The sequence below is a fragment of the Ranitomeya variabilis genome, chromosome 4 (assembly GCF_051348905.1).
Source record: "Ranitomeya variabilis isolate aRanVar5 chromosome 4, aRanVar5.hap1, whole genome shotgun sequence".
NCBI classification, from domain to species: Eukaryota; Metazoa; Chordata; class Amphibia; order Anura; family Dendrobatidae; genus Ranitomeya; species Ranitomeya variabilis.
Window position 1 is genome coordinate 425,503,484 of NC_135235.1, and position 144,179 is coordinate 425,647,662.

The following is a 144,179-nucleotide window of genomic DNA, read 5'->3' on the forward strand; positions in this document are numbered from 1 at the left end:
CAACATCGCAACAGGTTACATCTGCCGGGCCCGTATCTGGCCCAAAACGCGTGTCAAAGCCAAAACCTGTTGGAGCACAGCGTTGCCATCCGGTTAAAGCTCAGTCTGCAATCCCTGAAAAGGGATCCGAGTCTAGGAAGAGTGCAGTCTGGCATTTTTTTAAACAACATCCAACTGATCAGCGCAAAGTCATCTGTCAAAAATGTTCAACTAGCTTAAGCAGAGGTCAGAATCTGAAAAGTCTAAATACTAGTTGCATGCATAGACACTTAACCACCATGCATTTTCAAGCCTGGACTAACTACCAAACGTCCCTCAAGGTTGTAGCACCCTCGGCCAATGAAGCTAGTCAGCAACGCAACATCCCTTCCGTCACTGTAAGGCCACCATTTTCCGCACCACAGGCAGTATCTGTGCAGGTTTCTTTGCCAGCCAAAAGCAGTCAGGGTCAGGGAATCACCAGTTTTGTAGGAGGAAATATTGCATCTAGGGCACCGGCGGAAACAATACCGTCTCCAACCGTCTCTCAGTCTGCCATGTACACCGGCACACCCGAAAGTTCCACGATCTCCAGCTCTCCAGTCCAGCTCACCCTACATGAGACTCTGGTTAGAAAAAGGAAGTACTTATCCTCGCATCCGCGTACACAGGGTTTTAACGCCCACATAGCTAGACTAATCTCGTTAGAGATGATGCCCTACCGGTTAGTTGAAAGCGAAGCTTTCAAAGCCCTGATGGAGTACGCTGAACCACGATACGAGCTACCCAGTCGACACTTTTTTTCCAGAAAAGCCATCCCAGCCCTGCACCAGCATGTTAAACAGCGCATCGTCCATGCACTCAGGCAATCTGTGAGTACAAAGGTGCACCTGACTACAGATGCATGGACCAGTAGGCATGGCCAGGGACGTTATGTGTCCATCACGGCACACTGGGTGAATGTGGTGGATGCAGGGTCCACAGGCGACATCAATTTAGGGACAGTTGTGCCTAGCCCACGGTCTAGGAAACAGTTGGCTGTAGGCGTTCGCACCCCCTCCTCCTCCTCCTCCTCGTCCTCCTGCAGAAGCTACAGCTCTTCCACAGAACGCAGTCTGCCAACCACTCCATCGGCAGATGACACTGTTGCACACCAGTTGTCCCATTATGGGCCAGCTACTGCCAAGCGTCAGCAGGCTGTATTGGCTATGAAGTGCTTGGGCGACAATAGACACACCGCGGAAGTTCTGTCCGAGTTCTTGCAACAAGAAACGCAGTCGTGGCTGGGCACAGTAGATCTTGAGGCAGGCAAGGTAGTGAGTGATAACGGAAGGAATTTCATGGCTGCCATCTCCCTTTCCCAACTGAAACACATTCCTTGCCTGGCTCACACCTTAAACCTGGTGGTGCAGTGCTTATTGAAAACTTATCCTGGGTTCTCCGACCTGCTCCTCAAAGTGCGTGCACTTTGCTCACATATCCGACGTTCGCCTGTACACGCCAGCCGTATGCAGACCTATCAGCGGTCTTTGAACCTTCCCCAGCATCGCCTAATCATAGACGTTGCAACAAGGTGGAACTCAACACTGCACATGCTTCAGAGACTGTGCGAACAGAGGCGTGCTGTTATTTATTTGTGGGAGGATACACGGGCAGGCAGTAGGATGGCAGACATGGAGTTGTCAGGTGTGCAGTGGTCTAAGATACAAGACATGTGTCAAGTCCTTCAGTGCTTTGAGGAATGCACACGGCTGGTTAGTGCAGACAACGCCGTAATAAGCATGAGCATCCCCCTAATGCGTCTGCTGATGCAAAGTTTGACGCACATAAAGGAGCAGGCGTCTGCACCAGAGGAAGAGGAAAGCCTTGATGACAGTCAGCCATTGTCTGGTCAGGGCAGTGTACAGGACGAGGTAGCGGGCGAAGAGGAGGTGGAGGACGAGGAGGATGATGGGGATGAGTATATTTTTAATGCCGAACCTTTCCCGGGGGCACAGGAATTTGGTTGCGTGTCACGGCCGGGTTCTGGTTTTTTGAGGGACACAAGTGACGTAGATTTGCCTGCAACTGCCCCTCAACCAATCACAACCGGAGATTTGACAACTGGAACTTTGGCCCACATGGCGGATTATGCCTTACGTATCCTAAAAAGGGACACACGCATTACGAAAATGATGAACGATGACGATTACTGGTTGGCCTGCCTCCTTGATCCACGCTATAAAGGCAAATTGCAAAATATTATGCCACATGAGAACTTGGAACTAATATTAGCAACCAAACAATCAACTCTTGTTGACCGTTTGCTTCAGGCATTCCCAGCACACAGCGCACGTGATCGTTCTCACACGAGCTCCAGGGGGCAGCAGACTAGGAGTGTTAGGGGTGCACACATCAGAAGTGGCATTGGACAGAGGGGTTTTCTGACCAGGTTGTGGAGTGATTTTGCTATGACCGCAGACAGGACAGGTACTGCTGCATCAATTGAAAGTGACAGGAGACAACATTTGTCCAGTATGGTTACTAACTATTTTTCATCCCTTATCGATGTTCTCCCTCAACCGTCATTCCCATTTGATTACTGGGCCTCCAAATTAGACACCTGGCCAGAATTGGCAGAATATGCATTGCAGGAGCTTGCTTGCCCGGCAGCAAGTGTCCTATCAGAAAGAGTATTCAGTGCTGCAGGTTCAATATTAACCGAAAAAAGGACTCGTCTGGCTACCCAAAATGTTGACGATCTAACATTCATTAAAATGAACCACAACTGGATTTCGAAATCTTTTGCCCCACCTTGCCCGGCCGACACCTAGCTTTCCTATGAAAAGCTCTTGCCTGTGAATTACTTTTCTAATGTCTAATTTGCTGCAGCTGATTGTACAGCATACGACATGTTTACACCTCCCTAAATGGCAAAACTCCCCACACGGGGCCGTGGTATCGCGACTTGGCGCAAGCACCCGTGAGACTGCTGTTTGTCTGAAGAGGTGGGTGTGCTCGCTTTTGGTTGACGGCATTGCTACTGGGTCCCTCATAGTACAATGTAGTGTCTCTGGCGGTGGTGGTGCGCACCCAACGTCAGACACACCGTTGTAACATGAGGGGCCCTGGGGCGGTCCCGCCGGCCTCAAGAGAGTTCCCCCCTACCCCAGCTCAAAATGTGCTCTACCACGTGCAAAATTATGTCGCACAGCTCCACCAATCTTTAGTCTATTCGCTGACATCATTCAATGTCTGGCACTGACAATACAAATTTGTAGACATCTATGATGCAACTTAAAGTAGTCTGTGTCTGTGTCCTATATTGGCACCATTAAATAGTTACTGCCAAATTACTATGTCAGAAACTCAGTAGATGAGCCCACCCCTGTACCTAAGTATGCCACCTTTTTTTTTTGTTTTGGTTGTTTTGCGAGACATTAACATCTATTTATATTTTGGGAGTACTGGGACAGACACTCCTTGCACTACTCCTCCACTCACCACCAAGCTGCCTGTGTATCCATGTAACCGCTGTAAAACTGCCATGAGCCTATTGTTTGTTATTTTAGGCCTTTGATAGCCTGTCTGCGGCCCCTACTTGCAATACTCCTCCACTGACCACCAAGCTGCCTGCCCGTGTATCCATGTAACCGCTGTGAAACTGCCATGAGCCTATTGTTTGTTATTTTAGGCCTTTGATAGCCTGTCTGCGGTCCCTACTTTAAATACTCCTCCACTGACCAGACCACTGCTGCCCGTGTACCCCTGGAACCAATTATAAAGTGCCTACAGCCAGCCCATTTTTTTATGTTAGGCCTTTGAAGCCTGTCTGCGGTCCCTACTTGCAATACTCCTCCACTGACCACAATGCTGCCTGGAGTGCCTGCCTGTGTATCCATGTAACCGATGTAAAACTGCCATGACTGCCTACTGTTTGTTATTTTAGGCCTTTGATAGCCTGTCTGCAGCCCCTACTTGCAATACTCCTCCACTGACCACCAAGCTGCCTGCCCGTGTATCCATGTAACCGCTGTGAAACTGCCATGAGCCTATTGTTTGTTATGTTAGGCCTTTGATAGCCTGTCTGCGGTCCCTACTTTAAATACTCCTCCACTGACCAGACCACTGCTGCCCGTGTACCCCTGGAACCAATTATAAAGTGCCTACAGCCAGCCCATTTTCTTATGTTAGGCCTTTGAAGCCTGTCTGCGGTCCCTACTTTAAATACTCCTCCACTGACCACCAAGCTGCCTGCCCGTGTATCCATGTAACCGCTGTAAAACTGCCATGAGCCTATTGTTTGTTATTTTAGGCCTTTGATAGCCTGTCTGCGGCCCCTACTTGCAATACTCCTCCACTGACCACAATGCTGCCTGGAGTGCCTGCCTGTGTATCCATGTAACCGATGTAAAACTGCCATGACTGCCTACTGTTTGTTATTTTAGGCCTTTGATAGCCTGTCTGCAGCCCCTACTTGCAATACTCCTCCACTGACCACCAAGCTGCCTGCCCGTGTATCCATGTAACCGCTGTGAAACTGCCATGAGCCTATTGTTTGTTATGTTAGGCCTTTGATAGCCTGTCTGCGGTCCCTACTTTAAATACTCCTCCACTGACCAGACCACTGCTGCCCGTGTACCCCTGGAACCAATTATAAAGTGCCTACAGCCAGCCCATTTTCTTATGTTAGGCCTTTGAAGCCTGTCTGCGGTCCCTACTTTAAATACTCCTCCACTGACCACCAAGCTGCCTGCCCGTGTATCCATGTAACCGCTGTAAAACTGCCATGAGCCTATTGTTTGTTATTTTAGGCCTTTGATAGCCTGTCTGCGGCCCCTACTTGCAATACTCCTCCACTGACCACAATGCTGCCTGGAGTGCCTGCCTGTGTATCCATGTAACCGATGTAAAACTGCCATGACTGCCTACTGTTTGTTATTTTAGGCCTTTGATAGCCTGTCTGCAGCCCCTACTTGCAATACTCCTCCACTGACCACCAAGCTGCCTGCCCGTGTATCCATGTAACCGCTGTGAAACTGCCATGAGCCTATTGTTTGTTATGTTAGGCCTTTGATAGCCTGTCTGCGGTCCCTACTTTAAATACTCCTCCACTGACCAGACCACTGCTGCCCGTGTACCCCTGGAACCAATTATAAAGTGCCTACAGCCAGCCCATTTTCTTATGTTAGGCCTTTGAAGCCTGTCTGCGGTCCCTACTTTAAATACTCCTCCACTGACCACCAAGCTGCCTGCCCGTGTATCCATGTAACCGCTGTAAAACTGCCATGAGCCTATTGTTTGTTATTTTAGGCCTTTGATAGCCTGTCTGCGGCCCCTACTTGCAATACTCCTCCACTGACCACAATGCTGCCTGGAGTGCCTGCCTGTGTATCCATGTAACCGATGTAAAACTGCCATGACTGCCTACTGTTTGTTATTTTAGGCCTTTGATAGCCTGTCTGCAGCCCCTACTTGCAATACTCCTCCACTGACCACCAAGCTGCCTGCCCGTGTATCCATGTAACCGCTGTGAAACTGCCATGAGCCTATTGTTTGTTATGTTAGGCCTTTGATAGCCTGTCTGCGGTCCCTACTTTAAATACTCCTCCACTGACCAGACCACTGCTGCCCGTGTACCCCTGGAACCAATTATAAAGTGCCTACAGCCAGCCCATTTTCTTATGTTAGGCCTTTGAAGCCTGTCTGCGGTCCCTACTTTAAATACTCCTCCACTGACCACCAAGCTGCCTGCCCGTGTATCCATGTAACCGCTGTAAAACTGCCATGAGCCTATTGTTTGTTATTTTAGGCCTTTGATAGCCTGTCTGCGGCCCCTACTTGCAATACTCCTCCACTGACCACAATGCTGCCTGGAGTGCCTGCCTGTGTATCCATGTAACCGATGTAAAACTGCCATGACTGCCTACTGTTTGTTATTTTAGGCCTTTGATAGCCTGTCTGCAGCCCCTACTTGCAATACTCCTCCACTGACCACACCAATGCTGCCCGTGTACCCCTGGAACCTATTTAAAAGTTCATAGAGCCTAGTTATATATTTTATTTACTATTAATAAGGCCATGATGGACTACGCTGTACCACGCTACAAGCTAACCAGTCGACACTTCTTTTGCGAGAAAAGCCATCCCAACCCTCCACCAGCATGTAGAAGACCGCATTGTCCATGCACTCTGGCAATCTGTGAGTACAAAGGTGCACCTGACAACAGACGCATGGACCTGTAGGCATGGCCACGGAAGATTACGTGTCCATTACGGCGCAATGGGTTAATGTGGTGGATGCATGGTCCACAGGGGACAGCCTACTAAGTCTGTCTGCAGTCCCTAATTCAAATTGTCCTCCACTGTCTAAATCGGAACTTCCACCTTCTGGCTTTCGGCCTATAGTATCAGAAATTAAACTGCATTTGGCCTTCAACTTTGGTTAGGGCCTACTAACGGCTTCTGCCCCTCCCTGGTGTTGCCCTCAACTAAATAAAGCTGAGCTTCAACCTTCCGGCTCTCATTATGTGGTTTAAAAAAAAAAAATGGTGGTTAGGGCCTACTAACGGCTTCTGCCCCTCCCTGGTGTTGCCCTCAACTAAATAAAGCTGAGCTTCAACCTTCCGGCTCTCATTATGTGGTTTAAAAAAAAAAAATGGTGGTTAGGGCCTACTAACGGCTTCTGCCCCTCCCTGGTGTTGCCCTCAACTAAATAAAGCTGAGCTTCAACCTTCTGCTCCAAATTACCATTTTAAAAAATGCAATAGGCTTTTCAGGCCTACTAAAGGTGTCTGTCTGTGTGCCCCTCCCTGGTGTTGTCCTCAACTAAATAAAGCTGAGCTTCAACCTTCCGGCTCTCATTATGTGGTTTTAAAAAAAAAAATGGTGGTTAGGGCCTACTAACGGCTTCTGCCCCTCCCTGGTGTTGTCCTCAACTAAATAAAGCTGAGCTTCAACCTTCCGGCTCTCATTATGTGGTTTTAAAAAAAAAAATGGTGGTTAGGGCCTACTAACGGCTTCTGCCCCTCCCTGGTGTTGTCCTCAACTAAATAAAGCTGAGCTTCAACCTTCCGGCTCTCATTATGTGGTTTTAAAAAAAAAATGGTGGTTAGGGCCTACTAACGGCTTCTGCCCCTCCCTGGTGTTGTCCTCAACTAAATAAAGCTGAGCTTCAACCTTCCGGCTCTCATTATGTGGTTTTAAAAAAAAAAATGGTGGTTAGGGCCTACTAACGGCTTCTGCCCCTCCCTGGTGTTGTCCTCAACTAAATAAAGCTGAGCTTCAACCTTCCGGCTCTCATTATGTGGTTTTAAAAAAAAAAATGGTGGTTAGGGCCTACTAACGGCTTCTGCCCCTCCCTGGTGTTGTCCTCAACTAAATAAAGCTGAGCTTCAACCTTCCGGCTCTCATTATGTGGTTTTAAAAAAAAAATGGTGGTTAGGGCCTACTAACGGCTTCTGCCCCTCCCTGGTGTTGTCCTCAACTAAATAAAGCTGAGCTTCAACCTTCCGGCTCTCATTATGTGGTTTTAAAAAAAAAAATGGTGGTTAGGGCCTACTAACGGCTTCTGCCCCTCCCTGGTGTTGTCCTCAACTAAATAAAGCTGAGCTTCAACCTTCCGGCTCTCATTATGTGGTTTTAAAAAAAAAATGGTGGTTAGGGCCTACTAACGGCTTCTGCCCCTCCCTGGTGTTGCCCTCAACTAAATAAAGCTGAGCTTCAACCTTCTGCTCCAAATTACCATTTTGAAAAATGCAATAGGCTTTTCAGGCCTACAAAAGGTGTCTGTCTGTGTGCCCCTCCCTGGTGTTGTCCTCAACTAAATAAAGCTGAGCTTCAACCTTCCGGCTCTCATTATGTGGTTTTAAAAAAAAAAATGGTGGTTAGGGCCTACTAACGGCTTCTGCCCCTCCCTGGTGTTGTCCTCAACTAAATAAAGCTGAGCTTCAACCTTCCGGCTCTCATTATGTGGTTTTAAAAAAAAAAATGGTGGTTAGGGCCTACTAACGGCTTCTGCCCCTCCCTGGTGTTGTCCTCAACTAAATAAAGCTGAGCTTCAACCTTCCGGCTCTCATTATGTGGTTTTAAAAAAAAAATGGTGGTTAGGGCCTACTAACGGCTTCTGCCCCTCCCTGGTGTTGCCCTCAACTAAATAAAGCTGAGCTTCAACCTTCTGCTCCAAATTACCATTTTGAAAAATGCAATAGGCTTTTCAGGCCTACTAAAGGTGTCTGTCTGTGTGCCCCTCCCTGGTGTTGTCCTCAACTAAATAAAGCTGAGCTTCAACCTTCCGGCTCTCATTATGTGGTTTAAAAAAAAAAAATGGTGGTTAGGGCCTACTAACGGCTTCTGCCCCTCCCTGGTGTTGTCCTCAACTAAATAAAGCTGAGCTTCAACCTTCCGGCTCTCATTATGTGGTTTTAAAAAAAAAATGGTGGTTAGGGCCTACTAACGGCTTCTGCCCCTCCCTGGTGTTGCCCTCAACTAAATAAAGCTGAGCTTCAACCTTCTGCTCCAAATTACCATTTTGAAAAATGCAATAGGCTTTTCAGGCCTACAAAAGGTGTCTGTCTGTGTGCCCCTCCCTGGTGTTGTCCTCAACTAAATAAAGCTGAGCTTCAACCTTCCGGCTCTCATTATGTGGTTTTAAAAAAAAAAATGGTGGTTAGGGCCTACTAACGGCTTCTGCCCCTCCCTGGTGTTGTCCTCAACTAAATAAAGCTGAGCTTCAACCTTCCGGCTCTCATTATGTGGTTTTAAAAAAAAAAATGGTGGTTAGGGCCTACTAACGGCTTCTGCCCCTCCCTGGTGTTGTCCTCAACTAAATAAAGCTGAGCTTCAACCTTCCGGCTCTCATTATGTGGTTTTAAAAAAAAAATGGTGGTTAGGGCCTACTAACGGCTTCTGCCCCTCCCTGGTGTTGCCCTCAACTAAATAAAGCTGAGCTTCAACCTTCTGCTCCAAATTACCATTTTGAAAAATGCAATAGGCTTTTCAGGCCTACTAAAGGTGTCTGTCTGTGTGCCCCTCCCTGGTGTTGTCCTCAACTAAATAAAGCTGAGCTTCAACCTTCCGGCTCTCATTATGTGGTTTAAAAAAAAAAAATGGTGGTTAGGGCCTACTAACGGCTTCTGCCCCTCCCTGGTGTTGTCCTCAACTAAATAAAGCTGAGCTTCAACCTTCCGGCTCTCATTATGTGGTTTTAAAAAAAAAATGGTGGTTAGGGCCTACTAACGGCTTCTGCCCCTCCCTGGTGTTGCCCTCAACTAAATAAAGCTGAGCTTCAACCTTCTGCTCCAAATTACCATTTTGAAAAATGCAATAGGCTTTTCAGGCCTACTAAAGGTGTCTGTCTGTGTGCCCCTCCCTGGTGTTGTCCTCAACTAAATAAAGCTGAGCTTCAACCTTCCGGCTCTCATTATGTGGTTTAAAAAAAAAAAATGGTGGTTAGGGCCTACTAACGGCTTCTGCCCCTCCCTGGTGTTGTCCTCAACTAAATAAAGCTGAGCTTCAACCTTCCGGCTCTCATTATGTGGTTTTAAAAAAAAAATGGTGGTTAGGGCCTACTAACGGCTTCTGCCCCTCCCTGGTGTTGCCCTCAACTAAATAAAGCTGAGCTTCAACCTTCTGCTCCAAATTACCATTTTGAAAAATGCAATAGGCTTTTCAGGCCTACAAAAGGTGTCTGTCTGTGTGCCCCTCCCTGGTGTTGTCCTCAACTAAATAAAGCTGAGCTTCAACCTTCCGGCTCTCATTATGTGGTTTTAAAAAAAAAAATGGTGGTTAGGGCCTACTAACGGCTTCTGCCCCTCCCTGGTGTTGTCCTCAACTAAATAAAGCTGAGCTTCAACCTTCCGGCTCTCATTATGTGGTTTTAAAAAAAAAAATGGTGGTTAGGGCCTACTAACGGCTTCTGCCCCTCCCTGGTGTTGTCCTCAACTAAATAAAGCTGAGCTTCAACCTTCCGGCTCTCATTATGTGGTTTTAAAAAAAAAATGGTGGTTAGGGCCTACTAACGGCTTCTGCCCCTCCCTGGTGTTGCCCTCAACTAAATAAAGCTGAGCTTCAACCTTCTGCTCCAAATTACCATTTTGAAAAATGCAATAGGCTTTTCAGGCCTACTAAAGGTGTCTGTCTGTGTGCCCCTCCCTGGTGTTGTCCTCAACTAAATAAAGCTGAGCTTCAACCTTCCGGCTCTCATTATGTGGTTTAAAAAAAAAAAATGGTGGTTAGGGCCTACTAACGGCTTCTGCCCCTCCCTGGTGTTGTCCTCAACTAAATAAAGCTGAGCTTCAACCTTCCGGCTCTCATTATGTGGTTTTAAAAAAAAAATGGTGGTTAGGGCCTACTAACGGCTTCTGCCCCTCCCTGGTGTTGCCCTCAACTAAATAAAGCTGAGCTTCAACCTTCTGCTCCAAATTACCATTTTGAAAAATGCAATAGGCTTTTCAGGCCTACTAAAGGTGTCTGTCTGTGTGCCCCTCCCTGGTGTTGTCCTCAACTAAATAAAGCTGAGCTTCAACCTTCCGGCTCTCATTATGTGGTTTAAAAAAAAAAAATGGTGGTTAGGGCCTACTAACGGCTTCTGCCCCTCCCTGGTGTTGCCCTCAAGTAAATAAAGCTGAGCTTCAACCTTCTGCTCCAAATTACCATTTTAAAAAATGCAATAGGCTTTTCCGGCCTACTAAAGGTGTCTGCCCCTCCCTGGTGTTGTCCTCAACTGAACAAAGCTGAGCTTCCACATTCTGGCTTTCGCCCTATACTATCAGATATTAAACTGCATTTGGCCTACTAGTGTGGTTAGGCCCTTGAAACAGTGTCTGCTGCTCTTGGGTTTGCTACTCCACTGAACAAAGCAATGCCGCCTGTTTAGTCCTGTTACCAATTTTGAACTGCATGTAGCCTACTTTATTCTTTGGCCCTATATCTGTTTCCTCCTCATCCTGCCCATTGCCCAGCCACTGCTAAATGAGTCTGCTGGTACATTGACCTAGACCACTACATTCCCCTTGTACTCTACACAGCCAGAATCTGTCCCTGCTGAAAGTAAGGTTCCCCTTCCCGCATGTTATACCACCTTACACAGGGACAAAGAGGAAGGTGCAGATGAAAGTGCAGGTTCCTTCATCAGGTGGGGGGGCATACTCGTTGGCGACGTCACTGGCACAGGGCCCCTCAGAGTACGCAAAAGTGTCGCTGCTGGTGGGAGGCGCCCCCGCCATGCAAACACACCGCCGTACTTTGAGGGGCCCTGTGCCAGTGGCAATGCGAACGAGTGGGCCCCCCCCCTGCTTGCTCAGGATCACAGCACTTGCAACTTTTAAATACTTACCTTTCCCTGCAACACCGCCGTGACGTAGTCCGCATTTCCTGGGCCCACGAAAAACTTGAGCCAGCCCTACTCCCCCCACAACTTTCACCCAATTCCCTATGCCCAACTATTATTATACAGTTAATTAAGATTGGCAAGCTTCAGAAACAAGAATGGATGTTTTTGGCATTAAAATGGGCACTGTAGGTGTTTTCCTGGCCTCCACTCACTGCCGACTATGCTTCCCCATTGACTTGCATTGGGTTTCGTGTTTCGGTCGATCCCCGACTTTTAGCGATAATCGGCCGACTGCACTCGACTCGACTCTGGACAAAATCGGGTTTCCCAAAACCCTACTCGATCTTAAAAAAATGAAAGTCGCTCAACCCTAATCCTGACCACCAGTCTCCTAATCCTGCTGACATCCACTGGTGGCAGCAGTCAGTTCAAATCTACAGCTAAGGCTCAGAGACAACAGTGGGGGGTCTTCAAAATGATTTATATATTGATGACTTACAGCTTACATAGCTATAAAAATTCTGGAGCCTTTCATTGATTTATAGTGGAAACTACTTTTGGCATGATCTGTAACCTCAGCAGAGGTCATTTTGGAGGGAAGAGGTGAGCTGTGGCTATTGTCTGTTGGTAATGGTGGATACTGTGCTACCTGTTGTATATATAGATGTTTCTTCTTATTGTTATCTTGCCTGTGATAACATTGTGGTAACTACTGAAAAGTGATCTCTACAGAAAAAGTACTGTCAGCCTATTTTGAGAGTCACGGGCAACCTTTTTTAATCTAAGTAGTGGAGTGGACCAGATATAATTCATGTATATATAAACATACAGCAGATTTCATTATTTTTATTATAGTCAAAATATAGCAAAACTTTATAAAGCAACTGTTATACTTAGTCAAATGAAATATCCAAAATTCTACAAAAACACTATTGATAGCTCAGAAAAAAATTAGAACTACAAACACAAATGCCTTAAGTCACAATTCACATTCATTACATATTATTAATTGAACTAAATTAATTCACATTTCCTTTACCAAGGACATGACATGCATTGGGCATTTTTATTGCTTCGCATAATGATGCTAAATATGTTAGATGAGAAATGAATTCTTAAAAGGACATTTTTATCATTACAGCAGATTAATGTGTCATGTGTCCTTCTTAGAGTCAAGTTATTTCTATTTGATATACTTTGGGATGGTCCTTGCTATCAAGTATATACATTCTAGCATTTTCTAATCTCTTAAAGCTGGGAAGAACATTATTAAACCATTTTTCATATTAGTCTTTACAATAGCAGAATTCTCATGACATTTTCTATTTCTCATTTTTTTTTACTTAAAAAGTAATCATCAAAAATACTGGTATCTATTTTATCTTATACAAGGCTGGCTCCTTAGTGTTATGCAGCTAAGCACACATTAGCTTCCTGTGCACAGCATTTCATCTGCATGCGCAAACACATGCCAAAACGCATGCAAACACATGCTTATGCTACGGTTTTACTCTGCATCATTTTATGCATGACGCAAAAAAACCCGCTGTGTGTGCATGTGTTTAAATGCGTTTTGGCATGCGTTTGCATTGTTTATGTGCATGGTGGAGGTGGTGAAATCATTTCCTGAACATACGCAGTCTGAAGTATGCAAGCGTATTGAACGCATGCGTACACATCTCCTTGTGTACCAATGCATTTCCATAGAGACTCATGCTTTGCGCAAACCTGTGCATAATTGCCGCCTCAAAAAATGCAACATGTTGCGTTCGCCGGAAGCATCCGCATGCGAATTGATGCAAACGCATGTCCCTGGATACACAATGTTAAATATATGTACGCAAGACACATGCGGATCGGTTCCGCAGGTATACGCTGCACATACATACATACATACACATACACATATGCTAATGTGAACCCAGCCTTAGAGTAGCTGGTATGAAAAAAAAATAAGCAAAAACTTTGAGATGTCACAGCAGCATGTCAGAATTTATGATTAGTAACTATCTTGGAGCTGAGATCACTACTGATAGCTAATACAAAAGGACAGAAGGGCTCAGTTAAGCACTGATTTTCTTAGGTACATAGGGTTAGCTTATTATAGATGTTCTAGGAGCTAATGTGCAATTTGATGAGAAGAGAGTCCTTGATTGAGTCCCTTAATCCTTCATTTTAGCAATCAGCACTCAACCCTGATCAACAGCGGTAATGATTTTACCGCCGATCAGAGGCAGTGTATGCTGCATTGCCTTGCACATGATAGCATGGCAATCACTGGATGTTCAGGCACCCCCATTCAAATGAATGGCATCCGGGTCCAGGTTTGGGTACTGTTCTGGTACCCAAACCAAACTTTTTTTTTTTAGCTGTCTGTCCGAACTCACTGTACCGAATAACCAGGGGTTCGCACATCTCTACTTCTGACCAATACCTAACATGTCAAACGTCACTCTAAGTAGTGGTGAACTATAACCTCTGGCCAGAAAGAAACTGCCCCCATTATACTCGAAGAAGCAAGATGGCATGGAACTATCTGCATCTGAAACCTGGAGGCCAATACAGCACCCTGAAGCTGTGCTGTGGGGGAGCATCAGGAGATTATTAACTGGACTGTGACTGGACATTAAAGCGAACCTGTCAAGTAGATTTTGCTAAATAAACTACAAGCAGTGACAGGTTGGCAGTGTTAAACTGATTAAAATTAAACTTGGCGTGAAGAAATCTGTCTTGTGGTTCTTGTGTAATCAGTGATTAAAGTTTTCAGTTAATGATATGCTCATGCTCCTTGGAGTGACTGTAGGTAGAGTCTTATTTTCCTGCTCTAAGCAATAGAAACCAAGGAAATACCTGTCCACAGGCCGCCCCGAAGCCTACAGTCAGTTTAACACTGACAATCTGACAATGCCTGTAGTTTATAGTTTGCCTGTAGTTTGACAGATTTGCTATAAGTAAGTAATCGCTAGGCAGGAGGATAAATAGTGACTCATTAATTGATTTTAATGGGATGAGTCCAGTGAGAGCTAATTAATTTATATCTTTATGGGTACACAATGGTCAATTAATTCATATTTTAGAATAGGACAGGGTTCAATGCAGGCAAATTCATTTACATTTTTAATGGGGAGCCTATATTGCTGGCAAATTAAATGGCTAAAGGATAATTGGCTAAGTCATTTACAGTTAATGGGGGGATTGCATAGTATTTAATTTTTACTGATGGGGATTCAGTCTGCTGGCTAATACATTTATATTTCATGGGGTGCACATTTATACAAGGGTGTGAGAAACTGTTTGCCCCCTTCCTGATTTCCTATTTTTTGGCTTATTTGAAACACTTAAACAAACAAATTTAAATATTAGACAAAGATAACACAAGTAAGCACAAAATGCAGTTTTCAATGAAGCTCCTTATTATTATTAAGGTAAAAAGAAATCAAACCTAAAGGACTCTGTGTGAAAAAGATATGTAAAAACATAAATTAACTGTGGTTCATCACACCTTTGGGAAGCTGAGTTCAAATTATCTATCCACACCCTGGACTGATTACTGCTACACCTGTTCTCAATCAAGAAATCACTTAAATAGAACCAGCCTGACAAAGTGAAGTAAACCAAATGGTCCTCAAAAGCTAGACATCATGTCGCGAGCCAAATAAATTCTAAATAAAAATGAGAAACAAAGTAATTGAGGTCTATCCAGTCTGGAAAAGGTTATAAAGCCATTTCTATGGCTTTGGGCCCCCAGTGAACCACAGTGAGAGCCACTATTCAAAAATGGTGAAAAAATTGAACAGTGGTGAACCTTCCCAAAATTGGCCGGCCAACCAAAATTACTCTAACAGAGCAGCGACAACTAATCTAAAAATTCACAAAATATCCCACAACAACATCCAAAGAACTTAAGACCTCACTTGCTTCAATTAAGGTCAGTGTTCATGGCTCCACCAAACCACTGCTGAACAATAAGAACATAAAGGCTCATCTCAGTTTTGTCAGAAAACATTTTCATGATCCCCAAGACTTTTGGGAGAATGCAGGGGTGTCAAGACAGTCCGTATCCGAGACTGGTTGCCATGGGCAACTGCACCATCGTGTCATGCTGAGGGGCACCAGGAGTTCACTTCCCTTGGCTCTGTGTTACCTCACACAAGCCGGCTGTGCAGAGCCACCTGCTTTGCAATTTGCAAACAAACACTGACACCTCCAACCCTTTGCTGCAGGGTTTTTAAATGGAATCTGTGGCTATAGGCCACTTGTAAGACCCGACTTTAGGGAGCAAACCATCCCACTACCATCCTGTAGTTCGCTGCAAAAATAAAAGCACATGCCAGGTTTTCTTAAATCTGCCTTGGGCAAGTAGCTTGTCCAAGACCAAACTTACTTTTATTCTGCACTGCAACCACAGCTATATATGTGACTACAATGCACTGCAGCAGCCTTAATATGCTTCCATGTGCATCCTGGGGGATACAAATCTATCCTCACATATGATGCCCCCCACTGCCTCTCAGTAGGGTTGAGCGAAACGGGTCGATCATTTTCAAAAGTCGCCGACTTTTGGCTAAGTCGGCGTCTCATGAAACCCGATCCGACCCCTGTGCTTGTCGGCCATGCGGTACGCGACTTTCGCGCCAAAGTCGCGTTTCAATGACGCGAAAAGCGCCATTTCTCAGCCAATGAAGGTGAACGCAGAGTGTGGGCAGCGTGATGACATAGATCCTGGTCCCCACCATCTTAGAGAAGGGCATTGCAGTGATTGGCTTGCTGTCTGCGGCGTCACAGGGGCTATAAAGGGGCGTTCCCGCCGACCGCCATCTTACTGCTGCTGATCTGAGCTTAGGGACAGGTTGCTGCCGCTTCATCAGAAGCAGGGAGAGCGTTAGGCAGGGTCCACTAACCACCAAACCGCTTGTGCTGCAGCGATTTCCACTGTCCAACACCACCTTCGGTGTGCAGGGACTGTGGAAGCTATTTTTTTTTTTTTTTCCCCTCAGCGCTGTAGCTCATTGGGCTGCCCTAGAAGGCTCCGTGATAGCTGTATTGCTGTGTGTACGCCACTGTGGAAACCAACTGCTTTTTTCAAAGCACATATCCTCTTGTTCCTTCCTTTCTGCACAGCTATCTTTTTTGTTTGTCCACACTTTTTATTTAATTTGTGCATCAGTCCACTCCTATTGCTGCCTGCCATACCTAGCTTACATTACTGCAGGGAGATAGTAATTGTAGGACAGTTTTTTTTTTTTTTTTGTTTGTTTTTTGTGGGAGATTAAGATTGGCATTTCTGCTACAGTGCCATCCCTGTGTGTGCCATCTCTCACTGAGTGGGCCATAGAAAGCCTATTTATTTTTTCCGTGATTTGTGTTCTAAAATCTACCTCAACACAAAAACACTACATCAATCAGTGGGAGAAAAATATTGGCCTCAGTCAGGGCTTGTGTGCCACTGCTGTGTGTGCTATCTCTCATTCAGTGGGCTATAGCAAGCCTATTTTTTTTTTTTTTTTTTAATATTATTTGGTTTCTAAAGTCTCCCTGAAAAAAAAAAAAAACCTAAAAAAACAGTGGGAGAGTAATATTGCCCTTTCAGCTTGTGTGCCAGTCTTGACTCCTGGGTGTGCCACCTCTCTCCCTCTCATTCAGTGGGCCATAGAAAGCCTATTTATTTTTTTTTTTAAATATTATTGGGTTTCTAAAGTCTCCCTGAAAAAACAAAAAATACATAAAAAAACAGTGGGAGAGTAATATTGCCCTTTCAGCTTGTGTGCCAGTCTTGACTCCTGGGTGTGCCACCTCTCTCCCTTTCATTCAGTGGGCCATAGAAAGCCTATTTATTTTTTCCGTGATTTGTGTTCTAAATTCTACCTCAACACAAAAACACTACATCAATCAGTGGGAGAAAAATATTGGCCTCAGTCAGGGCTTGTGTGCCACTGCTGTGTGTGCTATCTCTCATTCAGTGGGCTATAGCAAGCCTTTTTTTTTTTTTTTTTTTTTTTTTTTTTAATATTATTTGGTTTCTAAAGTCTCCCTGAAAAAAAAAAAAAAACCTAAAAAAACAGTGGGAGAGTAATATTGCCCTTTCAGCTTGTGTGCCAGTCTTGACTCCTGGGTGTGCCACCTCTCTCCCTCTCATTCAGTGGGCCATAGAAAGCCTATTTATTTATTTTTTTTAATATTATTTGGTTTCTAATTCTCCCTGAAAAAAAAAAAAAAAACCTAAAAAAACAGTGGGAGAATAATATTGCCCTTTCAGCTTGTGTGCCAGTCTTGACTCCTGGGTGTGCCACCTCTCTCCCTCTCATTCAGTGGGCCATAGAAAGCCTATTTATTTTTTTTTTTAAATATTATTGGGTTTCTAAAGTCTCCCTGAAAAAACAAAAAATACATAAAAAAACAGTGGGAGAGTAATATTGCCCTTTCAGCTTGTGTGCCAGTCTTGACTCCTGGGTGTGCCACCTCTCTCCCTTTCATTCAGTGGGCCATAGAAAGCCTATTTATTTTTTCCGTGATTTGTGTTCTAAATTCTACCTCAACACAAAAACACTACATCAATCAGTGGGAGAAAAATATTGGCCTCAGTCAGGGCTTGTGTGCCACTGCTGTGTGTGCTATCTCTCATTCAGTGGGCTATAGCAAGCCTTTTTTTTTTTTTTTTTTTTTTTTTTTAATATTATTTGGTTTCTAAAGTCTCCCTGAAAAAAAAAAAAAAACCTAAAAAAACAGTGGGAGAGTAATATTGCCCTTTCAGCTTGTGTGCCAGTCTTGACTCCTGGGTGTGCCACCTCTCTCCCTCTCATTCAGTGGGCCATAGAAAGCCTATTTATTTATTTTTTTTAATATTATTTGGTTTCTAATTCTCCCTGAAAAAAAAAAAAAAACCTAAAAAAACAGTGGGAGAATAATATTGCCCTTTCAGCTTGTGTGCCAGTCTTGACTCCTGGGTGTGCCACCTCTCTCCCTCTCATTCAGTGGGCCATAGAAAGCCTATTTATTTTTTTTTTTAAATATTATTGGGTTTCTAAAGTCTCCCTGAAAAAACAAAAAATACATAAAAAAACAGTGGGAGAGTAATATTGCCCTTTCAGCTTGTGTGCCAGTCTTGACTCCTGGGTGTGCCACCTCTCTCCCTTTCATTCAGTGGGCCATAGAAAGCCTATTTATTTTTTCCGTGATTTGTGTTCTAAATTCTACCTCAACACAAAAACACTACATCAATCAGTGGGAGAAAAATATTGGCCTCAGTCAGGGCTTGTGTGCCACTGCTGTGTGTGCTATCTCTCATTCAGTGGGCTATAGCAAGCCTATTTTTTTTTTTTTTTTTTTTTTTTTAATATTATTTGGTTTCTAAAGTCTCCCTGAAAAAAAAAAAAAAACCTAAAAAAACAGTGGGAGAGTAATATTGCCCTTTCAGCTTGTGTGCCAGTCTTGACTCCTGGGTGTGCCACCTCTCTCCCTCTCATTCAGTGGGCCATAGAAAGCCTATTTATTTATTTTTTTTTATATTATTTGGTTTCTAATTCTCCCTGAAAAAAAAAAAAAAAACCTAAAAAAACAGTGGGAGAATAATATTGCCCTTTCAGCTTGTGTGCCAGTCTTGACTCCTGGGTGTGCCACCTCTCTCCCTCTCATTCAGTGGGCCATAGAAAGCCTATTTATTTTTTTTTTTAAATATTATTGGGTTTCTAAAGTCTCCCTGAAAAAACAAAAAATACATAAAAACACAGTGGGAGAGTAATATTGCCCTTTCAGCTTGTGTGCCAGTCTTGACTCCTGGGTGTGCCACCTCTCTCCCTTTCATTCAGTGGGCCATAGAAAGCCTATTTATTTTTTCCGTGATTTGTGTTCTAAATTCTACCTCAACACAAAAACACTACATCAATCAGTGGGAGAAAAATATTGGCCTCAGTCAGGGCTTGTGTGCCACTGCTGTGTGTGCTATCTCTCATTCAGTGGGCTATAGCAAGCCTATTTTTTTTTTTTTTTTTTTTTTTAAATATTATTTGGTTTCTAAAGTCTCCCTGAAAAAAAAAAAAAAACCTAAAAAAACAGTGGGAGAGTAATATTGCCCTTTCAGCTTGTGTGCCAGTCTTGACTCCTGGGTGTGCCACCTCTCTCCCTCTCATTCAGTGGGCCATAGAAAGCCTATTTATTTATTTTTTTTAATATTATTTGGTTTCTAATTCTCCCTGAAAAAAAAAAAAAAAACCTAAAAAAACAGTGGGAGAATAATATTGCCCTTTCAGCTTGTGTGCCAGTCTTGACTCCTGGGTGTGCCACCTCTCTCCCTCTCATTCAGTGGGCCATAGAAAGCCTATTTATTTTTTTTTTTAATATTATTGGGTTTCTAAAGTCTCCCTGAAAAAACAAAAAATACATAAAAAAACAGTGGGAGAGTAATATTGCCCTTTCAGCTTGTGTGCCAGTCTTGACTCCTGGGTGTGCCACCTCTCTCCCTTTCATTCAGTGGGCCATAGAAAGCCTATTTATTTTTTCCGTGATTTGTGTTCTAAATTCTACCTCAACACAAAAACACTACATCAATCAGTGGGAGAAAAATATTGGCCTCAGTCAGGGCTTGTGTGCCACTGCTGTGTGTGCTATCTCTCATTCAGTGGGCTATAGCAAGCCTATTTTTTTTTTTTTTTTTTTAATATTATTTGGTTTCTAAAGTCTCCCTGAAAAAAAAAAAAAAACCTAAAAAAACAGTGGGAGAGTAATATTGCCCTTTCAGCTTGTGTGCCAGTCTTGACTCCTGGGTGTGCCACCTCTCTCCCTCTCATTCAGTGGGCCATAGAAAGCCTTTTTTTTTTTTGGTTTTTTTAATATTATTTGGTTTCTAAAGTCTCCCTGAAAAAAACAAAAAAAACATAAAAAACAGTGGGAGAGTAATATTGCCCTTTCAGCTTGTGCGCCAGTCTTGACTCCTGGTTGTGCCACCTCTCTCTCTCTAATTGTGGGCCATAGAAAGCCTTTTTTTTTTTTTTTTTTTAATATTATTTGGTTTCTAAAGTCTCCCTGAGAAAAAAAAATAAATAAATTAGGTGGGAGATTAATATTGACATTAGTGCTTGAGTGACAGTCCTGCGTGTGTGTCATCTCTGTGATTTTGTGCCACAGAAAACAGAGTGTGTAACATTGTGCCTGATTTTCCTTGTGGTCTCACCAACCTGTTAAGGGATATTGAAATCATACTGAAGTTATAGCTCACCGTGTAAGTTGTTTGACAGCAACAAATAAAGTTACTTTGGTTAAGATTTTAAAACAATGAGGAAGTCTGGTGCAAGAGGTCGTCGTGGGCGTTCATTGTCAGCTGGTAATGATGGTAGTGGTAGTGGAGCATCAGGTGGTCGTGGGGATAAAAATATTCCACCTAAGTCTGGAGCTGTGGAGCCAGTTTCGTCGTCAGGCTACACAAGGCCTCGAACGCTCTCTTTTCTGGGAGTAGGAAAACCGCTTTTAAAGGCGGAGCAGCAACAGCAAGTTTTGGCTTACATTGCAGACTCAGCCTCTAGCTCTTTTGCCTCCTCTTCCGAAACTGGTAAATGTAAAAGCAGCGCGTCGCTTGTGGATGTTCACGGTCAGGGACAAGTCGCTTCCTTGTCCTCCTCAGCAAAAACTACAACAAGAGAGAAGGATGCAGCAGGCGACACAACGGGTCACTCCATGGAGCTCTTTACACATACCGTCCCTGGCTTAGAAAGTGAAACATTTAACAGGCCATGCCCATTACAAGTATATTCTGACATGGAGTGCACTGATGCACAGCCACAGCCAGAGTACTATGCTGCTCCTTTGACTCAGACCACCACATTGCCCTCTCAGGGTACAGATCCACAATCAGACCCTGATGAGACTATGTTGCCCCGCCACGAACGCTATACCACCGACCGACACAGTGACACAGACGAAGTTGCACACGAGCTCGAAGAGGAGGTAATAGATGACCCAGTTATTGACCCCGATTGGCAGCCATTGGGGGAACAGGGTGCAGGCGGCAGTAGTTCAGAAGCGGAGGTGGAGGAGGGGCCGCAGCAGGCATCAACATCGCAACAGGTTCCATCTGCCGGGCCCGTATCTGGACCAAAACGCGTGTCAAAGCCAAAACCTGTTGGAGCACAGCGTTGCCATCCGGTTAAAGCTCAGTCTGCAATCCCTGAAAAGGGATCCGAGTCTAGGAAGAGTGCAGTCTGGCATTTTTTTAAACAACATCCAACTGATCAGCGCAAAGTCATCTGTCAAAAATGTTCAACTAGCTTAAGCAGAGGTCAGAATCTGAAAAGTCTAAATACTAGTTGCATGCATAGACACTTAACCACCATGCATTTTCAAGCCTGGACTAACTACCAAACGTCCCTCAAGGTTGTAGCACCCTCGGCCAATGAAGCTAGTCAGCAACGCAACATCCCTTCCGTCACTGTAAGGCCACCATTTTCCGCACCACCGGCAGTATCTGTGCAGGTTTCTTTGCCAGCCAAAAGCAGTCAGGGTCAGGGAATCACCAGTTTTGTAGGAGGAAATATTGCATCTAGGGCACCGGCGGAAACAATACCGTCTCCAACCGTCTCTCAGTCTGCCATGTACACCGGCACACCCGAAAGTTCCACGATCTCCAGCTCTCCAGTCCAGCTCACCCTACATGAGACTCTGGTTAGAAAAAGGAAGTACTTATCCTCGCATCCGCGTACACAGGGTTTTAACGCCCACATAGCTAGACTAATCTCGTTAGAGATGATGCCCTACCGGTTAGTTGAAAGCGAAGCTTTCAAAGCCCTGATGGAGTACGCTGAACCACGATACGAGCTACCCAGTCGACACTTTTTTTCCAGAAAAGCCATCCCAGCCCTGCACCAGCATGTTAAACAGCGCATCGTCCATGCACTCAGGCAATCTGTGAGTACAAAGGTGCACCTGACTACAGATGCATGGACCAGTAGGCATGGCCAGGGACGTTATGTGTCCATCACGGCACACTGGGTGAATGTGGTGGATGCAGGGTCCACAGGCGACATCAATTTAGGGACAGTTGTGCCTAGCCCACGGTCTAGGAAACAGTTGGCTGTAGGCGTTCGCACCCCCTCCTCCTCCTCCTCCTCGTCCTCCTGCAGAAGCTACAGCTCTTCCACAGAACGCAGTCTGCCAACCACTCCATCGGCAGATGACACTGTTGCACACCAGTTGTCCCATTATGGGCCAGCTACTGCCAAGCGTCAGCAGGCTGTATTGGCTATGAAGTGCTTGGGCGACAATAGACACACCGCGGAAGTTCTGTCCGAGTTCTTGCAACAAGAAACGCAGTCGTGGCTGGGCACAGTAGATCTTGAGGCAGGCAAGGTAGTGAGTGATAACGGAAGGAATTTCATGGCTGCCATCTCCCTTTCCCAACTGAAACACATTCCTTGCCTGGCTCACACCTTAAACCTGGTGGTGCAGTGCTTATTGAAAACTTATCCTGGGTTCTCCGACCTGCTCCTCAAAGTGCGTGCACTTTGCTCACATATCCGACGTTCGCCTGTACACGCCAGCCGTATGCAGACCTATCAGCGGTCTTTGAACCTTCCCCAGCATCGCCTAATCATAGACGTTGCAACAAGGTGGAACTCAACACTGCACATGCTTCAGAGACTGTGCGAACAGAGGCGTGCTGTTATTTATTTGTGGGAGGATACACGGGCAGGCAGTAGGATGGCAGACATGGAGTTGTCAGGTGTGCAGTGGTCTAAGATACAAGACATGTGTCAAGTCCTTCAGTGCTTTGAGGAATGCACACGGCTGGTTAGTGCAGACAACGCCGTAATAAGCATGAGCATCCCCCTAATGCGTCTGCTGATGCAAAGTTTGACGCACATAAAGGAGCAGGCGTCTGCACCAGAGGAAGAGGAAAGCCTTGATGACAGTCAGCCATTGTCTGGTCAGGGCAGTGTACAGGACGAGGTAGCGGGCGAAGAGGAGGTGGAGGACGAGGAGGATGATGGGGATGAGTATATTTTTAATGCCGAACCTTTCCCGGGGGCACAGGAATTTGGTTGCGTGTCACGGCCGGGTTCTGGTTTTTTGAGGGACACAAGTGACGTAGATTTGCCTGCAACTGCCCCTCAACCAATCACAACCGGAGATTTGACAACTGGAACTTTGGCCCACATGGCGGATTATGCCTTACGTATCCTAAAAAGGGACACACGCATTACGAAAATGATGAACGATGACGATTACTGGTTGGCCTGCCTCCTTGATCCACGCTATAAAGGCAAATTGCAAAATATTATGCCACATGAGAACTTGGAACTAATATTAGCAACCAAACAATCAACTCTTGTTGACCGTTTGCTTCAGGCATTCCCAGCACACAGCGCACGTGATCGTTCTCACACGAGCTCCAGGGGGCAGCAGACTAGGAGTGTTAGGGGTGCACACATCAGAAGTGGCGTTGGACAGAGGGGTTTTCTGACCAGGTTGTGGAGTGATTTTGCTATGACCGCAGACAGGACAGGTACTGCTGCATCAATTGAAAGTGACAGGAGACAACATTTGTCCAGTATGGTTACTAACTATTTTTCATCCCTTATCGATGTTCTCCCTCAACCGTCATTCCCATTTGATTACTGGGCCTCCAAATTAGACACCTGGCCAGAATTGGCAGAATATGCATTGCAGGAGCTTGCTTGCCCGGCAGCAAGTGTCCTATCAGAAAGAGTATTCAGTGCTGCAGGTTCAATATTAACCGAAAAAAGGACTCGTCTGGCTACCCAAAATGTTGACGATCTAACATTCATTAAAATGAACCACAACTGGATTTCGAAATCTTTTGCCCCACCTTGCCCGGCCGACACCTAGCTTTCCTATGAAAAGCTCTTGCCTGTGAATTACTTTTCTAATGTCTAATTTGCTGCAGCTGATTGTACAGCATACGACATGTTTACACCTCCCTAAATGGCAAAACTCCCCACACGGGGCCGTGGTATCGCGACTTGGCGCAAGCACCCGTGAGACTGCTGTTTGTCTGAAGAGGTGGGTGTGCTCGCTTTTGGTTGACGGCATTGCTACTGGGTCCCTCATAGTACAATGTAGTGTCTCTGGCGGTGGTGGTGCGCACCCAACGTCAGACACACCGTTGTAACATGAGGGGCCCTGGGGCGGTCCCGCCGGCCTCAAGAGAGTTCCCCCCTACCCCAGCTCAAAATGTGCTCTACCACGTGCAAAATTATGTCGCACAGCTCCACCAATCTTTAGTCTATTCGCTGACATCATTCAATGTCTGGCACTGACAATACAAATTTGTAGACATCTATGATGCAACTTAAAGTAGTCTGTGTCTGTGTCCTATATTGGCACCATTAAATAGTTACTGCCAAATTACTATGTCAGAAACTCAGTAGATGAGCCCACCCCTGTACCTAAGTATGCCACCTTTTTTTTTTGTTTTGGTTGTTTTGCGAGACATTAACATCTATTTATATTTTGGGAGTACTGGGACAGACACTCCTTGCACTACTCCTCCACTCACCACCAAGCTGCCTGTGTATCCATGTAACCGCTGTAAAACTGCCATGAGCCTATTGTTTGTTATTTTAGGCCTTTGATAGCCTGTCTGCGGCCCCTACTTGCAATACTCCTCCACTGACCACCAAGCTGCCTGCCCGTGTATCCATGTAACCGCTGTAAAACTGCCATGAGCCTATTGTTTGTTATTTTAGGCCTTTGATAGCCTGTCTGCGGTCCCTACTTTAAATACTCCTCCACTGACCACCAAGCTGCCTGCCCGTGTATCCATGTAACCGCTGTGAAACTGCCATGAGCCTATTGTTTGTTATGTTAGGCCTTTGATAGCCTGTCTGCGGTCCCTACTTTAAATACTCCTCCACTGACCAGACCACTGCTGCCCGTGTACCCCTGGAACCAATTATAAAGTGCCTACAGCCAGCCCATTTTCTTATGTTAGGCCTTTGAAGCCTGTCTGCGGTCCCTACTTTAAATACTCCTCCACTGACCAGACCACTGCTGCCCGTGTACCCCTGGAACCAATTATAAAGTGCCTACAGCCAGCCCATTTTCTTATGTTAGGCCTTTGAAGCCTGTCTGCGGTCCCTACTTTAAATACTCCTCCACTCACCACCACCAAGCTGCCTGCCCGTGTATCCATGTAACCGCTGTGAAACTGCCATGAGCCTATTGTTTGTTATGTTAGGCCTTTGATAGCCTGTCTGCGGTCCCTACTTTAAATACTCCTCCACTGACCAGACCACTGCTGCCCGTGTACCCCTGGAACCAATTATAAACTGCCTACAGCCAGCCCATTTTCTTATGTTAGGCCTTTGAAGCCTGTCTGCGGTCCCTACTTTAAATACTCCTCCACTGACCACCAAGCTGCCTGCCCGTGTATCCATGTAACCGCTGTAAAACTGCCATGAGCCTATTGTTTGTTATTTTAGGCCTTTGATAGCCTGTCTGCGGTCCCTACTTTAAATACTCCTCCACTGACCACCAAGCTGCCTGCCCGTGTATCCATGTAACCGCTGTAAAACTGCCATGAGCCTATTGTTTGTTATTTTAGGCCTTTGATAGCCTGTCTGCGGTCCCTACTTTAAATACTCCTCCACTGACCACCAAGCTGCCTGCCCGTGTATCCATGTAACCGCTGTGAAACTGCCATGAGCCTATTGTTTGTTATGTTAGGCCTTTGATAGCCTGTCTGCGGTCCCTACTTTAAATACTCCTCCACTGACCAGACCACTGCTGCCCGTGTACCCCTGGAACCAATTATAAAGTGCCTACAGCCAGCCCATTTTCTTATGTTAGGCCTTTGAAGCCTGTCTGCGGTCCCTACTTTAAATACTCCTCCACTGACCAGACCACTGCTGCCCGTGTACCCCTGGAACCAATTATAAAGTGCCTACAGCCAGCCCATTTTCTTATGTTAGGCCTTTGAAGCCTGTCTGCGGTCCCTACTTTAAATACTCCTCCACTCACCACCACCAAGCTGCCTGCCCGTGTATCCATGTAACCGCTGTGAAACTGCCATGAGCCTATTGTTTGTTATGTTAGGCCTTTGATAGCCTGTCTGCGGTCCCTACTTTAAATACTCCTCCACTGACCAGACCACTGCTGCCCGTGTACCCCTGGAACCAATTATAAAGTGCCTACAGCCAGCCCATTTTCTTATGTTAGGCCTTTGAAGCCTGTCTGCGGTCCCTACTTTAAATACTCCTCCACTGACCAGACCACTGCTGCCCGTGTACCCCTGGAACCAATTATAAAGTGCCTACAGCCAGCCCATTTTCTTATGTTAGGCCTTTGAAGCCTGTCTGCGGTCCCTACTTTAAATACTCCTCCACTGACCACCAAGCTGCCTGCCCGTGTATCCATGTAACCGCTGTAAAACTGCCATGAGCCTATTGTTTGTTATTTTAGGCCTTTGATAGCCTGTCTGCGGTCCCTACTTTAAATACTCCTCCACTGACCACCAAGCTGCCTGCCCGTGTATCCATGTAACCGCTGTAAAACTGCCATGAGCCTATTGTTTGTTATTTTAGGCCTTTGATAGCCTGTCTGCGGCCCCTACTTGCAATACTCCTCCACTGACCACAATGCTGCCTGGAGTGCCTGCCTGTGTATCCATGTAACCGATGTAAAACTGCCATGACTGCCTACTGTTTGTTATTTTAGGCCTTTGATAGCCTGTCTGCAGCCCCTACTTGCAATACTCCTCCACTGACCACACCAATGCTGCCCGTGTACCCCTGGAACCTATTTAAAAGTTCATAGAGCCTAGTTATATATTTTATTTACTATTAATAAGGCCATGATGGACTACGCTGTACCACGCTACAAGCTAACCAGTCGACACTTCTTTTGCGAGAAAAGCCATCCCAACCCTCCACCAGCATGTAGAAGACCGCATTGTCCATGCACTCTGGCAATCTGTGAGTACAAAGGTGCACCTGACAACAGACGCATGGACCTGTAGGCATGGCCACGGAAGATTACGTGTCCATTACGGCGCAATGGGTTAATGTGGTGGATGCATGGTCCACAGGGGACAGCCTACTAAGTCTGTCTGCAGTCCCTAATTCAAATTGTCCTCCACTGTCTAAATCGGAACTTCCACCTTCTGGCTTTCGGCCTATAGTATCAGAAATTAAACTGCATTTGGCCTTCAACTTTGGTTAGGGCCTACTAACGGCTTCTGCCCCTCCCTGGTGTTGCCCTCAACTAAATAAAGCTGAGCTTCAACCTTCTGCTCCAAATTACCATTTTGAAAAATGCAATAGGCTTTTCAGGCCTACTAAAGGTGTCTGTCTGTGTGCCCCTGCCTGGTGTTGTCCTCAACTAAATAAAGCTGAGCTTCAACCTTCCGGCTCTCATTAAGTGGTTTTAAAAAAAAAAAATGGTGGTTAGGGCCTACTAACGGCTTCTGCCCCTCCCTGGTGTTGCCCTCAACTAAATAAAGCTGAGCTTCAACCTTCTGCTCCAAATTACCATTTTGAAAAATGCAATAGGCTTTTCAGGCCTACAAAAGGTGTCTGTCTGTGTGCCCCTCCCTGGTGTTGTCCTCAACTAAATAAAGCTGAGCTTCAACCTTCCGGCTCTCATTATGTGGTTTTAAAAAAAAAAATGGTGGTTAGGGCCTACTAACGGCTTCTGCCCCTCCCTGGTGTTGTCCTCAACTAAATAAAGCTGAGCTTCAACCTTCCGGCTCTCATTAAGTGGTTTTAAAAAAAAAATGGTGGTTAGGGCCTACTAACGGCTTCTGCCCCTCCCTGGTGTTGCCCTCAACTAAATAAAGCTGAGCTTCAACCTTCTGCTCCAAATTACCATTTTGAAAAATGCAATAGGCTTTTCAGGCCTACTAAAGGTGTCTGTCTGTGTGCCCCTCCCTGGTGTTGTCCTCAACTAAATAAAGCTGAGCTTCAACCTTCCGGCTCTCATTATGTGGTTTTAAAAAAAAAATGGTGGTTAGGGCCTACTAACGGCTTCTGCCCCTCCCTGGTGTTGCCCTCAACTAAATAAAGCTGAGCTTCAACCTTCTGCTCCAAATTACCATTTTGAAAAATGCAATAGGCTTTTCAGGCCTACTAAAGGTGTCTGTCTGTGTGCCCCTCCCTGGTGTTGTCCTCAACTAAATAAAGCTGAGCTTCAACCTTCCGGCTCTCATTATGTGGTTTTAAAAAAAAAAAATGGTGGTTAGGGCCTACTAACGGCTTCTGCCCCTCCCTGGTGTTGCCCTCAACTAAATAAAGCTGAGCTTCAACCTTCTGCTCCAAATTACCATTTTGAAAAATGCAATAGGCATTTCAGGCCTACTAAAGGTGTCTGTCTGTGTGCCCCTCCCTGGTGTTGTCCTCAACTAAATAAAGCTGAGCTTCAACCTTCCGGCTCTCATTATGTGGTTTTAAAAAAAAAAATGGTGGTTAGGGCCTACTAACGGCTTCTGCCCCTCCCTGGTGTTGTCCTCAACTAAATAAAGCTGAGCTTCAACCTTCCGGCTCTCATTATGTGGTTTTAAAAAAAAAAATGGTGGTTAGGGCCTACTAACGGCTTCTGCCCCTCCCTGGTGTTGCCCTCAACTAAATAAAGCTGAGCTTCAACCTTCTGCTCCAAATTACCATTTTGAAAAATGCAATAGGCTTTTCAGGCCTACTAAAGGTGTCTGTCTGTGTGCCCCTCCCTGGTGTTGTCCTCAACTAAATAAAGCTGAGCTTCAACCTTCCGGCTCTCATTATGTGGTTTTAAAAAAAAAAATGGTGGTTAGGGCCTACTAACGGCTTCTGCCCCTCCCTGGTGTTGCCCTCAACTAAATAAAGCTGAGCTTCAACCTTCTGCTCCAAATTACCATTTTGAAAAATGCAATAGGCTTTTCAGGCCTACTAAAGGTGTCTGTCTGTGTGCCCCTCCCTGGTGTTGTCCTCAACTAAATAAAGCTGAGCTTCAACCTTCCGGCTCTCATTATGTGGTTTTAAAAAAAAAAATGGTGGTTAGGGCCTACTAACGGCTTCTGCCCCTCCCTGGTGTTGTCCTCAACTAAATAAAGCTGAGCTTCAACCTTCCGGCTCTCATTATGTGGTTTTAAAAAAAAAAATGGTGGTTAGGGCCTACTAACGGCTTCTGCCCCTCCCTGGTGTTGCCCTCAACTAAATAAAGCTGAGCTTCAACCTTCTGCTCCAAATTACCATTTTGAAAAATGCAATAGGCTTTTCAGGCCTACAAAAGGTGTCTGTCTGTGTGCCCCTCCCTGGTGTTGTCCTCAACTAAATAAAGCTGAGCTTCAACCTTCCGGCTCTCATTATGTGGTTTTAAAAAAAAAAATGGTGGTTAGGGCCTACTAACGGCTTCTGCCCCTCCCTGGTGTTGTCCTCAACTAAATAAAGCTGAGCTTCAACCTTCCGGCTCTCATTAAGTGGTTTTAAAAAAAAAAAATGGTGGTTAGGGCCTACTAACGGCTTCTGCCCCTCCCTGGTGTTGTCCTCAACTAAATAAAGCTGAGCTTCAACCTTCCGGCTCTCATTAAGTGGTTTTAAAAAAAAAATGGTGGTTAGGGCCTACTAACGGCTTCTGCCCCTCCCTGGTGTTGCCCTCAACTAAATAAAGCTGAGCTTCAACCTTCTGCTCCAAATTACCATTTTGAAAAATGCAATAGGCTTTTCAGGCCTACTAAAGGTGTCTGTCTGTGTGCCCCTCCCTGGTGTTGTCCTCAACTAAATAAAGCTGAGCTTCAACCTTCCGGCTCTCATTATGTGGTTTTAAAAAAAAAAATGGTGGTTAGGGCCTACTAACGGCTTCTGCCCCTCCCTGGTGTTGCCCTCAACTAAATAAAGCTGAGCTTCAACCTTCTGCTCCAAATTACCATTTTGAAAAATGCAATAGGCTTTTCAGGCCTACTAAAGGTGTCTGTCTGTGTGCCCCTCCCTGGTGTTGTCCTCAACTAAATAAAGCTGAGCTTCAACCTTCCGGCTCTCATTATGTGGTTTTAAAAAAAAAAATGGTGGTTAGGGCCTACTAACGGCTTCTGCCCCTCCCTGGTGTTGCCCTCAACTAAATAAAGCTGAGCTTCAACCTTCTGCTCCAAATTACCATTTTGAAAAATGCAATAGGCTTTTCAGGCCTACTAAAGGTGTCTGTCTGTGTGCCCCTCCCTGGTGTTGTCCTCTACTAAATAAAGCTGAGCTTCAACCTTCCGGCTCTCATTATGTGGTTTTAAAAAAAAAAATGGTGGTTAGGGCCTACTAACGGCTTCTGCCCCTCCCTGGTGTTGTCCTCAACTAAATAAAGCTGAGCTTCAACCTTCCGGCTCTCATTTTGTGGTTTTAAAAAAAAAAATGGTGGTTAGGGCCTACTAACGGCTTCTGCCCCTCCCTGGTGTTGCCCTCAACTAAATAAAGCTGAGCTTCAACCTTCTGCTCCAAATTACCATTTTGAAAAATGCAATAGGCTTTTCAGGCCTACAAAAGGTGTCTGTCTGTGTGCCCCTCCCTGGTGTTGTCCTCAACTAAATAAAGCTGAGCTTCAACCTTCCGGCTCTCATTATGTGGTTTTAAAAAAAAAAATGGTGGTTAGGGCCTACTAACGGCTTCTGCCCCTCCCTGGTGTTGTCCTCAACTAAATAAAGCTGAGCTTCAACCTTCCGGCTCTCATTAAGTGGTTTTAAAAAAAAAAAATGGTGGTTAGGGCCTACTAACGGCTTCTGCCCCTCCCTGGTGTTGTCCTCAACTAAATAAAGCTGAGCTTCAACCTTCCGGCTCTCATTAAGTGGTTTTAAAAAAAAAATGGTGGTTAGGGCCTACTAACGGCTTCTGCCCCTCCCTGGTGTTGCCCTCAACTAAATAAAGCTGAGCTTCAACCTTCTGCTCCAAATTACCATTTTGAAAAATGCAATAGGCTTTTCCGGCCTACTAAAGGTGTCTGTCTGTGTGCCCCTGCCTGGTGTTGCCCTCAACTAAATAAAGCTGAGCTTCAACCTTCTGCTCCAAATTACCATTTTAAAAAATGCAATAGGCTTTTCCGGCCTACTAAAGGTGTCTGCCCCTCCCTGGTGTTGTCCTCAACTGAACAAAGCTGAGCTTCCACATTCTGGCTTTCGCCCTATACTATCAGATATTAAACTGCATTTGGCCTACTAGTGTGGTTAGGCCCTTGAAACAGTGTCTGCTGCTCTTGGGTTTGCTACTCCACTGAACAAAGCAATGCCGCCTGTTTAGTCCTGTTACCAATTTTGAACTGCATGTAGCCTACTTTATTCTTTGGCCCTATATCTGTTTCCTCCTCATCCTGCCCATTGCCCAGCCACTGCTAAATGAGTCTGCTGGTACATTGACCTAGACCACTACATTCCCCTTGTACTCTACACAGCCAGAATCTGTCCCTGCTGAAAGTAAGGTTCCCCTTCTCGCATGTTATACCACCTTACACAGGGACAAAGAGGAAGGTGCAGATGAAAGTGCAGGTTCCTTCATCAGGTGGGGGGGCATACTCGTTGGCGACGTCACTGGCACAGGGCCCCTCAGAGTACGCAAAAGTGTCGCTGCTGGTGGGAGGCGCCCCCGCCATGCAAACACACCGCCGTACTTTGAGGGGCCCTGTGCCAGTGGCAATGCGAACGAGTGGGCCCCCCCCTGCTTGCTCAGGATCACAGCACTTGCAACTTTTAAATACTTACCTTTCCCTGCAACACCGCCGTGACGTAGTCCGCATTTCCTGGGCCCACGAAAAACTTGAGCCAGCCCTACTCCCCCCACAACTTTCCCCCAATTCCCTATGCCCAACTATTATTATACAGTTAATTAAGATTGGCAAGCTTCAGAAACAAGAATGGATGTTTTTGGCATTAAAATGGGCACTGTAGGTGTTTTCCTGGCCTCCACTCACTGCCGACTATGCTTCCCCATTGACTTGCATTGGGTTTCGTGTTTCGGTCGATCCCCGACTTTTAGCGATAATCGGCCGACTGCACTCGACTCGACTCTGGACAAAATCGGGTTTCCCAAAACCCTACTCGATCTTAAAAAAATGAAAGTCGCTCAACCCTACCTCTCAGTAATGATGGGCAAACTTGAACAATAAAGTTTGGGGTCCTTACCATTTAGGGTACAGATCCCAGACACCGACTTCTCATGGAATTCTGTGTTACTCTCCGGGTTCTGCATGGCAGTTCGAAAAACAACGGTGGCTCTGAGCGGCAGTAAGATTATTATTTTAGTAAAAAGTTTGAGTATTGATCCCAGTATTAAATGAGAACAAGGTACGCTGATAGTAATATTTGGATATTGGCACCGTCCAGATTAAAACTATTGATCCCCCACACATGGATTATGGCATAGGACAGAACAACAGACAGGTGGAGGATATGGTTGTTTTTTAAATTTTGTTTAGTTACAGGAGACGAGGGTTTCAATGGAATGGGAGATGACTAAAGTATAGTTTAATTTAGAATCCTTAAAGGAGTCAATGTCCTTCTTTCAAATAAAGGACTTTATTCTGGCTGTGTGTTTATTTACAACAAAACTATAGGATTATTAATAGATAGGTGTCTTTATAGATGCTTCTACATTACTAACCTGTGGGCTTGATGTCACCTGGCAATACAAAGGTGAGATCAACTCCGAAAATATGAACCCCACTTGCCACCAATACATAGCAAGTGGGAAGAGCAGGGCAAAGCTCCAGAATTGGTGCATCTAAGAAATGAGCTTTTTCTGGGGCAACTGCAGGCTGCTGTCTGTAGACTGGGATGGCCAATATCAATTGCTCCTTACCAGCCTGAGAATACCAGCCCCCAGCTGTCTGCTTAGTAAGACTGGTTGTCAAAAATGGGGGGACCAGACTCCATTTTTTACTTATTTAAATAATTTTAAAAAATAGTGCGAGGACTATTTTATAACCAACCTTGCTAAGGCTAGTTTCACAATTGCATTTAGATCTGCAGCGTTTAAAACGCATCCGCAAGTGGTGGAAAAAGCGCATGTAAATGCGTACAAACGCGGCATTTTTTTGACGTATGCGTTGACGCATGCGGTTAAAAAAAGCCGCGTTTGTACGTGTTTACATGCGTTTATTTCCTGCGTTTGAGTTTTTGGTGCGCATGATGAGAAATTTCACAAGAGAAAAATCAAGATAACCAGACACCGCCAATGGGACTACAGAGGGCGTGTATTATGGGATCTCTATATATAGACCCTAGGGCTACTGAAATTTTAACAGTTTGCTACAGTATCCTGTGTCATGATGGATCTTCGCATGGAGAGCTTTTATTTCAACCTGGATTTCAGCTTCAAGCTGTTTCTTGCCTGTGCTTTCGCTTGGGAGCAAGACAGAAATCGCCAAAGATGGAGAAGGAGACAACGTGAAAGAAAAAAAAAAGGGGAGAAGCCAGCACTGCTATGGTCCGAACGCAATACAAATGATGCACATGCACCTACTGAATTCTAACTGTAGTTCAAATATGAGACATTTAGCAAATAATTGATCAATTTTTTTTTTTTTTTTTTGAGCCATGTGCATGTGCACCATTTGTATTGCGTTCTGACCATTAGCAGTTCTGGTATCTCCTTTGCTTTTTTTTTCTTTTAAGGAGACAACGTAGGCGTTTTTGGAGGCACCCCATTATCGAACTACGTGAGAGCCGTGGAGCCTACCACACGCTCTATGCCGAGCTTAATGCCAACCCTGAGAAATTCCAGGAATACACACAAATGTCGCAAGACTCATTCCTGGATTTGCTGTCTCATGTCCAAGGAGCCATACGGCGACAGGACACCCAGCTCTGTAAAGCGATTCCACCCAAGGAACGTCTGCTGGTTACATTAAGGTACGTTCCAAATCTAAACCAATGATAGTCCAAATTTACTGTTTTCTGACATGTATTTTTGGGGTATTTTCCTTTCTTTCTTTAGCGTAACCACACCATAAAAAGAATAGATGGTAATGGTTTTTGTGTTTGTTTTTCTTACAGATTTCTGGCCACCGGAGAGAGTTTATCATCCCTCCACTTCCAATACCGGCTTGGAATATCCACCCTGTCCGGAATAGTTGCGGACACCTGCCGGGCTTTGTGGAATGTACTCCGGGATGAGTTTATACCCCTACCCACCTTGGACATGTGGCTACAAATTGCGGAGAAATTCTGGAGTGTGTGTGATTTCCCCAACTGTTTTGGAGCAGTGGATGGAAAGCACATTCGCATTATCAAACCAGCCAGAACAGGATCGGAGTACTTCAATTACAAAAAATATTTTTCTGTTGTGCTCATGGCAATAGCCGATGTGAACTATCGCTTCATCGCCGTGGACATTGGAGCTTTTGGCCGTGGCAACGATTCGCAGACTTTCAAGAACTTGGATATGGGCCGCCGTGTGTATGGCAAAAATTTCAATTTTCCCCCTCCACAACCTCTTCCCAACACTCAAGGACCACCGATGCCATTTGTTATGGTTGGGGATGAGGCCTTTCAGATGTGTGAAAACCTACTGAAGCCCTATTCCAGTCGGGACTTGAACCACACTAGAAGGATCTTTAACTACAGACTGACCAGGGCCCGAAGAACTGTAGAGTGTACCGTTGGCATTCTGGTTGCTAAATGGCGCATTCTTGCATCAGCCATAAATCTAAAAGTGGAAACAGTCGACGAGGTGGTCAAAGCCTGTGTGGTTCTGCAGAATTATATAATGGTTAAGGAGCAACCCAACATTGAACTGGCTGAACCAGTTGCACACCCACTGCCCGATTTCCAGCACCACCCACTGCGGTCAACTGCAGCAGTTGGCCATATGCGGGACCAATTTGCGGCCTTTTTTTATTCAGATATTGGACGTGTCTCATGGCAGGACAATGTAGTGTAAAAGTCCTGTTGTAATTCGATATGTACCAGTTATTTTCTACAATGATAATAATATTTCTCATTAATAAACTTTATAATATTTCTCATTAATAAACTTTAGTTTTGGTTGAGTTGACCGTGTCTCCTATCTTTTTCCTCTCCAAACCCAGGCTGTCCTAAACTTCAAATATTTGATCTGTATTATATCAGTTTTTGTAATCCAAAACCAGGAGTGGGTGATAAAAGCAGATGTGCTAGTTATTATGTTAATATCATAATTTACCTCTAATTGTCCCACTCCTTGTTTTGGTTACAAATACTGTTATACAACACTGGCCACATACTGCTAGTAATGGCAGCCATGTTGCTTTATTGGTAAGCTTGTTGACGTCATTGCGTCATGATTCTCTTCTTCTGTATCCATTGGACACAAGCTGAAGAGACAATCACTGTCACACAATCTATACTCATCAAGTCAGGTGTCAGAAATAATGAATTCATGATAAACATATACAGCCTCATGAATTCACTATTTCTGACACCTGTGCATGTGAGCATAGATATGTAGTGTGTGACCAACATTGTAACTCAAGTTGTGTGTAATATAAGAAGAGAAAATGGTGGTTATACAAGGCAGTTCTCTACTCAACAGGTCAGGTGTCATAACTAATGAGTTTTTTTACACCTGACCTGTTCAGTAGAGGTCTGCACTGCATTTCCACCATTTTCTCTTCAGACTGGCACACTAAGCACAGACCAAAAGAGATTATGGAGATACATGTAATATTTTTTGGGCCACCTCATATCTGTATACTAAAGACACATAAAGCTGCAGTCTTTTTATTTTTAACTAGAGGAGATATGATGTGGCCCAAAAAATTAGTGTGTGGCGAAGTTTCATGGCGCACGGTGTGTGTTGCCGGCGGCAGAAGACACAATAAACCAAACATAATTGTGGCAAATCAAACTTTTTTTATTTTGTTAGCAACTGGAAAAAAAATATTTTTTACTGCGCCGGCTTGGGGTAGAATGATGTAAATGGGGGGTGTGAAGTACTGAGGCCTGGCTAACCGTGGAGGACGCAGAGGTGGCAGGAGAAGGTGCAATGAAACTAGAAGGGTCTGGAAGTTCGGGGATGGGGCTTGACACATGAGAGGCTTCAAACGCACTGGAAGGGTGAGACAAACCTGACATTACAGACACATTGGGAGGTGAAGGGGGAGGAATGCTAAGAGTCCTCGGTTTTTTTGTTTTTTGCAATTTTTTTTTTGTTTGCCTGGTTGTGGGAGGTCTTGGTGGGCTCATATGGCGTGGTGTGGTGGCGAGTGACCTGTCAGGGTCCGGCTGCACTGTACCAGAGTCCATAGTGGTCGTAGAGCGTGCAGCCATGCCAGAGTCCATAGTGCTCATAGAGCATGCAGCCATGCCAGAGTCCACAGCGCTGGTAGAGCGTGCAGCCATGTCCTGCTGCATCGTGGAGGTGGCGGTACGGAAGGCCATGCCAGGGTCCTGCTGCATCGTGGAGGTGGCGGTACGGAAGGCCATGCCAGGGTCCTGCTGCATCGTGGAGGAGGCGGTACAGAAGGCCATGCCAGGGTCCTGCTGCATCGTGGAGGAGGCGGTACGGAAGGCCATGCCAGGGTCCTGCTGCATTGTGGAGGAGGCGGTACGGATGGCCATGCCAGGGTCCTGCTGCATCGTAGAGGAGGCGGTACGGAAGGCCATGCCAGGGTCCTGCTGCATCGTGGAGGCAGTAAGGAAGGCCATGCCAGGGTTCTGCAGCATAGTGGAGGAGGCGGTACGGAAGGCCATGCCAGGGTCCTGCTGCATCATGGTGTCAGTGGAGGAGGTCCAAGCAGGAGCAGCGGATGTCATGGTGGTGGTGGTGGGATGTCCAACTGCATTCGGCATGGTGGTGGTACTGTAGTGGTGTCCGGCTGTGGAAGGAATTAAGGTGGCCATGCAGTGGGATGCAGCAGAGGTCGACATCAAGCATGACAGTGAAGGCACAGGTGGATATGCCCCCACTGTCTGCTGAAAATACCGACTCTGCTGCATAGCCTGCACGTAAGCAGCATTGCAGGCCTGCATGACACTCAGCTGGAGATCAGGAGTAAGGTGTTCCGACATGCCCTGCTCAATTTGATTAAAAAATGATGTGCTGGCCTCTGGAGATCTGCTTTCACTTGATCAAGGCTTTTGCTGACCTCTTGGATACGTGCATTTAAGAGGTTATGCGAAGCATCCATTCGGTCACCCAAAGCCTTGATCACATCATGTAAAACCGAGCTCAAGTGCAAAAACTCGGGCATGAGTGACCTGTCCAAAGCCCTCTGCCGCTGCCGGGATGAGCCCCCCAAAAAGTGGGCAGTGAAAGAGGACTGCGAAAGGGGAAGACATGATGGACCAGCTCCCTGGTCTCCAGTTAGTGTGGAAGGCCCACTTGCTGCTGCGCTGCTGGATGGCTGGGACGGGTCTGTGGCTGTCGGATGAAGGACCGCTCCAGAACCTGGGCCGACAGTCATGCTGTATGTGCTGTGAAAAAAGGAAAAAGAAAATTAATATCAAAAATTTACCAGACGCAAAATCCTGTGGAATTTAAAAATACAGATTATGGCAATACAATAAAACCTAATGCACGTGATAAATACTTACGTTCTCTGGGCAAGGACCGGTCTTAAGAATGACAGTACTCGATGGTATTTGTAGCATCTGATCCTTGCTCCTGAACCACTGGGAACACGGCTCTCTTGACGCAGGTCCTTGTTGAAGCGGTCCTTCATCGATCGCCAACGTGTTTTGACTTTGGATATTGTTAAAAAAAAAATTGTGGTCAGAAAAAGGACTTTTGGCCATGCTCACACAACTGTGTGTGATGAGAGAAACTCCTGAGAGTTTCTTTCATCACTCACAGTCGAGTGAGCACGACCAAGGTCTCTGCTGCTTCACACTGCTGTGCAATACTTACCAAATGCAGCTCGGACCCGTGTCGGGGCGTTGTCCCAGCCATCCCACATCGCTTGGGCCACCTCATTCCAAAACCGCCGGATCGTGATGTTGTTCGAGTGCAGTGGATCCCGGGTGTCCCACAACGGGACTCGCTCCTGGACCAGGGTGATAAGGAGGTCATTTTCGATTAGGTCATCCTCCCGTTGTGAAACCTAAAAATTAAAGTTTGCTCAATTTACATAAGGAAAAGAAAGAAAAAAGATGCTGAGAAATGGCATGAATAGGAAAGTCAACATACAAAAGGATTCCAGAAGAAAAAAGTATAGAAATACGAGTGTAAAGAAAGGAAGATTCAAGAATAATACACTGAGGACAGTCTGCCTTGTATACGTACCCGCTGCTGCCTTTCCACCGGACCTTGACTCCACTGCTCCTGCCCTGTCTCAGCCGCAGTAGAAGAGCTCTAAAAAACAGAAAAATTCAAATTGTCACATGTGTCGATGTGACAGTGAATACTTACCAATCTGACGAGGCAAGTACTCACCGCACTGAGGACATGCTCCACTTCCAACTGTCCTGGCCGAAACTCCTCACCAGATGAAGAATCTGAAGAAGACATTCTGATGCATGTAGAAAGAAAGAAATGGCAGAAATTAGGACATGTAGAGACAGAAAATAGAAAATAAAGGCATTGGCTAGGATATACTCACATTGTTCAGGGTCTTGTTTTCCTCCAAGATGTAGCCTGTCTGTGTCTCGTCTGCTTCAGAGTCTGGTGAGAAGTGACCTGCAACTGTCCACACCCTCCCTTTTATCACCTTGATGGTGGGGGGTGGCTTATCAGTGTCTAGACATGTTTTCTTCAATTGAAATGCATGCGTTCAAAAACGCAACCAAACACATGTGCAAAAAACCGCATGTGTTTACATAGACAGCAATGCGTTTTTTCGTCGCAATCCTTGCGCAATCGACTGCATGCGTTTCCTGGCAGCAAATAGAAGCCTCCAGAAATTACTACATGTTGCATTTCCGCGCCAAGCCGCAAATGACGAGACGACGCATGCGTCGTCAAACACGGCAAAACGCGAACAAAACAAAACCGCATGCGTTTTTAATGTTAAATATAGAAAAACACGACGCATGCGTTTATATGTGGTACAAACGCTGCGGCAACAAACGCAAATGTGAAAACCAGCCTTAGGCTGACAGCTGAGGGTTACAGCCCCCAGCTGTCAATTTTGCCTGGCTGGTCCCATCAGACAACACCAATAACTGGAGGTACTTTTTTACCTCCAATCAGAGCTGCGGGCTGATGATGTAATTTCACAATGTAGGAACCACGACTGTCTGACCGGCGGAAATCATTTTACCACTGATCAGAAGCAGTGTTTGCTTTGCTATCATGCAAATGACAGCTTGACATACACCCGGTGTTTGGGGGTCTGAATTGTAAACAGTAACAGGGACCTCCTGGTAAAATACGTGATCAGTGTCTGTGGTGGAACAGTTCGTGTTCGGTACAGACGCCAAACTTTATTGTTCAGGTTCGCCCATCTCTATTTATAAGGCAATAATTTTTGACTAGAGGCATGTCATACACTATACCTCCTGCCACACCTCACCCTACACGAATTGCAGATACGAGTAGGATTATGATGGAATATATCAGGGATTTGAATTGGCCCTGAAATGTGTTTTTTTCTGAACATGGCAGCAACAAACTCTGGAGTAATACAAATAACACAGTCATCTATGATGCATTTCTGGGTACACTGCAAAAAAAGGTGAATCGTCAATGATTGCATGGAAAAAAGCAGCAGCAAGGCTTAGAATTTATAAGGCAATAATCCCTGACTAGATGCCTGTAATAGGCTATCGCTACTGCCACTCACTGTAGACGAGGTGCAGATAAGAGCAGTATTTTTATAAAAGAATAGAATCCATTTGAACTAGTCTTGAACAAAGTGATAAGTTAAACATAGCGGCATCAAAGACTGTTATTTCCTGCTGGGGAATATAGTGGAACATTTCACATCTACTCAGCCTGAAATGGAGGAGATCAGGACCTTCTGTGCTTTCTATACAAACTATTGTGTCCTGGCTATGAAATCCTTTATGCAGTGTGGGAACTTTCTTTGTGATGACCACCTGACAGCCGACAACAACCACTGGATCATATATTACTAATAGAACCAAAAATGTTCCCTCAACAAAAAGGAGGCACCTCAAAAATTATTTTTGCCATTGCTAAGGTGTGGGTCTCCTACAATGATAATGCGTATGCACTAAGTGCAAGGGATTCCAAAAAACAGAAGGAGTCACACCAATACCCTTTGAAAAAATGTTGTGGAAGCCTTCAGAAAACATGTTTTTCCCATTATTAAGGAGTGGGTATCCAAAGCTGGTAATGCCCATGCACAAAGTGCATGAACTGCAAAACATTTACCCCTGAGGGTATACATACAGTTGAAACCAGAAATTTATAAACACTATATAAAAAGACACTTATGATTTTTTTTTGCAATATCTGACTTGAAATAAGAATAAACCTCTCCCATTTTAGGTCAATTAGGGTTACCATAATTATTAATATTTGCTAAATGCCAGAATGAGAGAGAGAATGTTTTAAGGCATTTTTATTACTTACTGCAAAGTCAAAAGTTTACATGCATTTCATTAGTATTCAGTAGCATTGCCCTTAAAATGAATGACTTGTGTCAAACATTCTGGTTATCCTTCCACAAGCTTCTCACAATAGTTTTTTTGGAATTGGGCCCATTCCTAGTGACAAAACTGTTGTAACTCATCAAGGTTTGTAGGGCACCTTGCTCGCATCTGCTGTTTCAGCTTTTCCCCTAAATTTTCAATAGGATTGAGATCAGGGCTTTGAGAAAGCCACTCCAAACATTGACTTTCTTATCCTAAAGCCTCATTTTGGCAGTATGCTTCTTGTCATTATCTATTTGGAGGACCCATTTCTGCCCAATCTTTACTTCCTGTTTGATGTCTTGAGATGTTGCTTCAGTATTGCCACATAATCTTTTTTTCTCTTGATGTCATCTATTTTGTGAAGTGCACAGTCCCTCCTGCAGTAAAACAACCCCACAACATTATGCTGCCACCCCCGTGTTTCACAGTTGGGATGGTGTTCTTAGGCTTCCAAACTTCCCCCTTTTTCCTCCAAATGTAACGATGGTAATTATGCCTAAAAAGTTAAATTTTAATTTCATCACATCACAGGACATGTCTCCAAAAATTATGGTATTTGTTCCTGTGTGCATTTGCAAACACTAACTTGTCTTTTTTAAGTTTCTTTTGCAGTAATGGCTTCCTCTTGGCAGAGTGACCTTCCAGCCTATTTTCATACAGTACTCATGTCACTGTGTATGTTAACACAATCTTACCAACTTCTGCAATCAGATTCACAAGGTCTTTTGCTTTTGTCCTTGGGTTGATATGCACATGTCAGACCAAAGCATGTTCATCTCTAAGACAAAGAAGCCATCTCCCTCCTGATCGATATGATGACTGAACATTCCCATCTTCTTTGTATATGCATGTAAATGTTTGTACAGATGAACAAGGCACCTTCAGATATCTTGAAATTGTACCCAAGGATGAGCCAGACTTGTGCAAGTCCACAATTCTCTTCCCAATATCTTGGCTGATTTTTTGAGACTTTCCCATGATGCTACACAAAGAAGCAGTGTGTGTCTCTAATTAACTCAGAAGTTGCAAACAAAACTTGTCAGAAGCTCCCAAACACATGACATCATCATATGGGCTGTCCAGAATTGTTTAAAGGTAACCTGTCAGCAGGATTGTGCACAGTAACCTACTCACAGTGTCAGGTCGCCCCCATTATAGTAAATAAAATGATACCTCGGATGATGAAATTTGTCTTGTGGTTGTTCTTTAATGCTTATTTTCAGTTTTGTGCTAATGAGATTCTTGTGCCCTAAAGTGGGGTTGGTGTATGTGGTGCTCTGATTACACTGCGTGCAGAATTATTGGGCACCCTATATAAGGTGTGCTCAATTATTAGGCAACTTTCTTTCCTTTGGCAAAATGGGTCAGAAGACACATTTGACGGGCTCTGAAAAGTCCAAAATTGTGAGATGTCTTGCAGAGGGATGCGACAGTGTTGAAATTTCCAAACTTTTGAAGCGTGATCACTGAACAATCAAGTGTTTCATGGCAAATAGCCAACAGGGTCACAAGAAGCGTGTTGGGCAAAAAAGGCGCAAAATAACTGCCCATGAATTGAGGAAAATCAAGCGTGAAGCTGCAAAGATGCCATTTGCCATCAGTTGTGCCATATTTCAGAGATGCAACGGTACTGGAGTATCAAAAAGCACAAGGTGTGCCATATTCAGGGACATGGCCAATGTAAGAAAGGCTGAAAAACGACCACCTTTGAACAAGAAACATAAGATAAAACGTCAAGACTGGGCCAAGAAATATCTTAAGACTGACTTTTCAAAGGTTTTACGGACTGATGGTCTGTACACTGCTCACAAGAGCTCCTTGTTCATTCTCCCGGCCATGATATTTTAATGGATATTGTAGAATTTAACCCACTACAGGTCTTGGGGAACACTCGCTTGGCATAGGAGTCAAGCACTCAGGCATAGTACCGCTCATAAATCTGTCCATATGGTTTATTTAAACTCTGCATAAACCAGACAGGGTACAGTCCATTTCATTACAGCCATGAAACATTATAAGACATTAGACAGTTCGTGTGGCAGATAGGCTTCTCTGCTGTATGTTATGATCCCCTTGTCCGGGGTTACCTCTCAGGAGTTCCACTCCTCACACTGACTTCACGTCAGTCCCAGGTCCTCAACGCAGACCGTCCAGGTCTACGGTCTCCAGGTGCTTCCAGGACGACTCCACTCCCAGGAGTCTCCAACACTGACCGTCCAGGTCTACGGTCTCCAGGTGCTTCCAGGACGACTCAACTCCCAGGAGTCTCCAACACTGACCATCCAGGACCTTGCACAGGAACGAACGGCTCCATACACAGGAACCTCACAAGCACATGTGACCCACACCCTGGTCACATTATCTACCCGTAACGACTCCCATGGGTGGGAGTGTGGTTGTGTGGCTAGTTTGTCCCACCCATCTCACACAACTAGCCTAGTAAGTCTCCCTTGTCTATTATACAACATTACACAAACACTTGAGGGACTACAGGTCCCAGAACAACCACGTTACATCAGACTTACCATGCAGACTCCCTCTGCGACACATATCGGCCCTTCACAACCCTGCCAGTCACTGTTTCATCACAACTATGCCTCCAAGTGCACCTAAAAGTGCACACACAGCGCCCCCTGGCTGTAACATTGGTCACTGCACCACATACCTCCCTGTTGTGAATTCCATTCTCGGGCTCCCTCCTGTGGTCATGAGTGGTACTTGGTGAGTTCTGTTCATGGGCTCCCTCTGGTGGCCTTTAGTGATATGGCTGTCTGCAGCTGGGCTCCAGCTGCCTCGTTTTCTGCTATGCTGGTTCCCTATTTAACTCTGCCTGGACCTTTACTTGTTGCCAGCTGTCGTTATATTCAGTACTGGTTCAGAACCCTCTTGGACTTCCTTGTGACCTGTCTCCTCGTGGAGAAGCTAAGTTTATGCTAGTCCATTTTTGCTCATTGCTATTTGAAAATGTTTCTCTGTATATGATGAGTTCAGTCCAGCTTGCTTATATGCTATTTGATTGCTAGCTGGAAGCTCTGGGGTGCGGAGTTGCGCCCCTCACATCGTGGGTCGGTGTGAGGGTCTTTTACATTCTCTGCGTGGATAATTTTCGTAGGGTTTTATACTGACCGCACAGTTCCCTTGCTATCTTCTGTCTATCTAGTGATTAGCGGGCCTCATTTGCTAAAAACCTGTTTTCATTTCTATGTTTGTGTTTTCTCCTTAACTCACCATTATTATTTGTGGGGGCTGTCTAAACTTTGGGGGAAATTTCTCTGAGGCAAGTGAGGCTGTGTTTCTCTCTAGGGGAAGTTAGTTCTCAGGCTGTGATGAGGCGTCTAGGCACTTAGGAACGCTCCACGGCTGCCTTTAGTGTGTGTTTGATAGGATCAGGATTGCGGTCAGTAAAGTTCCCACATTCCCAGAGCTTGTCCTTATTTTCTAGTTTACCCATCAAGTCATTCATGTGTCCTTACCACCAGGATCATAACAGTACAGCTGGCCATAAAAGTGTTAATGCATCACAAAAGAGGGATAAGAGAAGTTCTGAGCTCATTTTTTTTCTCTGCAGTGTGTTTAGCCTCTCTCCTCCCCTTAATCTCTAGGTGGTTCCGGACTGAGCTGCAGATATGGACATTCAGAGTCTGTCCTCTAGTGTGGATCATCTCGCTGCAAGGGTACAGAGCATTCAGGATTATGTAGTTCACAGTCCTGTGTCAGAGCCTAAGATACCAATTCCTGAGTTGTTCTATGGAGATAGATCTAAGTTCTTGAATTTCAAAAATAATTGCAAATTGTTTCTTTCTCTGAGACCCCGTTCCTCTGGTGACTCTGTTCAGCAAGTTAAAATTATTATTTCTTTGTTACGTGGTGACCCTCAAGATTGGGCATTCTCCCTGGCGCCAGGAGATCCTGCATTGCTAAAGGTGGATGCGTTTTTTCTGGCGCTTGGATTGCTTTATGAGGAACCTAATCTAGTGGAAAAGGCAGAAAAGATTTTGCTGGCTCTGTCTCAGGGTCAGGATGAAGCTGAGGTTTAATGTCAGAAGTTTAGGAAGTGGTCTGTGCTCACTCAATGGAATGAGTGTGCCCTGGCAGCGATTTTTAGAAAGGGTCTTTCTGAAGCCCTTAACCCCTTCACCCCAAGGGTGGTTTGCACGTTAATGACCGGGCCAATTTTTACAATTCTGACCACTGTCCCTTTATGAGGTTATAACTCTGGAACGGTTCAACGGATCTTGGCGATTCTGACATTATTTTCTTGTGACATATTGTACTTCATGTTAGTGGTAAAATTTATTCAATATAACTTGCGTTTATTTGTGAAAAAAATGGAAATTTGGTGAAAATTTTGAAAATTTCGCAATTTTCAAACTTTGAATTTTTATGCCCTTAAATCACAGACATATGTCACGCAATATACTTCATAAGTAACATTTCCCACATGTCTACTTTACATCAGTACAATTTTGGAACCAATTTTTTTTTGTGACGGAGTTATAAGGGTTAAAAGTTGACCAGCAATTTCTCATTTTAACAACACCATTTTTTTTTAGGGACCACATCTCATTTGAAGTCATATTAAGGGGTCTATATGATAGAAAATACCCAAGTGTGACACCATTCTAAAAACTGCACCCCTCAAGGTACTCAAAACCACTTTCAAGAAGTTTAATAACCCTTCAGGTGTTTCACAGGAATTTTTGGAATGTTTAAATAAAAATGAACATTTAACTTTTTTTCACACAAAATTTATTTCAGTTCCAATGTGTTTTATTTTACCAAGGGTAACAGGAGAAAATAGACCACAAAATTTGTTGTACAATTTGTCCTGAGTACGCTGATACCCCATATGTGGGGGTAAACCACTGTTTGGGCGCATGGCAGAGCTCGGAAGGAAAGGAGCGCCATTTGACTTTTCAATGCAAAATTGACTGGAATTAAGATGGGACTCCATGTTGCATTTGGAGAGCCCCTGATGTGCCTAAACATTGAAACCCCCCACAAGCGACACCATTTTGGAAAGTAGACCCCCTAAGGAACTTATCTAGATGTGTGGTGAGCACTTTGACCCAACAAGTGCTTCACATAAGTTTATAATGCAGAGCCGTAAAAATAAAAAATCATATTTTTTCACAAAAATGATCTTTTCGCCCCCAATTTTTTATTTTCCCAAGGGTAAGAGAAGAAATTGGACCCCAAAAATTGTTGGGCAATTTGTCCTGAGTACGATGATACCCTATATGTGGGTGTAAACCATTGTTTGGGCGCAGGGCAGAGCTCGGAAGGGAAGGAGCGCCATTTGACTTTTCAATGCAAAATTGACTGGAATTGAGATGGGACGCCATGATGCATTTGGAGAGCCCCTGATGTGCATAAACATTGAAACCCCCCACAAGTGACACCATTTTGGAAAGTAGACCCCCTAAGGAACTTATCTAGATGTGTGGTGAGCACTTTGACCCAACAAGTGCTTCACAGAAGTTTATAATGCAGAGCCGTAAAAATAAAAAATCATATTTTTTCACAAAAATGATATTTTCGCCCCCAATTTTTTATTTTCCCAAGGGTAAGAGAAGAAATTGGACCCCAAAAATTGTTGTGCAATTTGTCCTGAGTACGCTGATACCCTATATGTGGGTGTAAACCATTGTTTGGGCGCAGGGCAGAGCTCGGAAGGGAAGGAGCGCCATTTGACTTTTCAATGCAAAATTGACTGGAATTGAGATGGGATGCCATGTTGCGTTTGGAGAGCCCCTGATGTGCCTAAACATTGAAACCCCCCACAAGTGACACCATTTTGGAAAGTAGACCCCCTAAGGAACTTATCTAGATGTGTGTTGAGCAGTTTGACCCAACAAGTGCTTCACAGAAGTTTATAATGCAGAGCCGTAAAAATAAAAAATCATATTTTTTCACAAAAATGATATTTTCGCCCCCATTTTTTTATTTCCCCAAGAGTAAGAGAAGAAATTAGACCACAAAAGTTGTTGTGCAATTTGTCCTGAGTACAACGATACCCCATATGTGGGGGTAAACCACTGTTTGGGCGCATAGCAGAGCTCGGAAGGGAAGGAGAGTTATTTTACTTTTCAATGCAAAATTGACTGGAATTAAGATGGGATGCCATGTTGCGTTTGGAGAGCCCCTGATGTGCCTAAACATTAAAACCCCCCACAAGTGACACCATTTTGGAAAGTAGACCCCCTAAGGAACTTATCTAGATGTGTTTTGAGAGCTTTGAACCCCCAGGTGTTTCACGACAGTTTATAACGCAGAGCCGTGAAAATAAAAATTCTTTTTTTTTTTCAAAAAATGATTTTTTAGCCCCCAGTTTTGTATTTTCACAAGGGTATCAGGATAAATTGGACCCCAAAATTTGTTGTCCAAATTGTCCTGAGTACGCTGATACCCCACATGTGGGGGGGAACCACTGTTTGGGCGCATGACAGAGCTCGGAAGGGAAGGAGCACCATTTGGAATGCAGACTTAAATGGATTGGTCTGCAGGCATCACGTTGCATTTGCAGAGCCCCTGATGTACCCAAACAGTACAAACCCCCCACAAGTGACCCCATATCGGAAACTAGACCCCCCAATGAACTTATCTAGATGTGTTGTGAGAACTTTGAACCCCCAAGTGTGTCACTACAGTTTATAACGCAGAGCCGTGAAAATAAAAATTATTTTTTTTTTTCACAAAAATGATTTTTTAGCCCCCAGTTTTGTATTTTCACAAGGGTATCAGGATAAATTGGACCCCAAAAGTTGTTGTCCAATTTGTCCTGAGTATGCTGATACCCCATATGTGGGGGGGAATCACTGTTTGGGCGCATGACAGAGCTCGGAAGGGAAGGAGCGCCATTTGGAATGCAGACTTAAATGGATTGGTCTGCAGGCGTCACGTTGCATTTGCAGAGCCCCTGATGTATCCAAACAGTACAAACCCCCCACAAGTGACCCCATATCGGAAACTAGACCCCCCAAGGAACTTATCTAGATGTGTTGTGAGAACTTTGAACCCCCAAGTGTTTCACTACAGTTTATAACGCAGAGCCGTGAAAATTAAAAAAAAAAATTTTCCCACAAAACTTATTTTTTGGCCCCCAGTTTAGTATTTTCCCAAGGGTAGCAGGAGAAATTGGACCCCAAAAGATGATGTCCAATTTGTCCTGAGTATGCTGATACCCCATATGTTGGGGTAAACCCCTGTTTGGGCACACGGGAGAGCTCTGAAGGGAAGGAGCACTGTTTTCCTTTTTCAACGCAGAATTGGCTGGAATTCAGATCGGATGCCATGTCCCGTTTGGAGAGCCCCTGATGTGCCTGAACAGTGGAAACCCCCCAATTATAACTGACACCCTAATCCAAACACACCCCTTACCCTAATCCCAACAGTAACCCTAACCACTCCTCTAACCCAGACACACCCAACCCTATTCCCAACCGTAAATGTAATCCAAACCCTAACCCTATCTTTAGCCCCAACCCTAACTGTAGCCCCAACCCTAGCCCCAACCCTAGCCCTAACCCTAGCAATAACCCTAGCCCTATCACTAGCCCTAACACTAGCCGTAACACTAGCCCTAGCCCTAACCCTAGCCCTAACCCTAGCCCCAACCCTAGCCCCAACCCTAGCCCTAACCCTAGCAATAACCCTAGCCCTATCACTAGCCCTAACACTAGCCGTAACACTAGCCCTAACCCTAACCCTTGGCCTAACCCTTGCCCTAACCCTAGCCCCAACCCTAGCCCTAACACTAGCCCTAACCCTAACCCCAACCCTAGCCCTAACCCTAACCCTAGATCTAACCCTAGCCCCAACCCTAGCCCTAACCCTAACCCTAACCCTTGCCCTAACCCTAACCCTAGCCCTAACTCTAGTCCTAACTCTAGCCCTAACCCTAACCCTAATGGGAAAATGGAAATAAATACATTTTTTAATTTTTTTATTTTTCCCTAACTAAGGGGGTGATGAAGGGGGGTTTGATTTACTTTTATAGCGGGTTTTTTAGCGGATTTTTATGATTAGCAGCCGTCACACACTGAAAGACGCTTTTCATTGCAAAAAATATTTTTTGCGTTACCACATTTTGAGAGCTGTAATTTTTCCATATTTAAGTCCACAGAGTCATGTGAGATCTTGTTTTTTGCGGGACGAGTTGATGTTTTTATTGGTAACATTTTCGGACATGTGACATTTTTTGATCGCTTTTTATTCCGATTTTTGTGAGGCAGAGTGATCAAAAACCAGCTATTCATGAATTTCTTTTGGGAGAGGCGTTTATACCGTTCCGCGTTTGGTAAAATTGATAAAGCAGTTTTATTCGTCGGGTCAGTACGATTACAGAGATATCTCATTTATATCATTTTTTATGTTTTGGCGCTTTTATACGATAAAAACTATTTTATAGAAAAAATAATTATTTTGGTATCGCTTTATTCTCAGGACTATAACTTTTTTATTTTTTTGCTGATGATGCTGTATTGCGGCTCGTTTTTTGCGGGACAAGATGATGTTTTCAGCGGTACCATTGTTATTTATATCAGTCTTTTTGATCGCGTGTTATTCCACTTTTTGTTCGGCAGTATGATAATAAAGCGTTGTTTTTTGCCTCGTTTTTTTTTTTTTTTCTTACGGTGTTTACTGAAGGGGTTAACTAGTGGGGCACTTTTATAGGTTGGGTCGTTACGGACGCGGCAATACTAAATATGTGTACTTTTATTGTTTTTTTATTTTATTTAGCTAAAGAAATGTATTTATGGGAATGATATTTATTTTTTTTTCTTTATTTAGGATATTTTTTTTTACACACATGTGGGGATTTTTTTTTTTACTTTTTTACTTTGTCCCAGGGGGGGACATCACAGATCATTGATCTGGCAGTGTGCACAGCACTCTGCCAGATCTGCGATCTGCTGTGCAGGGCTGCAGGCTTACCAAGTGTCTGCTCTGAGCAGACACTCGGTAAGCCACCTCCCTCCCTGCAGGACCCGGATGCCGCGGCCATCTTGGATCCGGGACCTGCGGTGAGGAGGGAGGTAGGAGACCCTCGGAGCAACGCGATCACATCGCGTTGCTCCGGGGGTCTCAGGGAAGCCCGCAGGGAGCCCCCTCCCTGCGCGATGCTTCCCTATACCGCCGGTACACCGCGATCATGTTTGATCGCGGTGTGCCGGGGGTTAATGTGCCGGGGGCGGTCCATGACCGCTCCTGGCACATAGTGCCAGATGTCAGCTGCGATATGCAGCTGACACCCGGCCGCGATCGGCCGCGCTCCCCCCGTGAGCGCGGCCGATCGCGTATGACGTACTATCCCGTCGGTGGTCATACGGGCCCACCCCACCTCGACGGGATAGTACGTCAAATGTCAGGAAGGGGTTAAGGATGTTATGGTGGGGTTCCCCACGCCTGCGGGTCTGAATGAGTCAATGTCTTTGGCCATTCAGATTGATCGACGTTTGCGGGAGCGCAAACCTGTGCACCATCTGGCGGTGTTTCCTGAGCAGAAGCCTGAGTCTATGCAATGTGACAGGATTCTGACCAGAAGTGAACGGCAAAATCACAGACGTCAGAATGGCTTGTGCTTTTACTGTGGTGACTCCACTCATGTTATCTCTGATTGTTCTAAGCGCACCAAAAGGTTCGCTAAGCCTGTCACCATTGGTACTGTACAGCCTAAATTCATTTTGTCTGTTACTTTGATTTGTTCTCTGTCATCCTACTCAGTTATGGCCTTTGTGGATTCAGGCGCTGCCCTGAATTTGATGGATTTGTCATTTGCCAGGCGCTGTGGTTTTATTTTGGAGCCTTTGCAATTCCCTATTCCATTAAAGGGAATTGATGCTACGCCATTGGCCAAGAATAAGCCTCAGTACTGGACTCAAGTGACCATGCGCATGACTCCTGCACATCAGGAGGTTATTCGCTTTCTGGTGTTACATAATTTGCATGATGTTGTCGTGTTGGGTCTGCCATGGCTGCAGGTTCATAATCCAGTCCTGGATTGGAAAGCTATGTCTGTGTCTAGTTGGGGTTGCCAAGGGGTTCATGGCGATGTTCCTTTGGTGTCAATAGCTTCTTCTACTCCTTCTGAAGTCCCTGAGTTTTTGTTGGATTACCAGGATGTATTTGATGAGCCCAAATCCAGTGCCCTACCTCCTCATAGGGATTGTGATTGTGCTATAAATTTGATTCCTGGTAGTAAGTTCCCTAAGGGTCGACTTTTCAATTTATCTGTGCCAGAACATGCCGCTATGCGAAGTTATAAAAAGGAGTCTTTGGAGAAAGGGCATATTCGTCCGTCCTTGTCACCTTTGGGTGCAGGGTTCTTCTTTGTGGCCAAGAAGGATGGTTCTCTGAGACCCTGTATAGATTATCGCCTTCTAAATAAAATCACGGTCAAATTTCAGTACCCTTTGCCTCTGCTGTCTGATCTGTTTGCTCGGATTAGGGGGACTAGTTGGTTCACCAAGATAGATCTTCGAGGGGCTTATAATCTTGTGCGCATAAAACAGGGCGATGAATGGAAAACGGCTTTTAATACGCCCGAAGGCCATTTTGAGTACTTGGTGATGCCTTTTGGGCTTTCTAATGCCCCTTCTGTGTTTCAGTCCTTCATGCACGACATCTTCCGAGAATATCTGGATAGATTTATGATTGTGTACCTGGATGATATTTTGGTCTTTTCTGATGATTGGGAGTCTCATGTGAAGCAGGTCAGGATGGTATTTCAGGTCCTGCGTGCCAATGCCTTGTTTGTGAAGAGCTCTAAGTGTCTCTTCGGAGTCCAGAAGGTTTCCTTTTTGGGCTTTATTTTCTCCCCTTCTACTATCGAGATGGATCCAGTTAAGGTCCAGGCCATTTATGACTGGACTCAACCTACATCGGTGAAGAGTCTTCAGAAGTTCTTGGGCTTTGCTAATTTTTACCGTCGCTTCATCACTAATTTTTCCAGTGTGGTTAAGCCTTTGATGGATCTGACCAAAAAGGGTGCTGATGTGGCTAATTGGTCTTCTGCGGCCGTTGAGGCCTTTCAGGAGCTGAAACGTCGGTTTTCTTCGGCTCCTGTCTTGCGTCAGCCGGATGTTTCTCTTCCGTTCCAGGTCGAGGTTGATGCTTCTGAGATTGGAGCAGGGGCTGTTTTGTCACAGAAAAGCTCTAATGGCTCTGTGATGAGGCCATGTGCTTTCTTTTCTAGAAAGTTTTCTCCTGCCGAGCGGAATTATGATGTTGGTAATCGAGAGTTGTTGGCAATGAAGTGGGCATTCGAGGAGTGGCGGCATTGGCTTGAGGGAGCCAAACATCGCGTGGTGGTCTTGACGGATCACAAGAATTTGATGTATCTCGAGTCTGCCAAGCGGTTAAATCCTAGTCAGGCTCGATGGTCGCTGTTTTTCTCCCGTATCGATTTTGTGGTCTCGTACCTTCCGGGTTCGAAGAATGTTAAGGCTGATGCCCTTTCCAGGAGTTTTGTGCCTGACTCTCCGGGAGTTTCTGAACCGGTTGGTATCCTCAGGGAAGGGGTGATTTTGTCTGCCATCTCTCCTGATTTGCGGCGGGTGCTGCAGGAATTTCAGGCCGATAGACCGGACCGTTGTCCACCGGAGAGACTGTTTGTCCCGGATAGATGGACCAGTAAAGTTATTTCAGAGGTTCATTGTTCGGTGTTGGCGGGTCATCCTGGAATTTTTGGTACCAGGGATTTGGTGGCTAGGTCCTTTTGGTGGCCTTCCTTGTCGCCGGATGTGCGTTCCTTTGTGCAGTCCTGTGGGATTTGTACTCGGGCCAAGCCTTGCTGTTCTCATGCCAGTGGATTGCTTTTGCCTTTGCCTGTCCCAAAGAGGCCTTGGACGCATATTTCCATGGATTTTATTTCGGATCTTCCGGACTCTCAGAGGATGTCTGTCATCTGGGTGATCTGTGATCATTTTTCTAAGATGGTCCATTTGGTGCCCTTGCCTAAGTTGCCTTCTTCCTCTGATTTGGTTCCGCTGTTTTTTCAGAATGTTGTTCGCTTGCATGGTATCCCGGAGAATATTGTGTCTGACAGAGGGTCCCAGTTTGTGTCCAGATTCTGGTGGTCTTTTTGTGCTAAGATGGGCATTGATTTGTCTTTTTCTTCGGCCTTCCATCTTCAGACGAATGGCCAAACCGAACGAACTAATCAGACCTTGGAAACTTATCTGAGATGTTTTGTTTCTGCGGATCAGGATGATTGGGTGACTTTTTTGCCATTGGCTGAGTTCGCCCTCAATAATCGGGCTAGTTCTGCAACTTTGGTTTCCCCTTTTTTTTGTAATTCTGGTTTTCATCCTCGTTTTTCCTCAGGTCAGGTTGAACCTTCTGACTGTCCTGGGGTGGATTCTGTGGTGGATAGGTTACAGCAGATTTGGAACCATGTTGTGGACAATTTGCCTTTGTCACAGGAGAAGGCTCAGCGCTTTGCTAATCGCCGTCGCTGTGTGGGTCCCCGACTTCGTGTGGGGGATTTGGTTTGGTTGTCTTCTCGTTTTGTTCCCATGAAGGTTTCCTCTCCTTAGTTCAAGCCTCGTTTCATCGGTCCTTATAAGATTTCAGAAATCCTCAATCCTGTGTCATTTCGTTTGGATCTCCCGGCAGCTTTTACAATTCATAATGTTTTCCATAGGTCATTGTTGCGGAGGTATGTGGTGCCTGTGGTTCCTTCTGTTGATCCTCCTGCTCCGGTGTTGGTCGAGGGAGAATTGGACTATGTGGTAGAGAAGATCTTGGATTCTCGCATTTCGAGATGGAGGCTTCAGTATTTGGTTAAATGGAAAGGCTATGGTCAGGAGGATAATTCCTGGGTGGTTGCCTCTGATGTCCATGCTGCCGATTTGGTTCATGCCTTTCATTCGGCTCATCCTGATCGGCCTGGGGGCTCTGGTGAGGGTTCGGTGACCCCTCCTCAAGGGGGCGTACTGTTGTGAATTCCGTTCTCGGGCTCCCTCCTGTGGTCATGAGTGGTACTTGGTGAGTTCTGTTCATGGGCTCCCTCTGGTGGCCTTTAGTGATATGGCTGTCTGCAGCTGGTCTCCAGCTGCCTCGTTTTCTGCTATGCTGGTTCCCTATTTAACTCCGCCTGGACCTTTACTTGTTGCCAGCTGTCGTTGTATTCAGTACTGGTTCAGAACCCTCTTGGACTTCCTTGTGACCTGTCTCCTCGTGGAGAAGCTAAGTTTATGCTAGTCCATTTTTGCTCATTGCTATTTGAAAATGTTTCTCTGTATAGGATGAGTTCAGTCCAGCTTGCTTATATGCTATTTGATTGCTAGCTGGAAGCTCTGGGGTGCGGAGTTGCGCCCCTCACATCGTGAGTCGGTGTGAGGGTCTTTTGCATTCTCTGCGTGGATAATTTTAGTAGTGTTTTATATTGACCGCACAGTTCCCTTGCTATCTTCTGTCTATCTAGTGATTAGCGGGCGTCATTTGCTAAAAACCTGTTTTCATTTCTATGTTTGTGTTTTCTCCTTAACTCACCGTTATTATTTGTGGGGGGCTGTCTAAACTTTGGGGGAAATTTCTCTGAGGCAAGTGAGGCTGTTTTTCTCTCTAGGGGAAGTTAGTTCTCAGGCTGTGACGAGGCGTCTAGGCACTTAGGAACGCTCCACGGCTGCCTTTAGTGTGTGTTTGATAGGATCAGGATTGCGGTCAGTAAAGTTCCCACATTTCCAGAGCTTGTCCTTATGTTCTAGTTTACCCATCAAGTCATTCATGTGTCCTTACCACCAGGATCATAACACCTCCCCCTTTGTTCAACCCTATCGGGCTGGACACATGACATAAATCTGGGGTTCCGATACCGGGAACCCACGTCACCTTTGATAGGCCTCCCCCGCCACCAGCGGACAGTTTGTCGGCCCTGGGCTTCAACCCTTGAGTCCCTATCCGTCTGTGTCAGCAGACCCTTTTTGGTCAACCCACTTACAGTCGTGCTGACTGTCCGGTCTGAGTCTGACCCTTCGCTACTACGTCTGCTACCAAATCTCCCACCTCGGTCACTCAGCCCTGAGCTAACAGAGGAGTCACTTCTTTGGACTCTTCTATTCTTTAGGGTATCCTTTCGTATCTCCATACCCTGGGTTGGAAATGGTCGCCGTCTTATATTTTTCAGCTGTTTATTAATCTTCAGACGTTCCAGTCTTAGCTGCTCTGTCTCCTTTAGATACGTCACCCGGTATTCAAGAAGCACTCGAATGCTCCTAAGGCTATCTACTGAGACAATTACATCAAATGGAACCATCCTATCTTCACCAGTTACCTGGACTTCGCCAACATCTGGAATCCACACTCTTGCTACACTGGATCTATTCACCAGGTCCTGCATCACTTTTCCAAATCTACCAATGACTTTCCCCACCTAATTTCTGGGTACTCGAACGACGTCTTCCACAAAGCCCAGCCGACTTTGAGCTTCCCTGGTATGCTCCCAACGTCGAGCCGCTTCCTTGTTCCTTAACAGGATCATTTGTTTTGTGCGAAGACATTGTAGGTGCATATCCTTCAGGATAGCTACCCGCTTTACTGTGACTTCCTTAGTGGACAGTATCACCAACTGTTTAGTCTCTGGTGCCCAGTTCACACTATGTGCTTCCACTGCTTTTCCAAAGGCCTCATGCACACCTTCATCGGTACAGGCTTCTTGCACCTCTTCGGGTACATCAATCACAGTCTTGAAGAGCGGGGTCTCACTCTCTTCATAGACAGATGGCTCCCTTTTTGCTTCTGACCTTTCCACCAAGACGTTTGTCACGATCGGGTGACTGTCTTGTTCTTCTTTTACCGCCAATTCATCCTTCGCTTTACACTCATCCAGATCCCTGACCAGGATGGGCACTGGCAGCTTCACCTTGTCACCACTCTGGTACTGCCACTGTGAATCTTCGACCAGCATCTTCTTCTCTTGCAGAAGACCACTTAATGCTTCTCTGAGCCCTTCCACATCTTCCCTTAAGGCTTTGTTCACACTTTGCCAGGTTGACAGGTGTTGTTTGAGCTTAGAGACTTCCTTCTCCAGTTCATCTACCCGGTGCTCAGCTGCTTGTCTCAGATGCCTTAACTCCGCCTGTACATCTGTTACCTTTTGCTTCTCATGAGACAACTCCTTAGTGAGATCCTGGACCTCCACTTTATCAACTTTCTCACCGGGTGCAATTTGTTCAGCCCATTTTCCACTTTTAAGTCTCCGGGAGGAAGACTTGCCACTTGTACTTGAGTCAGCTATACTGCACTCTTTCCCGCTGGCATCCTTGTCTAAATGGGAGTCACCACCACCCGGTTGATCATCCTGTAACCTGCAGTCGCCCCTTACACAGGTCATAATTTCTGTTATGGCTGCCCCAGTCATCCTGACTTTACCTTGTGGAGCACTGTTGTTCCCCTGTGTCAGTGTTTCTGTCCGCACAACCTCGTACACAGCTCTAGTGGTTGCTACTGGTAATGAAATGTCACAGTCACCCCCCACAACATGGTGAACACTCAAGTTGCTTTCTAATCGGGTTTCAGCTACACAGGTTTTATTTAACACACCACTAGCAGTCATCTTGGGGTACATGTCAGGTGACATCATGTCAGTAAGTTGGGCAGACGAACCCTTCACACTGGTCACCCCGATGTCTGACCTGTAAATTCTGGGATGTATTACTTCCTTAATGTATGCCCCTGAAACAACAGAGAGACTTCCATCCTCCTGCTGTAGAGGAATGCCCTCCTTCCACAAGTCTGAGAATAACGTACAGTCCCGGCCTACTATCACTGGACAAGGTAAGTTTGCAACTATGGCGGCCTCAAGATTTGTATAGCCCCTGACAGTCTCAAGGTACACCCGGGTCACTGAATAAACCTTAGTGTCCCCATGGATGCAGGTGACCTCGATCTTTTCAGACCTTACAAATTGATCTTCCGCAGACTTTACCAAGGTCACCGAGCTCCCCGAATCGACCAGACCAAATACTTCTTCTACCTCTGCGTTTAACTCCAGAACACACCCACGTAGCCTTTCACCAGGAGGGTAGTTCTTATGGCAGATTGGACATGCATAGTACCATTGTCCCTGGCTACAGTCCAATGATGCATTCACCGCTGCCTCTTTTTTCCTTGCCACCCCTATTTGGATTACCGCCCCTTTTTTGGATTCTGCCCCCTTTAGGGTAACTACCCCCTTTTGGGACTCCACCCTCTTTTAGGCAACTACGCTCTTTTGGGATACTGCCCCCTTTTGGGACTCCACCCCTTTTTAACAACCATCCCTGTTTGGGTTACCGCCCCCTTTTTTTTGGGGGGGGAGACACCACCCTATTAGGGACACCACCCCTTCTCTGGGTACACTCAACGGTACTCTCAGACCCCAGTTCGCAGTGTGCACCAGAATGTCTCTGGGCTTGCACTGGCCCTTTAAGAGTCTGCACAACTTGGAGCACAATTTTTTTTTTCCACACAATACTTCACCAGCTCTTGCTGGCACTGCTACAGCTTCTGCTGCAGTCCCAAATCACTGGCACCTCCGGGTGCTGATCACAAGCTGCTGCTACCACCACTGCAGCTCCTGCTGTGGAACCTCTTGCTGCAACCACGCTGCACGGCTCAACTACAGACTTCGTGGACCCGCCGATCCACTGCAAGCCGCTTGTCACCTTTGTGGACCCACCGATCCACAGCAAGCCGCTTGTCACCTTCATGGACCTGCCGATCCACAGCAAGTTGATTTAAGAAATAAAACCACACAGTCTCTCACTGACCCCGGTCAGCACAGCACAGACTCCGGTCTGTCACACACTCGGCTTTAACACAGCCCAAACATATTTTCTCACTGATCCCAATCAGTATAATACACGGTTTTCAGACCGTCACCCGTTGGCAACTTTCATGAGTTCCTGGACACCCCTTGGCCTTAGAGGTGCCCCAGACACAATGTCTCTCTGTTTTTCACTCTGACCCTGGTCAGTACACCGCGGATCTCCATCCGTTACCTGTCATTGCCAAACAGGTTCCAGGATCCCTCTTCTCGAAGGTATCCCACCAACAACAGTTCTCACTGACCCCGGTCAGTTTTACACACAGTTGTCAGACCGTTTAATCCTCTGGCACAGATCAGCCAGCGCTGCAACATGTGCCTCTTGAATCATTGCCCACATTCCAAACACCAATTGTAGCATTTAACCAACTAAGGGTCTTGGGGAACACTCGCTTGGCATAGGATTCAAGCATTCAGGCACGGTACCTGTTGTGAACACTGTTTTTGGGCTCCCTCTTGTGGTCACAAGTGGTACTGTGTGAGTTCTATCTTTGGGCTCCCTCTGTTGGATCGTTTTGTCATTCTGCAGGTTTGTGGCTGGTATCAGCTGTCTCGTTATCTGCTAGTTGGTTTCCTATTTAGCTCACCTGGACTTTCAGTCCTTGCCTGCTGTCAATGTTTTTCAGTGTGCTTCTGATTCCTTCTGACTTCAGTCTCTTCAGGAGAAGCTAAGTTTCTGTTGCTCTTTTTTTGATCTTCAGTGTTCAATATGTTTCTGGGTTTATTACCTGTCCTTGTCCAGCTTGCTAATATGTGATTTCCTCGCTTGCTGGTAGCTTTAGGGGGCTGAGTTGCTCCCCTCACACCGTTAGTTGGTGTGGGGGTTCTTGTATTCTCAGCGTGGATTTTTGTATAGGGTTTTCTACTGACCGCACAGTTTCCTATCTGTCTTCTGCTTTCTAGTATTAGTGGGCCTCATTTGCTGAATCTGTTTTCATCTCTACGTTTGTGTTTTCCCCTTACCTCACCGTTATTATCTGTTGGGGGCTTACTATATCTTTGGGGTTATTTCTCTGAGGCAAGTGAGGTCTTACTTTCTTCTCTCTAGGGGTAGCTAGTTTCTCAGGCTGCGTCGAGACGTCTAGTAATTTAGGCACGTTCACCGGCTACCTTTAGTGTGTTTGGTTAGGATCAGAATTGCGGTCAGTCCAGTTACCACCTCCCTAGAGCTCGTTCATGTTCAGTTACTTAGCTCGTCTATTCTGTGATCCTCAGCCACTAAGGATCATAACAGTACAGCAGGCCTAAAAGTGTTTAATGCATCGCAGAAGTGGGATAAGAGAAGTCCTGAATGCAATTTTTTTTTCTCCTTCTCCCTTTGCTGCAGTCTGTCCAGCTTCTCTCATCCCCTTAATCTCTGGGTGGCTTTGAGTTCAGCTGCAGACATGGATATTCAGTCTGACTTCTAGTGTGGATCATCTTGCTGCAAGAGTGCAAAGCATTCAGGATTTTGTTGTTCACAGTCCTATGTCAGAGCCGAAAATACCTATTCCTGAGTTGTTTTCTGGAGATAGATCTAGGTTTCTGAATTTTAAGAATAATTGTAAATTATTTCTTTCTTTGAGACCTCGTTCCTCTGGTGATTCCGCTCAGCAAGTTAAAATTGTTATCTCCTTGTTGCGTGGCGACCCTCAAGATTGGGCTTTCTCCCTGGCACCGGGAGATCCTGCATTGATAAATGTGGATGCATTTTTTCTGGCGCTTGGAATGCTCTATGAGGAGCCTAATCTTGAGAATCAGGCAGAAAAGGCTTTGCTGGTCCTCTGTCAGGGACAGGATGAAGCAGAGGTGTATTGTCAAAAATTTAGGAAATGGTCGGTGCTTACTCAATGGAATGAGTGTGCTCTGGCTGCAAATTTCAGAGAGGGTCTTTCTGAAGCCATTAAGAATGTTATGGTGGGGTTCCCCACGCCTGCTAGTTTGAATGACTCAATGGCTTTGGCCATTCAGATTGATCGGCGTTTGCAGGAGCGCAAATCTGCTCACCATCTGGCGGTATTTTCTGAGCAGAAACCTGAGTCTATGCAATGTGACAGAATTCTGACCAGAATTGAGCGGCAAAGTCATAGACGTCAAAATGGATTGTGCTTTTACTGTGGTGATTCTACTCATGTTATCTCAGCATGCTTTAAGCGCTTAAAAAAACCCGCTGAATCTGTCACCATTGGTACTATACAGCCTAAATTCATTTTGTCTGTTACTCTAATTTGTTCATTGTCATCCTACTCGGTTATGGCTTTTGTGGACTCAGGTGCTGCCCTGAATCTGATGGATTTGTCATTTGCCAGGCGCTGTGGTTTGGTCCTGGAGCCTTTGGAATTCCCTATTCCACTGAGGGGAATTGATGCTAAGCCACTGGCTGAGAATAAACCTCAGTATTGGACTCAGGTGACCATGTGCATGACTCCTGTACATCAGGAGGTGATTCGCTTTCTTGTGCTGCATAATCTGCATGATGTTGTCGTTTTGGGTCTGCCATGGCTGCAGGCTCATAAACCAGTTTTGGAATGGAAAGCTATGTCTGTGTCTAGTTGGGGTTGCCAGGGGATTCATGGCGATGCTCCTTTGGTGTCAATTGCTTCTTCCACTCCTTCTGAGGTCCCTGAGTTTTTGTCGGACTACCAGGATGTATTTGATGATCCCAGATCCGGTGCCCTGCCTCCTCATAGGGGTTGTGATTGTGCTATAAATTTGATTCCTGGTAGTAAGTTCCCTAAGGGACGACTTTTTAATTTGTCTGTACCAGAACATGCCGCTATGCGAAGTTATATAAAGGAGTCTTTGGAGAAGGGACATATTCGGCCATCCTCATCCCCTCTTGGTGCAGGATTCTTTTTTGTGGCCAAGAAGGATGGTTCTCTGAGACCTTGTATAGATTATCGTCTTCTAAATAAAATCACGGTCAAATTTCAGTATCCTTTGCCATTATTGTCTGATCTGTTTGCTCAGATTAAGGGGTCCAGTTGGTTCACCAAGATAGATCTTCGTGGTGCGTATAACCTTGTGCGTATTAAGCAGGGGGATGAATGGAAAACAGCATTTAATACGCCCGAAGGCCATTTTGAGTACTTGGTGATGCCTTTTGGACTCTCTAATGCTCCTTCTGTGTTTCAGTCCTTCATGCATGACATCTTCCAAGAATATCTGAATACATTTATGATTGTGTATCTGGATGACATTTTGGTCTTTTCTGAGGATTGGGAGTCCCATGTGAAGCAGGTCAGGATGGTATTTCAGGTCCTGCGTGCTAATGCCTTATTTGTGAAGAGCTCAAAATGTCTCTTCGGAGTCCAGAAGGTTTCCTTTTTGGGTTTTATTTTTTCTCCTTCTACTATTGAGATGGACCCAGTCAAGGTCCAGGCTATTCATGACTGGACTCAGCCTACGTCTGTTAAGAGTCTTCAGAAGTTCTTGGGTTTTGCTAATTTTTACCGTTGCTTCATTGCTAATTTTTCTGGCGTGGTTAAACCCTTGACGGATTTGACCAAGAAGGGTTCTGATGTGACTAATTGGTCTCCTGCGGCCGTGGAAGCCTTTCAGGAGCTGAAGCGCCGGTTTTCTTCGGCTCCAGTTTTATGTCAGCCTGATATATCTCTTCCTTTTCAGGTCGAGGTTGATGCTTCTGAGATTGGAGCAGGGGCTGTTTTGTCGCAGAGAAGCTCGGCTTGCTCGGTCATGAAGCCTTGTGCTTTCTTTTCAAGGAAGTTTTTGCCTGCCGAGCGGAATTATGATGTTGGTAATCGGGAGTTGTTGGCTATGAAGTGGGCATTTGAGGAGTGGTGACATTGGCTCGAGGGAGCTAAGCATCGTGTGGTGGTCTTGACTGATCACAAAAATTTGATTTATCTCGAGTCTGCCAAACGGCTGAATCCTAGACAGGCTCGTTGGTCGTTGTTTTTCTCACGTTTTGATTTCGTGGTCTCGTACCTGCCTGGTTCGAAGAATGTGAAGGCTGATGCTCTTTCTAGGAGTTTTGTGCCTGACTCTCCAGGAGTTTCAGAGCCAGCAGGTATTCTCAGAGAGGGAGTGATTTTGTCTGCCATTTCCCCAGATTTGCGACGAGTGCTGCAGGAATTTCAAGCGGATAGACCTGACCGTTGCCCACCAGAGAGACTGTTTGTCCCAGATAGATGGACCAACAGAGTTATTTCCGAGATTCATTCTTCGGTGTTGACAGGTCATCCTGGGATTTTTGGTACCAGAGATTTGGTGGCTAGATCCTTTTGGTGGCCTTCTTTATTGCGGGATGTGCGTTCCTTTGTGCAGTCCTGTGGGATTTGTGCTCGGGCTAAGCCTTGCTGTTCTCGTGCCAGCGGTTTGCTTTTACCTTTGCCTGTCCCAAAGAGGCCTTGGACGCACATTTCCATGGATTTTATTTCGGATCATCCAGTCTCTCAGAGAATGTCTGTCATCTGGGTGGTGTGTGATCGTTTTTCTAAAATGGTCCATTTGGTGCCCTTGCCTAAGTTGCCTTCCTCCTCCGATTTGGTTCCTCTATTTTTTCAGAATGTGGTTCACCTGCACGGCATCCCTGAAAATATTGTGTCTGACAGAGGATCCCAGTTTGTGTCCAGATTTTTGCGGAGCTTTTGTGCTTAGATCGGCATTGATTTGTCTTTTTCGTCTGCCTTCCATCCTCAGACGAACGGCCAAACCGAGCGAACTAATCAGACCTTGGAAACCTATTTAAGATGTTTTGTTTCTGCTGATCAGGATGATTGGGTTACTTTTTTACCATTGGCCGAGTTTGCCCTTAATAATCGGGCTAGTTCGGCTACTTTGGTTTCGCCCTTTTTTTGTAATTCTGGCTTTCTTCCTCATTTTTACTCTGGTCAGGTGGAGCCGTCTGACTGTCCTGGGGTGGATTCTGTGGTGGATAGGTTGCAGCGGATTTGGAATCATGTGGAGGACAATTTGAAGTTGTCACAAGAGAAGGCTCAGCGCTTTGCCAACCGCCGTCGTGGTGTGGGTCCCTGACTTCGTGTTGGGGATTTGGTATGGCTGTATTCTCGGTATGTTCCCATGAAGATCTCCACTCCTAAATTGAAGCCTCGTTTCATCGGTCCGTATAAGATTTTGGAAATCCTTAACCCTGTGTCATTTCGTTTGGACCTCCCGGCGTCGTTTGCCATTCACAATGTGTTCCATAGGTCTTTGTTGTGGAGGTATGTGGTGCCGGTGGTTCCTTCTGTTGAGCCTCCTGCTCCGGTGCTGGTTGAGGGCGAATTGGAGTACGTGGTGGAGAAGATCTTGGATTCGCATATTTCGAGACGGAGGCTTCAGTATTTGGTTAAGTGGAAGGGCTATGGTCAGGAGGATAATTCCTGGGTTGTCGCCTCTGATGTTCATGCGGCCGATTTGGTTCATGCCTTCCATGGTGCTCATCCTGATCGCCCTGGGGGTTTTGATGAGGGTTCAGTGACCCCTCCTCAAGGGGGGGGTACTGTTGTGAACACTGTTTTTGGGCTCCCTCTTGTGGTCACAAGTGGTACTGTGTGAGTTCTATCTTTGGGCTCCCTCTGTTGGATCGTTTTGTCATTCTGCAGGTTTGTGGCTGGTATCAGCTGTCTCATTATCTGCTAGTTGGTTTCCTATTTAGCTCACCTGTACTTTCAGTCCTTGCCTGCTGTCAATGTTTTTCAGTGCGCTTCTGATTCCTTCTGACTTCAGTCTCTTCAGGAGAAGCTAAGTTTCTGTTGCTCTTTTTTTGATCTTCAGTGTTCAATATGTTTCTGGGTTTATTACCCGTCCTTGTCCAGCTTGCTAATATGTGATTTCCTCGCTTGCTGGTAGCTTTAGGGGGCTGAGTTGCTCCCCTCACACCGTTAGTTGGTGTGGGGGTTCTTGTATTCTCAGCGTGGATTTTTGTATAGGGTTTTCTACTGACCGCACAGTTTCCTATCTGTCTTCTGCTTTCTAGTATTAGTGGGCCTCATTTGCTGAATCTGTTTTCATCTCTACGTTTGTGTTTTCCCCTTACCTCACCATTATTATCTGTTGGGGGCTTACTATATCTTTGGGGTTATTTCTCTGAGGCAAGTGAGGTCTTACTTTCTTCTCTCTAGGGGTAGCTAGTTTCTCAGGCTGCGTTGAGACGTCTAGTAATTTAGGCACGTTCACCGGCTACCTTTAGTGTGTTTGGTTAGGATCAGAATTGCGGTCAGTCCAGTTACCACCTCCCTAGAGCTCGTTCATGTTCAGATACTTAGCTCGTCTATTCTGTGATCCTCAGCCACTAAGGATCATAACAGGTACCTCTCATAAATCTGTCCATATGGTTTATTTAAACTCCGCATAAACCAGACAGGGTACAGTCTATTTCATTACAGCTATGAAACATTATAAGACATCAGACAGTTCGTGTAGCAGATAGGCTTCTCTGCTGTATGTTATGATCCCCTTGTCTGGGGTTACCTCTAAGGAGTTCCACTCCTCACACTGACTTCAGGTCAGTCCCAGGTCCTCAACACAGACCGTTCAGGTTTATGGTCTCCAGGTGCTTCCAGGACGACTCCACTCCCAGGAGTCTCCAACACTGACCGTCCAGGTCTACGGTCTCCAGGTGCTTCCAGGACGACTCCACTCCCAGGAGTCTCCAACACTGACCGTCCAGGACCTTGCACAGGAACGAACGGCTCCATACACAGGAACCTCACAAGCACATGTGACCCACAGCCTGGTCACATTATCTACCCGTAACCACTCCCATTGGTGGGAGTGTGGTTGTGTGGCTAGTTTGTCCTGCCCATCTCACACAACTAGCCTAGTAAGTCTCCCTTGTCTATTATACAACATTACACAAACACTTGAGGGACTACAACCACGTTACATCAGACTTACCACGCAGATTCCCTCTGCGACACATATCGGCCCTTCACAACCCTGCCAGTCACTGTTTCATCACAACTATGCCTCCAAGTGCATCTAGAAGTGCACACACAGCGCCCCCTGGCTGTAACATTGGTCACTGCACCACAATATCTAATAAAGTCAAGTCAAGTTCCAGTTCGGTGAGTGCCTTCCTCTCTTTTTTTCCTTTGCAACAAGTTTATTTTTTTGTGTCTTCCTGGAGGGGCACCCAGTAACTGGAGATGGATCATGCATTGCTTCTCTTAATGAATGCACCTGATTTTCACATGAACTGAAGGTCTTTACCTGGAAGGTAGTGCCGTCCATTTTTTCTGTTCTATGTCAAGGATTTTTTCAAGGAATGTTTTCACAATTTGTGCTCTATGGCAGGCTGCATTATCATGTTGAAAAATGATTTCATCATCCCCAAACATCCTTTGAATTGATGAGATAAGAAAAGTGTCCAAAATATCAACATAAACTTCTGCATTTATTAAAGATATAATGAGATCCATCTCCCCAGTACCTTTACCTGACATGCAGCCCCATATCATCAATGTATTAGGGCTAGCGGAACGCACCAAGCATAGATAGGTAGCTACAAGGTGCGTTTGCAGCCCGGGGTCCATCGTGCAGAGATATCTGTGGCAAAGTAACTGCGGATCACCTCTGAGCTCACACGTGGGTTAAGCTTCACCCCGTGTGAACTGGAAGTGATCTCTGTTGACTCACAGAGTCGCGCTGTACACAAAACTATTACCCTAACTAAGGGTTGTGCTTGCTCTTTAACCTGTGTGAAGGAAGCGAACCCTGTTGCATCACAGGGCCGTGGTACCGCACCAAGAGCGCAAGCAAGGAGTCTCAGAACTCAATTCCAAGACACAGGATTAGAGTTTGTCTAGACCTCTTGCGCGCGACACCGCAACTGGGGTGTCAGAGTAACTGCAAAAATAGCTTAAATGCACAAGAGTGCATTCAGTGCCGCACTGGCGGATGCCACTAACCACCTGGACTTGGGATAGGAAAGCGCTCTAATAGTGCACGGTGCCGCACTGATGGACACAGCAATTAGATACTGTTTCATGTGTTTATTGCTGATGGCTCAGCCGGGTGCTAGATAGCAGACATCCACCTTACGCGAGCAGTCATACACAAGGGAGGGGATGATTAATAAACGACTTTCACTCATCAACACACACATGATTTCAAGAGTACACTAGCGTATGGCCGAGTGGCCATGCAAACCTTATATAGCGGCAGTGCTACATTACCTTCCAGATGGACCAATAGGAGCCGCAACAAGACCTGAGCATGTGACCCCCGACCTCCAGTGGGAGGTAGTCCCGTGGGCATGCTCAGTAAGGGAAAAGCAGGACTTAGTCCCAGAAAGACCTGCTCGCTGCTGAACCTTGCTGGCTACAAGGACAGAGCCTGGAAGGGGAGTACTAACCAATTGTCCAGCATCAGCCTGAGCTAGACGCTGGGACCGACATCTCCGCTGAGCAAACTCCACTGCAGCTGGAGAAGAATGGGAGACAGCAGCGGAGATGGTTCGAGATTCCCCCTGTGCAGAGGCGGGAACTCGACACCTAACAGATGCCCAGTCATGCTGCCTAGCAGAGACAAAATGTCGCAGGTATGAGACCAGAGTTTGGATGGCCCTCTCTACCAACCCATTCATCTTGGGATGGTATGCAGAATAGAAATTCAGCTCAATGCTGAGTAAACGGCAGAGCTCTCTCCAAAACTGAGACGCGAACTGGGGACCCCGGTCACTGACAATTTTGTCAGGTATGTCATGTAGACGGAAAATATGTTTAATGAACAACGCTACCAAGGCCCGTGCAGAAGGTAACTGTGGAAGCGGCACCAAGTGCACCATTTTAGAAAAATGATCAGTGACTACCCAGATAACGGTGCAGCTACGAGACTTAGGTAAGCTCACCACGATGTCCATCCCGACCATCTCCCAGGGCTTGTCTTCACCGGCAGTGGGTAAAGTAGCCCAGCAGACCATTGCCGAGGAGACCGATTCTTGGCGCAGGAGACACACACCCAAATATAATCCCCGATGTCACGTGCCATATGCAGCCACAAGTGAACTGGAAGCGATCTCTGTTGACTCACAGAGTCGCACTGTACACAAAACTATTACCCTAACTAAGGGTTGTGCTTGCTCTGGAACTCTTCTGTACTAACCACACACATTAAGGAACCAGATGCTACGCCAAGGCTAATTGCCCCCACTGACGCTAGCTGCCTGCCTTAGTGTACAGTCCCAGAGCTACAGCCTCACACAACATATGAATAGAGTGGCATAGTATCCACTGGCATAAGCCAAACACATTTGATACTAGCACATGGCCATGCGGCCAAGAGAACCCTTTATAGTTGCAGCTCTACAGGACCTTCCTGGTGGACCAATAGGAGCTGCAATAGGTACTGAGCGTGTGACCCCCGATCTCCAATGAGAGGTCCTCCTGTGGGCATACTCAGTGCATTAAAAGCAGGACTTAGTCCCAGAACAGCCTGCTGGCTGCTGACCAGTTCTGGCTACAAGGGCAGAGCCTGGAAAGGCAACAGTAACCATTCGCACAGTATCAGGCTGAGCCAGACGCTGGGACCGACATCTCCGCTGAGCAGGTTCCACTGTGGCTGGAGGAGAATGCGAGACTGCAGCAGACATTGTTTGAGATTCTCCCTGTGCAGTGGCGGGAACTCAAAACCTAACACAATGGCTGTGGAAATTTGTATGTTCTCTTCAGAAAATACAGCAAAACAAGGCAGAGATGCTTACCTGCCTAGGCCACCAAACCAATGCACTCTCAGGATGCAGTGGACCCATGTGGTAGAAGAAACACAGGTGCAGCATAACCGATGAAGCAGCCACTCACAACCTACCAAATTGATGGAGGGGGTGGCTGCTTGGCACATTGCCGCACATAAAAAAACTTGTATGCGGCGCTGTTCACACAATGGAGATGCACAGCATCCAGGCAGGCCTAGTAGTGACACCCTTCTATTAGATCAGGCGGGCCTGCCCAGCGCTATCCAAATGCACCCCATGTGAACAGACACCACAGTTTACAAGACAAAAATGGGCCCAACTGCACCCTGGAAAAAAAGTGCAAAAAACACATAAAAAAAAAAATTCTATGTGAGGTATTGGTTAATATTTTGGCCAAAATACGGAAGCTCATGACCCGCGTCAAGGGTCCCCACGCTCATGAGTCCTAACTCTAAACAGCAAAAGCACAAAAAGAGGATTCAAAGATCCTCCAAAAATAGAAAATACAGCAAAACAAGGCAGAGATGCTTACCTGCCTAGGCCACCAAACAAATGCACTCTCAGGATGCAGTGGACCCATGTGGTAGAAGAAACACAGGTGCAGCATAACCGATGAAGCAGCCACTCACAACCTACCAAATTGATGGAGGGGGTGGCTGCTTGGCACATTGCCGCACATAAAAGACTTGTATGCGGCATACAAGTCTTTTATGTGCGGCAATGTGCCAAGCAGCCACCCCCTCCATCAATTTGGTAGGTTGTGAGTGGCTGCTTCATCGGTTATGCTGCACCTGTGTTTCTTCTACCACATGGGTCCACTGCATCCTGAGAGTGCATTTGTTTGGTGGCCTAGGCAGGTAAGCATCTCTGCCTTGTTTTGCTGTATTTTCTATTTTTGGAGGATCTTTGAATCCTCTTTTTGTGCTTTTGCTGTTTAGAGTTAGGACTCATGAGCGTGGGGACCCTTGACGCGGGTCATGAGCTTCCGTATTTTGGCCAAAATATTAACCAATACCTCACATAGAATTTTTTTTTTTATGTGTTTTTTGCACTTTTTTTCCAGGGTGCAGTTGGGCCCATTTTTGTCTTGTAAACTGTGGTGTCTGTTCACATGGGGTGCATTTGGATAGCGCTGGGCAGGCCCGCCTGATCTAATAGAAGGGTGTCACTACTAGGCCTGCCTGGATGCTGTGCATCTCCATTGTGTGAACAGCGCCGCATACAAGTCTTTTATGTGCGGCAATGTGCCAAGCAGCCACCCCCTCCATCAATTTGGTAGGTTGTGAGTGGCTGCTTCATCGGTTATGCTGCACCTGTGTTTCTTCTACCACATGGGTCCACTGCATCCTGAGAGTGCATTTGTTTGGTGGCCTAGGCAGGTAAGCATCTCTGCCTTGTTTTGCTGTATTTTCTATTTTTGGAGGATCTTTGAATCCTCTTTTTGTGCTTTTGCTGTTTAGAGTTAGGACTCATGAGCGTGGGGACCCTTGACGCGGGTCATGAGCTTCCGTATTTTGGCCAAAATATTAACCAATACCTCACATAGAATTTTTTTTTTTTATGTGTTTTTTGCACTTTTTTTCCAGGGTGCAGTTGGGCCCATTTTTGTCTTGTAAACTGTGGTGTCTGTTCACATGGGGTGCATTTGGATAGCGCTGGGCAGGCCCGCCTGATCTAATAGAAGGGTGTCACTACTAGGCCTGCCTGGATGCTGTGCATCTCCATTGTGTGAACAGCGCCGCATACAAGTCTTTTATGTGCGGCAATGTGCCAAGCAGCCACCCCCTCCATCAATTTGGTAGGTTGTGAGTGGCTGCTTCATCGGTTATGCTGCACCTGTGTTTCTTCTACCACATGGGTCCACTGCATCCTGAGAGTGCATTTGTTTGGTGGCCTAGGCAGGTAAGCATCTCTGCCTTGTTTTGCTGTATTTTCTATTTTTGGAGGATCTTTGAATCCTCTTTTTGTGCTTTTGCTGTTTAGAGTTAGGACTCATGAGCGTGGGGACCCTTGACGCGGGTCATGAGCTTCCGTATTTTGGCCAAAATATTAACCAATACCTCACATAGAATTTTTTTTTTTTATGTGTTTTTTGCACTTTTTTTCCAGGGTGCAGTTGGGCCCATTTTTGTCTTGTAAACTGTGGTGTCTGTTCACATGGGGTGCATTTGGATAGCGCTGGGCAGGCCCGCCTGATCTAATAGAAGGGTGTCACTACTAGGCCTGCCTGGATGCTGTGCATCTCCATTGTGTGAACAGCGCCGCATACAAGTCTTTTATGTGCGGCAATGTGCCAAGCAGCCACCCCCTCCATCAATTTGGTAGGTTGTGAGTGGCTGCTTCATCGGTTATGCTGCACCTGTGTTTCTTCTACCACATGGGTCCACTGCATCCTGAGAGTGCATTTGTTTGGTGGCCTAGGCAGGTAAGCATCTCGGCCTTGTTTTGCTGTATTTTCTATTTTTGGAGGATCTTTGAATCCTCTTTTTGTGCTTTTGCTGTTTAGAGTTATGTTCTCTTCAGGCAGTCATCTTTATAATTCTCATTGGAACGTCACCAAACAAAAGTTCCAGCATCATCACCTTCCCAAAGCAGATTCGTGATTCATCACGGAATATACCCCGAAACAGCTGTCTGTGGATGGATACCATGTTTTGGCATAGGTGGTTTTCCTTTATTGGATACTGCCCTTCCCGTGGTTGTTCCTTCCCTGTGAAAGACCTGGCTATTCATTGCTTGCGTTGAGAAACACGTGATAGTGTCTCTGCGGCTTTTCTACATGCATTTGCATATTTCCCATAAGGGATGGGGGCAGTGTTCTGGATCACTGTGTTGAGAAACACGTGATGGTGTCTACGCGGTGTTGGATGTTTTGATCTCCCCGAGGTCATTCATCCTTATGCTTATATCATCACGGAATATGACTTTCATCCAGTCATCCACAGTCCACGATTGCTTTTTCTTAGCCCATTGTAACGTTTTTTTCTGTTTAAGTGTTAATGATGGCTTTCATTTAGCTTTTCTGTATGTAAATCCCATTTCCTTTAGGTGGTTTATTACAGCTCGGTCACAGACGTTGACTCCAGTTTTCACCCATTCATTACTCAATTGTTTTGTTGTGCATTTCCTGTTTTGGAGACATATTGTTTGAAGTTTCCGGTCTTGACGCTTTGATGTCTTCCTTGGTCTACCAGTATGTTTGCCTTTAACAACCTTCCCATGTTGTTTGTATTTCGTCTAGATTTTAGACACAGCTGACTGTGAACATCCAACATCTTTTGCAACATTGCGTGATGATTTACCCTCTTTTAAGACTTTCATAATCCTCTCCTTTGTTTCAATTGACATCTCTCCTGCTGGAGTCATGATTCATGTCAGTCCACTTGGAGCAACAGCTCTCCAAGGTGTGATCACTCCTTTTTAGATGCATACTAATGAGCAGATCTAATTTGATGCAGGTATTATTTTTGGCTATGAAAATTTACAGGGTGATCCCATATTTTTTTCCTCAGAATTGAGTGATTCCATAATTGTTCCCCTATGCTTGGTTAAAAAAGTAACCATTACTGACTACCACATATTTTGTTCTTGATTTATTTTAGTGTTTCTTAAAGCCAGAAAGTTGCCATTTGAAATGATTTTAGTTTTGTGCCATGTCAATGAACTGCTTTTTTCTACAAAATTAAACAATTGAATGAACATATTCCAAGGTCGGAGATTCCATAATTTTTGCCAGGGGTTGTATTTAACTTCTTAATTGTATATAGTTTTCAGTATAATTAATTCCTGTATTAAATAAATAAATACATTTCAGGCAACACAAAAGGAAGTGAATCCTTTTCACAATGATAAATGGCTAAAGGGGATTTCTAGGAGGAAGGTAATACTCCGAAAAAATCATAGACAGTAATGCTTGGCAAGTGAGAAGCCAAAAGCTAAACAAGAGATGTACGAATAGAAAACATAGAATTCATTTTCTCTCAGAAAATAAATACTACTTGTTGTGACAGTGACAAGTTGGGTAAACTGCTCCCATCCTGTACAAGTTTAAACCACTTCACCTTCTCAGACACGACCTTGAAAACTTTATTTCCTACCACCATTTTATTTATTGCAGATGAAAGATTTTTTTTCTTCCTCTTCTACTATTTGTTGTTTTCACACTGAGACTATAATATATGGAAATAATTATTTTATAGCAGTTTTTCACTAAGAAGCAGAAAATAAAATCACACCTTATTATTCTGGATATGTTATTTATTTTCTATACCATCTCATTTTTTTTCTGCACTTTGTTTAGAGCCAGAACTTTTATATATGGTTTATGCATGCACATGTTAAGTGAGACCAATGACAAGGTATGATTACTTGTAATAAGTTTAAATGAATGATATATAATGTGAATAAGATGCAAATTGAAAGATTTAAAGTATGTTTTGGTTATTTTTTGAAAATGTAATGCAAAGATGCCCTTCGCCCTTCAGGGTGCACTTTAGAAAATGTACATGGAACTTGCATTTATTTTGAAGTAAAATATTTCCCCAAAAATGTCATTACTTTTCGAGAGCTTTGTATAAAAATATTTGGAGGTAAATGCTTGCTATAGAGGACAATGGAGGCAGCATTCTGGTTCATAGTAAGGATGCTGAGGCTGGTATTAAGGGCCATGCTGGGGGAACAGGAGCTCCATTCCAGGATTAGTTTTCAATTTTACTATGTGAAGTTTTGGCTAGTATCTGGGACACAGTGACACATTGTAGCTGACACTAGAAAAATTCAGGATGCTGTTTGAAGGCTTGTACATACAGTGGTATACGCTTCTCTAAGATACTTTCGCAATTTGTAGTATGTTTATTATTAATAATAATGCATCGGTAGTGCAGAGGGAGCTTCAGTACGTGGTAATAAGGCAGCACTGATACTGTTTCTCTTGCTGTGAAAACTGCTGACACAGCAAGGAATGCCTCAGAAGTCAAATGCACGCAGCGTAAAAGTCAGGTGCACAGGGTACCATAGCGCTGCCTTCAAGCACTTCCAACATTACCACTTCACCTGATTTCCATCTCTTCTGCTATCTCTGGCCTTGCTTCAGGCCTGCCTTAAATCTTACTCCTAGTGCTTTTTATTCATATAATTGACAGTATTTACTGTATTTGGCTGCACATGGGTAGAAGAAAATGCGGGCACTCACCATCCAGGTAAAATCCAAACTTTATTCTGACAACATGTCAAATGCAGGACAGGCAGGGAAAAACGGGCTTCCACAAGACCTTGTGGAAGCCCATTTTTTCCTGCCTGTCCTGCATTTGACATGTTGTCAGAATAAAGTTTGGATTTTACCTGGATGGTGAGTGCCCGCTTTTTCTTCTACCCATGTGCAGTGGTGATTTGGACTCATTTCAAGCGTGAGCACCGCCATCCGTTTTTTGCTTCTTGGTATCAGAGTCACACGCAGATAGCTCAGGTGACAGAACCAGCTGGCTGTGCAGTTTCTTTTTTCTGTTTTTTGGATTTTTACTGTATTTGGGTATTGTCTGTGCTCCCTAAATGTCAACTAGTGATCAATTGTTTAAGAGAAATGTTTGATACAATCACTTAACAAGATTAGAGCAGTTTTAATACCCCTGTTTACAAAAACCTGAGAAATTATGAAAACTGGAAATCCATCCTTCTCTTGGGAGCCATAGACTGTTGTAGCCATAAAGCTAAATCTGTCTGCTCACTAATGTCCATGAACACATTGATAGAATATAGAGCATTAACTTCTTGTAATGTAATGGTACGTTTTGGGCCTCAAGTAATTTACTATGGCATCAACATGATTCTTCAGGAATTACGCACATAAGATAACCAACTGAAATACAACTGCAAGATCCTGAGATTGTTCTAAAATGAATTTCGAAAAAAATCCATACCCATTGTTAATTACGCCCAAATGTACAAAGCATTATTTATTCTTACAAGTTCTAACACAGCTATATTGAAACAATACGGAAAATTCTGCAATGGTGAGCTTAAAAAAACAAAAGAAAATTGGTGGCTATACAAAGAGTTCAATATTCGGTTTCCTACTCAGTATATACCCAGTACAGTGTATTCCAGTTGTAATAAGCCCCCTACTATGGCCTATGGGGCAGTGTACTACTCCCTTTATACACTCACAACTTCCTGCTTCCTGGGGTGCAACATTTGTCCGCCTCCACGTGGTGCACCCTGGGTAATGCTAAAGGACTAACAATCTTGATGACCAAGCAACCAAACTACAACTTGATCTCCTGGTCAATATATTTTACATCATATTTGATAATCAACAAAGTCTCAAATTTGATAATGTCTACAAATAATGGTATTGTCACAAATGACTCTCCTCAAATGAAATACCTTGGACCCACTGTGAAAATCTGCCAAATTAATATTGAAGGTATCAGCCACTCAAAATGTGATTTCCTTCACAAGTTTCTCACTGATAACAAAATAGACATTCTTGTTCTTCAGGAAACTCATGTTGAAATTGAAGACCAACTTCTAGCTCGTGGCTCCATTTCTGGTTTTGATTTATTTGGTGCTACATATGACCCGCACTATGGTGTAGCTACCTATGTGAAAGGCAACACTGAAAATGTAATGCTTGTACGCTGTTGAAAATAACATCCATGAAGCTGTGATTAAAGTTGGTGATATCACAATTGTTAATATTTACAAGCCTCCTGCAATACAATGGCCTAATGAAATTATCCATGCCCATCCACATCCTACTGTGTATATAAGAGATTTCAACAGTCACCATGAGCTCTGGCAATATGCTAGCAATGATGACAATGGTGAGCAACTGGTAAACTGGTCTGACGTGCACAAAACATTCTTGGTTTTTGATGCAAAGGATTTTCCAACCTTCCAATCAGCAGCCTGGCAGAGAGGATACAACTCTGATTTATGTTTCATATCACGCAATAGAAACATTCAACCTTTATCTACATCTCAGTGTGTTGTCAAACATTTCCCTCGTAGTCAGCATCGCCCTGTCATCATCACCATTGGAGTATCTATTCCTCTTGTAACTTAGTACCCATATCCTCGATGGAATTTTGTCAAAGCCAACTGGAAAAAGTTTGCAGATCATCTTGACAAGTATATTGGTTGGATACCTCCAATCAGTAAAAACTATGAGTGGTTCTGTAAAACTCTTATCAAAGCTGCAAAAAAAATCAATACCACGTGGCTTTCGAAAAAAATATATTCCAGGCTGGACTGATGAATGTGAATAACTATACAGACAATTTCTTGATAGTGAAGATGGTGAAATCGGTGATGAGTTGCTGAACAAACTGAATGCAGCACATTGTGTCAAATTATTATTATTATTATTATTTATATAGCACCATTAATTCTATGGTGCTGTACATGAGAAAAGGGGTTACATACAGGGTTATAGATAACGTTTACAGCAAACAAATTTACAGTGACAGACTGGACACTGGGGAGAGGACCCTGTCTTACATTACATTCTACGGGATAATGGGGAGGAGACAAAAGGTCGGGGGAACGGCCACTCTGGTGGTGGTGAGGCGGCAGCTCTGGTGGTGGTGAGGTGGCAGCTCTGGCAGTGGTGAGGGGGCAGCTCAGGCAGTGGTGACCTGGCAGCTCTAGCAGTGGTGATGCGGCAGCTCTGGTGGTAGTGACGTGGCAGCTCTGGCGGTGGTGAGGTGGCAACTCGGGTGGTGGTGACGCAGCAACTCGGGTGGTGGTGAGGCAGCAGAATGGTTATTGCAGGCTGTAGGCTTGCCTGTAGAGATGGGTTTTCAGGTTCCATCTGAAGGATCCGAGGGTGGTGGATAATCGGACGTGTTGAGGCGTTGAGTTCCAGAGTATGGGGGATATTCAGGAGAAATCTTGGAGGCGGTTGTGTGAGGACTGAATAAGTGTGGAGGAGAGTCGGAGGTCTTGGGAGGATCGAAGATTATGTGAGGGAAGAAATTAGAAGATTAGCTCAAAGATATAGGGAGGGGACAGGTTGTGGATGACTTTGTAGATCAGTGTTAGTAGTTTGAACTGGATTCGTTGTGGGAATTGGGAGCCAGTGGAGGGATTTGCAGAGGGGAGAAACAGGGGAGTAGCAAGGAGAGAGGTGGATTAGCTGGGCAGCAGAGTTGAGGACAGCCTGGAGCAATGCAAGAGAGATAGCGGGGAGTCCACAGAGGAGGGTGTTGCAGTAATCGAGGCTGGAGATGATGAGGGCATGCACAAGAGTTTTAGTAGATTGTGGATTGAGGAAGGGATGGATTCTGGCAATATTTTTGAGTTGGAGGCAACAGGAGGTGGCAAGAGTTTGGACGTGCGGCTTGAAGGACAGGGCAGAGTTGAGAGTTAACCTAAGGCAGCGGATTTCAGGTGCAGGAGAGAGCGTGATGCCGTTTACCGAAATAGATAGATCATGTAGGGGGGATACATGAGATGGGGGAAAGATGATGAGTTTGGTTTTGTCTACATTGAGTTTTAGGAAGTGAGAGTTGAAGAAAGAGAATATGGCTGATAGACACTCCGGGATTCTGAACTGCAGAGATATGACATCTGGGCCAGAGAGGTAGATCTGAGTGTCGTCCTCATACAGGTGGTATTGGAAGCCATGGGACTTTATGGGATGTCCTAGGGCAAGGGTATAGATGGAAAAAAGTAGGGGCCCTAGGACAGAGCCTTGAGGTACTCCAACAGAGAAAGGGTGTGATGAGTAGGTAGTGTGGGAGTGGGAAACGCTAAATGTGCGGTTGGAAAGGTATGAAGCAATCCAGGACAGGGCAAGGCCTTTGATGCCAAGGGAAGAAAGAATCAGGAGCAGTAGGCAGTTGTCAACTGTGTCAAAAGCAGAGGATAGGTCAAGAAGGAGGAGAATGGAGAACTGTCTGTTAGCTTTGGCTGTGAGTAGGTCATTACTAATTTTGGCCAGAGCAGTTTTGGTGGAGTGCTGGGGGTGGAAGCCAGATTGGAGGTTGTCAAGAAGAGAGTTAGATGAGAGGTGGGAGGAAAGTTGAGCATGGACATGCTGCTCAAGGAGTTTGGAAGAAAATGGGAGCAGTGATATGGGGCGATAGCTGGGCAAAGCAGTTGGATCAAGGTTAGCTTTTTTGAGGATGGGTGAGATGGTGGTATGTTTGAAGGCAGAGGGGAAGGTACCAGAAGATAGCAATAGGTTGAAGAGATGGATTAGGGCTGGATTGAGCATGATAGTGAGGTTGGGGAGCATGTGGGAAGGGATGGGGTCAAGTGTACAGGTGGTAAGGTGTAATTTGGAAAGGAGGTGAGTAAGTAAAATGGATGGAAGCAGTTGAGAACTTGGACTTTAAAAAGTCCAGTAGAAAAGTGTGGTCTCAAAATAATTACTAGATGGTATTATAAGCCATCTAGATTGGCCATGATAAATTCTGACTCAACATCTACATGCTGGAGAGCATGTGGTCAATATGGAAATCTAATCCACATTTTCTGGTTTTGTCCCAAAATAAAATCTCTTTGGAGAAGAATTTCTTTCCTTATTAGCAACATTTTAAATACAAATGATTTTAACCTTAGTCCTCAATTGGCTCTCCTATCCCTAGATACAGAACAGATTGATTCTTCACATAGACAAATCATAATCCACTTACTATTGGTCACAAAAAGTTTTATTGCATTTAAATGGAAAGGCCCTGATATCCCTTCTATGAAATCTGAAATTGACAGAATGAATTTGCATAAGTCTTTCAAATATAAATTAGCACAGGTTAATACCTGCTCGGATAAATTCATAAGAAAATGGTATAGATGGTCGGAACTGTTTCCTTAAATGTTTATGTATTTATTTTTCATTGTAATACTCTGAGATGTTACATAAAAGGTTGGAAATATTATTAGTTTTTATTTAATAAAATTATCCTCTATCTTTTTTCCCCCTCCATTTCTGTCTTACCCCTCCCAACTAGGGTTGAGCGAAACTGATCGGCCAATTTCAAAAGTCGCCGACTTTTGGGAAAGTCGGGTCTCGTGAAACCCGACCCGATCTCACTGTGGGATCGGGTCGGCCGTCGCCGATCTTCACTGCAAAGTCGGGTATATATATATATATATATATATATTTATATACATATATATATATATATATATATATATATATATATGTCATTGAGACACATATATTGCGCTGAAGTAAATATAAATATATATATATATGTGAAAAGCCGGTAATTCAATTGCCGGCTTTTCATTTCTCCTGCCTAAACCCGACATGATATGAGACATGGTTTACATACAGTAAACCATGTCATATCCCCCTTTTTTTGCACATTCCACACTACTAATGTTAGTAGTGTGTATGTGCAAAATTTCAGCACTGTAGCTATTAAATTTAAAGGTTAAATCGCAGAAAAAATTGGCGTGGGCTCCCGCGCAATTTTCTCCACCAGAGTGGTAAAGCCAGTGACTGAGGGCAGATATTAATAGCCTAGAGAGGGTCCATGGTTATTGGCCCCCCTGGATACAAACATCTGCCCCCAGCCACCCCAGAAAAGGCACATCTGGAAGATGCGCCTATTCTGGCACTTGGCCACTCTCTTCCCTCTCCTGTGTAGTGGTGGGATATGGGGTAATGAAGGGTTAATGCCACCTTGCTATTGTAAGGTGACATTAAGCCAGATTAATAATGGAGAGGCGTCAATTATGACACCTATCCATTATTAATCCAATTGTATGAAAGGGTTAAAAAAAAACACACACATTATTAAAAAGTATTTTAATGAAATAAACACACAGGTTGTTGTAATATTTTATTGTTCTCTCAATCCACCTGAAGACCCTCGCTCTGTAACAAAGGAAACATAATAAACCAACAATATACATACCCTCCGTAGATCTGTAACGTCCAACGTTGTAAATCCAGCTGAAAGGGTTAAAATATTTTACAGGCAGGAGCTCTGCTAATGCAGCTGTGCTCGTGCCTGTAAACCCCGGGGAATGAAGGAAATGTAGGTCAATGACCTATAGTTACCTTCAGTCACGGTGATGCGCCCTCTGCTGGATGTCCTCATGAACTGCAGCCTGGGAACTTTTTCCCACGCTCGACGTCATATGAGGACATCCAGCAGAGGGCGCATCACCGAGACTGAAGGTAACTATAGGTCATTGACCTACATTTCCTTCATTCCCCGGGGTCTACAGGCATGAGCACAGCTGCATTAGTAGAGCTCCTGCCTGTAAAATATTTTAACCCTTTCAGATGGATTTACATCATTGGACATTACAGATCTACGGAGGGTGTTATGATCCGGTGGTAGGATCACAAAACTGACCTGACATGTAAACCAGAGTATTAGGACAAGTTCTGGGGATGTGGAAGCTATACTGACCACAATCCTGATCCTATCCACACACACACTAAAGGCAGCCGTGGAGCGTTACCTAAAAACCTAGATGCCTCTTCACAGCCTGAGAAACTAGCTACCCCTAGAGAGAAAGCAAAGACCTCACTTGCCTAAGAGAAATAACCCCAAAGTTTTAGACAGCCCCCCACAAATAATAATGGTGAGTTAAGGGGAAAATACAAACGTAGAAATAAAACAGGTTTAGCAAATGAGGCCCGCTAACACTAGATAGACAGAAGATAGCTAGGAATCTGTGCGGTCAGTACAAAAACTATCAAAAACTAACCACGCAGAGAATACAAGAACCCCCACACCGACTCACGATGTGAGGGGCGCATTCTGCACCCCAGAACTAACCAGCAAGCGAAAAATCACATAAAAGCAAGCTGGACTGAACTCATCATATACTGAGAAACGTTTTCAAGGAAATAATGAGCAAAATGAACAAGCAAGACTTAGCTTCTCCAGCAGGAGACAGGTCACAAGGGAGGTCCAGGAGAGATGTGAATCAGGACTGAATACAACGACAGCAGGCAACAAGTGAAGGTCCAGGTGAGTTAAATAGGAACAGTATAGCAGGAAATGAAGCAGCTGAGCCCAGCCACAGACCAGGCATATTGCTAAAGGCCACCAGAGGGAGCCCAAGAACAAACTCACACAGTACCACTCATGACCACAGGAGGGAGCCCGAGAACGGAATTCACAACAGTACCCCCCCTTGAGGAGGGGTCACCGAACCCTCACCAGAGCTCCCAGGCCGATCAGGACGAGCCGAATGAAAGGCACGAACCAAATCGGCCGCATGGACATCAGAGGCGACAACCCAGGAATTATCCTCCTGACCATAGCCCTTCCATTTAACTAAGTACTGAAGCTTCCGTCTCGAAATACGAAAATCCAAGATCTTCTCCACCACATACTCCCACTCCCCCTCGACCAAGACCGGAGCAGAAGGATCAACAGAAGGGACCACAGGCACCACATATCTCCGCAATAATGACCTATGGAACACATTATGAATGGCAAACGATGTTGGGAGGTCCAAACAAAATGACACAGGGTTGAGGATTTCCAAAATCTTATAAGGACCGATGAAACGAGGCTTGAACTTAGGAGAGGAAACCTTCATCGGGACATAACGAGAAGACAACCATACCAAATCCCCCACACGAAGTCGGGGACCCACACAGCGACGGCGGTTAGCAAAGCGCTGAGCCTTCTCTTGTGACAACGTCAAATTGTCCACCACGTGGTTCCAAATCTGCTGCAACCTATCCACCACTGAATCCACCCCAGGACAGTCAGAGGGCTCAACCTGACCCAAGGAAAAACGAGGATGAAAACCAGAATTGCAAAAGAATGGTGAAACCAAAGTAGCAGAACTAGCCCGACTATTGAGGGCGAACTCAGCCAATGGCAAAAAAGTCACCCAGTCATCCTGATCAGCAGAAACAAAACATCTCAAATAAGTTTCCAAGGTCTGATTAGTTCGTTCGGTTTGGCCATTCGTCTGAAGATGGAAGGCCGACGAAAAAGACAATTCAATGCCAATCTTAGCACAAAAGGACCGCCAAAATCTGGACACAAACTGGGATCCTCTGTCAGACACAATGTTCTCCGGAATACCATGCAAACGAACCACATTCTGAAAAAACAGTGGCACCAAATCGGAGGAGGAAGGCAGCTTAGGCAAGGGCACCAAATGGACCATTTTAGAAAAACGATCACAAACCACCCAGATGACAGACATCCTCTGAGAGACAGGAAGATCCGAAATAAAATCCATGGAAATATGCGTCCAAGGCCTCTTCGGGACAGGCAAAGGCAAAAGCAATCCACTGGCACGAGAACAGCAAGGCTTGACCCGAGCACAAATCCCACAGGACTGCACAAAGGAACGCACATCCCGCGACAAGGAAGGCCACCAAAAGGACCTCGCCACCAAATCCCTGGTACCCAAAATCCCAGGATGACCCGCCAACACCGAAGAATGAACCTAGGAAATAACTCTACTGGTCCATCTGTCCGGGACAAACAGTCTCTCCGGTGGACAACGGTCAGGTCTATTGTCCTGAAACTCCTGCAGCACCCGTCGCAGATCAGGAGAGATGGCAGACAAAATCACCCCCTCTCTGAGGACACCAGCCGGCTCAGAAACTTCCAGGGAGTCAGGTACAAAACTCCTAGAAAGGGCATCAGCCTTCACGTTTTTCGAACCCGGAAGATATGAAACCACAAAATCGAAATGAGAGAAAAACAGCGACCATCGAGCCTGTCTAGGATTTAACCATTTGGCAGACTCGAGATAAGTCAAATTCTTGTAATCCGTCAAGACCACCACACGATGCTTGGCTCCCTCAAGCCAATGTCGCCACTCCTCAAATGCCCACTTCATTGCCAACAACTCATGATTACCAACATCATAATTTCGCTCGGCAGGCGAAAACTTTCTTGAAAAGAAAACACATGGCCTCATCACACAGCCATCAGAGCTTCTCTGAGACAAGACAGCCCCTGCTCCAATCTCAGAAGCATCAACCTCGACCTGGAAGGGAAGAGAGACATCCAGCTGACGCAAGACAGGAGCCGAAGAAAACCAACGTTTCAGCTCCTGAAAGGCCTCCACGGCCGCAGGAGACCAATTCGTCACATCAGAACCCTTCTTGGTCAAATCCGTCAAAGGCTTAACCACACTAGAAAAATGAGTGATGAAGCGACGGTAAAAATTAGCAAAACCCAAGAACTTCTGAAGACTCTTCACAGATGTAGGTTGAGTCCAGTCATAAATAGCCTGGACCTTGACTGGATCCATCTCAATAGTAGAAGGAGAAAAAATAAAGCCCAAAAAGGATACCTTCTGGACTCCGAAGAGACATTTAGAGCCCTTCACAAACAAGGCATTGGCACGCAGGACCTGAAATACCATCCTGACCTGCTTCACATGAGATTCCCAATCATCAGAAAAGACCAAAATATCATCCAGGTGCACAATCATAAATCTATCCAGATACTCTCGGAAGATGTCGTGCATGAAGGACTGAAACACAGAGGGGGCATTAGAAAGCCCAAAAGGCATCACCAAGTACTCAAAATGGCCTTCGGGCGTATTAAATGCTGTTTTCCATTCATCGCCCTGCTTTATGCGCACAAGATTATACGCTCCTTGAAGATCTATCTTGGTGAACCAACTGGCCCCCCTAATCCGAGCAAACAGATCGGACAACAGTGGCAAGGGGTACTGAAATTTGACCGTGATTTTATTTAGAAGGCGATAATCTATACAGGGTCTCAGAGAACCATCCTTCTTGGCCACAAAAAAGAACCCGCACCCAAGGGGGATGAGGACGGGCGAATATGCCCTTTCTCCAAAAACTCCTTTATATAACTCCGCATAGCGGCATGTTCTGGTACAGATAAATTAAAAAGTCGTCCCTTAGGGAACTTACTACCAGGAATCAAATTTATAGCACAATCACAATCCCTATGAGGAGGTAGGGCACTGGATTTGGGCTCATTAAATACATCATGGTAGTCCGACAAAAATTCAGGGACTTCAGAAGGAGTAGAAGAAGCAATTGACACCAAAGGAGCATCGCCATGAATCCCCTGGCAACCCCAACTTGACACAGACATTGCTTTCCAATCCAGGACTGGATTATGAACCTGCAGCCATGGCAGACCCAACACAACAACATCATGCAAATTATGTAGAACAAGAAAGCGAATCACCTCCTTATGTGCAGGAGTCATGCACATGGTCACTTGAGTCCAGTACTGAGGTTTATTCTTGGCCAATGGCGTAGCATCAATTCCCTTTAGTGGGATAGGGAATTGTAACGGCTCCAAGATAAAACCACAGCGCCTGGCAAATGACAAATCCATCAAATTCAGGGCAGCACCTGAATCCACAAAAGCCATAACTGAGTAGGATGACAGAGAGCAAATCAAAGTAACAGACAAAATGAATTTAGGTTGTACAGTACCAATGGTGACAGACTTGGCGAACCTCTTTGTGCGCTTAGAACACTCTGAGATAACATGAGCAGAATCACCACAGTAAAAGCACAACCCATTCTGACATCTGTGATTTTGCTGTTCAATTCTGGTCAGAATCCCATCACATTGCATAGGCTCAGGTTTCTGCTCAGAAAATACCGCCAGATGGTGCACAGGTTTGCGCTCCCGCAAACGCTGATCAATCTGAATGGCCAAAGACATTGACTCATTCAGACCCGCAGGCGTAGGGAACCCCACCATAACATCCTTAAGGGCTTCAGAAAGACCCTTTCTGAAAATCGCTGCCAGGGCGCACTCATTCCATTGAGTGAGCACAGACCATTTCCTAAACTTCTGACAGTAAACCTCTGCTTCATCCTGACCCTGAGAGAGAGCCAGCAAAATCTTTTCTGCCTGGTCTACTAGATTAGGTTCCTCATAAAGCAATCCAAGCACCAGAAAAAACGCATCCACATTTAGCAATGCAGGATCTCCTGGCGCCAGAGAGAATGCCCAATCTTGAGGGTCACCACGTAACAAAGAAATAACAATTTTAACTTGCTGAACAGAGTCACCAGAGGAGCGAGGTCTCAGAGAAAGTAATAACTTGCAATTATTCTTAAAGTTCAAAAACCTAGATCTATCTCCGGAGAACAGCTCAGGAATTTGTATTTTAGGCTCTGACATAGGACTGCGAACTACATAATCCTGAATGCCTTGTACCCTTGCAGTGAGATGATCCACACTAGAAGACAGAATCTGAATGTCCATATCTGCAGCTTAATTCAGAACCACCCAGAGATTATGGGGAGGAAAGAGGCTAAACACACTGCAGAGGGAAAAAAAATGACTTCAGGACTTCTCTTCTCCCTCTTCTGCGATGCATTAACACTTTGTGGGCCTCCTGTACTGTTATGATCCGGTGGTAGGATCACAAAACTGACCTGAAATGTAAACCAGAGTATTAGGACAAGTTCTGGGGATGTGGAAGCTATACTGACCGCAATCCTGATCCTATCCACACACACTAAAGGCAGCCGTGGAGCGTTACCTAAAAACCTAGACGCCTCTTCACAGCCTGAGAAACTAGCTACCCCTAGAGAGAAAGCAAAGACCTCACTTGCCTCAGAGAAATAACCCCAAAGTTTTAGAGAGCCCCCCACAAATAATAACGGTGAGTTAAGGGGAAAATACAAATGTAGAATTTAAACAGGTTTAGCAAATGAGGCCCGCTAACACTAGATAGACAGAAGATAGCTAGGAATCTGTGCGGTCAGTACAAAAACTATCAAAAACTAACCACGCAGAGAATACAAGAACCCCCACACCGACTCACGATGTGAGGGGCGCACTCTGCACCCCAGAACTAACCAGCAAGCGAAAAATCACATAAAAGCAAGCTGGACTGAATTCATCATATACTGAGAAACGTTTTCAAGGAAATAATGAGCAAAATGAACAAGCAAGACTTAGCTTCTCCAGCAGGAGACAGGTCACAAGGGAGGTCCAGGAGAGATGTGAATCTGGACTGAATACAACGACAGCAGGCAACAAGTGAAGGTCCAGGTGAGTTAAATAGGAACAGCATAGCAGGAAATGAAGCAGCTGAGCCCAGCCACAGACCAGGCATATCGCTAAAGGCCACCAGAGGGAGCCCAAGAACAAACTCACACAGTACCACTCATGACCACAGGAGGGAGCCCGAGAACGGAATTCACAACAGGAGGGTATGTATATTGTTGGTTTATTATGTTTCCTTTGTTACAGAGCGAGGGTTTTCAGGTGGATTGAGAGAACAATAAAATATTACAACAACCTGTGTGTTTATTTCATTAAAATACTTTTTAATAATGTGTGTGGTTTTTTAACCCTTTCATACAATTGGATTAATAATGGATAGGTGTCGTAATTGACGCCTCTCTATTATTAATCTGGCTTAATGTCACCTTGCAATAGCAAGGTGGCATTAACCCTTCATTACCCCATATCCCACCGCTACACGGGAGTGGGAAGAGAGTGGCCAAGTGCCAGAATAGGCGCATCTTCCAGATGTGCCTTTTCTGTGGTGGCTGGGGGCAGATGTTTGTAGCCAGGGGGGCCAATAACCATGGACCCTCTCTAGGCTATTAATATCTGCCCTCAGTCACTGGCTTTACCACTCTGGCGGAGAAAACTGCGCGGGAGCCCACGCCAATTTTTTCTGCGATTTAACCCTTAAATTTAATAGCTACAGCGCCAAAATTTTGCACATACACACTACTAACATTAGTAGTGTGGAATATTCAAAAAAAAGGGGGATATGACATGGTTTACTGTATGTAAACCATGTCTCATATCATGTCGGGTTTAGGCAGGAGAAATGAAAAGCCGGCAATTGAATTACCGGCTTTTCACATATATCGCGCTGAAGTAAATATAAAAATATATAGATTTTCCATTACCTTGCATTGGGTTTCGTGTTTTGGCCGATCCCCGACCCCGACTTTTCAAGAAGATCGGCCGATTTCACTCGACTCGACTTTTGAGAAAGTTGGGTTTCGTGAAACCCGACTCGACCTCAAAAAAGGAAAAGTCGCTCAACCCTACTCCCAACCCAATCTTTCCTATTTCCCCAGTTTGTTATATTCAAATGTTAATAAAATTCTTTGAAAAAGAAAAGTGTGGTCTCTTTTAAGAAAACTAGAAGGAAACCGTAAAGCAAAACAGAAAATGAATGCTGTAACTCCAAATCAAATCGCAGCACACATTGTGAACACCACAAGAACCCCTAAAGACCAAGCTCATACCATTGAAGATAAAAATTAGTTTACGGTAGGGTTGAGCGAAACGGGTTGGCCATTTTCAGAAGTCACCGACTTTTGGCAAAGTTGGGTTTCATGAAACCCGACCCGACCCCTGTGTGGGGTCGGCCATGAGGTCGGCGATCTTCTGAATCTGGTATCGGAATTCCGATACCGAGTTCCGATATGTTTGCGATATCGGAAATCGGTATCGGAATCCACATTTAAGTGTAAAATAAAGAATTAAAATAAAAAATGTTGAGATACTCACCTCTCCGACGCAGCCTGCACCTTACCGAGGGAACCGACAGCCTTCTTTGCTTAAAATGCGCACGTGAATGGCCTTAGATGACGTCACGGCTTCTTTTTTTATCAATTAGTGTTTATTGAAGATTTCCAAAACAATACAGTACAGTCAAACAGTAATAACAGTAACAGAGGTCAACTAAAAATGACCAGAAATAAGTGAGGAGAAAAACAAAACCAATCAGAAGGGGGGGGGGGGGAGGGGTAGGTACGGTAGGGGGAATAGGGGGGGAGGAAAGGAGTGTAGGCATTTACAAGACATTATCTAGCAGTTCAGTTATAGACAAGGGGTCCTGGCAAACTGTGGCAGAATAAGAATATTACAAACACAAAAACAGACATGTCAATTATGCTTACTTATTCCCACTCAAGTAAACGGTCAAACAAGGTGGTGCGGGTCAATAGAGGAATGACCACTATGTAACCAAGGGTGCCAAATATTTTGTCTTTTGGTTTTGGCAGTAATGGAGTGAGCCAAGGCGAGTTCATATTGGCAGTGGACATTAAGTTTATTAATTAATTCTCTAATATTGGGAGAATTAGTGTCTTTCCATCTTGAGGCGACTAATAACCTGGCAGCTATTAGAATATGTGATAGTGTACCTCGAAGTATGTGTGGAATGTCCTCCAGGCCGATGTGAAGAATGACCTGCCTAGGTGACAGAGTCAGCTGGATCCCCAAGACCTGTGCAATTAAAAGGTCCATATCTCTCCACCAGGGTTGAAGAATTGGGCACGACCACCAGGCATGTTCCAGAGTTCCCCTGTGACCGCACCCCCTCCAGTATTTATCCGACCCGGCAGGGTCATAGTGAGCCACCTGAACCGGATATTGATACCATCTAAGGTGTACTTTTTTCAATTGTTCGAGATGATTGACGCAGGCAGATACCCGTAATACCTCACCCAGTCCCTCCTCCCAATCCATCGGGTCAGATAGGAAGTCTAGATCCTGTTCCCACTTGATCATATATGGCAGTTTAACATTTTCTGCTGGGTCATTTAAAGCTTTATATAATATTGAAATTCCCTTCGGGCCAGAGTCAGGCAACAAGAAATAACCATTAACCCTGTTATTTAAATGGGAGTTGAAGAAAGGCGAGTCTGGGGAATTATGAAGTAGATGACGTATCTGCAAATATTGATAGAAATATCTCCGGACATTCGGGAAGTTGGAGGCCAAGCTGTTGTGAATCCGCTTTTGGGCTCCCCTGGTGGTTGCTGGTGGTACTGATGACTTGTGTGTGCTTTGTGGTCTCAGTTCACCTGCTCCCATCAGTTTTTGGGAGTTTCCTATTTAGCCTTGCTCTCCAGTCATTTCCTTGCCGGTCATCATTGTAACCAGAGCCTTCGGTTGCATGTTCCTGCTACTAGTCTGCTGATCAGCTAAGTGGAATTTTGTCCTTTTGTTTTTGTATCTTTGTCCAGTTTGCAGTTTTGTTATTCTCTGTAGCTGGAAGCTCTTGTGGGCTGAAATTGCCACTCCTGTGTCATGAGTTGACACAGGAGTCTTAAAGTAATTTCAGGATGGTTTTTTGAAAGGGTTTTCAGTTGACCGTGAAGTCCTCTTTTGTATCCTTCTGCTATCTAGTAAGTGGACCTCTCTTTGCTAAATCTACTTTCATACTGTGTATGTAGTTTCCTCTGAACTCACCGTTATTATATGTGGGGGGCTTCTATCATCTTTGGGGGTATTTCACTAGAGGTAAGCCAGGTCTGTTTCTTCCTCTACCAGGAGTAGTTAGTCCTCCGGCTGGCACGTGGCATCTAGGGATAATCATAGGTATGCTCCCTGGCTGCTATTAGTTGTGTGGTAGATTTAGCTCACGGTCAGCTCGAGATTCCATCACCCAGAGCTCGTCCGTTATTTTTGTGTTTTGACGTTCCCCTGCCATTTGGAACCATGATACCAAGCGGTCAAAGGGGATAAGGCCAGTGGTATCAAATATCTGCCGTAATGTTACGATTCCAGCATCAACCCAAGGCTGGAGATTAATAAATGGGATGTGTGTCTCAAGGGCTTTTAAGGATAGGGAGTCATGAGATAATTTAATCAAGGAAGGGACCAGTGTCCTCCAATAATGGAGCACGATTTTCATGGTTGGTAAGGTAGGGGAATAATCAGTGATTGCAATAGATTCAGCCTCAAGAATCGTGCGGGTAGATCTAGTTTTGGCATAGTAGTTTTCTATTTGGAGCCATCTATGGTCTTTGTCCGCCTGCCACCAGTCTCTAAGTCCAGTTAGTATGGCCGCTCTATGGTACAGCATGAGGTTCGGCATTCCCAGCCCTCCCCGTTTGTACGGATAGTACATCAAGGTCCTAGAGATTCTATATTTTTTCTGTGACCAAATATAATCGTATGTCATAGTTTGTAATTTCGAAATCAAACGTTTGGGGATTTTTAATGGGATACACCTAAGGAGATACAGTATTTTAGGCAGGATCATCATTTTGAAAACATTAATCCTGGCAATCCAGGTTGTCATAACTATGTGAAAATGGTCAAGTTGTGCCCTAACCTGTGTGATCAATTTAGAGAAATTCTTCTCAACAATCTGTTCAGAGCCCGTCAATATAACTCCCAAGTACGGGATACCCTCTGTCATCCATTTAAATGGAAACTCAGCCTCCATTTTCGACTTGGCCGCGCATGGAACCGCCATAGGAAACAACAAGGACTTTGTGGGATTCAACCTGTAGTATGACACATTACTGAATTCCCCGAGTTCCAAGGTAATAGCTGTCAAGGATGTCTCCAAGTTGACACAGGATAGAATAACATCATCAGCATACAAGCCAATTCTGTGCTCCATCTGGCCAACCCTGATGCCGGTGATATTAGTAGAGGTTCTTATGCGTTCAGCAAGCGGCTCCATGCACAGTGCGAAAATAATAGGAGAGAGTGGGCAACCTTGACGAGTGCCATTCGTGATCTGAAATGGACCAGATAGAAAACCGGACGTCAAGACCCTGGCACAAGGAGTCGAGTACATAGCACAGATTGCTGAGAATATTGGGCCCGACAGTCCAAACCTTTCCAATACTGCCCGAAGATACCCCCAGTGCACCCTGTCAAAAGCCTTCTCAGCATCAAGCGACAGGAATGCACTGGGTAGGCCAGACAGCTCGGCTATTTTAATCAGATTCAGCATGCGCCGCACCCCATCTTTCGTCTCACGTCCGGCCACAAAACCCACTTGGTCCGGTGAAATTATAGTTGGGATAATAAGCTTTAGTCTGGACGCTATAATTTTAGTGAATATTTTGACATCCGAATTGAGCAGAGAAATGGGTCTAAAGTCACCAGGGTGTGTGAGGGGTTTCCCAGGCTTGGGTATGGTAGATATGGTAGCTTCCAAACTAGGAGCCGCCACAGTACCCGAGTCTCTCCACACCGAGAATAATCTCTGCAAATATGGAGTCAGCAACAGATAAAAGGATTTATAATAGTCATTCGTCAGCCCGTCTGGGCCTGGGGCCTATGAGATTTAGTTTGTTTAATCGTCGAGTTAATTTCTACATCTGTGAAGGGAGAATTAAGGTAGTTTAGCTGCTCAGATGTAATATGGGGTAATTTTATAGAGTCTAGATATTTATAAATAAATTGGTTATCCGGTTGGGGAGTAGAAGGGTCATCTTTTAAGTTATACAATCTGGTATAATATTCTGCAAAAGCTTGGACTATGTCCTGAGGGTTCCTGAGGGCCTTCCCATCTTTATCTAAGATATGGTCCACTCTTGATTTAGCTTCCCTCTTACGTACTCTGCGCGACAGGAGTGCACCTGCCCTATCACCTGCGGCATATAGATTAGTCTTGAATTTCTTCATGTTATGTGCATATCTGGCCAGGAGATTTTCTCTCAATTTAAACCTAATCTGATAGATCTCCTCGGAGATAGAAGGCGTGGGAGCAGACTTGTTGATATTGTCTAAATATTGCAGGTGGGAAAGTAATACCTCTCTGCCACTCTCCCTCTTCCTTTTCAGGTAGGAAGCTTGTTGGAGAAGCACACCTCTAATCACTACTTTATGCGCCAACCATATGGACTCATCAGAAACCTCTCCATTATCATTTATCTTAAAGTAATGTTCCAACTCCGAAGAGATTCTATCTAACACCTCCCCATTCAGCAGCAATGCGTCATTTAATCGCCACCTAAAGGCTGGGTTAGCTTGGTGTGCTAAAGTAAGAGTTAGAGTGATGGGAGCGTGATCAGACCACGTTATTAAACCTATAGTTGCGGATCTACATCTGGACAAGGTTGCACTATCTGTTAGAAAATAATCAATACGGGAGTATGTGGAATGCCTGGAAGAGTAAAAGGTATAATCCCTCTCAGATGCATGTGAATATCTCCAATAATCATGCAGGTGGAATTCGCCTGTGAGGAGAGTCAAGTCCCCTCTAGGTCGTCTGCTACCAGAAGAGCAATCAAGGTCCACATGCATGGGGAGATTAAAGTCACCACATATTATATTGCTGCCCTTCACATTCGCAGAGACTTCATGAAGGGTTGTTCTCAGGAATTTATGTTGTCCCTCATTGGGAGCATAAAGATTTGTCAACGTGTGTAGCTCACCATTCAATAGGCACGTGATAGTTAAGCACCTACCCGTGGGGTCATTATTTTGCGCTATCAATTTAAAAGCAATTGTATTTTTCACCATGATGCACACACCAGCCTTTTTGGTTGGGCCACTAGCAAATAGAATGTGTGGGAAGAGGGGATGACGGAGCCTAAAATTATCCTCCGCCAACAAATGGGTCTCCTGCAAGCAGATAATATCTGCCCTCGACCGCTTCACCTCCCTCCACATCATAGATCTCTTCTCAGGGGAGTTTAAACCCCTGACATTCAAAAAAAGAATTTGTAAACTCATGGTACCATTATACTAACGTCTATACTGCTGGTATTACCCAGTGACCCCACTGGCAGTGTACCGAAACTTATATACAAATAACTGCCAGTTTCATAATAACAATTAAAAATCAATATAGACAGAGAATGCCCGGGGATTTGGAAAGAAAAAACCTGGAGGAAAGAAAGGGGAAGGGCAAGTATGTAGTCGCATCGGAAGGAGACTCTAAATGTATGCTAGACAGAGTAAAAAGAACCAAAAAACAAAAAGAAGTAAAAACAAAGGAAAAAACAAAAAAAACAAAACATAGGTCAATATATGAGGAATCCTCGTAGGAACGTCCGGAACAGTCCAGACAGTCCGCAGAACAGAATCTGCATGGAGGGGTGGAAGTGAGAGGTTCACAATCCAAAGGCCCACTGAGGGGTGCAGTAGGAGGGCTCAGCAATCCAGACGCCGTCCGTGTGGCCCTGTCAATCCGTAGACCAGTCTGAGGCTATTTTCCTTTTTGTATCCGAAGGTCTGGGAGCAAAGGGTACTTTCCAGGCCGTAAGCCTCTCCTCTGCCTGTTTAGGCGAGGAGCAGGCGACCGTGCGTCCTTCATAAGTGATAATCAAACGCACAGGATTAAACCCCCATCGGTAACGTATGTTGATGTCCCTCAATGCTTTACAGACATGGGCGTATTCTCTCCTTTTGGCCAGGGTAGCAGCTGACAAATCCGGGAAGACCTGGGGATCCCGGAATTCAGGGGGTAGGTCAGGGGGGCTTCTTATCTGCCGCAGGAATGTCTCTTTAGTAGTGTACAAATGAATCCGTGCAAGGATGTCTCTAGGAAGAGATGGATCTAGATGCTTGGGCTTGGGTGTTCTATGTACCCTGTCCGCCAGTAGATCTCTCGAGGAAAGTGAGGGCAGAACAGCCTGCATAAAATTCTGGAGGAAAGCAGCTAAATCTTTATCTGCAACATTCTCAGGGATTCCTCTCACTCGAATATTGTTCCTCCTGGATCTGTCCTCTAAGTCGTGCAATTTATCAAACGCCCCTGCTAACTTACCTTTTATAGCTTGGTTTTCATCCACCAGAGCGTTAATTACAGAGACATATTCGGACATTTTGTTTTCCAAATGATCCGTGCGGGCCCCTAAGGAGTTAATGTCTCCTCTTATCTCCTTCAACATGTCCTGCATATCCTCTTTTAATGAGGCGCGTATAGATGTGAGGAATTCTTTCATATCCCCCCTGGTCATAGGTGCAGAGCTGCTATATTGTGCTCCCGCTGAAGTCTCACCTCTTTCTGAATCCCGGGAGCCGCGGGAGGAGTGTGATGATCTGGAGGGAGAAACCGCCGCCATTTTCCCTGCGGCATGTGCGGTTTGAGACCGCGGAAAGAAGTCTGGCAGGCGAGGAGGAGAGGCCTTCTTATTAGATCTGCCTCGGGTCATCATGTGCCCAGTCGTGTTGCGGTGCTAGCGGTAAGCGCCTCAGCGGTCAGGAGAGTCAGTGAAAGCCGGTACGAGCCGCGTTATGTCTGGTGGTGCCGAAGCTCGTCACCTCATTTTAGGTCCAGCATGACAATGTTAGGTGTGGGACAAGCCCAGGACAGTGTACTTGAGGGTACAACTCAGTGATGATGTTGTAGAAGCAGAGGAAAAACATACAGGAAGCACACTGTCTCTGATATATGTCTTATTGTTCTCCTGGGTGCTGCTCCTGGAAAAGGGGTCGGATTCCAAAGAAGTAGTTTATCTTCTTATGGAGGAGAGTGACAGTGGTAGATGATCAGCTTCTGATGACTAGAAGGGATATTGTCAGCTTCCCTTATCTCTCACACTGGAGTCCTGTTTGCTCAGCAAAGGAGGATCTGTCCCGGCCCCCCCACTATGAGAACAGGGCTATTGCAAGTGTGTGCAGGCTGTAATCACCGCTCTGCTCAGGGGGAATCTCCCAATAGATCTGGCTGTGAGCAGAGAAGGATTAAGGAAACCTCTGGAAGATGATAAAAGTGCTGGTGTTTCTGCTGTTAGATGTTTGGGAAGCGAGGGGTGCAGAGAGCAAATTACAGGCCCTCCTCCACAGGGGAAGCACAGGCCTGTTACACTCACCAGGCCTCAAGGCTCAGGCTGCAGAGATCCCTTCACAGTCTGTAAGAGATATTTTCTTGTGATCCACCAGATGCAGCACACTCTCATGGAGGCTTAGATGGTAATACAAGATGATTTACAGCAGCAGTGTGGCCGATGGATGTTGATTTCCAGGCTGGAGATCAGGAGCTCCTGGAAGAAGCTTCCTCTCTTGATGGTGCCTAAGCCACACCCCGACGTCACGGCTTCTGATTGGTCGCGGCCGCTCATGTGACCGCCACGCGACCAATCACAAGCCGTGACGTAATTCTCAGGTCCTACATTCCTAGAATTAGGAATTTAGGACCTGAGAATTACGTCACGGCTTGTGATTGGTCGTGTGGCGGTCACATGGGCGGCCACGACCAATCACAAGCTGTGACGTCATCTAAGGCCCTTCACGTGCTCATTCTTAAGAAGGAAGGCTGCCGGAAAGAAGCAGGGCGCGTCCGAGGGTGAGTATATACCTAATAGGAATATACTCACCCTCGGCTTCTTTCCGGCAGCCTTCCTTCCTAAGAATGCGCGCGTGAATGGCCTTAGATGACGTCACGGCTTGTGATTGGTCGCGGCCGCCCATGTGACCGCCACGCGACCAATCACAAGCCGTGACGTAATTCTCAGGTCCTAAATTCCTAGAATTAGGAATTTAGGACCTGAGAATTACGTCACGGCTTGTGATTGGTCGCGTGGCGGTCACATGGGTGGCCGCGACCAATCACAAGCCGTGACGTCATCTAAGGCCATTCACGCGCGCATTCTTAGGAAGGAAGGCTGCCGGAAAAAAGCCGAGGGTGAGTATATTCCTATTAGGTATATACTCACCCTCGGACGTGCCCTGCTTCTTTCCGGCAGCCTTCCTTCTTAAGAATGAGCGCGTGAAGGGCCTTAGTTGACGTCACAGCTTGTGATTGGTCGTGGCCGCCCATGTGACCACCACACGACCAATCACAAGCCGTGACGTAATTCTCAGGTCCTAAATTCCTAATTCTAGGAATGTAGGACCTGAGAATTACGTCACGGCTTGTGATTGGTCGCGTGGCGGTCACATGGGCGGCCGTGACCAATCAGAAGCTGTGACGTCATCTAAGGATATTCACGCGCGCATTTTAAGCAAAGAAGGCTGCCGGTTCCCTCGGTAAGGTGCAGGCTGCGTCGGAGAGGTGAGTATATCAATATTTTTTATTTTAATTCTTTATTTTACACATTAATATGGATTCCAGGGCCTGAAGGAGAGTTTCCTCTCCTTCAGACCCTGGGAACCATAGTATCCCATTGCACTGCATTTGGTTTCGTGTTTCGGCCGACCCCGACCCCGACTTTTTTATAGGATCGGCCGATTTCACTCGACACAACTTTTGAGAAAGTCGGGTTTCGTGAAACCCGACCCGATCCTATAAAAATAAAAGTCGCTCAACCCTAGTTTACGGTACTAAAATCTGAGTCGCCCATCAGGGCAGTGTGGATACTCGGTACCGGGTCCAGTCGCAATTAAAGTGGTGGTCACTGTTGCAGCAACCCAGTCTGAGGCCCTGGGTGCCCAACTAAAAGGGACGGTCTTTAAAGGGGTTGTGGAAATAATGAAAGTTCGTGACGCCACCTGTGATTTTTGGACAGAGGTGACTGACACTGCTTAAAGGGGTCCTCAGGGGATGATGGCGCTGCAGCAAAGATGGTGTTGCTTCCCACAGGTGAAACGGGGTCCCCAGGGCTACCGGTGTGTTTGGCAGGGATGATGAATACTGGGAAATAAATGGAGGACAAAGGGTTGCTGTCTTTACCTGGTTTACTGGTGTTAAGCAGCCTCAGTCCAGGGTATCGGTAACAGGTGTAGATGGAGTCCAGGCAGCCTGAAGACAAGTGGAAATCCCTTTGACAGGTCAGTGCTATACTTATGTATATTTTATGGAGTCCCTACATTAGGTCAGTATTGATGATATGTATATTCTCTATAATGGTATGTTTGAAGTTCTTCTATTTTCCCACTGATCCTCATTCCTCTGCGGTGAGCCGTATCATGATCTCCGTGTTCTCCCTCCTATGGTAATGTTGAGAGTATGATATAATTGAATGTTAATGTGACAATTCGGTATTATGTTGATTTTTGGTATGATCTGATGTTGTTATATGATATCTAAGAACTACGTAACCGTTGTGTTGCCCGGGAAGACGGAGGAGAAGATCATGCAAGAACACCTATTACCGGACATTCAGACTTGCACATCAAGGAAGATTGGTGTGCGATCCATATAGCTGTTGCAGGAAACCGTGGGCATGCGCAGTGGTATACATCAGTGGAGCACGAGGATGTGACGTACTCTGTTTACTGTGCAAACCATGGAGACGCTGTAGAAGATCGGGGACATGCGCACTGCTGCTTGTTAGTGGAGTGCAGGGATGTGACATACTGTATCAAACTGTGTCTGGACTGGGGGCTGTCTGAACACTGGGGGAGTGGTTGAAACCATGGTGTTTGGGAATGCTCAGTGATAATTGGTGGGAGGCGGTTTTGTTTACCTTCTACCTACAGGTAGTGTTGAGCATTCCGATACCGCAAGTATCGGGTATCGGCCGATATTCGCGGTATCGGAATTCCGATACCGAGTTCCGATATTTACCGCATATCGGATACCGGAATCGGAAGTTCCCAGAATTCAAACTGCACGAATTCAGCCAATGAACAATGAATACAAGTGTGGGCACATCCTGTTCAGCATGGAGGGCATGTAACTACTGGCAAGGCTGTGATTGGCTGCTCAAATGATGTCATGATGCACTATAAAAAACGCTGCCGCCATTTCGGGCTCACTCTGCTGTGAATTCAGTTAGGCATAGGATGCTGTGCTCTGACTGAGGGCCAGTTGAGATAGAGATTTGCTTCATTGTGCTTTCCCCAGGCTAATTTAGCAACCACTGTGTGTTCACCTTGCTTTTGCCTTGCAGCGCTGTTTTCACAGCTGTCTGCAAGGTCTCTCTGTGTGTGTGTGTGAGTGCAGCTCACTCTGTAGTCTGTGTGCAGCCACAGCCGGTTGTATTCAGCTCAGAGTGCTTCGCTGCCTCAGACTGTTCTATCCATTGTCCTTTTTTGCTATTACTGCTGCCTGCTGCACATTTTTTCAAATAGTTCCTATTAGTGGCTTTCCACCCGTATCCAGCTAAATTGTGGAAAAACACTACATAGGATAACATAGAGGAGGTTTTTTGGGCCTTGCAGTGCCGTTTACGGCTGTCTGCACGGTCTCCGTGTGAGTGCAGCTCGCCCTGTAGTCTGTGTGCCGGCACAGCCGATTGTATTCAGCTCAGCGTGCGTCACTGCCTCATACCGTAAGATCCATTGTCCTTTTTTGCTAATAATGCAGCCTGCTGCACATTTTTTCAAGTAATTCCTATTAGTGGCTTTCCACCCGTATCACTCTAAATTGTGGAAAAACACTACGTAGGATAACCTAGAGGAGGTTTTTTGGACCTTGCAGCGCCGTTTACGGCTGTCTGCATGGTCTCCGTGTGAGTGCAGCTCGCCCTGTAGTCTGTGTGCAGCCACAGCCGGTTGTATTCAGCTCAGGGTGCGTCACTACCTCATACCGTATAATCCATTGTCCTTTTTTGCTAATAGTGCAGCCTGCTGCACATTTTTTCAAATAGTTCCTATTAGTGGCTTTCCACCCGTATCCAGCTAAATTGTGGAAAAACACTACAAAGGATAACCTAGAGAAGGTTTTTTGGGCCTTGCAGCACCGTTTATGGCTGTCTGCACAGTCTCCATGTGAGTGCAGCTCGCCCTGTAGTCTTCTGTGCAGCCACAGCCGGTTGTATTCAGCTCAGGGTGCGTCACTGCCTCATACCGTAAAATCCATTGTCTTTTTTTGCTAATAGTGCAGCCTGCTGCACATTTTTTCAAATAATTCCTATTAGTGGCTTTCCACCCATATCCAGCTAAATTGTGGAAAAACACTACATATGATAACCTAGTGGAGGTTTTTTGGGCCTTGCAGCTCCGTTTACGGCTGTCTGCACGGTCTCCGTGTGAGTGCAGCTCGCCCTGTAGTCGGTTCTGCCAAAGAAAAAATAAATAAATAATAAAGTTCACCAAACACACACCACTTTACAGTTGTGTAGGCCACACTAGCTCATATTAAAGTCTAGTCCACACTTTAGAACATTAGTGTTTCTTATACCTGTTAGGAGCTGTCCAGGAATAAGCACACTAAGCCCTTAGTACTTTTCTGCTTATCTTTATCAGTCAGCCAAGATGAAGAGGGCAGGGAGTAAGGCACGTGGGCATGGGCGCGGAGCAGGGAGAGAACATGGGGATTCTGTGCCTGCTGCGGGCACCGGTGACTCATCGTCACCTAGTTTCAGCAGGGAACAGTCCTTCATGCACAGCTTTGTCGCTGCTGCGTGAAGACCAAATTGAAGTCATTGTCAGATGGATGGCAGCTAACACATTGACTTCAATTAGTGCCACATCCTCTCAGGCACAGAGCACTGGAGAGGAGAGCACCCATCTGTCTCTTCACCACCTGCCAAATTGCCCAGGCAGTCAGAGAGCCCAGTGCTTCTGGTCACCACACCGCAGTACGCATCTGATGATGACATTTAGGTGCCACTTTCTGGTGCATGCTGTGCTGCTGAGACTACCCAGGAGGAGCAGTTGGTGGCAGAGGGTAGTGTAGATGATGAGGTCCTTGACCCATTGTGGCGTGAGGTACAGGAAGGTGGTGGGAGCAGCTCTGAGGAAGAGATTCCCCGAACGGGCCAAAGAGGGAGAGGGAGGGGGAAGACTGCGGAGCCTGTATCATCCACTTCGGCACCCGTTAGGAGCATGCCTCTTCCAAAAAGGGCGTTCCCAAGACTTGCAGTGCCTGGTCCTTTTTTGACACAGTTGCAGATGACATTTGCTTTGTCAAATGCAAGGTGTGTCATCATAAAATCAAAAGAGGGAGAAATGTTAGCAACCTCAATACCTCAAATATGTGGAAACATGTGCAGACCAGGCACGCGGTGGAGTTACAAAAACACACTGAAGACCTAGGCCAACCAACAGTGGCAGCTACCACCTCTTCAGCTCGTGTTACCTCTTCCTCCATCTCACACACAGCTGGTTTGGCTTCCTACCAGAATCACCATGGAAGAACCTCTGGCACTGTTATGCAGAGACCCACTGTCATTCCACCCACAGCACCACGTTCCCAGTCATCCTCAAACTCCCAGCCCAGTCTACAGCCATCGGTAGTACAGGCATGGGAGAAAAGGTGACCATTCTCGGCAAACCACCCCCGAGCACAGACTCTGAATGCTGGCATTGCAAAACTACTGTCCCTTGAAATGCTGTCATTCAGGCTGGTGGAGATTGACAGCTTCCGTGACTTGATGGCATTGGCAGTCCCACAGTACAATGTGCCCAGCCGCTTTTATTTCAGCAGGCAAGCCGTCCCTGCCCTGCACAAGCATGTGAAGGGACACATAAAACACGCACTACTGAACGCCGTCAGTATCAAGGTCCACCTCACCACAGATGCGTGGACCAGTCACCATGGACAGGGGCGATAGATTTCCCTCACTGCCCATTAGGTTAATGTTTTTGAGCCAGGTACAGATCGTGCGAGTGGTGCAGGACGTGTCCTGCCCACTCCAAGGATTGCAGGAATCCAGTCTGTACGCATTGACTCCTCCTCATACACAAGTTCCTCAGAATCATCGCTGCAGGACCCGTCACAGTCCACCTCCACATGGACCCGTGAACGTTTACCTGTTACGACCGACATGAGCACAGCCGTGGCCAAACGTCAACAGGCCATCTTGAAATTAATTTCTTTGGGGAATCGAAGCCACACAGCGCAGGAGCTCTGGAATGCCATCAAGCAGGAGAGCGATGTGTGGTTTGTGCCAGCGAATCTCCAGCCAAGCATGGTAGTGTGTGACAATGGCCGAAATCTGGTGGCAGCTCTGGGCCTTGGCAACCTCACTCACATCCCATGTCTGGCACATGTGCTCAACTTGGTCGTGCAGAGTTCTTTGAGAGACTATCCGGATCTTGATGCACTGCTGCACAAGGTCCGCCTAGAGTGTGCTCACTTGAGGCGTTCCAGCACGGCAAGATCGCGCATTGCAGCTCTGCAGCGCCAATTCCACCTTCTGGAACAATGCATCATATGTGACCTACCTACCAGGTGGAATTCCACGTTACATATGTTGGAGCGGTTGTGTGAGCAGCAGCAAGCAGTAATGGAGTACCAGCTGCATTAGACGCAAAGAAGTCGCACTCCGCGCCATTCAGACTTCACAACCACAGAGTGGGCCACTATGAAGGACGTCTGCCAGGTTTTGCGTCCCTTTGATTATTCCACGCGGATGGCAAGTGCAGATGATGCACTAGTCAGCATGACTGTCCCCTTTATCTGCCTGCTTCAACAAACACTGCAAGTGCTAAGGGATGATGTTGTGGAAGAGGTGGAGGATGAGGAGTCACCATTTCCATCAGCTTCTGGACAGTCAGCGCCACGTGGTTCCTCACAAAGGTGTAGGCAGGGGACACTGTGTGAGGAGGATAAGGAGAAGTCAATGGAGGAGGAAGACATCCATCCAGAGGAGAGAGTTACACAGTTGTCCAGTAGTCAGTGTGTACAGTGAGGGTGGGGTGATGAAGATCGGGCAGATATCACGCCTCAAGCAGGGGACAGCATTTCTTGGCCAGTTGGCAGTCTGCAGCACATGGTTGATTTCATGCTGCAGTGCCTGAGAAACGACCGCCGCATCGCCCACATTCTCAACATGGCTGATTATTGGGTGTAAACCCTCCTGGATCCTCGCTACCGGGACAATGTACAAAGCCTCATCACACCGTTGAACCGGGAGCGTAAAATGCGGGAGTACCAAGACACACTGGTGAATTCTATCATCTTCTCCAGTCCAACTGAGAGCAGTGCTGCTAGTGCTTTACTAAGCAGCTCAGTGCGTTGAGAAAGTGGAGGAGGCTCTGCACAAAGAGGGAGCAGAAGCAGTGCCTCTGCCCAAGGCAAGTCCAGTATGGCCCAACTGTGGCACAATTTTGTGTGCCCGCCACAAATGTCTACACCATCACAGGCGGCTCCAGTCAGCAGGAGGCAACGGTTCCGTCAGATGGTGACAGACTACATGTCTTGCCCTCTTACTGTACTCCCAGACGGCTCTTCCCCTTTCAAGTTTTGGGTCTCTAAGCTGGATACATGGACAGAGCTAAGCCAATATGCATTGGAGGTGCTGGCTTGCCCTGCGGCTAGTGTATTATTGGAACGCATCTTTAGAGCTGCAGGTGGTGTACTAACAGACCGTCGCATGCGACTATCCTCCGATAACGTTGACCGGCTTACTTTTCTGAAAATGAACCAGGCCTGGATCTCACAGGAATTTACCACTCCTCTTCCTGATTAAATAATTGGGTGACTGTCTACAGTATCCAGGTCTCCTGTTGTGTTCATCTTTCTACCACCTGAACTGTAATTCCAGGGCTCCAACACCTCCAGTTGAGGCTGCAGGTTGCACAGTCAAAACATACGACCCAGTGTTATTGGGTTTCAGTAACATCAGCTGATCCCCAGCTGTGTAGACGGCAATGTGTCCTGCGACCGCCACGCTGACACAACAACTGAAATTTAAGGGAACCTGTCCCCCCCCAGGCATTTGTTACTGAAAGAGCCACCTTGTGCAGCAGTAATGCTTCACAAGGAAAAGGTAGCTCTTTTAGTTTAGCTCCTTGCACACGCAGAACTTAACACTTATAAAATGTGTCCACTGATACCGTAAAACCGTCCCGGATGTGGGACTTTCCTTCAGAATGTGACACAGCACAGCCATCATTCCTACCCCCTTGGTGCCGTGCGCCACCTCCTCAGTGTTGTTTGATTCTGTCCCGGAGCCTGCGCTGTTATGTTATCCCTTGGCCAGGCACACTTAGCGCTGCCCATCTTCTGACATCATTTGGTGTCAGGCTGGCTGCGCCTGTGCGGCAGCGCTGCCCGAGATCCCGCCTCGCAGTGTCTTCTGATTTAATCACACTGCGGGCCTGGGATCCATGGGCATGCGCCGTGCATATCTTAACCTCAGGCTCTCACTCATCTCTCTCCGCCTTCTTCAGACTGTGCGCTGTCAGCTAATCCCTAATAGCATGCCACGGCCATGCCGCCGCACAGTTTGAAGAAGTCGGAGGGAGGGGAGTGAGAGGCGAGGATATGCACTGCCCATGCCCATAGATCCCAGGCCTGCAGTGGGATTACATTAGATGACACTGCGAGGCGGGATCTCGGGCAGCGCGGCCGCACAGGCGCAGCCAGCCTGACACCAAATTATGTCAGAAGACGGGCAGCGCTAAGTACGCCTGGCCAAGGGATAACATAACAGCGCAGGCTCCGGGACAGAATCAAACAATGCTCAGGAGGCCGCGCACGGCACCAAGGGTGTCATGATCTCAATGGCAAGAGAACATAGCATAAGCATATATAGGAACTAGCTCTTGGAAGATGGGAACTGAGCTGACCATGAACTAAACCTAACGCACAACTAGCAGTGGCCGGGTAGCATGCCTACGTTGATTCTAGATGCCCAGCACCAGCCGGAGGACTAAATAAAGCTAGCAGAGGAAAATATTAGTCCTAGCTCACCTCTAGAGAAATACCCCGAAAGGAGACAGAGGCCCCCCACATGTATTGGCGGTGAGTTGAGATGAAATAACAAACGTAGTATGAAAATAGGTGTAGCAAATTTGAGGTCCACTTACTACATAGCAGAAGACAGAAAGGACACTTTCATGGTCAGCTGAAAACCCTATCAAAAACACCATCCAGAAATTACTTTAAAACTCTGGCATTAACTCATAACACCAGAGTGGCAATTCCTGTTCACAAGAGCTTTCCAGACACAGTAACGAAACTACAGCTGTGAACTGGAACAAAAATGCAAAAACAAACATGGACAAGAGTCCAACTTATCTAGTAGTTGACTAGGAGCAGGAACAAGCACAGAGAGGCTTCTGATAACATTGTTGACCGGCAAGCAACTAACAGAGCAGCAAGGTTATATAGCGACTCCCACATCTTGATGGGAACAGGTGAACAGAGAAGATGAAGACACCAGTTCAATTCCACCAGTAGCCACCGGGGGAGCCCAGAATCCAAATTCACAACAGTACCCCCCCCTCAAGGAGGGGGCACCGAACCCTCACCAGAACCACCAGGGCGATCAGGATGGGCCCTATGAAAGGCACGAACCAGATCGGAGGCATGAACATCAGATGCATTCACCCAAGAATTATCCTCCTGGCCGTATCCCTTCCACTTGACCAGATACTGGAGTCTCCGTCTGGAAACACGAGAGTCTAAGATTTTCTCCACAACGTACTCCAACTCACCCTCAACCAACACCGGAGCAGGAGGCTCAACGGAAGGCACAACCGGTACCTCATACCTGCGCAATAATGACCGATGAAAAACGTTATGAATAGAAAAGGATGCAGGGAGGTCCAAACGGAAGGAAACAGGGTTAAGAATCTCCAATATCTTATACGGGCCGATAAACCGAGGCTTAAACTTAGGAGAAGAGACCCTCATAGGGACAAAACGAGAAGACAACCACACCAAATCCCCAACAGAAAGCCGAGGACCAACACGACGGTGGCGGTTGGCAAAAAGCTGAGTCTTCTCCTGGGACAACCTCAAATTGTCCACCACCTGCCCCCAGATCTGATGCAATCTCTCCACCACAGCATCCACTCCAGGACAATCCGAAGATTCCACCTGACCAGAGGAAAATCGAGGATGAAACCCCAAATTACAGAAAAACGGGGACACCAAAGTGGCAGAGCTGGCCCGATTATTGAGAGCGAACTCCGCCAATGGCAAAAAAGCAACCCAATCATCCTGGTCAGCAGACACAAAACACCTCAGATATGTCTCCAGGGTCTGATTAATCCGCTCGGTCTGGCCATTCGTCTGAGGATGGAAAGCGGACGAAAAAGACAAATCTATGCCCATCCTAGCACAGAATGCCCGCCAAAATCTAGACACGAATTGGGTCCCTCTGTCAGAAACGATATTCTCAGGAATACCATGCAAACGAACAACATTTTGAAAAAACAGAGGAACCAACTCGGAAGAAGAAGGTAACTTGGGCAGAGGAACCAAATGGACCATCTTAGAAAAACGGTCACACACCACCCAGATGACAGACATCTTCTGAGAAACAGGCAGATCTGAAATAAAATCCATCGAGATGTGCGTCCAAGGTCTCTTAGGAATAGGCAAGGGCAACAATAATCCACTAGCCCGAGAACAACAAGGCTTGGCCCGAGCACAAACGTCACAAGACTGCACAAAGCCTCGCACATCTCGTGACAGGGAAGGCCACCAGAAGGACCTTGCCACCAAATCCCTGGTACCAAAAATGCCAGGATGACCTGCCAACGCAGAAGAATGAACCTCAGAGATGACTCTACTGGTCCAATCATCAGGAACAAACAGTTTATCAGGTGGGCAACGATCAGGTCTATCCGCCTGAAACTCCTGCAAGGCCCGCCGCAGGTCTGGAGAAACGGCTGACAATACCACTCCATCCTTAAGGATACCTGTGGGCTCAGAGTTACCAGGCGAGTCAGGCTCAAAACTCCTAGAAAGGGCATCCGCCTTAACATTCTTAGAACCCGGTAGGTATGACACCACAAAATTAAACCGAGAGAAAAATAATGACCAGCGCGCCTGTCTAGGATTCAGGCGCCTGGCGGTCTCAAGATAAATCAAATTTTTGTGGTCAGTCAATACCACCACCTGATGTCTGGCCCCCTCAAGCCAATGGCGCCACTCCTCAAAAGCCCACTTCATGGCCAAAAGCTCCCGATTCCCAACATCATAATTCCGCTCAGCGGGCGAAAATTTACGGGAAAAGAAGGCACAAGGCCTCATCACGGAGCAGTCAGAACTTTTCTGCGACAACACTGCCCCAGCTCCGATCTCAGAAGCGTCGACCTCAACCTGAAAAGGTAGAGCAACATCAGGCTGACGCAACACAGGGGCAGAGGAAAAACGGCGCATAAGCTCACGAAAGGCCTCCACAGCATCAGGGGACCAATCAGCAACATCAGCACCCTTCTTAGTCAAATCGGTCAATGGCTTAGCAATATCCGAAAAAACAGCAATAAATCGACGATAAAAGTTAGCAAAGCCCAAAAATTTCTGAAGACTCTTAAGAGAAGAGGGCTGCGTCCAATCACAAATAGCTTGAACCTTGACAGGATCCATTTCAATGGAAGAGGGGGAAAAAATATATCCCAAAAAGGAAATCCTCTGTACCCCAAAAACACACTTAGAACCCTTCACACACAAAGAATTAGACCGCAAAACCTGAAAAACCCTCCTGACTTGCTGGACATGAGAGTCCCAGTCATCCGAAAAAATCAGAATATCATCCAGATACACAATCATAAATTTATCCAAATAATCGCGAAAAATATCATGCATAAAGGACTGGAAAACTGACGGAGCATTAGAAAGACCAAAAGGCATCACTAAATACTCAAAGTGGCCCTCGGGCGTATTAAATGCGGTTTTCCACTCATCCCCCTGCCTGATTCGCACCAAATTATACGCCCCACGAAGGTCAATCTTAGAGAACCACTTGGCCCCCTTTATGCGAGCAAACAAATCAGTCAGCAACGGCAATGGGTATTGATATTTAACAGTGATTTTATTCAAAAGCCGATAATCAATACATGGTCTCAAAGAGCCGTCTTTTTTTGACACAAAGAAAAAACCGGCTCCTAAGGGAGATGACGATGGACGAATATGTCCCTTTTCCAAGGACTCCTTTATATATTCTCGCATAGCAGCATGTTCAGGCACAGACAGATTAAATAAACGACCCTTTGGGTATTTACTACCCGGGATTAAATCTATGGCACAATCGCACTCTCGGTGCGGAGGTAACGAACCAAGCTTGGATTCTTCAAAGACGTCACGATAGTCAGACAGGAACTCAGGAATTTCAGAGGGAATGGATGATGAAATGGAAACCACAGGTACATCCCCATGAGCCCCCTTACATCCCCAGCTCAACACAGACATAGCTCTCCAGTCGAGGACTGGGTTGTGAGATTGCAGCCAAGGCAATCCTAGCACCAAATCATCATGTAGATTATACAGCACCAGAAAGCGAATAATCTCCTGGTGATCCGGATTAATACGCATAGTTACTTGTGTCCAGTATTGTGGTTTATTATTAGCCAATGGGGTGGAGTCAATCCCCTTCAGAGGAATAGGAGTCTCCAAAGGCTCTAAATCATACCCACAGCGTTTGGCAAAGGACCAATCCATAAGACTCAAAGCGGCGCCAGAGTCGACATAGGCGTCCGTGGTAATAGATGACAAAGAGCAAATCAGGGTCACAGATAGAATAAATTTAGACGGTAAGGTGCAAATGGAAACAGATTTACCAAGCTTTTTAGTTCGCTTAGAGCATGCTGATATAACATGAGTAGAATCACCACAATAGAAACACAACCCATTTTTCCGTCTAAAATTCTGCCGCTCGCTTCGGGACAGAATTCTATCACACTGCATACTCTCTGGCGACTTCTCAGTGGACACCGCCAGATGGTGCACTGGTTTGCGCTCCCGCAAACGCCTATCGATCTGAATAGCCATTGTCATGGACTCATTCAGACCCGCAGGCACAGGGAACCCCACCATAACATCCTTAATGGCATCAGAGAGACCCTCTCTGAAAGTCGCCGCCAGGGCGCACTCATTCCACTGAGTAAGCACAGACCATTTACGGAATCTTTGGCAGTAAATTTCCGCTTCATCTTGCCCCTGAGATAGGGACATCAAAGTTTTTTCTGCCTGAAGCTCCAAATGAGGTTCGTCATAAAGCAACCCCAAGGCCAGAAAAAACGCATCCACATTGAGCAACGCAGGATCCCCTGGTGTCAATGAAAAAGCCCAGTCTTGAGGGTCGCCCCGGAGCAAGGAAATCACAATCCTGACCTGCTGTGCAGGGTCTCCGGCAGAGCGAGATTTCAGGGACAAAAATAATTTGCAATTATTTCGAAAATTCTGAAACCCGGATCTATTCCCCGAGAAAAATTCCGGCAAAGGAATTCTCGGCTCAGATACAGGTGCATGACAAACAAAATCTTGCAAATTTTGTACCTTCGTGGCGAGATTATTCAAACCTGCAGTTACACTCTGAAGATCCATTACAAACAGGTGGACACAGAGCCATTCAAGGGTTAAGAGGAGGTAAGAAGCAGCTAGACAGCAATTAAGGGCTAGGCAGCAAAACTCTGAGGGGAAAAAAAAAAAAAAAAAAAATTTCCCTTCAACACTTCTTTTTCTCCTGCTTCAGCCCAAACAATTAACACTTTGTTGGCCGGTCAAACTGTCATGATCTCAATGGCAAGAGAACATAGCATAAGCATATATAGGAACTAGCTCTTGGAAGATGGGAACTGAGCTGACCATGAACTAAACCTAACGCACAACTAGCAGTGGCCGGGTAGCATGCCTACGTTGATTCTAGATGCCCAGCACCAGCCGGAGGACTAAATAAAGCTAGCAGAGGAAAATATTAGTCCTAGCTCACCTCTAGAGAAATACCCCGAAAGGAGACAGAGGCCCCCCACATGTATTGGCGGTGAGTTGAGATGAAATAACAAACGTAGTATGAAAATAGGTGTAGCAAATTTGAGGTCCACTTACTACATAGCAGAAGACAGAAAGGACACTTTCATGGTCAGCTGAAAACCCTATCAAAAACACCATCCAGAAATTACTTTAAAACTCTGGCATTAACTCATAACACCAGAGTGGCAATTCCTGTTCACAAGAGCTTTCCAGACACAGTAACGAAACTACAGCTGTGAACTGGAACAAAAATGCAAAAACAAACATGGACAAGAGTCCAACTTATCTAGTAGTTGACTAGGAGCAGGAACAAGCACAGAGAGGCTTCTGATAACATTGTTGACCGGCAAGCAACTAACAGAGCAGCAAGGTTATATAGCGACTCCCACATCTTGATGGGAACAGGTGAACAGAGAAGATGAAGACACCAGTTCAATTCCACCAGTAGCCACCGGGGGAGCCCAGAATCCAAATTCACAACACAAGGGGGTAGGAATGATGGCTGTGCTGCATCTCATTACGAAGGAAAGTCCCACCTCCAGGACGGTCTCACGGTATCAGGGGACACATTTTATAAGTGTTTAGTTCTGTGTTTGCAAGGAGAATAATTAAAAGAGCCTCCTTTTCCTTTTGCATCCTTAGTGCTGCATAAGATGGCTCTTTCAGCTACAAACACCTTGGGGGGGTTAATGGTTCCCTTTTGACTTGCTCCAATCAGGCTTCGGCCTACACTGTGTTCCTCCGCTCCTCCTGCTGTCCCTGGGCTTCAACACCGCCAGTTGGTGCCTGGAAGTGCTGTCCGCACAGTCAACAGTCGCTCCTCTGTTATTGGGGTTCAGTAACGTCAGCTGTTCCCACAGCTGGGTGTGCGGAAATACCTCCAATCTGCTCCTCCTGCTGTCCCTGGGCTCTAACACCACCAGTTGGTGCCTGGAAGTGCTGTACGCACAGTCAACAGTCGCTCCTCTGTTATTGGGGTTCAGTAATGTCAGCTGTTCCCCAGCTGGGTGTGCGGAAATACCTCCAATCTGCTCCTCCTGCTGTCCCTGGGCTCTAACACCACCAGTTGGTGCCTGGAAGTGCTGTTCGCACAGTCAACAGTCGCTCCTCTGTTATTGGGGTTCAGGAAGGTCAGCTGTTCTCCAGCTGTGTGTGTAGCAATACCTCCAATCTGCTCCTCCTGCTGTCCCTGGGCTCTAACACCTCCAGTTGGTGCCTGGAAGTGCTGGCTGCACAGTTAACACTTGCTGCCGTGTTATTGGGATTCAGTAACGTCAGCTTCTCCCCTGCTGTGTATCTGGCAATACTTCCAATCTGCTCCTCCTGGTTTCCCTGGGCTCTAACACCACCAGTTGGTGCCTGGAAGTGCTGTCCGCACAGTCAACAGTCGCTCCTCTGTTATTGGGGTTCATTAACGTCAGCTGTTCCCCAGCTGTGTGTGTGGCAATACCTCCAATCTGCTCCTCCTGCTGTCCCTGGGCTCTAACACTGCCAGTTGGTGCCTGGAAGTGCTGGCTGCACAGTTAACACTTGCTGCCGTGTTATTGGGGTTCAGTAACGTCAGCTGCTCCCCTGCTGTGTGTGCAGCAATACTTCCAATCTGCTCCTCCTGCTGTCCCTGGGCTCTAACACCACCAGTTGGTGCCTGGAAGTGCTGGCTGCACAGTTAACACTTGCTGCCGTGTTATTGGGGTTAAGTAACGTCAGCTGTTCCCCAGCTGTGTGTGCGGCAATACCTCCAATCTGCTCATCCTGCTGTCCCTGGGCTCTAACACCGCCAGTTGGTGCCTGGAAGTGCTGCTGCACAGTCAACAGTAGCTCCTCTGTTATTGGGTTCAGTAACGTCAGCTGTTCCCCAGCTGTGTGTGCAGCAATACCTCCAATCTGCTCCTCCTGCTGTCCCTGGGCTCTAACACCGCCAGTTGGTGCCTGGAAGTGCTGGCTGCACAGTTAACACTTGCTGCCGTGTTATTGGGGTTCAGTAACATCAGCTGCTCCCCTGCTGTGTATCTGGCAATACCTCCAATCAGCTCCTCCTGCTGTACCTGGGCTCTAACATGACCAGTTGGTGCCTGGAAATGCTTTCCGCACAGTCAACAGTCGCTCCTCTGTTATTGGGGTTCAGTAACGTCAGCTGTTCCCCAGCTGTGTGTGCGGCAATACCTCCAATCTGCTCCTCCTGCTGTCCCTGGGCTCTAACACCACCAGTTGGTGCCTGTAAGTGCTGTCCGCACAGTCAACAGTCGCTCCTCTGTTATTGGGGTTCAGTAACGTCAGCTGTTCCCCAGCTGTGTGTGCAGCAATACCTCCAATCTGCTCCTCCTGCTGTCCCTGGGCTCTAACACCGCCAGTTGGTGCCTGGAAGTGCTGGCTGCACAGTTAACACTTGCTGCCATGTTATTGGGGTTCAGTAACGTCAGCTGCTCCCCTGCTGTGTATCCGGCAATGTGTCATGCGACAGCCACTCTGGCACACTAAGAGACATTTACATGCCTCCAGTGCAGGCTTCGGCCTGCACTCTGCTCCTCCTGCTGTCCCTGGGCTCCAACATTGCTGGTTGCTGCCCGGAAGTGCTGTTTGCAGAGAGCCAAACACCTTGCCAATGTGTTCGTGGGGTTCAGTAACGCCTGCTGCTCCCCTGCTGTGTATCCGGTAACGTGTCATGCGACCGCCACACTGGCACAACTACTTAAATTTAAGGGAACCTGTCCCCCCCAGGCGTTTGTTACTGAAAGAGCCACCTTGTGCAGCAGTAATGCTGCACAAGGAAAAGGTGCCTCTTTACGTTGTGCTCTTTGCACACGCTGAACCTAACACTTATGAAATGTGTCTCCTTACACCGTGAAACCATCCCGGAGGTGGGACTTTCCTTTGTAATGTGACGCAGCACAGCCGTCATTCCTACCCCCTTGGCACCGTGCACGGCCTCCTCAGCGTTGTTTGATTCTGTCCCGGAGCCTGCGCTGTTATGTTATCCCTTGGCCAGGCACACTTAGCGCTGCCCATCTTCTGACATCATTTGGTGTCAGGCTGGCTGCGCCTGTGCGGCCGCACTGCCCAAGATCCCGCCTTGCAGTGTCATCTAATGCAATCCCACTGCGGGCCTGGGATCCATGGGCATGTGCAGTGCATATCCATAGCGCAGACTCCGGGACAGAATCAAACAACGCTGAGGAGGCCGCGCACGGCACCAAGGGGGTATGAATGATCGCTGTGCTGCGTCACATTACAAAGGAAAGTACCACCTCTGGGACGGTTTTACGGTGTGAGGGAACACATTACATAAGTGTCTAGTTCAGCATTTGCTAGGAGCATAATTAAAAGAGCCAACTTTTCCTTTTGCTGCATTAGTGCTGTACAAGATGGCTCTTTCAGCAACAAACACCTGGGGGGGGGTTTAAAGCTTCCCTTTCAACTTGCTTCAGTGCAGGCTTCGGCCAACACTGTGCTCCTCCTGCTGTCCCTGGGCTCTAACACCTCCAGTTTGTGCCCGGAAGTGCTGGCTGCACAGAGAAAAACACCCGCCAATGTGTCAGTGGGGTTCAGCAACGCCAGCTGTTCCCCTGCTGTGTAGCCGGCATCGTGTCCTGCAAATGCTACGCAGACACAACAGACCAAAAACTGCCTCCAGTGCAGGCTTCGGCCTACACTCTGCTCCCTCTACTCCTCCTGCTGTCCCTGGGCACCAGTTGGTGCCCGGAAGTGCTGGCTGCACAGAGAAAAACACCAAGCCAATGTGTCAGTAGGGTTCAGTAACGCCAGCTGTTCCCCTGCTGTGTCCTGCAAACGCCACGCAAACACAACAACTGAAATTGAAGGGAACCTGTCCCCCCCAGGCATTTGTATGTATAACAGCCACCTTGTACAGCAGTAATGCTGCATTTGTACAAGGTGGCTCATTAAGTTATTCTCCTTGCACACGTCGAACTCAACACGTATAAAATGTGTCCCCTGATACCATTAAACCGTCCCTGAGGTGTGATTTTCCTTTGTAATGACACGCAGCAACCCCCTTGGTATCGCTGCCCGTCTTCTGACATCATTGGTTGGCAGGCTGGCTGCGCCTGTGCGGCCGCCCTGCCCGACACAACGCCCCTCGGTGTCTTATTTATTTTGACTGCGAGGGTTTGATTAATGGGCATGAGCAGTGCATATCTTCGCCTGTCACTCATCTCCTTCCGCCTTCTTCAGACTGTGCGACTTCTTGGCCGTGGCATGCGATAAGGGATCAGCTGACGCCGCACAGTCTGAAGCAGGTGTAAGGACATGAGTGATAGGTGAACATATTTACTGCGCAAGGCCATGAATCCCAGCCCCGCAGTGAGAATTAATGAAAAGACACTGCGGGGCTGGGATTCATGGGCATCGCGAACCGCACCGGCTGACATCAAATGATGTCAGAAGATGGGCAGCACTGACAGCGCATGGCCATGGGATAACACAACAGCGCAGACTCCTGTACAGCAAAACACCACCCTCAGGAGGCTGCGCCCAGCACCAAGGTGGTATTTTTGACAGCTGTGCTGCGTCTCATTACGAAGGGAACTCCCGCCTCCAAGACAGTTTGACTGTATAAGGGGCTAAATTTTATACGTGTTTCATTCAGCGTGTGCAAGGAACAAAATTAAAAGAGCAACCTTTTACTTGTGCAGCATTACTGCTGCACAAGGTGGCTCTTCTAGTTTGTAACACCTGAGGGGGGATTAAAGGTTACCTTTAAAATTGGTTCAATTAGGCTTCGGCCTAAACTAGGCTCCTCCTGCTGTCCCTGGGCTCTAACACCGCCAGTTGGTGCCCGGAAGTGGTAGCTGCACAGAGAAAAACACCCGCCAATGTGTCAGTGGGGTTCAGCAACGCCAGCTGTTCCCCTGCTGTGTAGCCGGCATCGTGTCCTGCAAACGCCACGCAGACACAACAGACCTAAAACTGCCTCCAGTGCAGGCTTCGGCCTACACTCTGCTCCCCCTGCTGACCCTTTGCTCCAACACCACTAGTTGGGGCTCTAGGAAGACAAGCTTGAATAGGTCCCCATCCTGGTTCCAGTACCGTCAGCTGGTTCCGGGTAGAGCCTTTGGCTTAGGTGCCTCCTTCTGGGTATCCGAGTTCCATCAACATCAGGTGGTCCTTGGTAGTGCTTTCAGGCACGGGTACCTCCTGCTTAGTAACCGGGTTCCAGTAACGTCAACTGGTCTTTGGTAGTTCCATTGGCTCTTGGACCTTCGGCTACCCATCCGGGTTCCAGTACCATCAGCTGGTTCTCGGCATTTTCTCAGCCTTCTTGTACCTTCTGCTACATTTCCAAGTTCAAGACCCTAAAGACGACAACCCGGAAGACCACCCCTAAGATGACGACGACACCAGAGACGACAACCACTGAGATGACGACCCTGGAGACGATGACCTTGAAGACCACCCCGATGATGACTATCCCGGAGATGACGACCCTGGAGACGACGACATGGAAGACCAAGAAGCAGAAGAACAAGAGGCTGCAGAACAAAGAGCAGAAGAACATTAAGCATAACACTAAACATCAGAGCAAAAGATATTATCTAAATTATAAGCAGAAGAAGACTAAGCAGTGTATGGGGGTGAGTCCGTTCCTCCTCGTGGCGCCCCTGGATAAAGCCTGCTGCTGCAGGCCAAACTAAACGCAGTCAAATCCTGTTGTAACTCTTTTGTGACAGGCAGAACGGAAGGTGTGATCTTCAAACTTTTGTAGATAACACCTACAGGAATGCCTGTCACAGATAAGAATATGATGAAGAAGTAGAATATGAAGAAGAATAATAGTTGAATAAAAAGAATATGAAGAATGTAACAAAAGAAAAAAAATGGAAAAAGATGAAGAAGATGAATAAGGTGAAGAAGAAGTTGATGTCAAAGATGCTGCTGCTGAGGATGATGAAGAAGAAAGTGTGGGAGAAGTAAAAAAAAGGTGAAGGGCGTGGAAGTAGTGAAACATCAATATCTGACAAAATAAAAAAAATCTTAACATAGTCAATATCTTGGTAAATCCGAAAGTCTTAAAAAAAATTAAATAAAATTCCTGCTATTCTATTTGATTGGGCTAAACCTCTATGCCTTTAATGTCTCCGCCACCTCCCCCAATACATCTTACATTATTCTTAGTTGTTTTCCTTCATGTAGAATGAACCTACAAGGAAAGAAAGGGTTTATTTTAATTCCGATATTTTCGTCCCATTGACTTGCATTGGTATCGGGTATCGGCATCGGTGAGATCCGATATTTTGCCGATATCGGCCGATCCAATCCGATACCAATACTTTCCGATATTGGAAGGTATCGCTCAACACTACCTACAGGGCTTTTTTATGTAATACTGAGCGATTCTTTGCTCTTAAGAGCGATCAGGTTTAGTTGTCTGATGTTAGACTGGTTGGAAATGTAATTTATGTCCAAGTGGGATTGTTTTAATATGTATTTGTATATTTTGTTAAGGATGGGATTGCTCTCAATTTTGTATGTACACCCTATTGGTGCTGTGTCAATTGGGGGGAGGTACTTTGTGTATATAATGGTGGTTGGAACGCTGTTTAGTGTGCTTGAAAAAGGTCTCCTGACCGAAATGTCGCCACAAGGGGCAGAATAAAATGTAAGATTGATCTTTCACCATTTTGTGAGGCGCTGGCTTTTTGATCTTTTTTTGACATGGATGCGCTCTGGGATGGACTCCCTGGTTTTGAAGTGTGCTTTTTCTCCTTAAAGAATATGGCTTTATTGTGGGATTCGGTTTAACTGTTTTTGTTTGGACATAGGTCAGTTTGGGAGTCTTCCACTATGCGCTGGTCTATAGTCCCTTGCTGCCGGTAGTTGTCTTACAAGGTCCTTTTTTCCCATATTCAGGGACAGTACCTGCACGGTAGGAAAAGTGAGCCATCTCTTTGGGGTCTCTGTCCACGGTGAGTCCTGGCTCTGATTGCTGCTGAAGCTCAGGGATTATGTGGGCAAGTCCCTTTTAGTTTCCTGCCCTCCAGTTCTGCCGTGAGACCTGTAGTTCCTCACGACCTCGGGCTCCTGGTGCCTGGTTTCTGCGCTCAGCTTAGAGAGGCCCAGTCGCAGGCCTCCTCAAGCTCCTAAGTCCTTCTGTGCTCCTTCACTGTCTGCTACCAACTGTCTGCTTGTCTGCACCAGACTAACTGACTCCTCCTCCAGACTGGGATGTAAATAGGGAAGTTACTCTTAAACCGGGTTTAGAGCTCCCCCTTCTGGCCTGGAGTCAGAATGTTTTACATGTAAGATTACCTGCCAAAGGGATCACTCTTGTCTCCAGGCATGGCACTACCCTAAAAAAGTAAAATTTGGGCGTGAAGCCCTAGCCAGCTCACACTCAAAGCTGTGCTGTGAAAAAGATCCATGTAGGATCGAAACGCGTAGCTGGATCATTAGTGCCTGCTCTGTGCATACTGTTATCCACAAGGGATTGTGCCTACTATGATATTTTAACTATTGGACAATAAAGAAAATTTTTTTAGGGAGCTGGAACATTTACACTTTGTTTGCTATGGCACTACCCTCCCTGAGAGGAAAGCAGCACCACTGTGGTACCCAAACTCTTGGGGTGCCACAAATCATCTGTGGCATCAACTGAAGAATATTCCCGTCCTTTTACAACTTGTGACATTGAAATTGCCCTTGTTGATACTAAAAGTAACAAAGCTCCTGAATTTGATGGAATTCATCCCGAATTTCTAAAAAATTGTGGACCTTTTGTGAAAAATTGGCTGGCAAAGTTCTTCTCAGATATCATGGATAATGCTCAAGTCCCCAGAAAAGTAAAACACACCAAGATCATTGCATTGTTAAAACCTGGGAAGCCTGAAGATAATCCATCAAGCTATAGACCCATTGGTTTATTGAGTTGCCTATACAAGCTGTTAGAGTGCTTAATCTATAACAAGCTCAATTTAAAGATTTTTGACTCAATACCTGTAGAGCAAGCTGGCTTTAGACCTGCTCGAAAATACATTGACCAAGTTTTAGCCTTGACAACTTTATTTGAAACTGAGTTTCAAAAGAACAAGAAGGTTTCAGTGGCGTTCATCAATCTTTCTGCCGCATATGACACTGTGTGGAGGGAAGGACTTCTATATAGGTTTCTGAAGTTGATTCCATGTAAGAAAATGATGTACCTCTTGAATAATATGATTGCAAATCAAACCTTTCAACTTATCATGGGTGATTTAACCAGTTGTAAGAAAACCTTAAACAATGGTTTGGCCCAGGGATCAGTGCTGGCACCTCTCCTGTTTGCTTTGTACCAAGCTGACATTCCTGACACAATATCACGGAAATTTGGATATGCCAATGACTGGGCACTTGCTACAGTGAGCAAAACAATGGAGGAAGCAGAGGAGATTCTAACAGAAGATCTTAGTGTAATGCAATGTAATGTAATGGTAGTGTAGCTACCGGGGGGCAGATAGCCCCGAGTCTGGGGGGCCCACCCGGAGCTATGCTACTTTAAATGCATCGGCGTGCATCGCGCCTATACAGTTACATTCTGAGGCAGAGCAGGGAGAATCGATCTCCCTGTTCTGCCGCTAAGGGGCCCCTGAGCATCACAAGGTGAGCTGTATCGGCATCTAGCCAATACACCTCACCGCATTAATGAGGGAAGGAGCGTTACGCTCCTTCTCCCATCATCCCCCTGTCAGCGTCTGGTGTCACCAATGCTGACACTGACAGTGGGCGTGATGATGTCACTGCCCGGTGCCCGCTGTCAGATGATGAGGGAGAGCTCAGAGCACCGCTGGAACAAGGAAGAAGAGAAGTGAGTATTTATTGCTTTTTTTAATGGGGCTGCGTTATACTACAGGGTCTGCCTATGGGGGTATGGTCTTATACTACAGGGTCTGCCTATGGGAGTGCTGCCTTATACTGCAGGGTCTGCCTTTCTGGGTACTGTCTTATGCTACAGGGTCTGCCTATAGGGGTACTGTCTTATACTACAGAGTCTGCCTATGGGGTACTGTCTTATACTGAAGGGTCTGCCTATAGGGGTGCTGTCTTATACTACAGGGTCTGCCTATAGGGGTACTGTCTTATACTATAGAGTCTGCATATGGGGTACTGTCTTATACTGAAGGGTCTTCCTATAGGGGTGCTGTCTTATACTACAGGGTCTGCCTATTGAGTGCTACCTTATCCTACAGGGTCTGCATATTGGGGTACTGTCTTATACTACAGGGTCTGTGTAATAATTATAGGGGATAACTCAGGAGACTCTTTGCATGGAACAAGACAACTACAGGACACAGTTTTATAAGTGGTAAAGTCTATATTATCACACAGTGATTCAAACAGGTGCAGAGAGAAACTCAAGTCCACAACACTTGGTGCAAATATCAAATGCAGCTCAGCAGTCTATAGGAAACTTCAGAGGAAAATGCAATCACGCAGAAAGTCTATGAAGCACAATTATTCTTGAGGATACTTGACAAGAATAAGTCCTTGCTTAGTCCAAAACACAGATAGATATGCTTATAAGGCAGTTCAAATAATATCTTAGCTCAACCAGGGAGGTCTGGTAATAGTCTCAGGTTCTTGCAGAACAGCAACAGCTTACATGTCCAGCAAATGTAGATGGAAGTAAAACATGAGCCAGCAGAAGAAGGAGGAATACTGGAACTGGTGTATGCAGCAGGAGTAGCAAGAGCAGAGTAGCAGGATAACCCCACAGGCTCACAGGAGCAGGTATATAGCCAGGGAGTCACCAGAGATCAGGAGCTGGATGCAAGGCTGAATACTCTAGCACAGACTGAAGGCTGGGGTGGAGTTTTATAGCAGGAAGACACAGTGCACATGAGACCAAAGACGCCATCTTGGAAAAGGGCAGTAATGCACAAAAAGGTAATAAAAAATGTTCAGAGTCCTGACATTACTCCCTCCTTAGAAGCGGCCTCAGGACGATCCTGGACCTGGTTTCTCAGGGAATCTCTGATGAAAACGAGAAATCTTCTGTTGGGCATTGATGTTTTCCACAAGTTCCCAAGAGTCTTCCTCAGGGGAATATCCCTGCCATCTTATCAGATATTGGAGCCGATTCCTGTGAATCCTGGAATCAACAATTTCCTCCACCACAAATTGTTCTTGCCCATCAATCACCACAGGCTGCGGAGGTGGCACAACACGTCCCTGGAAGGTATTAGGAGATACAGGCTTTAGTAAAGATGTACCTTCATAGTCCTAGGCAGTCCTTCAGTCGGCAGGCCACAGAGCTCACAATACCATTGATCTTGAAAGGGCCAATGAATTTTTGTCCAAGTTTTTGTGAAGGAATGTTTAACTTCAGATTTTTAATTGCTAACCACACGGAATCTCCTACCTTGAACATGGGGGCAGGTTTACGGAATCTATCAGCCGATCTCTTATAACGTTCTTGAGCTGTGGTCAGGGTTTCCTTCAGAACCTCCAGATTTTGCCTCATCGCAGTCAGCCTTTCCTCCACTGCTGGAATCGGAGAGTTAATTGGAGACCTAGGTAAAATACACAGATGATAACCCAGATTGGCAAAGAAAGATGTAAATTTAGTGGAGCCTCTCTGAGAATTGTTATATGAAAATTCAGCTAACGGCAGCAACTCCAACCAATCATCCTGGAGATGGCTGACATAGCATCTTAGATATTGTTCCAGTGTCTGGTTGGTACGCTCAGTCTGACCATTTGTCTGGGGATGGTAAGCGGAAGAGAGACAGACATTAATAGTGAGTGCAGAGCAAAACACCTTCCAGAATCTTGAAGTGAACTGCACTCCACGGTCAGAGATGATCTCATCCGACACCCCATGCAACCGAAAGACATACTGTATAACCAAGTTCACTGTATCTCTAGCTGAGGGGAGGCTGGTGCACGGAAAAAAATGAGCAGCTTTAGTCAGGCGATAAACTACCACCATGATTGTATTCATGCCCCCCGATGTAGGCAGCTCCACAATAAAGTCCATTGATATAGACCCCCAAGGGCGGGATGGAGCAGGTAATGGTTGTAGAAGACCCGTAGGTGCCACATGAGGAGTCTTGTAATGAGCAAATACCTCGCAAGAGAGAACATAGTCCTTGGTATCCTTCAGGCAAGTTGGCCACCAGAAGAATCGGCTCAGGAACTCTTGTGTCTTCTGTACCCCCCTGTGACCAGCCAACTTGAAGTCATGTAACAACTTGAGGATCTGCAGACGGATGACCTCAGGGACATAGATACGTCAATCTCTGAACCACATGAAACCCTGAAAGACAAGATTAATATCCACAGGTGGGTTGGCCAGAAATACATCACTGTCATAGGCCTCCCTGCACTCCTTCCACAAGTCCTGATCGTGGATAACTCGGATGAAATTGGAATCAGATAGAATGGTCTTGGACGGGGCTCCAGGGATGGAATCTGCAGCATGGATTAGGGATAAAGTATCAGCCTTCCCATTACGAGAACCTGGACGGTACGCGATAACAAAGTTAAATTGATTTAACAATAAGTTCCAACGAGCCTGATGAGGAGAAAGACATCTTGCGGATCTAAGGAACACTAAATTGTGATGGTCAGTTAGCACTATGATCTGTTGTGCAGCTCCTTGCAGATGATGCCTCCATTCTTTGAAAGCCGCAATAATAGCCAGCAATTCCTTGTCTCCCACATCGTAATTCTTCTCTGCTGAGGTTAGTCTATGGGAAAAAAAAGCGCAAGGATGTAGCAGACCCTTCTCTCCAGTTCTTTGGGAAAGAATAGCCCCCAAAGCATTATCAGAAGCGTCCACCTCCACAATGAAAGAAAGTGTTGGATCTGTATGTATCAACAGCGGTGTGATGTGAAACAGATCTTAAGCCGATCAAAAGCTTCTTGAGCCTGTGATGACCACTTAAAGGGCTTTTCCTTCTTTGTCAAGGAAGTAATGGGATGGACAATATCAGAAAAATTTCGAATGAAGCATCTGTTGAAATTTGCAAAACCAATAAAACGTTGGACTTCCTTAACGTTCTTGGGTACCGGCCAGTCAAGGATAGCCTGAATCTTACCAGATTCCATGTTCAGCCCCTGGAGAGATGACATAACCTAAGAACTGTTTCTCAGAATGATGGAACTCGCATTTCTCCGGCTTAATATACAGATGGTTCTCTTTCAGACGTCTTAAAACAGTTTTGACATGTTCTTCATGTTCCTGTAGAGAGTCAGAAAAGATTAGTATATCGACCAAATAGATCACTACAAACTGGTCCAACTAATCTCTGAAAATGTCATTAGCAAGGTGTTGAAACATTGCAGGGGCGTTACAAAGCCCGAAGGGCATCACAAGAGATTCAAAGTGTCCATACCGGCACCTCAATGCTGTCTTCCACTCATCCCCTGGACGAATACGCACCAAATTATAAGCCCCACGAAAATCCAGTTTAGAGAACACCTTAGCATTGCGGACTCTTTCCAGTAATTCGGGAATCAGAGGCAAAAGGTAACGGTTTTGTACGGTTACCTTATTGAGTTCCCGATAGTCAACACAGGGTCTCAGGGTCTCACCCTTCTTCTTTACAAAAATATAGGTGCCCCTGCTGGTGAGGAAGAAGGACGTATGAAGCCTTTGGCCAGATTTTCATCAATATACTCCTTTAAGGCTTGAAGCTCAGGTGCCGCCAAAGGGTATACGTTACCAAAAGGAATAGCTGCCCTGTCTAGAGACACGAGAATCCAAAATCTTCTCCACCACGTACTCCAATTTGCCCTCGACCAGCACCGGAGCACGAGGCTCAACAGAAGGAACCACAGGTACCACATACCTCCGCAACAAAGACCTATGGAACACATTATGGATGGCAAACGATGCCGGGAGTTCCAAACGAAAAGACACCGGGTTAAGGATTTCCAAGATCTTATAAGGACCGATGAAGCGAAGCTTAAACTTAGGAGATGAGACCTTCATAGGAACATACCGAGAAGACAGCCACACCAAATCCCCAACACGAAGTCGGGGACCCACATCGCGGTGGCGGTTGGCAAAGCGCTGAGCTCTCTCCTGTGACAATTTCAGATTGTCCACCACATGGCTCCAAATCTGCTGCAACCTATCCACCAAAGAATCCACCCCAGGACAGTCAGAAGACTCAACCTGACCCGAGGAAAAACGAGGATGGAAACAAGAATTGCAGAAAAAAGGCGAAACCAAAGTAGCAGAACTAGCCCGATTATTAAGGGCAAACTCGGCCAATGGCAAAAAAGTCACCCAATCATCCTGATCAGCAGAAACAAAACATCTCAAATAAGTCTCCAACGTCTGATTAGTTCGCTCGGTTTGGCCATTAGTCTGAGGATGGAAGGCCGACGAAAAAGACAAATCAATGCCCATCTTAGCACAAAAAGTTCGCCAAAACCTGGACACAAACTGGGATCCTCTATCAGACACAATATTTTCAGGAATACCGTGCAAGCGAACCACATTCTGAAAAAATAGAGGAACCAAATCGGAGGAGGAAGGCAGCTTAGGCAAGGGCACCAAATGGACCATCTTGGAAAAATGATCACACACCACCCAGATGACAGACATTTTCTGAGATACTGGCAGATCCAAAATAAAATCCATGGAAATGTGTGTCCAAGGCCTATTCGGGACAGGCAAAGGCAAAAGCAACCCGCTGGCACGAATCCCACACGACTGCACAAAGGAACGCACATCCTGCGACAAGGAAGGCCACCAGAAGGACCTAGCCACCAAATCTCTGGTCCCAAAGATCCCAGGATGACCCGCCAGCACCGAAGAATGAACCTCGGAAATAACTCTGCTGGTCCATCTATCCGGGACAAACAGTCTCTCTGGTGGACAACGGTCAGGTCTATCCGCCTGAAATTTCTGCAGCACTCGTCGCAAATCTGGAGAAATGGCAGACAAAATCACTCCCTTTCTGAGAATACCAGCCGGCTCAGAAACTCCCGGAGAGTCAGGCACAAAACTCCTAGAAAGTGCATCAGCTTTCACGTTCTTCGAACCAGGCAGGTATGAGACCACGAAGTTGAAACGGGAGAAAAACAACGACCAACGAGCCTGTCTAGGATTCAAGCGCTTGGCAGACTCAAGGTAAATTAGATTTTTGTGATCAGTCAGGACCACCACACGATGTTTAGCTCCCTCGAGCCAATGTCGCCACTCCTCAAATGCCCACTTCATAGCCAACAACTCCTCCCGATTACCAACATCATAATTTCGCTCAGCAGGCGAAAACTTTCTTGAAAAGAAAGCACACGGCTTCAACACAGAGCCCTCAGAGCTTCTCTGCGACAAAACAGCCCCCGCTCCAATCTCGGAAGCATCAACCTCGACCTGGAAGGGGAGAGAGACATCTGGCTGACATAAGACTGGAGCTGAAGAAAACCGGTGCTTAAGCTCCCGAAAGGCCTCCACGGCCGCAGGAGACCAATTAGTCACATCAGAGCCCTTCTTGGTCAAATCCGTCAAAGGTTTAACCACGCTAGAAAAATTAGCGATGAAACGATGGTAAAAATTAGCAAAACCCAAGAACTTCTGAAGACTCTTAACAGATGTGGGCTGAGTCCAGTCATGAATAGCCTGGACCTTGACTGGGTCCATCTCCACAGTAGAAGGAGAAAAAATAAAACCCAAAAAGGAGACCTTCTGTACTCCAAAGAGGCATTTTGAGCCCTTCGCAAATAAAGCATTAGCACGCAGGACCTGAAACACCATCCTGACCTGCTTCACATGGGACTCCCAATCATCAGAAAAGACCAAAATGTCATCCAGATAAACAATCATAAATTTATCCAGATATTCTCGGAAAATGTCATGCATGAAGGACTGAAACACAGAAGGAGCATTAGAGAGTCCAAAAGGCATCACCAAGTACTCAAAATGGCCTTCGGGCGTATTAAATGCTGTTTTCCATTCATCTCCCTGCTTAATGCGCACAAGATTATACGCACCACGGAGATCTATCTTGGTGAACCAACTGGCACCCTTAGTCCGAGCAAACAAATCAGACAATAATGGCAAAGGATACTGAAATTTGACTGTGATTTTATTCAGAAGGCGATAATCAATACACGGTCTCAAAGAACCGTCCTTCTTGGCCACAAAAAAGAATCCTGCACCAAGAGGGGAAGAGGATGGGCGAATATGTCCCTTCTCCAAAGACTCCTTTATATAACTCCGCATCGTGGCATGCTCTGGTATAGACAAATTAAAAAGTCGTCCCTTAGGGAATTTACTACCAGGAATTAAATTTATAGCACAGTCACAATCCCTATGAGGAGGCAGGGCACTGGACCTGGGCTCATCAAATACATCCTGGTAGTCAGACAAAAACTCAGGGACCTCAGAAGGAGTGGAAGAAGCAATAGACACTAATGGAGTATCGCCATGAATTCCCTGACAACCCCAACTAGACACAGACATAGCTTTCCAATCTAAAACTGGATTATGAGCCTGTAGCCATAGCAGACCCAAAACGACAACATCATGTAAATTATGCAGAACAAGAAAGCGAATCACCTCCTGATGAACGGGAGTCATGCACATGGTCATTTGCGTCCAATACTGAGGTTTATTCTCAGCCAATGGCGTAGCATCAATTCCCCTCAGAGGAATAGGAAATTCCAAAGGCTCCAGGACAAAACCACAGCGCCTGGCAAATGACAAATCCATCAGATTCAGGGCAGCACCCGAATCCACAAAGGCCATAACCAAGTAGGACGATAAAGAACAAATCAAAGTAACAGACAAAATAAACTTAGGCTGTATAGAACCAATGGTGACAGGTTTAGCGACCCTTTTTAAGCGTTTAGAGCATGCTGAGATAACATGAGCAGAATCACCACAGTAAAAGCACAACCCATTTTGACGTCTATGACTTTGTCGCTCAATTCTGGTCAGAGTTCGATCACATTGCATAGACTCAGGTCTCTGTTCAGAAACTACCGCCAAAGGATGAGCAGATTTGCGCTCCCGCAAACGCCGATCAACCTGAATGGCTAAAGCCATAGAATCACTCAGACTAGTAGGGGTGGGGAACCCCACCATAACATCCTTAATGGCCTCAGAAAGACCTTCTCTGAAATTTGCAGCCAGGGCACACTCATTCCATTGAGTAAGCACTGACCATTTCCGAAATTTTTGACAATACACCTCGGCTTCATCCTGCCCTTGAGAGAGGGCCAGCAACGCTTTTTCTGCCTGATTCTCAAGATTAGGCTCCTCATAAAGCAGTCCAAGAGCCAGAAAAAACGCATCCACATTAAGCAATGCAGGATCTCCTGGCGCCAGAGAGAAAGCCCAATCCTGAGGGTCGCCACGCAACAAGGAGATAACAATTTTTACTTGCTGAGCGGAATCACCAGAGGAACGAGGACTCAGAGATAGAAATAATGTACAATTATTCCTAAAATTCTGAAACCTAGATCTATTTCCAGAAAACAACTCAGGAATGGGTATCTTTGGTTCTGACATAGGGCTATAAATAACAAAATCCTGAATACTTTGCACCCGTGCAGCAAGACAATCCACACTAGTAGTCAGAGTCTGAACATCCATGTCAGCAGCAGAGCTCAATAACCACTCAGAGTTCAAGGGGATGAAAGAAGCTAGACAGACTGCAGCACAAAAAAAAAAAAAGTACTCAGGTCTTCTTTTACTTCCACTTCTGCGATGCATTAAACACTCTTCTGGCCTGCTATACTGTTATGATCCTAATGGTTGAGGATCACAAATTACTCCAGCAAGGTGACAAAACATAGGACAAGCTCTAGGGAGGTGGAAAACTGGACTGACCGCAAAACTGAACCTATCCAACCACACTAGAGGTAGCCGGTGAACGTGCCTAAAATCCTAGACGTCTCGAGCCAGCCTGAGGAACTAACTACCCCTAGAGAGAAAGAAAGACCTCTCTTGCCTCCAGAGAAATGATCCCCAAAGATATAGAAGCCCCCAACAGATAATAACGGTGAGGTAAGAGGAAGGCACATACACAGGGGTGAAAGCAGATTCAGCAAAAGAGGCCCACTAATTCTAAATAGCAGAAAATCGAAAAAGGGGTCTATGCGGTCAGTAAAAAACCCTTACAAAATATCCACACTGAGAATTCAAGAACCCCCACACCAACTTACGGTGTGGGGGGGAGAAACTCAGTCCCCTAGAGCAACCAGCAAGTAAGAAGTCACATTTTAACAAGCTGGACAAAAAACATGATGAACGCTGATAATCAGAAAATGAACAAACAAGAACTTAGCTTGTCTTGGAGAGACTGGGAGCAAGGTAGTCACAAGGAATCTGAAGAGCACTGGATACATTGATAGCAGGCAAGGAACTGAGTATCCAGGTGAGCTAAATAGGAAATGAACCAAGGATAATGAACCAGCTGATGAAGCCAACCTGCAGAAAGACAACACTACCCAGTACCGCTTGTGACCACTAGAGGGAGCCCAAAAACAGAGTTCACAACACCAATCCATCAAAAATGGAAGCATGTTGCTTTCATTTAGACAACGCAAGTGCTAAGACTGAACTCAAAGTATATTTTGAAGGTCAACTTGTCAAACACAACTTAAATCCCAAGTATTAAGGCATAATCCTTGATAGAAGCCTAACCTTCAAATCTCACTTGGATAAGACAGCACAGAAACTGAAAGCACGCAATAATATCATTCCGAAACTCTGTGGTCCTCCTGGGGCTCCTCATCACCTGTCTTGCGAACGTCTACCCTTGCCTTGGTGTACTCTGCCGCAGAATATTGTGATCCACTATGGCTGAATAGTTGTCATGTGAATGCAATCGACAATCAGCTGAACAACTCTATGCGCATATTATCTGGTGCTATCAGACCTACGTCTGTCCACTAATTACCTGTCTTGAGCCATGTTGCACCTGCAAATCTGAGTAGACAAAGGCTATTACTTAAAGAATACACCAAAGTAGTGAATAATGAAAATCTACCAATACATCAAAATATCCAAGATGTTCAAATATAGTGACTGAAATACAGACATCCACCCATCCGAGCCGCAATTATCCTGTATGAACATGATTATAACATTTGGTTATGATATATGACATATTGTTTGTCATGTTATTTGCAGGGGGTGATTTACCTTTGACCTATATCTGAATATAAGAGCCAATTTTATGGCACATAGGTTATTTGATATGATCGGTGACAAACAGACCACACAATGAAGTGATATCTTTTCAGGAGCATATGATAAGTGACAATTGGATGACAAAAATAAGGAGCGACATAATACCTATATATGTTTTGTAATGCACCGGTAACAGTGAAGAGGCAGTGACCCGCAAAGTTCAAACATAAAAGTCTCTTTAATACGTTATCTTCACACAGAAAAGGTTCCAATCCACACAAATGCATATAAATTCAGTGTTCAATTCACAACAGTTCATAACAGCATCCATTTGACTGCAGTCACTACATACGCTAGTCCTTCTCTGGCTAGTTACTGTGGGTGTCCTGCACCGCTGTATCACAGTCTCTACTAACAGCCGAACACAGACCTTGACATCCTTCTGTCTGCAGCTGTGACACATGCCAGTCCTTCGGGCACAGGACAGTCTACCTCGGGTTCACCTTTGGGCACAAAACCTGTCCACAACTGTGACCAGTAGGGTTGAGCGAAACGGATCGGTCATTTTCATAAGTCACCGACTTTTGGCAAAGTCGGGTTTCATGAAACCCGACCCAATCCCTGTGTGGGGTCGGCCATGCGGTACGCGACTTTGGCGCCAAAGTCGCGTTTCAATGACGCCAAAAGCACCATTTCTCAGCCAATGAAGGTGGACGCAGAGTGTGGGCAGCGTGATGACATAGATCTCAGTCCCCACCATCTTAGAGAAGGGCATTGCAGTGATTGGCTTGCTTTCTGCGGCGTCACAGGGGCTATAAAGGGGCGTTCCCGCCGACCGCCATCTTACTGCTGCTGATCTGAGCGTAGGGAGAGGTTGCTGACGCTTCGTCAGAAGCAGGGATAGTGTTAGGCAGGGTACATTCACCCCCAAACCGCTTGTGCTGTAGCGATTTCCACTGTCCAACACCACTTATGTTTGCAGGGACAGTGGAAGCTACATTTTTTTTCCTCAGCACTGTAGCTCATTGGGCTGCCCTAGAAGGCTCCCTGATAGCTGCGTTGCTGTGTGTGTGTACGCCGCTGTGCAAACCAACTGCTTTTTTCAAAGCACAAATCCTGTTGTTCAATCCTTTCTGCACAGCTATCTTGTTTGTTTGTCCGCACTTTTGTGTGCAGCTGTCCTTTTTATAGCTGCCTGCCATACTTTTCTGAGATTACTGCAGGGAGATAAAGATTGGCAAGTCTGCCTCTGTGCCAGTGCTGTGTGTGGCATCTGTCTCTCATTGTGTGCCACAGAAAACCTAGTGTGTAATACTGGACCATTTTAAATTTTTTTTTAATTCTCCCTGAAAAAAAAAAATAAATAGTGGGAGATAAAGATTGGCAAGTCTGCCTCTGTGCCAGTGCTGTGTGTGGCATCTGCCTCTCATTGTGTGCCACAGAAAACCTAGTGTGTAATAGTGGGCCATTTTTTTTTAAATTCTCCCTGAAAAAAAAAAATAGTGGGAGATTAAGATTGGCATTTCTGCTTGAGTGCCGGTCCTGTGTGTGCCATCTGTCTCAAATTATTGGGGCACAGAAAACCTAGTGTGTAATACTGGGCCATTTTTTTTTTTAATTCTCCCTGAAAAAAAAAAAATAAATAGTAGGAGATAAAGATTGGCAAGTCTGCCTCTGTGCCAATGCTGTGTGTGGCATCTGTCTCTCATTGTGTGACACAGAAAACCTAGTGTGTAATACTGGGCCATTTTTTTGTTTAATTCTCCCTGAAAAAAAATAAATAGTGGGAGATAAAGATTGGCAAGTCTGCCTCTGTGCCAGTGCTGTGTGTGGCATCTGTCTCTCATTGTGTGCCACAGAAAACCTAGTGTGTAATACTGGACCATTTTTTTTTTTAATTCTCCCTGAAAAAAAAAATAGTGGGAGATTAAGATTGGCATTTCTGCTTGAGTGCCGGTCCTGTGTGTGCCATCTGTCTCAAATTATTGGTGCACAGAAAACCTAGTGTGTCATACTGTAATTTTTTTTTTTTAAATTCTCCCTGAAAAAAAAAATAGTGGGAGATTAAGATTGGCATTTCTGCTTGAGTGCCGGTCCCGTGTGTGCCATCTGTCTCAAATTATTGGTGCACAGAAAACCTAGTGTGTCATACTGTTAATTTTTTTTTTTTTTAATTCTCCCTGAAAAAAAAAATAGTGGGAGATTAAGATTGGCATTTCTGCTTGAGTGCCGGTCCTGTGTGTGCCATCTGTCTCAAATTATTGGGGCACAGAAAACCTAGTGTGTCATACTTTTATTTATTTTATTTTTTTAAAATTCTCCCTGAAAACAAAAAATAGTGGGATATTAAGATTGGCATTTCTGCTTGAGTGCCGGTCCTGTGTGTGCCATCTGTCTCAAATTATTGGGGCACAGAAAACCTAGTGTGTAACATTGGGCCTGATTTTCCTTTCAGTGTCAGGCACCTATAAAGGTGTATATAAATCCTACAGAAGTTTGAGTTCACCTTATAAGTTGTTTTACAGTAACAAATACCGTTACTTTGGTTATGTTTTGCAAACAATGAGGAAGTCTGGTGGAAGAGGTCGTGGCCGTGTGGGCGGTCATTGTCAGCTGGTAATGATGGTAGTGTTGGTGGAGCATCAGGTGGTCGTGGAAAAAGCAGTACAGCACCTAAGTCTCGAGGTCTCGAGTTGTTGAGCCAGGTTCGTCATCTGGCTACACAAGGCCTCGAACGTTCCCTTTTCTGGGAGTAGGAAAACCATTTTTAAAGCCGGAGCAGCAAGAACAAGTTTTGGCTTTCCTTGCTGACTCAGCCTCTAGCTCTTTTGCCTCCTCTTCTGAAAGTGCTAAATGTAAAAGCAGCGCGTCGTTAGTGGATTTTCACGGTCAGGGACAAGTCGCTTCCTTGTCTTCTTTCCCCAGAACAAGAGAGAAGGATGCGTCAGGCGACACAACGGGTTACTCCATGGAGCTCTTTACGCATACCGTTCTATGGTTAGACAGTGAAACAGTTAACAGGCCATGCCCATTAGAAGTTGAATCAGACATGGAGTGCACAGATGCACAGCCACAGCCAGATTACTATGCTGTTCCTTTGATTCAGACCAGAACATTGCCCTCGCAGTGAGCCAGAATCAAACCCAGCGGAGACTATGGTGCCCCGTCACGAACGCTATACCACCGGCTTACACGGTGACACAGACGAAGTTGCACATGATATAGAAAAGGAGGTCATAGATGACCCAGTTGTTGACCCCGATTGGCAGCAATTGGGGGAACAGGGTGCAGGCGGCAGTAGTTCTGCAGCGGAGGAGGAGGAGCCGCAGCAGGCATCAACATCACAACAGGTTCCATCTGCCGTGCCCGTATCTGGCCAAAAACGCTTGGCAAAACCAAAACCAGTTGGAGGACAGCGTGGCCATCTGGTTAAAGAAGCTCAGTCTGCAATGCCTGAAAAGGTATCCAATAGTAGAAAGAGTGCAGTCTGGCATTTTTTTAAACAACATCCAAATGATCAGCGCAAAGTCATCTGTCAAAAATGTTCAACTACCTTAAGCAGAGGTCAGAATCTTAAAAGTCTAAATACAAGTTGCATGCATAGACATTTAACCACCATGCATTTGCAAGCCTGGACTAACTACCAAACGTCCCTAAAGGTTGCAGCACCCTCGGCCAATGAAGCTAGTCAGCAACGCTACATCCCTTCCCTCCCTGTAAGCCCACCATTTCCCACACCACCTGCAGTATCTGTGCAGCTTTCGTCGCCAGGCCAAAGCAGTCAGGGAATCACCAGGTTAGTAGTAGGAAACACTGCATGTAGGGCACCGGCAAGAATACCATCTCTAACCCTCTCTCAGTCACCCATGTCCACCGGCACCCCCGCTAGTTCTACCGTATGCAGCTCTCCAGTCCAGCTCACCCTTCATGAGACTCTCGTTAGGAAAAGGAAGTACTCTTCCTCGCATCCGCGTACACAGGGTTTGAATGCCCACATTGCTAGACTAATCTCATTAGAGATGATACCCTACCGGTTAGTTGAAAGCGAAGCTTTCAAAGCGCTGATGGACTACGCTGTACCACGCTGCGAGCTACCCAGTCGACACTTCTTTTCGAGAAAAGCCCTCCGAGCCCTCTACCACCATGTTAAAGAGCGCATCATCCATGCACTCAGGCAATCTGTGACTACAAAGGTGCACCTGACAACAGATGCATGTACCAGTAGGCATGGCCAGGGACGTTACGTGTCCATCACGGCACACTGGGTGAATGTGGTGGATGCAGGGTCCACAGGGGACAGCAATATTGGGACAGTTCTGCCTAGCCCACGGTCTAGGAAACAGTTGGCTGTAGGTGTTCGCCCCCCCTCCTCCTCCTCCTCCTGCAGAAGCGAGATCTCATCCACAGACCGCAGTCGCACATCCACTCCATCCGCAGCTGCCACTGTTGCACACCAGGTGTGCCATTATGGGACAGCTAGTGGCAAAATATAAGCAATGTAATCACCCAGAAGATCTACTCTGAATGTCTCTGACTAAATATCAAACAATTAACAGCAAAGTCAGCCCTTTAAATCCTAGTAAAACTTAGCATTTATTAATGCACCTAAAAATAAAAACATAATTCAAAATTGTATACATAAAGTGCTCATAATTAACAGTGCACTAGATAAAAAATGGCACAATCTCACCCAAATTGTTAGCTGGCCCTCAGATACTGCTCCATATACCAAGAGACCAGATGATGGGGAGAAAGGACATCAAGACCAAATAAACGACATAGGGGGGAGTGGGGAACACGGGGGCCTCTTTTACCCTGTCGTGCCCTCTGCAGTCAACTCCCGCCCTTACAAGGGCAGTACCCAAGTGTGAGCCTATTTTTCAGTGCCCCTGGTCAGATATAGCCTCCCTGAACAAAAGTGTGTATCTTCTTTTATCTAGTGCACTGTTAATTATGAGCACTTTATGTATACAATTTTGAATTATGTTTTTATTTTTAGGTGTATTAATAAATGCTAAGTTTTACTAGGATTTAAAGGGCTGACTTTGCTGTTAATTGACAGCTAGTGGCAAGCATCAGCAGGCTGTATAGGCAATTAAGTGTTTGGGCGACAAAAGACACACCGCGGAAGTTCTGTCCGAGTTCTTACAGAAAGAAACCCAGTCATGGCTGGGCACTGTACATCTTGAGGCAGGCAAGGTAGTGAGTGATAACGGAAGGAATTTCATGGCTGCCATAGCCCTTTCCCAACTGAAACACATTCCTTGCCTGGCTCATACCTTAAACCTGGTGGTGCAGTGCTTCCTGAAAAGTTATCTGGGGTTAACCGACCTGCTCCTCAAAGTGCGCAGACTTTGCTCTCATATCCGCCGTTCGCCCGTACACTCCAGCCGTATGCAGAACTATCAGTGGTCTTTGAACCTTCCCCACCATCGCTTAATCATCGATGTTGCAACAAGGTGGAACTCAACACTGCACATGCTTCAGAGACTGTGCGAACAGAGTCGTGCATTTATGTATTTGTGAGAGGATACACATACACGGGCAGGCAGTTGGATGGCAGAAATGGAGTTGTCAGGTGTGCAGTGGTCAAAGGTACAAGACCTCTGTCAAGTCCTTCAGTGTTTTGAGGAATGCACACGGCTGGTTAGTGCAGACAATGCCATAATAAGCATGAGCATCCCCCTAATGCATCTGCTGATGCAAAGTTTAACGCACATAAAGGAGCAGGAGTCTGCAGCCGAGGAAGAGGAAAGCCTTGATGACAGTCAGCCATTGTCTGGTCAGGGCAGTCTACAGGATGAGGTAGCGGGCGAAGAGGAGGAGGACGAGGAGGATGATGGGGACGAGTATTTTTTAAATGAGGAAGCTTCTTCGGGGCCAATGGAAATTGCTGGTGTGGCAAGGCCGGGTTCAGGTTTTTTGAGGGAGACAAGTGACGTAGATTTACCTGTGACTGCCCCTCAAACGAGCACAACCACAGATTTGACTACAGGAACTTTGGCCCACATGGCGGATTATGCCTTACGTATCCTCAAAAGGGACCCACGCATTATTAAAATGATGACCGATGACGATTACTGGTTGGCCTGCCTCCTTGAGCCTCGCTATAAAGGCAAATTGTAAAATATTATGCCACATGAGAACCTCGAACAAATATTAGCAACCAAACAAGCAACTCTTGTAGACCGTTTGATTCAGGCATTCCCAGCACACAGCGCCGGTGATGGTTCTCACACGAGCTGCAGGGGCTACAGGGCAGAGGTGTTAGAGGTGCACAAATCAGAAGTGGCGTTGGACAGAGGGGTTTTCTGACCAGGTTGTGGAGTGATTTCGCAATGACCGCAGACAGGACAGGTACTGCAGCATCTATTCAAAGTGACAGGAGACAACATTTGTCCAGTATGGTTACGATCTATTTTTCAGCCCTTATCGATGTTCTCCCTCAACCGTCATTCCCATTTGATTACTGGGCATCCAAATTAGACACCTGGCCTGAATTGGCAGAATATGCATTGCAGGAGCTTGCTTGCCCAGCAGCTAGTGTGCTATCAGAAAGAGTATTCAGTGCTGCTGGTTCAATATTAACCGAAAAAAGGACTCGTCTGGCTACCCAAAATGTTGATGATCTAACCTTCATTAAAATGAACCACTCCTGGATTTCAAATTATTTTGCCCCACCTTTCCCGGCTGACACCTAGCTTTCCTATAAAAAGGTCTTGCTTGTGGACTGGTCTTATTGAGTGTTCCAATCTCTTAATTTGCAGAAGCTGTTTGTCCAGCATACGACATGTTTACACCTCCCTAAATGGGAAAACTCCCCCCATGGGGCCGTGGTCTCGCCACTTGGCGCAAGCACCCGTTAGAGTGCCGTTTGTCTGAAGAGGTGGGTGTGCCCGCTTTTGGTCGACGGCACTGCCACTGGGTCCCTCATAGTACAATAAAGTGTCTCTGGCGGTGGTGGCGCGCAACCAACGTCAGACACACCGTTGTAACATGAGGGGCCCTGGGCCTGTACCGCCGGCCACAAGAGAGTCCCCCCCAGCTCAAACTGTGCTCTACCACGTGCAAAATTATCTCTCACAGCTCCAACAATGTTTAGTCTATGCGCTGACATCCTTCAATGCCTGGCACTGACAATACCAATTTGTTGACATGTATGATGCTAGTTAAAATAGTCATGGTCAGTGTCCTATATTGACACCAGTAAATACGTAGTGCCAAATTACTATGTCTGAAACTCAGTAGAGGCGCCCACCCCTGTACCTAAGTATGCCACACTTTTTTTTTTTTGTTTTGTTGTTTTGCGAGACATTATTTATTTTTTGGGAGTACTAACTGTGTCAGACACTCCTTGCAATCGTCCTCCGCTGACCACACCAATGCTGCCTGTGTACCCCTGCAAGATAACTCTAACTGCCTTGAGCCTATTTTTATTTATTTTAGGCCTAGTAAGCCTGTCTGCGGTCCCTCCTTGCAATCGTCCTCCGCTGACCACACCAATGCTGCCTGTGTACCCCTGCGATATAACTCTAACTGCCTTGAGCCTATTTTTATTTATTTTAGGCCTAGTAAGCCTGTCTGCGGTCCCTCCTTGCAATCGTCCTCCGCTGACCACACCAATGCTGCCCGTGTACCCCTGGAATCTATTTTAAAGTGCATAGAGCCTATTTTTTAATTTTATTTAATATTAATAAAGCCATGATGGACTACGCTGTACCACGCTACGAGCTACCCAGTGGACACTTCTTTTGCGAGAAAAGCCATCCCAACCCTCCACCAGCATGTAAAAGACCGCATTGTCCATGCACTCTGGCAATCTGTGAGTACAAAGGTGCACCTGACAACAGACGCATGGACCTGTAGGCATGGCCACGGAAGGTTACGTGTCCATTACGGCGCAATGGGTTAATGTGGTGGATGCATGGTCCACAGGGGACAGCCTACTAAGTCTGTCTGCAGTCCCTAATTCAATTTGTCCTCAATTCAGGTTTTCGGGCTTTTTTAAAAAATAGGAAACTGCATTTGGGCTACTAGTTTGGCTGGGGCCTACTGTTGATGTCTGACGCTCCTGGGTGTTCTCCTCCTCCTGGGTGTTCTCCTCCTCCTAGGTGTTCTCCTCCTCCTTGGTGTTCTCCTCCTGGTTTCCTTGTCTGAGCTTCAACCTTCTGGCTCTCATTAAGTAGAATGTAACACTGCAGTTGCCCTGCTACCTGGGTTGGGGCCTAGTAATGGTGTCTGCCGCTCCCTGGTGTTCTCCTCCTCCTTGGTGTTGTCCTCCAGGTTTCCTTGTCTGAGCTTCAACCTTCTGGCTCTCATTAAGTATTTGTTGGTAAAAATTGGTGGTTGGGGCCTAGTAAAGGTGTGTGCCGCTCCCTGGTGTTGTCCTCCACTGTATAAAGCTGAGCTTCAACCTTTAGGCTTTCGGCCTATAGTAGCAGATATTAAACTGCATTTGGCCTTCAACTTTGGTTGGGCCCTACTAACGGTGTCTGCCGCTCCCTGGTGTTCTCCTCCTCCTTGGTGTTCTCCTCCAGGTTTCCTTGTCTGAGCTTCAACCTTCAGGCTCTCATTAAGTATTTTTAAATGTAACACTGCAGTTGCCCTGCTACCTGGGTTGGGGCCTAGTAACGGTGTCTGCCGCTCCCTGGTGTTCTCCTCCTCCTTGGTGTTGTCCTCCAGGTTTCCTTGTCTGAGCTTCAACCTTCTGGCTCTCATTAAGTATTTGTTGGTAAAAATTTGTGGTTGGGGCCTAGTAACGGTGTGTGCCGCTCCCTGGTGTTGTCCTCCACTGTATGAAGCTGAGCTTCAACCTTTAGGCTTTCGGCCTATAGTAGCAGATATTAAACTGCATTTGGCCTTCAACTTTGGTTGGGCCCTACTAATGGTGTCTGCCGCTCCCTGGTGTTCTCCTCCTCCTTGGTGTTCTCCTCCAGGTTTCCTTGTCTGAGCTTCAACCTTCAGGCTCTCATTAAGTATTTTTAAATGTAACACTGCAGTTGCCCTGCTACCTGGGTTGGCGCCTAGTAACGGTGTCTGCCGCTCCCTGGTGTTCTCCTCCTCCTTGGTGTTCTCCTCCAGGTTTCCTTGTCTGAGCTTCAACCTTCTGGCTCTCATTAATTATTTGTTGGTAAAAATTGGTGGTTGGGGCCTAGTAACGGTGTGTGCCGCTCCCTGGTGTTGTCCTCCACTGTATAAAGCTGAGCTTCAACCTTTAGGCTTTCGGCCTATAGTAGCAGATATTAAACTGCATTTGGCGTTCAACTTTGGTTGGGCCCTACTAACGGTGTCTGCCGCTCCCTGGTGTTCTCCTCCTCCTTGGTGTTCTCCTCCAGGTTTCCTTGTCTGAGCTTCAACCTTCAGGCTCTCATTAAGTATTTTTAAATGTAACACTGCAGTTGCCCTGCTACCTGGGTTGGGGCCTAGTAACGGTGTCTGCCGCTCCCTGGTGTTCTCCTCCTCCTTGGTGTTCTCCTCCAGGTTTCCTTGTCTGAGCTTCAACCTTCTGGCTCTCATTAAGTATTTGTTGGTAAAAATTAGTGGTTGGGGCCTAGTAATGGTGTGTGCCGCTCCCTGGTGTTGTCCTCCACTGTATAAAGCTGAGCTTCAACCTTCAGGCTCTCATTAAGTATTTGTTTGTAAAAATTGGTGGTTGGGGCCTACTAACGGTGTCTGACGCTCCTGGGTGTTCTCCTCCTCCTGGGTGTTCTCCTTCTCCTGGGTGTTCTCCTCCTCCTGGGTGTTCTCCTCCAGGTTTCCTTGTCTGAGCTTCAACCTTCTGGCTCTCATTAAGTATTTGTTGGTAAAAATTGGTGGTTGGGGCCTAGTAACGGTGTGTGTCGCTCCCTGGTGTTGTCCTCCACTGTATAAAGCTGAGCTTCAACCTTTAGGCTTTCGGCCTATAGTAGCAGATACTAAACTGCATTTGGCCTTCAACTTTGGTTGGGCCCTACTAACGGTGTGTGCCGCTCCCTGGTGTTCTCCTCCACTGTATAAAGCTGAGCTTCAACCTTCAGGCTCTCATTAAGTATTTGTTTGTAAAAATTGGTGGTTGGGGCCTGCTAACGGTGTGTGCCACTCAATGGTGTTGTCCTTCACTGTATAAAGCTGAGCTTCAATCTTAAGGCTCTCGTTAAGTAGTTGTTTTTAAAATGTGTGGTTGGGCCCTTAAAACGGTGTCTGACGCTACTGGGTTTTCTCCTGTTTTGTTGTCCCGACCTTCAATGTTCAGGCTTTCGGCTTACATTTTAAATAATTAAACTGCAGTTGGCCTACTACTTTGGTTGGGCCTAGTAATGGTGTGTGCCGCACCTTGGTGTTGTCCTGTGTTATTTTCCTGACCTTTAATCTTCAGGCTTTCGGCCTTCATTTGTAATATTAAACTGCATAGGGCCTACTAGTGTGGTTCGGCCCTACTAACGGTGTCTGCCGCTCTTGGGTTTTCTACTCCACTGAACTAAGCAATGCCACCTGGTTAGTCCTGTTACCAATTTTGAACTGCATTTTACCCTCTTTATTATTTGTGCCTATATCAGTGTTTCGTCCTCATCCTGCCCATTGCCCAGCTGTTGCTAGATGAGTCTTGTGGTACTTTGACCCAGACCACTACATTCCCCTTGCACGCTACACAGCCACAATCTGACCCTGCTGAAAGTCAGGTTCCCCTTCCCGCATACTATACCACCTTACACAGGGACAAAGAGGAAGGTGCAGATGAAAGTGCAGGTTTCTTCAACAGGTAGGGGGGCATACTTGTTGGCGACGTCACAGGCACAGGGCCCCTCAGAGTATGCAAAAGTGTCGCTGCCGGTGGGAGGCGCCCCCGCTGTGCAAACACACCGCCGTACTTTGAGGGGCCCTGTGCCAGTGCCAATGCGAACGAGTGGGCCTCCCTGCTTGCTCAGGATCACAGCACTTGCAAAGTTAAAATACTTACCTCTCACTGCTCCACCGCAGTGACGTAGTCCACGTTTCCTGGGCCCACTAAAACCTTGAATCAGCCCTACCCCCCCCAACTTTTGCCAAATGACCCCCAATTTACAATGCCCAACTATTATTATAAAGTTAATTAAGATTGACAAGCTTCAGAAACAAGAGTGGATGTTTTTGGCATTAAATTGGGCACTGTAGGTGTTTTCCTGGCCTCCACTCACTGCCGACTATGCTTCCCCATTGACTTGCATTGGGTTTCATGTTTCGGTCGATCCCCGACTTTTTGCGATAATCGGCCGACTTCACTCGACTCGACTTTGGACAAAGTCGGGTTTCGCAAAACCCGACTCGATCTTAAAAAAATGAAAGTCGCTTAACCCTAGTGACCAGTCACCGTGGACAGCAGCACCACTGTGTATGCTGTGGGGTGCCAGGCCTCACTCTGACCAGGACACACTTGAGAATCGAGCTTACTACTGTAACAACTCTGCTGGCATCACTGCATGACCTCCCATCCCCCATCTGCATTACACTCAACTCACTTACTTCTCTGGGCCATCTTGTGACTTCTCTCTGCTGCCAGATCCATGCTTTGTGCCTCATGTCTGCTGTTTGCTCTGTGCATGCTCTGTCTGTGTGCATAGGGGTGCGGCGCCAGCAACTCCTGTTTCTTATAGAGACTGTGTGCACCTTGCTAAGGTGTCCCTGGCCAATCGCCATGAGGCTTCCTGTATTTAAGACATCGGCCTGTGCAACTTTCTACCTCAGTCAGTTCTTAGCTGCTGAGGTACCAGGCCCTGTCTCGCTTACTCTTATGTCTGCCACCCAGGGGGGCATTGTACCCTGGTCTGTGTCCTTGTGTAGCCACCCAGCAGGGCTTCGTACCCTGGCCTATGTCCACCACCCAGAGAGGTGTTGTACCCTGGCTTGTGTCCATGTCTCTGTGCCTTGTCTCGTTCCTGACTCTGTCTTAGTCTAGTCCCATTCCTGTGTCCGTTTATATCCCTGTCTTGGTTTGCTTTTTCTGCTGTGCGTACTCTGTGTCTTGCTTTGCACTCTGTATTTAGCTTTGCTCTGCTCTGCCCTCTGTGTATTGCTTTGCTCTGCTTTCCGCTCTGCTTTCTGTGACCTTGCTTTGCTCCTTGCTCTGCATTCTGTGACCTTGCTCTGCACTCTGTGGTTTTGCTCTTGGCTCTGCACTCTGGGACTTGCTCTGCACTCTGACTTTGCTCTGCTCTTATCTCTGCACTCTGTGGCTTTGCTCTGCACTCTGCTCTGTACTCTGACTTTGCTCTGCTCTCAGCTCTGCACTTTGTGGCTTTGCTCTCAGCTCTGCTCTCTGTAGCTTTGCTCTGCACTTTGCTCTGTACTCTGACTTTGATCTGCACTCTGTGGCCCTGCTCTGTGGCTGTGCTCAGCTCTCGCACTGCGGCTCTGTTTCTTGTGGTTCTACTTTGCTCCGCTCCTTGTGGTTCTACTTCTCCAGCTCTTGGCTCCGCCTCCTGCATTTCTGCACATGGCTCCGCCTACAGCTCTTGGCTCCGCCTTTTGCATTTCTGTTCTTGACTCTAGCTCCTGTACTTTCGCTCTGCATCCGCACTTGCGGTCTTTCTCTACCTATTCTTAAGTTCTCCTGTCTGAACAGGTTCTTGCCTGTCTTACATACCTACCTGCAGACCGGTCCCTACCGGTTCTTCCAGTGTACCAGTCTTGTCCGCCTTTCCTGCCAGAGAGCCAGCTGTACCTGCCTGTCTACCAGAGAGCCAGCCGTGCCCGCCTGTCTGCCAGAGTGCCATCTGTGCCCGCTTGCCTGTCTATGTTCCGTTCCCCGGTGAGATCAGCAGCCACAGCCAGACACCACCCTGGAGTGGTACATGGTAGCTTCCTATTGCACAAGTCTGACCTCACCATCAGAGGCTCCAGCGAACACCTAGGAAGCTACTTAGTTACGTCCCTTCCAGGGTAGTTTGGCCTGTGGTCCAGTAGGGCCACACCCCCGCTCGCCTGCACCAACCAGTCTCGGCGCGAGCGTGACAACTACAGAGATATGGGAGCAGAACCGAGCTTAATTAGCCTACTACATGGAACCAAGACTGCTACATAGAAACTGGAGCAGAACTGAGATTACGGCATACATACGGTACCATAATCTAGATTACATTGATACAGTACCAGAACCAAGCTTACTGCATAGATATAGTGCCCTAACTTACTTACAAACATACATACAATACCGCTAAGCAGTGCCTACTACTATCACCACTACACAGCGAATACATAATATTATAATATCACCATTACCTCTACATGAAACTACATTCTATACAACGACCAATGATACCACCATACACCTTTTACTATGACTGAATTACATTTAACTGCTACTAAATTTAAAAAAAAATGTTACCTAAAAAGACCAATATTACAGCGTTAAACTAACTGTATATTGGTAGATACCAGTTCCGCGGAACAAGTGATTACAGTACAGTTATATACAGTAACTTACACATGACGTTCTTTCTGATTCGGATCGTTCACATTTCTATCTGGCCCAGACCAACATGACAACTTCTCCAGCCAGGACTCATCTGCACAGATTACTACAAAGGTACAAAGGTACATTTGACTTCTCACATTTCTAGCGCCGTCTCCATCTAATCCCAACCTAGAAAAACTCCCCACTCTGTGTGCACCTGCAGTGTGGACCATTGACCCCAATATTTAATCAATTGTGTCATTACTAGGATTACTCCCACCCCCGCAAAATTAAAGTAAGAAAGTAGTAATGCCCCTAACGTGCAACGACATGTATGGTCCTTTGAAGGATATAACATCCCATGTGCCCCCTTCCAGCAACAAATACCCTTGAGTGCTCAATTAAAGTAACACTGTCCCCCCCCAAAAAAAAAGGAACCTGAGTGCCCCTATCAAAACTAATAATGTGCCCATTCATAACAAATAATGTCCTCTGAGCACCCATGCAGCTCTTTATATGCAGAATGATGGTCCTACAGCCCCCAATACCCCTTCATTATACATTGAGGACCCCAAAACTCCCAATATATAGTAAAATGGCTACATAGCCCCCCTATATACAACATGATGTCCGCACTGCCTCCTATATATAGTATGAGGCTTTACAGTTTCCTATATACACTGTACTATAGCTCCCCACAAATAGTATGTCTCCAAAAACCCCTATATATGGTATGAAGGGTCCCCTACAGCTCTCTAATTGCGATATTATGTACCTCCCAGCTTCCTATATATAGTATGATGACCCGCATCCCCTCCATATATAGTATCATGTCCCTACAGTTCCCTATATGGAATAGGATGGCCCCACAGCCCCCATATGATGTATGATGATATATATAGTATGAAGGTATCCAAGGTATCCCACTGCCTCACATACAGTATATAGTATGATGGTCCCCACAGCCCCACATATATAGTGTATGTAGTGCAATGGCCCCAGTTCCCACCACAAATATAGGACGAAGGCACCAGTTGCATATATATATATATATATATATATATATATATATATATATATATATATATATATATATATATACAGTAAATATAAATATATATATAAATATATATATATATAATGATGGCCCCAGTTATCCCCAAATATCTAGCATGATGGCCTCAGTTCTCCCCATGTATATAGTAGGATGGTCCCAGTTCTCCCCAGGTATGTAGTAAGATGGCCCCAGTTCCCCCATATTTTTCTCTTCCGGTCAGCAGAGCGGCATTAGGCAATAATGTCATTGCGCCGCCTGCGTCAGCACACTGAAGTCTCAGGAAGCTGCGGTCTGCAGCTTATGAGACAGACTAGGGTTTCCACTAGGAATTTCGGGGCCCCATACTGGCAAAATTTTTGGGTTCCCTTGAGACTCCGCCCAAGCTCCACACCAGCTCCACCTCCACCTCCACTGTCCCACTGCTCATTCTTGGAAAAACTCAACTTCTCCACCACATCCTCACCGATCAGATATTAACAGTTTCCATCAAACACCAGATCACATTAATAACCAGCAGCTTTTGTTCTGGCCAAAATAATTTTTAAGTTGACACCACGACACGGTAGAATCTTTCGGCCGGGCCCTACTCTACTCTAAACTATTAAAAATAAATATATTTTTATGGATTTTTCTTTAAGAGAATGAGTGACATACATTTACATTTTTTTAAACAACCATAAATACCACATACAGTACAAGGGACAAATATTGTCACACCATGACCAGACCACGCATTACCACCACAGTGACCGAATAATACCACATACAAGGAACAAATACCGCCACACCATGAACAGACCACATATTACCACCACTGTTGTGAAATTGGATTCTGGGCTCCCCCGGTGGCCACTTGTGGAATTGAACTTGTGTGCATCATCCCCTCTGTTCACCTGCTCCTATCAGGATGTGGGAGTCGCTATATAACCTTGCTCCTCTGTCAGTTTCTTGCCGGTCAACAATGTAATCAGAAGCCTTCTGTGCTTGTTCCTGCTACTAGACAACTCCCAGCTAAGTTGGACTTTTGTCCTTGTGTGTTTTTGCATTTTGTTCCTGTTCACAGCTGCTGTTTCGTTACTGTGTCTGGAAAGCTCTTGTGATCGGAAATTGCCACTCTGGTGTTATGAGTTAATGCTAGAGTCTTAAAGGAATTTCTGGATGGTGTTTTGATAGGGTTTTCTGCTGACCATGAAAGTGTCCTTTCTGTCTTCCTGCTATCTAGAAAGCGGACCTCGATTTTGCTAAACCTATTTTCATACTACGTTTGTCATTTCATCTAAAATCACCGCCAATATATGTGGGGGCCTCTGTCTGCCTTTTGGGAAAATTTCTCTAGAGGTGAGCCAGGACTGTCTTTTCCTCTGCTAGGATTAGGTAGTTCTCCGGCTGGCGCTGGGCATCTAGGGTTAAAAAACGTAGGCATGCTACCCGGCCACTTCTAGTTGTGCGGCAGGTTTAGTTCATGGTCAGTATAGTTTCCATCTTCCAAGAGCTAGTTCTCATATATGCTGGGCTATGTTCTCTCGCCATTGAGAATCATGACAGTTTGACCGGCCCAAAAAAGGGTTAAATTACTGGCTGAGAAAGGAGAGAAAAAAGAAGTCTGCTACAATTTTTTTTTTTTTTTTCCCTCTAGTTCTGAGTGTGCTCTTAATTGAATCACTTGCTAGTCTGCCTATACTGCAGCCTTCCTCTCTTTCTCTCCTTCTAATCCTTGAATGGCTCTGTGTTCACCTGTTTCAAATGGATCTTCAGAGTGTAGCTACAGGTTTGAATAATCTCGCCACAAAGGTACAAAATTTGCAAGATTTTGTTGTTCATGCACCTATGTCTGAGCCTAGAATTCCTTTGCCTGAATTCTTCTCGGGGAATAGATCTCACTTTCAAAATTTTAAAAATAATTGCAAATTGTTTTTGTCCCTGAAGTCTCGCTCTGCCGGAGACCCTGCACAGCAGGTCAGGATTGTAATTTCCTTGCTCCGGGGCGACCCTCAAGACTGGGCTTTTGCATTGGCACCAGGGGATCCTGCGTTGCTCAATGTGGATGCGTTTTTTCTGGCCTTGGGGTTGCTTTATGAGGAACCTCATTTAGAGCTTCAGGCGGAAAAGGCCTTGATGTCCTTGTCTCAGGGGCAAGATGAAGCTGAAATATACTGCCAAAAATTCCGCAAATGGTCTGTGCTTACTCAGTGGAATGAGTGCGCCCTGGCGGCGATTTTCAGAGAAGGTCTCTCTGATGCCATTAAGGATGTTATGGTGGGGTTCCCTGTGCCTGCGAGTCTGAATGAGTCCATGACGATGGCTATTCAGATCGATAGGCGTCTGCGGGAGCGCAAACCTGTGCACCATTTGGCGGTGTCTACTGAGAAAACGCCAGAAAATATGCAATGTGATAGAATTCTGTCCAGAAGCGAGCGGCAGAATTTTAGACGAAAAAATGGGTTGTGCTTCTATTGTGGTGATTCAACTCATGTTATATCAGCATGCTTTAAGCGTACTAAGAAGCCTGACAAGTCTGTTTCAATTAGCACTTTACAGTCTAAGTTTATTCTATCTGTGACCCTGATTTGTTCTTTGTCATCTATTACCGCGGACGCCTATGTCGACTCTGGCGCTGCTTTGAGTCTTATGGATTGGTCCTTTGCCAAACGCTGTGGGTATGATTTGGAGCCACTGGAGGCTCCGATACCTCTGAAAGGGATTGACTCCACCCCATTGGCTAGTAATAAACCACAATACTGGACACAAGTGACTATGCGTGTTAATCCGGATCACCAGGAGGTTATTCGCTTTCTGGTGCTGTATAATCTACATGATGTTTTGGTGCTGGGATTGCCATGGCTGCAATCTCATAACCCAGTCCTCGACTGGAGAGCTATGTCTGTGTTAAGCTGGGGATGTAAGGGGACGCATGGGGACGTACCTGTGGTTTCCATTTCATCATCTATTCCCTCTGAGATTCCTGAATTCTTGTCGGACTTTCGTGACGTTTTTGAAGAACCCAAGGTTGGTTCACTACCTCCGCACCGGGAGTGCGATTGTGCCATAGACTTGATTCCGGGTAGTAAATACCCTAAGGGTCGTTTATTTAATCTGTCTGTGCCTGAACACGCTGCTATGCGAGAATATATAAAGGAGTCCTTGGAAAAGGGACATATTCGTCCTTCGTCATCTCCCTTAGGAGCCGGTTTTTTCTTTGTGTCTAAGAAAGACGGCTCTTTGAGGCCGTGTATTGATTATCGACTTTTGAATAAAATCACGGTTAAATATCAATATCCGTTACCACTGCTTACTGATTTGTTTGCTCGTATAAAGGGGGCCAAGTGGTTCTCTAAGATTGATCTCCGTGGGGCGTATAATTTGGTGCGAATCAAGCAGGGGGATGAGTGGAAAACCGCATTTAATACGCCCGAGGGCCATTTTGAGTATTTGGTGATGCCTTTTGGTCTTTCAAATGCCCCTTCAGTCTTCCAGTCCTTTATGCATGACATTTTCCGCGATTATTTGGATAAATTTATGATTGTGTATCTGGATGATATTCTGATTTTTTCGGATGACTGGGACTCTCATGTCCAGCAGGTCAGGAGGGTTTTTCAGGTTTTGCGGTCTAATTCCTTGTGTGTGAAGGGTTCTAAGTGTGTTTTTGGGGTTCAAAAGATTTCTTTCTTGGGATACATTTTTTCCCCCTCTTCCATCGAGATGGATCCTGTCAAGGTTCAGGCTATTGGTGATTGGACGCAACCCTCTTCTCTTAAGAGTCTTCAGAAATTTTTGGGCTTTGCTAACTTTTATCGTCGATTTATTGCTGGTTTTTCTGATGTTGTAAAACCATTGACTGATTTGACTAAGAAGGGTGCTGATGTTGCTGATTGGTCCCCTGATGCTGTGGAGGCCTTTCGGGAGCTCAAGCGCCGCTTTTCTTCCGCCCCAGTGTTGCGTCAGCCTGATGTTGCTCTTCCTTTTCAGGTTGAGGTCGACGCTTCTGAAATTGGAGCTGGGGCGGTGTTGTCGCAGAGAAGTTCCGACTGCTCCGTGATGAGACCTTGTGCTTTTTTTTCCCGTAAATTTTCGCCCGCCGAGCGGAATTATGATATTGGGAATCGGGAGCTTTTGGCCATGAAGTGGTCTTTTGAGGAGTGGCGTCACTGGCTTGAGGGGGCCAGACATCAGGTGGTGGTATTGACTGACCACAAAAATTTAATTTACCTTGAGTCTGCCAGGCGCCTGAATCCTAGACAGGCGCGCTGGTCGTTGTTTTTCTCTCGGTTTAATTTTGTGGTGTCGTACCTACCGGGTTCTAAGAATGTTAAGGCGGATGCCCTTTCTAGGAGTTTTGAGCCTGACTCCCCTGGTAATTCTGAGCCCACAGGTATCCTTAAAGATGGAGTGATATTGTCTGCCGTTTCTCCAGACCTGCGGCGGGCCTTGCAGGAGTTTCAGGCGGATAGACCTGATCGTTGCCCACCTGGTAGACTGTTTGTTCCTGATGATTGGACCAGTAGAGTCATCTCTGAGGTTCATTCTTCTGCGTTGGCAGGTCATCCTGGAATCTTTGGTACCAGGGATTTGGTGGCAAGGTCCTTCTGGTGGCCTTCCCTGTCATGAGATGTGCGAGGCTTTGTGCAGTCTTGTGACGTTTGTGCTCGGGCCAAGCCTTGTTGTTCTCGGGCTAGTGGATTGTTGTTGCCCTTGCCTATCCCGAAGAGGCCTTGGATGCACATCTCGATGGATTTTATTTCGGATCTGCCTGTTTCTCAGAAGATGTCTGTCATCTGGGTGGTGTGTGACCGTTTCTCTAAGATGGTCCATCTGGTTCCCTTGCCTAAGTTGCCTTCTTCTTCCGAGTTGGTTCCTCTGTTTTTTCAAAATGTTGTTCGTTTGCATGATATTCCTGAGAATATCGTTTCTGACAGAGGGACCCAATTCGTGTCTAGATTTTGGCGGGCATTCTGTGCTAGGATGGGCATAGATTTGTCTTTTTCGTCTGCTTTCCATCCTCAGACTAATGGCCAGACCGAGCGGACTAATCAGACCTTGGAGACATATTTGAGGTGTTTTGTGTCTGCGGATCAGGATGATTGGGTTGCTTTTTTGCCTTTGGCGGAGTTCGCCCTCAATAATCGGGCCAGCTCTGCCACCTTGGTGTCCCCGTTTTTCTGTAATTTGGGGTTTCATCCTCGATTTTCCTCCGGTCAAGTGGAATCTTCGGATTGTCCTGGAGTGGATGCTGTGGTGGAGAGGTTGCATCAGATTTGGGGGCAGGTGGTGGACAATTTGAAGTTGTCCCAGGAGAAGACTCAGCTTTTTGCCAACTGCCGTCGTCGTGTTG